The 121157-nt window shown below is 59.9% G+C and overlaps 2 protein-coding genes and 1 long non-coding RNA gene across 5 annotated transcripts; 2 read left to right on the top strand and 1 right to left on the bottom strand.

Annotated features, from left to right (window-relative positions):
- The first annotated feature begins 18980 nt into the window (after positions 1 to 18980).
- UBAC1 (UBA domain containing 1) lies at positions 18981 to 38121 on the top strand. Its single transcript, XM_044264545.1, has 10 exons — positions 18981 to 19195; positions 22807 to 22927; positions 23776 to 23849; positions 27276 to 27383; positions 28401 to 28503; positions 28816 to 28924; positions 29571 to 29799; positions 32860 to 32946; positions 33562 to 33700; positions 37569 to 38121. The coding sequence occupies exons 1-10, from the start codon at positions 19058 to 19060 to the stop codon at positions 37682 to 37684; spliced, it is 1224 nt and encodes a 407-aa protein (XP_044120480.1). The 5' UTR covers positions 18981 to 19057; the 3' UTR covers positions 37685 to 38121.
- A 5892-nt stretch (positions 38122 to 44013) lies between these two features.
- Positions 44014 to 54554, bottom strand: LOC122917117. The gene is made up of 3 exons (XR_006386350.1): positions 54493 to 54554; positions 51166 to 51233; positions 44014 to 44553 (listed from the first exon to the last, which is right to left on the bottom strand). It is a non-coding gene; the product is annotated as an uncharacterized LOC122917117 (long non-coding RNA).
- CAMSAP1 (calmodulin regulated spectrin associated protein 1) lies at positions 53589 to 110889 on the top strand. 3 transcript variants are annotated; one of them, XM_044264541.1, is made up of 19 exons: positions 53589 to 53609; positions 53758 to 53917; positions 73461 to 73723; positions 74691 to 74852; positions 82142 to 82222; positions 83225 to 83257; positions 85851 to 85992; positions 93823 to 93962; positions 94047 to 94143; positions 97837 to 98011; positions 98611 to 98702; positions 99271 to 99355; positions 100058 to 102434; positions 103210 to 103346; positions 103625 to 103833; positions 103923 to 104025; positions 105088 to 105203; positions 105619 to 105737; positions 108883 to 110889. In XM_044264541.1, the coding sequence occupies exons 2-19, from the start codon at positions 53758 to 53760 to the stop codon at positions 109183 to 109185; spliced, it is 4794 nt and encodes a 1597-aa protein (XP_044120476.1). In that variant the 5' UTR covers positions 53589 to 53609; the 3' UTR covers positions 109186 to 110889. The 3 variants fall into 3 exon arrangements, with proteins under 3 accessions (XP_044120476.1, XP_044120477.1, XP_044120478.1); XM_044264542.1 differs by lacking the exon at positions 83225 to 83257; XM_044264543.1 differs by lacking the exon at positions 53589 to 53609 and having other exon boundaries at positions 53855 to 53917; positions 73579 to 73723.
- Positions 110890 to 121157: the final 10268 nt, after the last annotated feature.

Below are 121157 nucleotides of genomic sequence, written 5' to 3'. Positions count from 1 at the left end.
GCCCGGCCCCTGGGAGCACCCAGGGCTGGTGGTGTAGAGGGCTCCCTGCTGCTTTCTCCCTCCTTGGCCTTGGTGAGCTCTCAGCTCCTCTGGGCCTCAGTTTCCGCACCGCCCCCCATCAGATGGGATCTGGGGAGGAGTAGAGGGCAAGACAGCCATCCAGCACGCCAAGGGAAGGGATCAAGGAGCCAGTAGACTCCCCGTCCCAAGCCCCCAGGATGTCCCCACATGCCCTCCACCCATTCCCAATGTCCGCGTTCATCCATGAACTCCAACCCCTGCAGACTGTGGGAGGAAGGTGCTCCATCCCCCCTAGGGCCTGTCCCCCATCTTGTCCCCCTTCCAGAGAGGTCCTGGAGTCGGACCCTAGCCACACAGCTGCGTGGAGAAGCCCCCGTGTCCCTGAGTCCAGTGTCCAGGGTGGGCTGTCGGGAGGTTTCCCTGCAGAGCCTGCGGGCCTACAGGCGCCCATGGTGTGTTTGCTGGACACCCTGCACGTCTCCAGGGTCCATGGCGCTCTGGGCAGTGGCTGGGGGGCCAGGAAAGGCGTCCTGCTGGGGCCGCCCCAGAGCAGGCACTGAAGGATATCAGGGCAGAGGCCCAGCAGGAAGAAAGATAGGGTGCCCAGCCCTGGAGAGAGGAGGTCTCCTGCGGCCTTGAATGCCAGGCCCACAACACCCCATCTCTTGGCCGACTCCCAGTCTGGTTCTGGGGTTGCGCTCCCCAAGACAGAGGCCCGGGTGGGCCTGCCGGGGCGAGGGTGGGGGCTGGCCCCAGGAGCCGCAGCTGCGGGCGAGTCCCAGAGCCCCGCTTCTGTGCTGCTGAGTCACGTGCGCCCGGCGTCTGTATTTCGTGGAGCAGATGGTGGGCGCAGTAACACTTTAAATTAAGGATTCTAGAAGCACATTAAATTTAGATTTAATAAGACAGTTATTGTATGGAAATTAAAGACCCATTGATTATTCTTTGATTATTGAGATCCAGGCACCTACCGCAGGAAGCAGTCGCTGGAGCTGAGGCGCAGAGGGAGCGGGCGTGGGGGGCGTGGGGGGCGTGGGGTGTGGCTTCTCCTGTCCAACCTGCCCCGCCCCCGCCTGGAGTTTCCCCAAGCCCAGTCCCTCCGGGCTGACCTGGAGCATAGGGTGGAATCCCGGGTTCCTTCAGCCTGCGGGGACCTGGGGGAGGCTCGGGAAAGGCTGGGGCCCTTCTCAGCATGAGGACGTTGGCGCCGCAAGGGACACTGCCCGGGAGGGGCCCCTGCGGACCCAGGTTGCCAGTTAGGAAACAAGCCGAGAGGAGAGGCCAGGTGGAAGCCTGGGCCCCTCCCCCTCCCTGTCTGTCTCTGCTCCCTCCTGCCCTACTGGTCTCCCACCCCACACTGGAGTCCCCTCACCCTCCTGGCGGCCTGTGGAGCCTCCTGGGGTTCTCCCCGCGATGCCCGCCATCCCTCCCACACTCAGTGAGACCCCGCTGCACACTGAGGTCCCAGGCTGTCTTGGGGGGGGGGCTGTCAGGGACATGCCCTCCCCGTCCGTGGAGGCCGGTGGGCAGCGTGATGTCGGCCTCCGTAGAAAGTAGGGCCAGGACAGGCTGGGAGGCAAGAGAGGTTGCCCTCTACCCGTCCCCAGAGGAGGTCGGTCAGCTCAGCCCACCTGGCAGCCCACCTGGGAGGACAGAGAGAGAAGAGACCCCGGCAGGGGGTCCCAGGCTCCCCCCCAGGTCTCATCCAGGTGCCCACCACCCTGTGGCCCAGAGGGTGGCCACCCTGACTATCCACCGAGGTGGGGAGGGGAGAGTTTGGAGGGTTTGGACCCCAGCCTGGCACCAGAGCCCAGGCCAGGCTGCCATGGGTGGATGAGGTGGGGAGTGGAGGCCCCCCCCAGCATCCCAGCCCCCAGGGCATGTGCCCTCTGCATCTGCGCCTTGCCTGCCTCCTCCCGGTGGGGATCTGCCTGTGGGCACTGCTCACTTCTTCTGTTGAAGCAGCGCGGCTTCGCCTGGGAAGCTGTCGGCGGCAGTCGGCAAACATCCCTTCCCGCCTGCCAAGCGACAGCAGCCGCCGGCTTGGCTGGCAGTCGGCTCACACAGGCTGCCTGGCCTGGCACGCGGCTTCTTGCCCGTGGCCCAGGAGGGTGTCCCCTGCTGCGCTCCGGGTCTCGCAGCCCCGCGACAGGGCTCTGGCCCCCACCTGTCCCCCAGCCTCATCCCTGGGGCACCCTCGGCAGACCTGGGAAGATGGGGAGCCCCGCGGCTGGGAGATGCCGTGGGAGGAATTACCGAACTCTGGGGAGACAGGAGGTGTGGGAAGAGATGAGAAGCTCTAGGAGGGAGCCAGTGTCCCTGAGGTTTGGCGACAGGCCTCCTCTTGAGGTCAGCCTTGTGCCAATGCCCACGTCCCCTTCCTTCCCGAGACACTGGTGCCGACGCCCGCCCTGGCTGGAGGGGCTCCTGGGCCCAGGACCTTCTCAGCGGAACTGGGCCTTCGGAAAGGAGGTCTGCCCGGTGCCGACTGCAGGATGCCCTCTGTGGGCATGAGGGGCTGGCTCGGTCTCACCGGGGTCAGACTCTGGGGCTTGCTGGCAGGGCAGCCTCTGTGGGGGGCCAGAGCCCTGGCCCCACCCCTCCCCTGCAACCTAGACTCCCCTGGCCAGAGGGAGAGGTTTGGGGCTGCCTGGAAACCCCCCCACTCTGGTGCTTGGAACCCTCTAACCTCCGACTGCTCCCAGGGCCCCAGGAGCGTCCACACTGTCCGCGCTTAGCTTTCAGGAACGGGTTGCGTGATTCAAAATTAATAATCTTGCTGTCTCATGGCCTCATAATTAAGTGTCCGGTCATCTGATTATTGTCAGAGAGCGATTTGTCCTCCAGCAGTACGGACAGCCTGCCAACGGCGGGGCCGGGAGGGGCTTGAACCCGCCCACCCGCCCGCAGCGCTCGCCCTTCTCGGGCTGGCGGACCCTCAGCCGCGGCTTTCTTCACAGCCACCCCGGGGGCGCAGCGGCGTGCTGGACGGTCTCGCTGCATCTGGGGCTGCTGGGCAGAGGGGGCCAAGGACTGCTGCAGGCTCCTGGACGCTGGGCTGGCCTCAGGCTCGCGGGCTCCGGGACCGCGGTGCCCCCAGCACCCGTGTGGACGCAGGTTGGCTCTCCAGGGCCAGGGGCTTTGCGTAGGAGCCCTCATCTGAGCCTGTTTCTCCACCTCCTGTCTGCGGCGGATGAGGGGAGAGACCGTTTCTGCCGCAAGGTGGGTGGAGGGACCGTGTGTAGACCACGGCCAGCGGCCGGCCCTGGGGTCTCTCCCCACCTGGCAGCCAGGTCCCGGGGAACAGAGTCGGAGGCCCCAGGGGCTCGTGAGGCCCATGCTCGGGTACCCAGCAGAAGGCAACCACAAAACCCCCATGGTGTTCCCCGGCCTCCGAGGAAGCAAGGCCCCAGGGCGCTCAGCTCCCGAGCCTACCCCCTTGCCTCTGCCCCAGGCCGGAGGACAACGGAGGACAACGGGGCTGCTCATCCCACAGGTCCCCTAAGGGCCATGCCTCACCATCCCTGCGGGCTCCGAGGGGCCCCCCAATGGGGGAGGAGCATCCCCTTGGGCTGACGGTGAGTCCCAGCGGCGGGAAGCACAGAAGCCTCTTGTACACCATGAACCGGCCCTGGGAGAGAGGAGGGAGGGCCCTGAGCCTGCGGGGGCTGGCCCTGCACCTCGGGTCAGGAGCATCCCGTCCCCTCGGGCCGGTCCCGTGCCTGCCAGTACAGACCCAAGCATAATCCGTATTCCTTTGAACATTTAAAAATTAGGGCCAGAATAAAAGGTTTTTTTGAGGGAGGAGAAAATGTGAAATAATGAGCTAATAAAAGGCTTTTTGGTCAAACATAATCTTCTAACAAGGATGGAGTCTACAATCGCGGTTGTTGGCCGAGTTTCCTTCCAGGAGCAGTTAAACGTGCCTCGGAAGGGCAGAGCAATGAACGTCTGAGCTTCTGCTGCACATTTGAGCCCAGCAGGCCCCTGATGAGGGGGCACTAACCCGAGCGCCCTGGGCCAGCAGCGATGGCCACTCCGGGGATGCTCACCGGACCGCCCTGCCGAGCCGCTGGGCCGCATCCAGCCCTGCAGGACAGTGTGGGGGACTTGGAAGTCAGGGCGCAGAGCAGGGCTCAGGCTCACAGCTGGCCGGGCCAGCCCCGCTTCCATCCAGTCTGACCCTCTCTGTCCACTTCTCCAGCTCTCCGCTCCTCTCCCGGCCTCAGTCTCCCCACGAGGAGCGACTGCCAGGCGACTCCTGCCCTTACTGGGGGCTGGCATTGGCCGGGCAGAGGATGCTGCTGCAACCACAGCCCTGGGGGTCGGGGGAGAGGCTGCAGGCGGCTGTCTCCAGCCCTGGCCACCCCTTCCCAGCCCCCTTCACCGCCCTCCGCCCTGTCCCGGGACCACTCCTGCAGGCTCTAGGCTTGACTTTCCCTGGGTCAGGGGTCGGGGGTGGGGGTGGGCAGTGGCAGGGGTTACCCGTGGTGAATGGTGCCGGTGCCAGCGTCTCAGCCGGTGGGGGGCAGCTTTGAGGGCAGGGCCTCGGAGCCCAAGGGGACAGCCTGGGGGCAGGAAACAGGCCCGCTCCCGGGTTTGTGGACCAGTTCTCTGGGCCTAGGAGAAAGGGACGCTCTCCCCAGCCCCCAGGCAAGCTCTGGAGTCACCTCCTCCTCCTTCTTCTCTGAATTGTCTGGTCCCAGAGGGCCAGGGCGAGGGGCTAGTGTCTTTCCTGCACCTCGACCCCTTATAGTACGAAACCCCGTGAAATGTCGGTGTTGAGAACTCTTGTAAAGGTCACCTGGGGCTGGGGGGCGCCCTACCTTCTCAGGAGGCCCCCTGAGCCCCATCTCAGGAAGCCACTGTAGACCAGCCGTTTGGGGCCAGCCTGGGATCCCCACTCCTAGTCCCATTGCCCACCCTGCTTCTCAGCCAGCGCCCCGGCCGCAGATGCTCTCTCCGTGTGAGAAAGCCAAGCCGCTTTGGGTCGACTCTTGGTCTCCTCCTCCGGGCCCTGCTGCCCCTGGCGGATGGGTGCACGTAGGGTTGGGACGGGACAGGCACCCTCTGTCCTGTTCCGGCCCCTCCTCCCACCAGGGGGAGGTGGCGGGAGCAGAAGGGGTCCCTGGACTGCGGCCCCCACATCATGCTTCGGGCCTCCACCAACGAGACTCAGTCTGAGACGGATCTGTGAAGTCTCATACCTATAACTTTAAATTAAAAAGCCATGTGCTGCTGATGACTCCACCGGCAGCTCCGCACGGCAGCCCCATAAAGATCATATTCAGTACAAGCCATTATGCCCCGAGTTTACTCTATATACATTTCTAAATGGTTCGGCAAACAGCGGCCTACTTACGGGCAGGGAAGGAGAGCTGGTTCATTTGGGGTAACAAATGATCCTTGATTTGATTTTAAATGCAGTGACAGCCAAATTTATTTCTTATTTAATCACTTCCCTGTGCTGTTGAGAACAGGGCAGTATTAGACGCCACAGCTCAGAGCAGGCTCTGCAAGCCACTGGAAGAGGTGACACGTAGCTTCTGTGTTCGGGGCAGAGCGAGATCGTGGAGCACGGCATGTAACTGGAATGGGCATTTCTGTCATTTATCCAGTGGCTGACATCACTATTTTTTCCTGCTTCCAATTTTTCAGTAATAAAAATATAGGCAATGTGATTCTCTTTGCATTACAGATAAAACATCTTGATTCTTTATTAAATATTTGTCTTAATTTCAAGTACTACAAAGCGTCTGTGCCGATAAATCAGGCGGTCCCCTCCGCTCGCTCTGCAGGAAGCAGCCCCTTTCTGAGCGTGAGGCCTTGGAGAAGGTTTCCGAATTTGCCGCCAGGCTCCCTGTGTCCCTACTTTATGGCCGCGCGTTCACGCCAGGATGGGCACGTGTTTGCTCCTCGAGGTCCAACGTTTTGGGCAAATGCTCCCCCGTCCCCAGTTTTGTGTTCTATCTAATTAGGAATCACTGCCCTGGTATCACGCCCGGGCGCCAGCTGGGACATGCGACCCCTCTCTGCCACGGGAGCCATGGAGAGACTCTGGGAGCCACGGGGGCCTGGTCTGAGGGCTGGGGCAGCCTGGGTCCTCCCGTAGCTCGAGAGAAAGGAGGGTCCCTCGGCCCCCGGCCGCACCCCCACATCTTCCCTTCCCTCCTCTCCGGTTCGATCGCTCCATGGGGCTTGGTCAAGGCGGCTCTGACGACAACACAATAGTGGGGACTTCTCTGGGTGGCCCTGGAGGGTGTCTACTCTTGGATGGGCGCAGGTCTCAACCTATCCCAGATCGGAGGTGCGTCTGTGAGGGGCGGGCATCTGGGGCTGGGGCCCTGCAGACTCCAGGGTTCTCCTAGACTGGGGGTGCTCCAGTGGCCCCGGGGCTGTGGCTGGGGAGCCAGTAGATGGTCCGTGGAGGGGATAGTGCGTGTGTTTCCCTGCGACCACTAAGGACACTGTTACTCACAGTCCGTGCACCCGAGACATGGCCACCGCCGGGCCCCTTCACAGTCCTCGCCACCCCAAACCCTGCTTACCAACCTGATCTGCGCACGCCAAGGCCCCATGGCCCCTCTCCTCTGGGCCCTTGACAGGCTCGGGCTGGGGGCTCTCTAGTCTCCACCCCGTGAATCCCTGACCGACTCCGTGATCAGGGACTGTGGAAGGCTCAATCAGGTCCTGACTCTGCCAGGCATGTCTGGAGACCTCTGACAAGCCCCGGCCTCTACACCCACCTTCTGGCCTGGAAGGGCTGCTGGGGTCCTAGTGAGCGGGTGAGCTGTGGGTCAGGAACACTGTCCCTCGGTCCCCAGAAGGACGCCTGAGGTCCACCTTGACCAGATGATGCTGGAGGAGCAGTCTGGAAGGCTTCATGGAGGAGGAGCTCTGGAGCAGGCCATGTGTCCAGCATGAGCCAGGCCAGAGAAGGGACAAGCTTGGAGGGGGCAGGGCATGGGCAAGGGGTAGAGCAGGGAGATGGATGGTGGGGAGGAGCAGAGGCCAGAGTCCCTGAAAGCCAGAGAGGATGTGGACTCTGGCTCCCTGGGGACGCTGTGCCGGGGGAGCACCCGCGGGACACCTAGGAAGCGGCACCTGGAGACGGCCACATGCGGGGACTCAGCACGAAACCTTCAAAGCTGCAGGTGTGTCTCCAAGACAATCTCGGAGGTGGCGAAGGGGCAGAGCGATTCTTGAACCCAGGTCAGGCCTGAGCCCGGGGCTGAGCAGCCCCAGAGGAAGGAACGACTGCCCAGTCCAGCTTGGGGTTGGGGGTCGGCCATGGGCAGGTGTAAGCCCCGTGGGGCACTCGGCCCAGAGCAGGAGGGACACACCTTCTGGGCTTCCGGGTGGCCAAGGCATCCTCAGGGGGGCCGGCCGGACAGCGTGTGTCTGGGGATGGGGTGGTGTCCAGGAACTTCGCTGCCTCTGCAGAAAGTGCCTGCGGGGAGGAGGGAGAGCGGACAGGGTAAGGGTTAGGAACGCTGTGTCCCCACCACCTCCTGGGCAGGGACCTGATCTGAATGCAGTGTGTGCAGCTGCAGGCGCCTCCACGACCCACAGCCGGGTTGGGGGGGGGGCTCTGGGCCAGGCTGGGACGGGGTGGGGGGGTGGGGAGGAGGAGGGGACGGAGGTCGGAGGTCGGGGGGTGGCTGGGGGAGGGGGGCAGGAGAGAGGTGGGGAGGGGTGGGGAGGGGGGATATTTGCTGGGGGGCAGGAGGGGAGGGTGGCTGGGGCCTCCCAATGACCACCCCTATCCCAAGCCCCGTGACCATCCCAGGGAAACCCCGTCCATGGCAGAACTGGATGACTGAAGTGGGGACCCCTCCAAATCCTGCCACCTCCCTAACAGTCTGGGTCCTGGTGGGGGAATGGGAGGTTGGGGGGTACGAGCCGCCGGCACCCCCTTCTGTGCCTCCATGTGCTCTTCTGTTGGTGGGACTTGTTCCCCCGGGGTGGGGGGTGAGCCCCTGAATGACAGGGGCCAAACACAGCCACATGGGCACCCACTACGGCCGACGGGGACCGGTGTCCCCCGCACTCCAGACCCCTGTGCCCTCCTGAGTCCCCTTCATTCACCCCTGCAGCCTGGCTCTGTTGCCCTGCGGATGGGGGCCCAGGGTGCGGATGGGCCGAGGGGCTGGGGTGCATGTCCTGCCTGCAGTCCCCTGCGGCCGTGTCACTTGGGGAGGTGGGGACTCACCATCCTTCCCCATGAAAGCAGAACGCTCCTCGGGTGTCCTGGAGCTGAGTGGGGCGTGGGTGGCCCAGGCCTCCTGGCTCTCCGTACAGGGACGTGATGAAGATGGGCCGACACTGTGTCCCTACTGGGTTCCACGTGGCCGCCCGTTGGGACAGACCGTTGTCACCTGGGCTGCCTGCCAGGTCCCCAGCTGGTTGACGAGAGGCCAGTGCGCTGAGCCTGCTGGTTCCTGACTCACTCGCAGCCGGGTGTCCCTGGGTTGGTGCCTCCGTGGTCGGTCGCCAAGGTCGGTGGCGCACCAGCCCAGTGGGAGGAGGAGGGATTTGTGAGGCCCCTAGGGCTCCCTCAACCCTCACAGGAATGGCCCCCAGAGGCAGCCAGCCTCCCCCTCCCCACCCTGGGGGCAGGCACCTGGGTTGGGCTCAGCCCCAGGACCCCCGAGGTTGGGAAAGCCATGGGGCAGCCCGCAGAGTCCCGGGATCTGCAGGGAGTTCTGGGTGACTGCAGGTTGCCTCCCCCGTGAGCCTGTTTTCCAGAGGCCCTGATGGGAGTGCACAGGGGCCAGCGGTGTCACCCTCATGAGCACCCTCCCCGGGGCTGTGGGGGTCAGCTGTCACCCCTCCCCCCCACCTCCTCCAAGCCCTGATCCCCTCCCCCGCAGTGGCTGCTGACTGAGGGCTCTTCCAGGCCACCGTCACCACCTGTCCTCGGGCTGGAACCTGTGGGGCCTCCGTTCCGGACGTGATGCCTACGGGGCCGGGCCCAGGTGTCTGAGGTCTCGGCCGCTGACAGCTGGGGTGACCCAGGGCTCTCTCGGAGACGAGCCAGCAAGCCCCTGGCATTAGACCTCACGAGCAGAGGCCACGCGTTGCTTAGAAGAAACTGATTTTGTTTTGTTCGCGTCCTGCTGACAGCGTCTTGCCTTGGCACCTCTGAGCAGCTTTTGATGGATCTGGTTTTGGGGATGTTGTACTAGGAGTTTTGAAATATTCCAGCCACCCCAGGGGACCATGGGTCCTGCAGAGTGTGGGGGCCTGAGCCCTGGGGACTGGCTGGGCACCCTGCCCTGGGGTGAGGGGACAGGACTCTCCCTGTTGTGGCTCCCCCTGCCTGCCCCTGCCCCCGTGGAGACCCAGCCCCCACGGTATCGCCTGCGCTGAGCTGTGGCAGTCCACGGATGTTATCGCGTTGGCCTCTGGATGGGGGAAGGGAGCGGTCAGCGTTCAGAGGGGACAGAGGCTCAGTCTGGGAAGGTGGAGTGCCCGGGGACGGAGGGAGGGGTGGCCGCGTGGCGGCGTGAGTGTGTCTGACGCCCCTGAGCTGTGCGCTCAAAAACGCTAAGGTGGTAAATTTTATGTTTTATATTCTTTACCACAATTAAAAGATATATACTTAAGGAAGTATCTGGGGGCCACGAAAAGAGCACCACTGAGGGTACAAGGGACACAGAGGCCAGCGTGAAAGAGCCCCAGGGGCCCAAAGTGGAACAGAGTGAGCAAAACAGGGTCATGTCAGACTCTAAGCTGAGGTCATAAATCTCTGTGGGCCACGATGGTCTGCAGAGCGGGCGGGGAGACGGGTCTCTGCGCAGATGCCCCTCGGGGCACGCCTCTGCTGACCGCCAAGGTCACCAAGGTCACTGTCTGGCCTACCACCTGATGGTGTGCACCTGACATGTGGGCTGAGAAGGGACACTTCAGCTCTGGGGTCTCCCCAAAACCGCCCCCCTAGTCCAGTCACAAAGGACACGTGGAACAAATCCCAGCTGAGGAACATTCCACGAAATCCCAGTCCTGTGCTCCCCAGAGCCGTCAAGGTCACTGAAATGAGGAAAGTCTCAACAGCCGTCCAGGCCCAGAGCAGCCCCTACAACAGCAAAGGGACCCTGAGCAGGCGAGAGACTTCAGTAAAAACTCAGGCGCTTTGACAGAGCGTGCACTTTGATTAACTACAAAAGCATATTTCTAGGGGCGCCTGGGTGGCTCAGTGGGTTAAAGCCTCTGCCTTTAGCTCAGGTTGTGATCCCAGGGTCCTGGGATCGAGCCCCGCATCGGGCTCTCTGCTCAGTGGGGAGCCTGCTTCCCTCTCTCTCTCTGCCTGCCTCTCTGCCTACTCGTGATGTCTGTCTGTCAAATAAATAAATAAAATCTTAAAAAAAAAAAAAAGCGCATATTCCTGGGGGTGCCTGGCGCTCTCAGGGAGCATGTGATGGGGGCCTGTGGGGGTCCCTCCAGCTCCAGACCCCAGGCCAGCTTGTGGGGCACATCTCAGCGCCTAAGCCCCGGCTTCGGGCAGGACCTTGGGTCCTGGAGGAGGGGCGTCTGGGTTAGGACACGTGGGCTCGGGGAGGAGTCAGATAGACAGAGGGATGGTGGCCGGCGCTCTGAGAGGGTGTGCGGCGGGAGAGTGGCTGGAATGACCACATCTTAACCCATCATAATGTGGACAGTTTTGTTATGAAAAACACCAGAAAGCCATTAATGTAAATCATGAAATATTCAGCAAGGCAGTCACTTAAATGGCTCGTGTTCCCAGAATCGGAGCCGGGTGCTTCCTGCCTCGGGGGCATCCGGACATCAGCTCTCTGGTGCGTGTTCAGAGGTCATTATCTCAGAACTGGGAAGTGTTAGCTCATCGCCGAGGACGCCCGCCTCACAGCGGGGAAAGGAGGTGCTTCCGAGGCTGCGGCCACCCTGCCCTGCGCCCCCAGAGGTGCTGTCCTCAGAGGGGGGTGGCCAGGGTGGGGCCCCCTCCACAGCTTTCCGGCAGCTGGGTCACGCATGTGAGCCGTCCTCCGCATGACAGTCCTTCTTAAACATGCAGCCCAGCCCAGGTCATGCTGACAATAAAGGGAGCTGCCGTGGCCCCCTGTTTGCCCTTTGCTGGTCCCTCGAAGGCTTTCCCTCCTCTCTTGGGACAGCAGGCCACAGTCACGCAGCTGGTGAGTATCAGGGCGAGTGTTTGGATCAGATCCATTTGGCTCCAGAATCATGATCTCGACCATCATGACTGCCCCTGGAAAACACCCCACAAGATGAAATAAAGCAAAAGGGCAGCGGGAGGAAAAGAAGAGAAGGATGGACCCATTGGGATAGCTGCCATCAAACTTAGAAGATGACAGTGTCGGTGAGGACGTGGAGACAGGGAGCCTTGCGTGCTTTGTGTGCAGGTGCAGAGTGGTGTGGCCACCATGGAAGAAAGGACAGGGGTGGGCGTCCTCGAAAAACTGAACATAGACCTGCTGTCTGACCCAGCAGCCCCCTCTGGGTATGTCCCCTGAAGAATGGAAAGCAGGTTTTAAGAAGGTGTTCGTGTACCCATGTCCAAAGCAGCATCGTTCAAAGCAGCCAAACGTAGACACAACCCAAGGGTCCAGTGATGGATGGACGAATGGATAAACAACACAGTCCATCCACACCACGGAACATGACTCAGCCTGAAAGAGGCAGGAATCCCGACACCGGCCATACCGTGGATGGATGAGGAGGACGTGGTCCCCGGAGAGGTCCGCCCGGTACAGAGGGACTGACCTGAAGGAGCGACTCCCAGGAGGAATCGGAGTTGCTGGACCACAGAGGCAGGGAGGGGGAGGGTGGGGGTTGGGGGCTGGAGTTGGGGGGATGAGTCAATGGTTAATGGGGATAAGAGGCTCAGTCTGGAGAAACGAATGTCTTGTTCTAGGGATGGATGTGAATGTGCCTCACACCCCTTAAAAACGGTTAAAACGGTCAGTGTCATGTCATATATATTTTACCACAATTACAAAGTTTGAGAGTGAGCACACGAGGATGGTGAGCGGTGTGGGTGGAGGGGCTGGACAGACGTCCACGGGTAGCCCAGATAGGACGACGCCAGCCGGTGGGGCAGCCTGAGCCAGGGCAGTGTTTCAGCACCTCGGAGAGAGGCACGGCCGCGCCTGCGCCAGGGTCGGGATACCGTCCTGACCTCTGCCTGCCCGCTCCTCTCTCTGGCAAAGCAGGCAGGGGTTTGGTGGCATTTCCCAAGGACTTTGCATCTCAGGGTCTACGGGGCTTCTCCAGCAAGGGTGGAGGGCGGTCCTGCCTGAGGCTGTGCACCTGAGGGCCACCCCAGCTGGGAAACACTCAGGGGTCTGGGTCCCAACCTGTCCTGCACTGACTGGGCATGACCTCGGGGAGCCTCCTGTCCCTCTAGGGGCCTCTTGACTCTACCCACTGCCACGGGGTCTTCCTGGAACCAGGGCGTCCGTCTGAAGACAGGAAGGGTGCAGGGGAGGCGGGGACAGGGGACAGAGCAGGCTTGCCTGCTTCTCAGCTCCTGACACCAAGCTTGTCCCCTGGGGTGGCGTGGCCCCAGCCCGTGGGAGAGGCTTGTGTGCTGTTCTTGTCCCAGAGGCAAGGAGTGTGGCATTGGCTTGTATCCCCCAGCCGGGACTGGAAACAGCACTCCTGGGTGAGCGGTTCTGCCCCCCGAGGCCCCCCGACCCCAGCGCCGATGGCGTCCCTGGGAAAAATCACCACATGTCCCACAAATGCCATTTCAGCAAAAAGCACACAGCCTTCCGGAAACGAAGCCTCTGGAGGCCCTGGCCACTCAAATTCTCTGTGACAAGATCCCAGGGACAGTTGAAGACATCTGGTTACGGTAAGGCTGCTCTGGTCCCCATCAGTGGCTTTCAGCGGGGGTCGGTGATGCCTTCAGTGCACACGGTACTGCCTGCCTATCCGAGCATGCTTCGGCGCTGGGGAGAAGCATCCGGCCCCGTGAGATTTCCACTTTTTGCACCAACCCCATCGCTGGGGTCTGTGGGGCGGCACCTCGGTAGTCCACAGAGGGCACCGTGGGCCCCTGGAGGTCCAGACCCCGGGACAGACAGATCTTCTGTAACTCTGTTCTGGAAGAGTGAGACATGGCGTGATGCTCCAAGAGGAGTTCTTGGGGCCATGAGTATTATTGTCCGTGAGTATTATTTCCAGAGAAAACCTGTCACGGCTCTCCGCCATCTCACAGGTGAGCAACTGAGGCTCAGAGCGACTTGTTCATTCATTCCTTCTTCACTCGTTCAAAACAAACAAGAGAGGCGCCTGGCTCAGCAGGTTAAGCCTCTGCCTTCGGCTCAGGTCATGATTCCAAGGTCCACGAACTGAGCCCTGCATTGGGTTCTCTGCTCAGCAGGGAGCCTGCTTCCTCCTCTCTCTGCCTGCCTCTCTGCCTACTTGTGATCTCCGTCTGTCAAATAAATAAGTAAAGTCTTTAAAAAAAAAAAAAAACAAGAACATGGCCGCCTGATCTCCCACAAGCGCTGCACTGGGGCTGGGGTCCAGGAACCAGAGACGTCTGCCAGTGAGGCAGGAGAGGCAGAAGTGAGAACAGGGAGACAGGAAGGCCTGAGCTTGGATCCAGGGGGACTCATGCCTGGTAGGGGCAGCCGGGGTGGGCTCTGCAGCAGAGGGAGGCTGGAATGGAGCCTCGGGGGTTGTGGAGGGGTTCGGTACAAGCTGGGGTGGGGGCTTTGTGGTGCAGAGAGTGAGGAAGCCCAGGCAGGTGGGGTGCAGGGCTGGTCCTCCTTGGCCGCAGACCTGAGACCAGGCTGAGGTGGTGACCCCCAATCCACAGATGGCCGTGGTAGGGGCCCTTAGGGTCAGTGTGGCGACAGGCTGGGGGCAGGGAGGCCAGCGCTGAAGAGGGCACCGAGGCTCGGGGGACGGCTGAGGTCCGAGGAGCTTCCCACCTACCAGCAGCCCATCTCTGAAAAGGAGTTCCTTCCCGTCTGAACGGTCCTGGAAGGGAGACAGGGCATCAGATTTTCCACTTAAACACGTTTTAGTGAGCTGCTGCGGGTTCCCGGGTGCTTGGAACGGCCCATAATTTCACCAAGTGGTAGAGATCACACCGAGAGGACGTTCCCGGGGACGCTGCCGGGTGGGAGGCCTCCTCCGTCTGCCCCGGGGGTGCCATCACTCCTGATCCACGGAGATCGAAGATCCAAACGTCAGGGCTGGGGGTCCCGGTACTCTGTCTCCCCAGACCTGAGGCCGTAGCGAGAGGCTTAAGAACACCAGCTCTGGCATCGGCTAAGCCTGGCTCAAATCCTGGCTCGAGACCCCATTTCACAGGTGAGCAATGGAGGCTCCGAGGGACTTGGCTAGGGTCACTTGGGGTCAGGATTTGAACTGGCCTCTCTGTCTAGCTCCTCGGCAAGGCTTCCCGCCTCCTTGGCTAGTGACACCGTCGTGGCCAGGAGGATCTCAGGAGCCAAGGATACACCTGCTTATAAACTGTGAAGTGCCCAGGGGAAGGGAAGGGGCTGCAGCCCACCTGCTGCTCAGGCAGCGATGCTCCCGTGGGCTGACCGTGTGTCTAGACCGCGTGATGGGGAGACCCAGAACCCCCACCCTGTCCCCTACGGGGCAGGGGACTGAACCAGAAAGTTGCTGCCATTTCATTATTTCAGGGCCTGGACTATTACTATTCATGACAGCAAGCTTAAAAATGAAATAATAAGTCTGTCCTTTTAAAAAGCAAATTGTGACCCTGGAATATTCATGAGCCATGACTTCCCGGGAAAGGCAGTAGAGTGGGGATTAGCATTCGGTTAAGTCAGCAGCCCAGGAATTTAGGGAAATGCACTTGTCACTCTGAGGAAACGAGTGATTAATACTTTTCCTGTTTGCGGGGCCCCTAACGGGTGAATTTTTAATGTAATGATTAATTAACCTTGGGACCACTCCTATCTTCTGGCTCCCGAGGCTTCGGTCCTCGAGGGTGGGGTGCGCCCGGCTCGCGCACACCCAGCGGGGTGGGTGCCCGTGAGTAGGGTGCTCCCCGAGCCCACGCCCCGCCCAGATCTCAGCCTGGCTTTACTTGGCCACAGGGTCTTCGCAGACGTCATCGGTTAGGGATCTGGGGATGAGGTCACCCTGGATTTGCAGAGGGCCCTGCATCCCGGGACAGGTGTCTTCTAGAAGGAGATACAGGGCATGGGGTGGAGAGGGAAATCTGGGACACAGGGAGCAGGCCTAGGGAAGAGTGAACTCAACAAGTGTGGGGTGTTTCCACGCGGAGGGACACCAACGGCAGGCCGGGAACAGACTCCCCCACAGAGGGGACGAGCCCTACCCCCACCTGCGGCCCCCAGAGCAGGATGAGAGGAGATTCTCGGTGCCGGAAGTCCCCTGCTTTGTGGAACACTCCCATACTCGGCGACCGTGGGTGGTGGTGCCAGACGGAGGGCAGCTAAGCGTGGTGCTGTCTCCTGAGAACCAGGAGCCCCCCCCCATCTAAGCAGCAGGTGCTGGGTGCAGGCTTTTGCGTGAGCAGGTTAAATGACCAGATGCCTGCCCCTCCGGTCTCTAGGCCTGGGTCTCCCGCCATAGGGTGTTGGCCCAGAGCTGTGGTTTACAAACTGGGCTCCTCAGGGCACCCACAAGGGTGACAAGGTTGTTGCTTCTTGTTGGGTGCCTCAGTTTCCCCCTCAACCAACTCCTCCTGCCTCTTGCCACCTGGAGGAGAGCTCTTAGGCATCCTTTATGGCCCGTCCCCATGACCCTCGCAGGGGGTGCTTGCTGGGCCCAACAGGGCTCCCAGCAGGGGGGCTGAGAGGACTCCAGCTGGGTCCTGCCTGCGGGTCACCTGGGAGCCTGCCGGACCGCGGCTCGCCCCCGCCCTCTAGCGGTCGCCCAGAGACACCGCTGGGCAGCCGCTGTTGGAGGCTTCGGGTCCCCACAAGGTGGGCTGCTCTGGGAGCCAGGAGCTCCAGGACGGACGCCCCTCTCAGCCAGACTTGGAGTCCCCTTAGCCAGGAGACCCTCTCCAGCCTTTATGGCCTAGCCGCTATCTGCTGGGGGCCCAGGAGCTGAGTTCCGGCAAGAGTCAGAGAGTGTGGGGACACCACGGGGAGGGAGCTCATCCTCTCGGCACCATCCGGGGCAGCTCGGCTCTTCCCGGACACTCTTGGTGCTGGGACGGGAGCCAAAGCTGGCTCTGCTGCATTCAGGGAAACCCTCGGCTCGTGCCGAAGCCCCGCTGGGTCCTGGGCGTGCCACGTTCAGACCAAGCGGCCCTTGGTCCTGAGAGCGCCTCCCCGAGCGGGGGGCCAGCTTACTCCTGCCATGCTTCTGCGCCGCCGGTACCTGCAGGGGTGCGCAGCACAGTCGGTACTGAACAGACACAGGTGGGCGTCGAGGCAGGAGCACCAGGCAGCTCTTGCAGGCAGAGGCTGTGACGAGTCAGGTGCCCAGTGTGCTTTAGGGACCAGCCTCTGTCGGGGGGAGGGGAGGCAGGGGTTTGACATGGGGAGAAGCTCAGCTGGTTGTGGCCAGGCTGGTGGGGACCTCCAGGGCCGGGGAGAGGCTGGGTCTTTATACGCCACGGCTCAGCCGCTGAAGAAGCGGGAGCTATGACCCTGCAAAGCAGCGAAGGCAGCTGCTGACCGCTCCCCAAAGCTGGGGGGCAGTCCTCCCTCTGCATGTCCACACGTGTCCTAATCCTCACCTAGGAGAGAAAGCAGCTCAGTGCCTTCAACTGCCTTCCGGCCTGGTCCCCTCGGACGCCCCGCACCTCCACCCCTGCACAGGAGAGCAGAGCTCAGCATCTTCCCACGCCATCTTCTCCTCCTCCCCTTGGGGGGCGACACCCTGTGCACTTATCAGGTGTCACGCTGGAGGCGCGCACGGTGGCGGGATTTTGCTCTCGCCTCACCTGCCCTCCTCCGTCAACCTATTCCCACACCCCCACAGTGGGCCGCCTCTCCTGCCCACATGCCACGGTCTTCACTGTCTTGGCTGAGGCCTTTCGCATCCCCTCTGGAAGGGTGCAGGAGCTTCCTGGCTTTCTGCTGCGTCCAGGCTGGCTCCTGTCCTCCTCCCTACCCCCATCAGAGACCCCACCACCCACACGCAGCTCCCACGGCCTCCAGGGAGGTCCACGTGCTGTACTGCGGCTTCCCATGTCCTCGCCCACCGGGAGCCTCCAGCCTCCCTCCCCGTCCCTGCCGGTCTCCCAGCCATGCTGGGACTGCCCCCTCTCCCCCCACACCATTGCCCCATCATTCTCCACTTCTCATCCTCAGCCCTCCTATGTCACTGGGTCCCATAAGCGCCCCTGGTGCCCCCCTCCTCTCTGGCTCTGCTTGCTCGGGCATCCTTCTGTCCCATAAGACCACGTCTTACGTCTTCCTAGGGCAGAATTCCCGTCTCCGGCCTTAATCATGCCTGTGTGCAGGGTGACTAGTGGAGAGTCTGATTCATGGAAGAATTACTGAACACTACTCTGGACAGACGAGGTTCGGGCACGGTCAGGATGATTCTAGGGGAGAGTGAGGGCATGTGTACAAAGCAGCTTGGGGACAGTAAGTGGCCGAATGGGACAGATGCTGGGACCACCTTCCCATCGGGGGCGCCCCCTCCTAGAGCAGGCGCCCTATTCATCTCTGCTCGATAAAGGAGTTTTGGATGAATGAAAGGAGTGAGTGGTGGCAGATCAGTCACCTGGTCTAGGTCTGGCCCGAAGGGATCCTTCCACGTCTGTCCTCCTCCCAGGAAGTGCGTACAGAGTCCCCGGGTCAGGGGCCACAGCTGTCGGCTAGCGCTCTGCCCCCTGAGCCGAGGTTTGGGTGAGGCCAGGGACCCGCCTTCCTAACCAGTTCCCAAGTGCGGCTGTCGCTGGGCTGGCGACCAGAGCCTGCGGTCGGAGGCGCACAGCGGCGGTCACGGGCTTAACTACTGCTTCCGCAGGCGCCTCGTCAAGCGGTAGAAGCAGCAGCGGAGGTCACCAGGACTGTTACTTCAAGATGTGCGCAATGTGGGCCCCGGGAGCTCGGGGGCTCAGTTGGTGGCGTGTCTGCCCTGCGCTCGGTCCGGGACGGGCCGCAGGTCGGCCTTCCTGCTGGGAGTTTGCGGGGACTGGGGGGGTGGGGCGTGTCTGCTTCTTCCAGGCCTGACCCTCCCCTGCGTGCACGCGCTCCCCGGCCTGACCCTCCCCTGCGTGCGCGCGCTCCCCGGCCTGACCCTCCCCTGCGTGCGCGCGCTCCCCGGCCTGACCCTCCCCTGCGTGCGCGCGCTCCCCGGCCTGACCCTCCCCTGCGTGCGCGCGCTCCCCGGCCTGACCCTCCCCTGCGTGTGCGCGCTCCCCGGCCCTGACCCTCCCCTGCGTGCGCGCGCTCCCCGGCCTGACCCTCCCCTGCGTGCGCGCGCTCCCCGGCCTGACCCTCCCCTGCGTGCACGCGCTCCCCGGCCTGACCCTCCCCTGCGTGCGCGCGCTCCCCGGCCTGACCCTCCCCTGCGTGTGCGCGCTCTGTCCGAGAAATAAAATCCTTTAAAACGACGTCGTCTGCGTAAAGACAGTGTGGAGTGTCTTTCACTGCTCTTCCCTCCGCAGTCCTGGGGACTGGCTGTGTACTGTACACCGAGAGCCCATCTCAGAACGGACCACGGGACTCAAGGGTCGCGCGGGCCACGGCCGAAAGCCACAAAGCGCAGGCCGGGGCTGGAGAGACCTAGCAGCGCCAGAACGACAGCTCCCGGCATGCCCCGGGAGCGCCCTGTGACGTACTTCCGGATCGGGGGGCGGGCGCGCCGAGGCCGCGGGAGAACCACATCTCCCGGCATGCTCCGGGCGCAGGCTGTGACGCACTTCCGTCGCGGTGCAGCCAGCGCGCCCCCGGCGGCCCGGCGGCGGGAGCGAGGCGACCGCTGGGCCCGCGGCCAGTGACGGGCGGCCGGCCGAGGGGAGCCGGGGCGGGGCGGCGGCGGCCAGCGAGCGAGCGCGCGGGCGGCCTGGCCCCGCCCCGGTGACCTTCACGGCCCGGGCGGCGGGCGCAGGCCGGGCGGCGGCGGCGGCGGCGCGATGTTCGTGCAGGAGGAGAAGATCTTCGCGGGCAGGGTGCTGCGGCTGCACATCTGCGCGTCCGACGGCGCCGAGTGGCTGGAGGAGGCGACCGAGGACACGGCGGTGGAGAAGCTCAAGGAGCGCTGCCTCAAGCACGTAAGGCCCTCGCCGCCCCCGTCCCCCGGCCCCCGCCCCCCGCCTGGCCGCCCTCTCCCCGCCGCCCCCTCCCCGCCGCCCTCCGGACGCGCTCCCGCCCGGCGCCGGTCGTTGAACTCCCCCGGCAGCCCGAGGAGCTGGGGGCAGGCGGGACACTGAGGCAGGGGACGCGACGTCGCCGTGCCCGGCAGGCCCTTCTGGTTTCCCGGCAGCTGGGCTTGCTTGCCCTTGGGGTGAGGCCCCGGGAGCGGGGAGCGGTGCCCGGGGAAGGAGGGGCGCGCCGTGGAGACGTCCCTTCCCTTCCCTGCGGGCCGGCCTGTGGGCCAGCGCCCGGCTCTGGCCGCTCGTGCCGCCGAACCGGCGCGGGCCGGGCTGCCCCTGAGCCCTGCTTGCCTGAGGCCTTTACACTGACTCGTGGGCAGGGCCCGGGGCAGGACCGCGGCGCTGGGAGACGCGGTGTTCACGGCTCAGTCGCGTGCGTGCTGCTGGCCAGGCGGGCTCCTCGGGTTGCTCACGTCTGGAACGAGTCCTGGGCGGCTTTCCCTCTGCGCGCCTCTCCTCCGCCGGCCTCCTGCCCCGCTCTGGCCGTCCGGGAGACGGTGCTGGGCAGGACGGAGCCCTGTCAGAGCGGAGCTCAGCCCTTCTGTGCGATGGCCGGTGCAGAGCGACATGCCCACGGCCGACGAGCTCTGGGTTGTCCACCTAACGGCTCCGGAGGCACCTGTAACTGTCCAGGGCAGGCCAGGGAGCGCTCTGGTTACCAGTGAGCCCTCTTCTGGAACATGCTGGACGTCGGTGACTCTCACCAAGGAGGAGGGGTCCCTAGGCGGGGGGGGGGGGGGGGGGGGGGGGGGGGGGGCGGCTCTGGGCTGGCAGCCCCGGGCAGGCATGCTGTCCTTTCTTCTGCCAGGTGCTTTTGCCATGAATCCCAGGACAGCACTCAGCCAGCAGACTGGGGGCTCCCGGACCGTCCAGGCTGTGAGAGCCTTCACCGTGTTTGTGTAGCGTTGAGCGTTTTAACAACAGCCTCCCTGAGATGCTGTGTCCCCTCCCAGGCAGCCCACCAAAGACAGCAGCTCCTTGAGGGCTGGGCCTGTGTTCTCGGGTCCAGGGCCGGGCTCCCAGTGCGCCCCAAACAAGCGTGTGGATTCATGGGGCACGTGGGGAGGATTGAGAGTCCAGGACTGCGTGGACATGGCAGGCCACCTGCTGAGTCGGGGAGGGAGAAGTCGGGGGTAAATGGGGATGGCATTCAGCTTAATTCACTACGTAGCCATCCTAATACTGTTTCGTGAAGGGGGCCCAGAAATGGGAGCTGACTGGTCCACAGATGCTTGCTGATGGATCTCCGGAGCTCTTGACGGTCATTAGGCAGCCAATTTGAGTAAGATGCTAATTATTATGTACCTGATATTTATTATTCCAGCCGGGAGTGAGGTGTGTCGTCTGGGATTTTTCTGGCACTCTTCTACTTTGCAATGAGATTTTATGCCACTCTGCGGTCTCTCCCTGGGTGGAGGAACGGCACAAATCACCGGACCCGGGAGCTGAGTTGTCAGAAAGTCCTCCCACCTCCGAGCCCGTCCTGTTCCGCAGGCAGGGCGTGCTGCCTCTCGAGCCAGCCAGGACGCGTTAGTTAGGAGAGAGCATTCTCAAGTGGTATCCTCGAGTGTCCCCCCGAAACCATTCCCTGAATGTTTTGTCGCTGCGGGCAGCGTTTGTCTCCTTCCCACTGTGTTCTGGTGCGGGCTCAGGCGGAGCCCTGCCCATGGAGGGGACAGTGGGGGTGTCTCCCCACCCCCACGGTGCTGTTGGGAGTGTAGTGCTTTCTCATTGACGGTCTCGTCATCAGAACTCTTGGAGAAGGGCCCCTGTGGGGCTCCGCTGCCTTTGGCTCAGGTCACGATCCCAGGGTCCTGGGATCGAGTCCTGCATCGACTCCTTGCTTGGCAGGGAGCCTGCTTCTCCTCTGCCTCTGCCCGCCTCTCTGCCTACTTGTGTGCGCGCCCTCTTTGTCTATCTCTCTTACAAATACATAAATAAAATCCTAAAAAAAAAATCCTCTAGGGGAGCTGGGGTGCTACTCTTGGTTTGCTCTTTTTGGGGTTTTATGTTGATTGAGATCTTTCATGAAATTGCCACGACATGATACGGTTCCTGTCCATATGGCTGTTTATGTTTCTCCTTTCTTTCTTTTTTTTCTTTTAAGATTTTATTTATTTGAGAGAGAGCAAGCACATGGGCAGGGAGGAGGGGCAGAGGCAGAGGGAGAAGCAGACTCCTCTCCAGCAGGGAGCCCGCTGCGGGGCTCGATCCCAGGACCCCAGGATCATGACCTGAGCTACCCCGGCGCCCTAGGCTGTTCGTGTTTCTTAGGTCCCATGATAGTGTGTCTTGGGCCGACACAGGATGTCAGGTGTGGGAGCCCCTTCTTGGCTCTCCTGGGGAGGAGGCAGGCTCAGGAGGTGTCACGGCCTCCCTGCCCGGGCATTGGGTTCTTATGGGGCTCTCTGGCTGCCCTAGCTCACTTGCTCCGAGGGCTTCTGCTCAGGACAAAGACCCAGAGTGAAGAATCGCGCAGTACGGGTGACTCAGCCTGTGCTGTGCCCCTGGAACGCTGCCGGCGCGCCTCACGCTGGTGGTGTTGGGGGCCAGATGAGGGTGGTTTTGGAAAATGGTGTTTCCGAGACTGTATTCTGAACGTGTCGAATCCACTAGCCTGCAGATTTCAGGGTTAGAAGAAGCACACCCAGTATTTCTGGAGCAGAGCCAGTGTTCAATTCAAGGCGTGCGAGGGGGTTGGTGTCTGCTGTCGTAAGTGGTAGGAGTGCATCTTCCTGTGGGCTGGGCTCCGCCTCCGCCCCCTTCAGCCCGGCCAGTTTATGTGAATGTGCGACAGCGCCCCGAAGCTTTCACGTTCTGGGTGTCACTGCAGCCCCCTCCGGCCTGGATGTCCACGCCCCCCGCCCCAGTGCTGCGTTCTGGGGTCCCTGGGGTCCTGTGAGTTGTAGCTGTGTGCCAGTCCATCCCCTTTGAACGCCCAGGAGGGGCCTGCCAGCGGCTCCCGCAGCTTCAAGGTCCATGAGGTGGTCACTTGGTGAACCAGGGGCCACACGGAGGCTGGTTGCCCTCGGGCTCGCGCAGGTGGTGAAGCTGCCCGGCCCTTATTTCTGGCTCTCGTGGACTAGCTTCTCTCTCTGCTTTCTCTCAGCCCCTTCACCCATCTGGAAGAGAGAAAAAGTGCACAAATCATACCTCGATCTTTCAGGGAACAGTGGCCCTGCTCTTTTCATTTTTAGATGACTCTCTGGATCCTTCTGGACGAAGGAAGTGATTCAGGTCGCTTCTAGCAGCAGGGTGTTCTGTGTCAGGCTGGGCGCCTATTTCAGGACGACTTAGCTGGTCAGTGGACAGATCGCTGCCCGGAGGGATCAGATGTTATGGCATTTTGTCCGCCTTCCACCGTTCATGGGGGGGTCTTTGACTTGGTCTGTGCCTTCATTTTCTAGCTGGTAACCAATAGACACTTGGTGTGGCCAAGGGTGTCAGGTCCTAGTATCGCTACGGTTATGATTTATTTTGTCTTTAAATATATGATCCCCCCCCCCCAGTGTGCCCATGGGAACTTGGAAGATCCCAAAAGCGTGACCCATCACAAATTGATACATGCTGCTTCGGAGAGGGTGCTGAGTGATGCCAAAACAATCTTGGAAGAGAACGTCCAAGACCAAGGTAGGGGCCTCGCGGGGCAGCGGTGGGAGCCTCGGCACAGCTTGGAGCAGGGGAGCAAGAGGCAGAGGCGCCCTTGGCATCCAAGTCTGTGTTCCAGGCTGGGGCCGAGCGGGGAAACTGGGTCAGCTGAGATGCTTTTATTCTTCCTTTGTTGAAACAAAGTGTACATTATGGGCCGTTTGTGAAAAACAGAGCACACCGAAATTGGACAAGCAGCATCCATCTGAGAAGCCAGATGTGAGCTGTGTTTGTAACTCTGTGTCAGAGCAGGACCAGGGCCTCGGGAGCTGCTGCCGGCTTCCTTCTGGGGCGGGAAAGTCCAGTCACGGCCGTTGTATTCGATGCCCTCGGAAGACACTCTGACTCCGTGCACACCCGTTCCCTTGCTTCGAGTTTGTGTCGGGAGGCGCTGGGGAGAAGCTTGTAGTTTTGTGTTTGTCATCCAAAGGGTGATTTCAGTGCGGGGATTCTCCTGAACCCGCTGTTTATAACCCCCGCCGGCGCGGTCCAGCCCGCGGGCAGGTGGTTCGCTCTGAGGGTTGGCCCCAGCTCTCCAGCCTCAGGACCCCGTGCCTGTGGGAATGAGGACATTTTGCAGGATCTCTTCCAGTTGTTCGCAGGGTTCTCAGGGCTGTGCTGTGTGTGTCTCCTCGGCCACCGGCCACCTGTGTGACCCACGGCCAGGTTCTTGCCGCGCCCCTGTACGCGGGCAGGAAGGCGGGGAGGCACGGGTGTGCGTGGGCTCTGGGTCTGGGCGGCTCCTGGGAGAACCCTTGCTCCTCTGGCACCCATTTTGCCATCTTATGGAGGAGATCGGTAACCAGCTTGACGGCGTTTTTTCTCCCTAGATGTCTTGTTGTTGATAAAGAAACGTGCTCCGACTCCACTTCCTAAGATGGCTGACGTCTCGGCAGAAGAAAAGGTGAGTTTCTGAGTGTGGAACTGGAAGTCTTGGTTAGTCTCCACCCTCCAGCCTGTGAGAAAGAAACGTTCTGGGAGTGAGTCATTGCCAGACCCGGCAGGCCCACAGTCAGCCACGGGGGGTCTCCTGTGGTGGCCGAGCCTCTCCTGGTTGCTGGTCCGGCGGCCAGTATGGTCTCGGGGTCGGTGCAACTCCGCAGATGCTGTCAGTCCTGCCTCTCATCGGGCGAGGCCTGTGCCCACAGGACAGGGAGAAGGAGCGCAGGGAAGGGGTGGCGAGCGCCGCACTCGGGCCCCTCTCCCAGGAGGGCAGGCGCGTGCGCAGGGAAGGCCAGGCAGGCCTCACGCCATGCCTGGTGCACAGCCGTGCTGTTTGAGCGGGCAGCCGTGCTAATTTCACGGTTTTCCTTTGTTTCTCTTGGGTGGAGTTTCTTGTTTGTGCCTTGAAATGCTCAGGAGAGCGCTCAATCCCCAAGAAAGCAGACCGGACTCCGTGGGCTGGGCCCTGCGCTGCGAGCGGGCTGAGCTCTCTGAGGGCCTGCTACGGGGCCGGTGGCCCTGGGCTTCGTGTGCCCTTCTTATCTGTGGCCGCACCTGGCTGGAGCCCGCTCGCCCACGAGCCAGCAGCTCACCCCATCTCTAGGAGACAGATCTGGGCCTGCCCTGCCCCGCCCTGAGAGCCGCCCGCGCTTCTCAGGTTACAGTGTTCGCCCTGGGTGACCAGTGTAGACAGCAGGGTTTCCACCGCCCCTGCACCTCCGGGTGCCTCGCAGCAACCCACGGACCTCACTTGGTGGGTCACCTTTTCTACGCGTGTATTTACAAAGTGAAACATACGACGTTAGTGCCTATTTTTGAGAATTAGTCTTAATTTTGAGGGAAAGTAACCTGCGTTTCTGAAGTCAGATCACGTAGCTGGTTTCTTAACAAAAGCACCCTCCAGCGTCACGTGCCCTGAAGGCGACCTCTTGGAGCTCTTCCCCCATTCCCCAGTAATTCTTCTGATTTCAAGACCACACACAGAATTGAGTATTTCTCAGAATATCAGTTTCTGGTTCTTGGGCTCCTTGATGTTTGGAGGATTAGATCCTGACACTGGTTGAAGGTCTCAAGGCTTCCATCGGTGTTAGCGTGCACGCGCTGTTTTCCGTCAGGAGCGAGGGGTACTTGGATTATTTTATCCTTTTTCATGCAACTTCGTTTCTCCCAGAGTCAGCGATTGCCTCATCGATGTGTTTTCTGCAGGTGTATCGCTAAGCTTTCAGATTCTTTGCCGGGACTGATAGATCCTTCTGAAAGCAGGGTCCTATGTACAAGGCCGTCTGCCGGTCCCTGCTGTCCTGGAGATTTCCTTCCTGCTCTTCCTAGCCACATCCCTCTGCCTCACGGGTCTCCAGGCCTGTCGTGCAGCGTGGCCTTCTCGCCTCACCCCGTGTTAGAGCTTCTGAACCTGGTGTATCCGGATACTTCCTGTTGCCACCTGTCACAGTACCATGGACACCCCGGCCTAGAACTGCACCCAGCTCCTGGTCTGACCTGCACTCTCGGTGGGCTCAGCTGGGCCCTGGGCGTTGGGTTCAAATCAAGGTGTGGCTGGTCTGCGTTCCTCCAGGGGGGCTCTGGGGAAGGGTCTGCTTCCAGATCCTTCAGGCGGTTGGCAGTGCGTATGGCTGAAGGGCCAGACCCCATTTCCTTCCTCTGTCAGCCCAGGTTGGGGGGTGCTTTCTCTCGGCACAAGGGGCCTGCATCTCTGGAACCAGCAGCAGAGTTTCTCACGTGTTGAATCTCTGGCCAGAAAGAACCCCCTCCTTTTTCAGGGCTTACCCGCTTAGGTCAGGCCTCCCAAGGTGGGTCATTTCTTTTGCTTCAGGTTGGCTGTGGCACAGCGTGACCTCACCGCAGGGAGCGGCCATCCTGCTCACGGGCTCTGGCATTGTGCAGGCATCATTGCCAGGAGTGGGCTCTTAGGGTCATCTTCGAACTCTGCCTGCAGGGTCCGGTCTCGTGCTGTGGACTGTCCCTTGGTGTGGTGCCGCCTGGCTTTCTCCGGCCTCTAGAAAGGTCAGGGAGTCTTGAGGCCCTGCAGCGTCGAGGGGCTGCTGGGAGGGCCAGCTACGTGCACGCACGGAGAAGGCCATGGTCCCCGTTCCCAGGGTGGCCAGGCGGCCGGCACTGGTCGGGCCTGACTCGTCTCCTGTGCGTGCTCCATTCTGTCCGGGGTCTGTCTGTGGGTGGGGAGGCTGTTGAGGGCACTGGGACTTCATGACTTCGGCCTCTGCTGTGTGTGGCATGGGGCGTCTGGAGACCCGTGTATTTTTGTTCTGAGAGTTTCCCTGGATTGTTTTCGGAGAACGCCCTCCCCTCGTTTTCTCTTCCGTCTGGAGTTGCTTTTGGTTGGGTGCTGGGCCCGCCTTCAGGGCGATTTCCTGGACATTGTCCTCTGCCGGCTGCGGCCTGTTGATCCGGCCGTGACAGTTTGCATGTCCCGTGGGGACGTGGCCTCCGGTGGTAGCACCCCGTCTCTCTCACGGTTTCCGCCACGCAGTCCTCTTCCTCTGGGTCTCCTTTCCACGCTTCTCCCCTTTCCCCTTCTTGTCTTGGTCCCTGTCTTTTGTGCTGGGGGCTTCCCGCCCACCCCCGGCCTTCCTGGTCCGCTTTCCCAGTAAGAGGCATGGGGCTCACCAGCTGCTCTCTGTGCCCGGTGGGGTGTACCTGCCACCGGGCTTCCCTGTGGGGCAGACCCAGCCCTGGGCTCCCCCTCCCCACAGTGGCAGGTCTCCTGCTTCGTGTCCCTGACGCGGTGGGGGCCGGGGTTGGGTCTCATTGGCGAGGATTAGCATGGTACTGCCTTTTATTGCTGCTGAGCCCAGGCTCCCTGGCTCGGGGCTCCCCAAGTCTGCTCCCCCAGGCAGTTGCTGGCTGAGCAGGGCGGTGGAGGAGCCCTGTTCTCGGGTCTGGCTGCTCGCTCCAAGCCCGGCGGGCTTCCTTCGGACTGTGGTGTTGGCCTGGAGTTGGCCGGGCCTTGTTTCTGGTCAGGCTTCTCCGTGCACTCTGCTGAGCCCTGTTTCTATCTGGGTAGATGGTCTGCATTTCTCCCGTTCTCGGTCTCCGAGTCCTCACAGTCCAGTCCGGACATGCTGCTGCGGGGGCTTCCGGATGCAGGTGGGGTGCGTGCGTGCTCCTGGCCCCGCACAGCCACAGCTCACGTGGGATGCTCTGGTGACTGCAGGGGACTGTTGCATCTTCTCTCCGGCCCTGCCACCTTCTGGCACAACAGGCAGGAATTGTGTCTCAAGTGAGCGCCGAACCCACAGGGACCCTCTGCTGCCGATGAGAGCGCTTCTCTCCCTGTGTGTTTGGCTCACATGGCCTTGCCTGTCACGGTTCTCGTACTCATTTCCGACTTTCTAATTACCCTTCTCTGCAGAAGAAACAAGAGCAGAAAGCCCCAGACAGAGAGGCTATCTACCGAGCCACCGCCAACGTGCCGTCCCACAACATGGACCGGGCCGAGGTCCAGACCAACATCAGAGACGTGAGTGCTCACTGTGGGCTGCACCGCGGGCCCGTCACGCCTGCGTGAGGGCCGCACGGCTTCTCGGCGGTGCTTTGGGAAGCCGGGGGAAAGGGCGGGCAGGAGCCCTGGGTATAACCGAAAGTTATTCCAAAACAGAAGGTTTGAAAAGACATCGGAAGGCAGGACCAAGACTGATCCCACTGGGAGAATATTAGGGTTTTGCCCTAATTTGCCAAAAATTTGTAGCTAGAAGTCCAGAGTGTTAGTTATTTTGGATTGGAAAGTTCTAGGCTAAATACACTGTGCGTCCAGTGCCCCGTGGACCATCCGAGAACTGGGGTTACGCCCACGCTGCGCAGGACTGGGACGGCACGGCCATCTCATCCGAGAGCACTGCCGCGAGCCCTGCTCATTGGAGCAGCAGAGGGTGCCCTGCTGAGCAGGGTGTCGGGCTCTGACCACGGCCTGGGCTGTGTGCGGGATTGCCCCAGCAGGGGCGCTCAGTGGCTGTCTGAGGCCTGTTGTGGAAAAGGGGTGGTTGATCCCCATCTCGCCGGTGGGGCTGGGGACCGTCTGTTGGGGTTTCTGAATGAGTTCCCAGTGGCCGCCTTCCTCTGCGGGGGCCAGCCGGCTGCCACCGATGCTGCTGTGCCGACCGGCCTCTGGCCGGGGGAGAATCGGAAGCCGGGCTCTGGGAAGCCCATCCAGTCAGGCTGATCTCTTCTGCTTACGTAGCGGGCTCGTGCTCTCCACGTTGGCCAGAGGGCTGGGCCGTGTCTCCAGATGTTTCTCTGGGTCACCAGCTGAGAAGCCGTGCACACAGCCCGCGAGGCCGCTCCTCCCGCTGGGCACACAGCCCTCCTGCCGCCCTGTGGCCTCACCCACCTCCTCTCCGTCCGTCTCCACACTCCGGAACCGAGAGTGGCGTGGTTGGGACGCCCGGATACGGAGTTGTGGGCCCAGGAGTGCGGTCGCCCATCTGGGCAGGTCTCTGGGGCACTTGGAGAAGTCAGAGTCTTTTTTCTTCCCCCGCAGTTCCAGACAGAACTCCGGAAGATCCTGGTGTCGCTCATCGAGGTGGCGCAGAAGTTGTTGGCGCTGAACCCGGACGCGGTTGAGCTGTTTAAGAAGGCGAATGGTATGGGCGCGCCCCGGGGGACCGGATCCTGCGTTCAGACCCCACTGCGTGCCCCGACCTCAGAGGCTGTGTCAGCCCCCATGGTCCCCGTTCCCGCTCCTCCCGATCCCCGCGTCAGTATTGGGAACGCCAGCTCTGTTTGCGCTTCCCGTGGCCGCGGGGCTCCTGCTCCACCTGCCGGCCGAGGGCTCCGTGTCCACGTGCTGGGTTTTGGGGGGGCTTGGCCTGCAGGTGGGCCCCTCGGGCTCCGGGCTGGGGGGCAGCCCTCGCACTGGCCTGGCCCTCACAGGTGGCCCCGCCTCTCGCCCGCAGCGATGCTGGACGAGGAAGAGGATGGCAGAGTGGATGAGGCCGCCCTGCGGCAGCTCACGGAGATGGGCTTCCCGGAGACCAGGGCCGCCAAGGCCCTTCGGCTGAACCAGTACGTCCGGGCCGCCTCCTTCCCTTGCTGCCGATGCTGTGGGGCTCCCCTGGGGCGACTTCCTCCGTCCCCGAGTCTTAGGTTGAACCATGTACAGTAGATGTGAGTTTTTAAAGTGAGACGTTTCGGTGCGCGTCCCAGGAGTGACTCGGTGGGGCGTCTCAGGACCGTGGCCCTTGCCGGGATCGCGCTGTGGCTAGGCTGAACTGCAGTCCTCCCTGGGCCCATTGTAGGCGCCACGTGGGAGCCTGCGTGTGTCAGCGACATGGCAGCTGGCGGTGCGTGCGGTGTCCCCTCGGCAGCCCCCCAGGCTCGCCGGGCCGCAGCTGCTCACTTCCGTGCCTACACTTGGACCCGAAGTGCACGACTTATACTCCAGAGGACAGTCCACGGGCTCTGCTCCTTTTTGCCTTGGGCCTTGGTTCTTGTGTACCTCATGGGTTCGTTCTCCGGGCTTAGTGCTTGGGTTTCTGCGCTCTGGCCAGGGTCTTGGGGTCGTTTGGGGCAGGGCCCAGAGCTCCAAACCCTTCTGTACTGAGACGCCTGACTTTGGCTATCAGAGAGGTTTTCCCTGGGGATGTCAGGGAGGCTCGAGGCCCTCGGACAGGCCTGGGGGTGCTGGAAAGAGTCTCCTGTTGCCTTTCAGCATGTCGGTGCCTCAGGCCATGGAGTGGCTGATCGAGCACGCGGAAGACCCGACCGTGGACGCGCCTCTCCCAGGCCAGGCCTCGCCGGAAGGGGCACAGGCCGAGGCTGCCCCCGAGGCCTCCCCGGAGGCTGCTGGGACGAGCGCAGGAGACGAAGAGCCCGGAGACGAGCTAACGGAGATCTTCAAGAAGATCCGGAGGAAAAGGGAGTTTCGGGCTGATGCTCGGGTGTGTGTTCCGGGGCTGGGGGCGGCCAGGCGGGCTTGCGCTGCCTCCACTCGGGAGTGGAGCTCAGTGAGGGGCTCGTAGACGGGCCCCACATGGATCCCGGTGGGTGTTTCTTCTCCAAGTAGTTTGCCGAGACGTCTGTCATCTCCTGAGAGCTTCAGCAGGGCTTCGTTTATGTTGTCGACGTTGGCGAGCCACGGGCTGGGGCCAGGACGCCGCCCAGAGGTGGGGGGCCGGGGCGCTGCAGCGTCGCCTGTGGGCGGGGAGGCCGGGCAGCCGCCGGCCATCTGGGAACCGAGGCGTCTGCAGGATCAAAGGTCCCCGGGGCCCGCCCGGTGCTGGCCGTACTTGGGGGCGACCTTGCCATGGGTTCAGGCTGCTCTTTGGCCGTCGTCCTGTTCTTAATGCTTCTGTGGCTGCTCTTCTGTTCTCCGCTGCTCTGCACTGCTCTGTTCCTCTGCTGGGCTTTTGGTTTCCTCTGGGACGCATCTGGTGCTTTAAGCCTGCGTTTTTCTTTCCAGTTACAGATCTGTGGGCTCTGGCTGTTAGGACTCTGAGTCTACACGTCTGCTTCTGCGGGGATCCCCGTGCTGTCCAGGCGGGCTCACCTGCAGGCTTGTGTTTCCAGGGACTCCCAGGTGGCCGGGCTGTGGGCCGCCCGCCACGGGTTGTTCTGAGGCTGTTTCCCCGGGCTGAGCGGCACCTCCCGCCAGGGGCCCGCTTCCATGTTAGCCACGAAGGCAGGGCTCCCAGGCCACCGTTTCGGCATAGCCGCGGCTCGAGGGGTGTAGACCCTTCGCAGGGTCCTGGTCTTAAGCTCCAACTGCTCGCCTCGTAGGGCCCCATGGCCCACATCCTATCTCCCAGGCCATGCTGACTGGCTCCTGCTGCCTGCCACGGCAGCCCCGCTGTCCCGCAAGTTTGCTGCTCTTGGTTTTCCGGCGAGCTCAGCTGTGTATCCGGCAGCGTTTCTATTGAGCTGGAGCAGGTGTTTCCGGAGTCCTGGGGGTGTGCTGGGCCAAGCCCTGTGGAACGGGCAGCCGCGCTCTTGGGGGCGGTTTGTGCTCTGCCTTGGGGCTCTGGGCATCCCCTGAGGGCGCTTCTGCGTCGTCCCCGTCTGGCCCGCCAGCTTAGCCCTGGCGTGTGGGGACCATCGCTGCTGTCTTGACGCACCCTTCTCCTGAGACGTGCGTTTCTGCTGGGCCTTCCTGTGGCCTCTTGGCGGTAGACGTTCTGTGACTACTACTAGAAAGGGCTGTCGAGGCTCGTCCAGCCTTTGGTCCTACGCCGTTGGAGAGAAGAGTCTGTAAGGTCGGCAGCACTTGCGTGCTTCCCGAGAAGTCCGGGTCCGAGAGCGGGGTTTGTGCTTGAGACTGAAACAGACTTTTTGCTGTCGGGCCCCACCACCCTCCATGCCAGCTGCAGGGGTGGGGGCAGCCAAGTGCAGTGGGCAAGGCAGGAGTGAGTGCCCAGACCCCTGGCAGGAAGGCGGGATGTGTCCCTGTGGTCACCGTGCACAAGTCCTGGGCCATCACTTCCCGGGCTGAGGCAGGGGTGAGTGAGGGGAGAGGCTCGCTTTTACGGGTGGCCACAGGGAGGCCACCCTGTCCTTGGATTTAGTGGGGGGCTCTGGGTGAGCTTGTGTGACTTGGGAGTTAGACTGTGGCGCAGTGGGTCCTTCTTCCTGCTTTCAGGGGTGGAGCCCCCCTGGGGGTGGGAGCCGGTGCAGGAAAGCACCGGATGTGGGCTGTGTTGGGAGAGGCTGCCAGCTCAGCGACCGTTTGGCTCCAGGGAAGGTCAGTCCTGACTGCCATGTGCAGCTGACGTCCTTCCTGTCGGGTGCTCTTTGGCACACTCGCTGGTCTAGTTCGGCTGAGCCCAGCCCACAGAGGGTGGCGCACGGGGGCTTTGCAGGTTGCTGCCCAGCGCTGCCGCCCTGGCGCCTGGCAGTAGAGCCGCAACGGCGGGAAGAAGACGGGGACCTCACAAGAGTGTGATTTGATCTTTAAAGAATTAACCTGGGGCGCCCGGGGGGCTCAGTGGGTTAAGCCTCTGGCTTCGGCTCGGGTCATGATCCCAGGGTCCTGGGATCGAGCCCCACATCGGGCTCTCTGCAGGGAGCCTGCTTCCTCCTCTCTCTCTGCTGCCTCTCTGCCTACTTGTGGTCTCTGTCTGCCAGATAAATAAATAAATAAATAAAATCTTTAAAAAAGAAAAAAAGAATTAACTTGATAAAATCTTTACCCCCCCCCAAGTGGACTCTTCTAAAAATTGTGTGAAAATCAAGAATAGGGACTCCTGGGTGGCTCCATTGGTTGGGTGTCTGCATTCGGCTCAGGTTGTGATCCTGAGGTCCTGGGATCGAGTTCTGGCTGGGGCTCCCTGCTCGGCGGGGAGTCTGCTCCTCCCCCAACTCCTGCTTGCATGCTTGCTCTCAAATTAGTAATAAAAAAGATAAAAAGTCAAGAGAAAAGTGAAGGCGTAGTGTCTTATGTGATTTTTGTCATGAAAACGTACGTGTCCCCCACCTCCCAATGACCTTGGGTTGTTCCCTCTAAGAATCACCAGATGTTCGAGCTTCTGTCTTAATACTCCTGAGATGTTTAAAACTAATTTTAGTGTCAATTTCTAAAGATAAAATCTGAAGAACTCTCTCTCCCACCCTTTTTCTTCACAAATGAATATTAATGTGGCCATTTTGGTCTTCACTTAGATCGGGTTTGCTTACATGGCCTCTTCCTAATACCTTCTATTCTGGGTCACGAGGCCGTCCGCTGCGAGCTCCCGTGTGGTCGTGGAGACCGCGGGTCCAGCCTACGAGGGTCTGACGTGGGCACGGCCAGCGGGGGGTGGCAGGCTTCGGGCACGTCTGCAGCCGCGCAGACTCGGGCTGGCCGTGGTCCGTCTGTCGCTCAGGAGACTCGAGCGATCCGTGAAGCCACAGGGAACCAGACTCGTGCCCCAGAACGTCCTGTGCTAACCTAGTCGGCCCCCCGCGAGGACACCGTGGTGGAACGTGGCCCGCGCAGGGCTCTGAGCGGTCTGTGCCTTCCCCTGCAGGCGGTCATCTCACTGATGGAGATGGGCTTCGACGAGAAGGAAGTGATGGACGCCCTCCGGGTGAACAACAACCAGCAGAACGCCGCCGTGAGTACCGCCGTCGGGGCGCCCGGACGCCGCCTCGCCCTTGCGGCGGAGGGGGACGCGGCCTGGGACCCTGTTGCGTCCGGCTCCTCCCGCGGGCCACCTGTTGTTTGATTCCCCGGTGCAACGAGAGGAGAGGGTTCGAGGGCATAAAACGTTTTACACGTTCTTTGTCTTTCTGAGAAAGCACGTGCTTGGCAGGCGGGTGTGTTTGTTCGCTGAGCGTGTTGAAGTGACCCCGAGGCAGATCCCGCTCTGCGACACGCACCAGCAGCTGGCGGACAGCGGCCCTGGGAGGGCGTGGTGGCTGGCAGGGGGCGTTGCGCTCTGGGGACTCGGATGCCCCCGCTGCCCACCAGCCAGCTCCGGGCCCTCCCGGGGACGCAGCCCGGGGTTCCGTGCGTTTCTAACTCCTCCTTCCACTACTCTGGCTGGGTCCTGCCTCATCCCCCTTCAGTGGCGGACCGAGGACTCGCCGCTGTTTGCCTGAGCTGCGGAGCGGGGGTCGGCTAGACCAGTGTGGCTTTTCCTTCCCCATGTCAGAGCCCCCGGGTCTGCGGGCAGCTGGTGCTGTGGGGGGTCAGGAGGGGCTCACGGGGCCGGCTCTTGCATTTGCAGTGCGAGTGGCTGCTGGGAGACCGGAAGCCGTCCCCCGAGGAGCTGGACAAGGGCATCGACCCCGACAGCCCTCTCTTTCAAGCCATTCTGGATAACCCGGTGGTGCAGCTGGGCCTGACTAACCCGAAAACATTACTAGGTACGTGGCCTTCCCTAGCGCGGGCCTGTTGCGCCCCACAGATGTCACCGAGTGATGGGGGTCCCGCCAGTGTCCATGACTCCGGCCTGAGTCACTGTGGGGCCGGCGCTCAGGCTCTGCCCGCAGGTGGCGGTTCTGTGCAGGGGCCTCGGACGAGCTCTCGAACCAGTCAGGGTGGCTTTTCCAGACGTGGGCGAGTGTGGGCGGCACCCCTAGGCTGGACCGGCTGGGTGGAGGGCGTTTGCCTTGGCCCTTCTGGGGTGAGGGACTTCTCCGGCCCCATTTTGTCTGTGGAACATAACACGTGTGCATAAGCATGTGGGATTTTCTGGACTTAAAGTAAGACTAACAGCCACACGTCTGCCTTTGGCTTGGGTCGTGATCTCAGGGTCGTGGGAGTCCCGCGTCGGGCGCTGTGCTTAGCGCGCAGTGTGCCTCTCCCTCTCCTGCCTGCCACTCTGCCGGCTTCTGCTCTGACAGATAAGTGAGATCTTTAGAAAAAATTAAAAAAAAAAAACCCACGGTATTAAAAAAGTGTCTGGAGTGTTCCAGGCCCGTGGGTCCTCTGGGCGCCTCCCGTACTGTACCCCTGTCCCCCCAGCCCTGGGAGCGAACCTTTATCATCGCTCAGGCTCCTAAGAGGCGGTGCCACCTCTGTCTGCCCCGAGAGCTCTGTCGCCAGAGCCCCGTCCCCTCGCACCCGCCTTCCTGGCGGGGTGGGTCCCGGGCAGGCCTCTGCTTCCCAGCATGACTGTGCCACGGGGCAGGTCACCACTCTGCTGTCCCCAGGCCAGGCGTGTGTGGGTGGGGCCGCAGGGGTGCGTCAGGCCCTGTGCACAGCCCCCGGGTGAGAGCGCCCGCCGCCCAGGTGGGCACAGCTGTGAGCTTGGCCCTTTCCCACAGCTGTGAGGCCCAGCCCGTTCCGGGAGCCATGCTAGGACCTCAGTTCTGAAAGGCCCGTCCTGGGTGTCGTCCTCTGGAGCATTTTTTTATGCAGCTGCAAAGCCCCTCGTGTCTGCTAGACGCTGGCCCTTTATCAGTTTTTTTGTATCGTGAATGTTGTTCTCCTGTTCCTGGGGTTTCTGCTGTGTCATGGGGACACATTTAAATGTCGTTGGACGTGTGTTTCATCTGGGAAAACTGTCTGGCCTCGAGGTGAGGAAGATACTCTTTGTTTCTGGAAGTTTTGTCGGTTTTGCTGTCCTTCTCTAAGTCGGTCATCTACCCGGGAATGTGTGCGGTGCGGGCTGGGGAGGCCTTGTGTGGGTCCCCAAGTTCCGGGCTTTGGTGGTGTGTGTACGTGCATTTTCCTTCTCTGTGTGGGACGTGTGGGCGCCTTGCTGGGCTCCCCAGCTCCCCGGCTGCCTGCGGGCCTGACAGGAGGAAGGAAGGTGCTGCCTTGGGTCGGTCCACACCCTCTTCTGAAGGGTTTTCTTCTAATGCTTGCCTCCGAGACTGCCCTCTGCTCCCGGCTGGTTTTGTCTTTTCTCAGAGGGTTCCCTCACGACGGACGTGGGGTTTCACTGAACGTCTTTGCCCTCTGCTGGGACCGTCCGGCTCACGGGGATCCTCTCCTCAGGTTTCCAAAACAAGGGGGCAGGGTAGGTGCCACCTGGCTACGGCCCATGGACGGCTCTGGGGGTCCCGAGCTGCCCAGCACAGGGGGGCTGCGTGTGTCGTGCCCCGGGCACTCTGCCTGCCCCAGGACGGCCTCCCCTGGCCCCTGGGCCCCCACGCCACCGGGGCACAGGCTCGTGCGCACACCTTCCTGACAAGAGTTTAAGATGACCGTGATCGCTTCAGATGAGCTGAAGCGCTGGCCGTAGTCCACCTGGGACGAGCAGGAGAGGGTGCAGAGGCTGGCGGACATCTCCTCTGCCCCCTGCTGCTGCCCCATCGCTGACTTACCCTCCGAAGCACTGGCGGGCCCGTGTGCCATCCCGCTTTACCCCGTGTCCTGCTGGTGCACTCCTGTGCTGCACGTTCTGGCTTCGCTATTTTATTATTTTCATAGGTTTATTCATTTTAGAGAGAGACACACACAGGGAGCGTGTGTGCAGGTGGAGGCAAAGGGGAGAGAATCCTGAGTGGGCTCCCTGCTGAGCACAGAGCCGGACGCGGGGCTCCATCTCACGAGCCCAAGATCACGACCTGAGCCGCCAGAGTCGGATGCTTCCCTGATTGCTTCCCCAGGTGTCCTTTGGCTTTGCTGTTGTACACAGAGGAGTTTAGCCGATGCTGGTCCTTGATTCTGTGCAGAGGCCTTGGGTGGTCCTCCCGTTCCTGCCACGGCTCCTCCCCTCGTGGCCATGGGCCGGCCGCCCTCCTCTGTACCTCCTGCTTCGGGGGCAGCTCGCGCGCGGGAGTACGGCATGCCTGGCTTGGGGCCGCGGGCGCTGGGGGTGGCTGGTGTGCCCCCGCCCGCTCTCGTCCACGCCTGCGTGTGCCAGCCTCGCATCCCTGCGTGCCCTGGAGTGTCCACCGCTCCTGCTGCGGCCTTGGCCTCTGAGCTCCGCCTGGAGGTCTTCGCGTGTCGACGCCCGTCCTTCGTCATACGTGCGGACTTGGTTGGCCTTTGGTTCTGAGTAATTGTCTTTCTGAAATTCTCGAATGTGAGGCCTGCGAAGACTGAGCTCCCCACGCAGCCTGCCGGGGGGTGTCCCGCCTCACGCTTTGGTTCAGCCCTTGGCTTCCAGGAGGAAGGCGGACGTGGGCTCCTCCGCTCCCTGGACCCCCGCGTTCTGCTCTCTGGACCCCGCGTTCTCTCTCGTTCTCCCGGATGCCCAGGTGTCCTTCGGGTTCTCTGCTACCTTGGCCTGGTTTTCAGAGGCTTTTGATCGGGACGGTCCGCGGGGATTATTTCGAGGGCTAGGAGGGCTGTCCGAAACGCGAGGGAAGTGCCCTTTCCCGTGGAGCCGCGGGCCCATGAGACCCCCGAAGAGCCACCAGGCCCTGGAGGAAGCAGCCCCCGTGCCCTGCGCGTGGGGTGACGGCTGCGTGCTGGCCGTGGGCGAGGGCCACTCATGCCGCTGTCTCTGGGGAAGATGCTTTTGTGGAACTGTCGAGACGGTTCGTTTCTTGCTGTGGAATTGCTCAGTCACGTGTTTATTGTGTGTTTGCTTCCTGATTCATTTATTAAGATTTTACTTTGAAGTCGTCTCCAGGGCGCCTGGGTGGCTCAGAGGGTTAAGCCTCTGCCTTCGGCTCAGGTCATGGTCTCAGGGTCCAGGATCGAGCCCCACATCGGGCTCTCTGCTCAGCGGGGAGTCTGCTTCTTTCTCTCTCTGCCTGCCTCTCAGTCTACTTGTGATCTCTGTCTGTCCAATAAATAAATAAAATCTTAAAAAAAAAAAAATGAAGTCGTCTCCACACCAAACATGGGGCACAGATTCAGTGACCCCGAGGTCACAGGTCACCTGTTCTGCCCGCTGAGCCAACCGGGAGCCCCTCGGTTATGTATTTTAAAGTCCTTTCTTTAAGACAGAGCATTCTGATTTTCCCGGCAGATAGTGTTAACTTTGCAGCAGTGTCCCCCCGTCTTTTCTGTGTCTGGGGACTTTGCCTGGTGGGTTTGGAAGCGGAACGACGGACTCACGGGCTGTGACTGTGTCAAGCTGGCTGGTAGCCGCAGCCCAGTCGGTGTCCGGCGTCGGCCGGCCCGCGAGTGCAGGGGCTGCCCCTGGCACCCGGGACCGGGCTCGTGGTCTTTCCCCGGCGGGTACATGCGTGGGACAGCAGATGCTGCTGGGGGTGGCAGGGTGTTTGCGGGTGGCCCCCAGGGACACAAGGCCTCCCCTCCGGGACAGCACGGCCAGGCTTTTGGGTGCGGAGGGGCCGTCTTAGCTGGCGTCGCTCTGTCTTCCCACAGCGTTCGAAGACATGCTGGAAAACCCGCTGAACAGCAGCCAGTGGATGAACGACCCGGAGACGGGGCCGGTGGTGCTGCAGATCTCCCGGATCTTCCAGACCCTGAACCGCGCGTAGGCGACCCGGCCGCCCCGCCCTGCTGCCCTGCGCCTGTCCCAGGCGCTCGGGCTGGTGGCAGCCGCAGCCCCCCACCCCCACCCCGCCCCCCGCCGGGCGCCGGAGAGCGTGGGGACCCCTGGCTGCTGTGGGCCAGGTGTCAGGGCGTGGGGCTCCTGGCACGCTTTGATCTTCGCTTGAAAACCCGTGTGATGGCCGCGTGCGCGGCCGCGTCAGCCTCTGACCATGTGTACAGACGTGGCGCTGCTCGTGGGGGAGGTCACCTTCCCCGTCAGGGCCCCTGCAGGCTCTGGAAGTGCTCCTTGACCCGACCTGTAGCTGCTGCTTGTCCCTTGGGAGAAGGCATGTTTCCACCCAAAGTGTTAACGTCAGTACTAACTTAAGTAGAGGAATTCACAGATGATTTTTCTTTAATAAATAAATTCCCTTTTTCCTATCGTCTGCGTCCGTATCATTTCAGTGCCAGAGAAGAACCTGTTGGCGCTCTTAACAGGGTGTGCTGGGCTCTGCCACCCGGCTTGTGAGCTGTTGCACCTGCAGACTGTGGGCACAGTGCAGGTTTGGGCGTGCTCGGGGGGACTCTGCTGTCGGGGGGCTGGCCGGGCACCCCCCAGGCCACCCTCGGCCCAACCGGGGCACCAGCCGTCGGCCTCTGCCACCGTTCCTTTTCTAAACATTACTTGGGGGGCGCCTGGATGGCTCAGTTGGTGGGGCGCCTGGCTCCTGTCTTTGGCTCAGGTCGTGATCTCAGGGTCCTTGAGTGAAGTGCCCCCCCCACCCGGCGCACCGTGCCCCAGTGTGGACTCTGCGCTCAGCGGGAAGTCGGCTGGAGATCTCTCCCTCTTCCTCCGCCCTCCTCCGGCTCACATGCTCTCATGCTCTCACTCTAAAATAATCAAGTATTTTTATTTTTACTTATATTTTAAAGTATCTCATTTATTTATTTGACAGAGCAAGACAGCACAAACGGGGAGCAGTAGAGAGGGAGAAGCAGGCTTCCTGCCGAGCAGGGAGCCCAATGCATGGCTCGATCCCAGGACACTGAGGTCATGACCTGAGCCAAAGGCAGACGCTTACCCAATGAGCCACCGGAAGGTAAATCTTTAGAAAAAAAATTATTCACGTTGCAAGATGAGAAAATAGGTTGTAGCTTTCATTTTTTTCCTTTTTTTCCAACTCTGCTCGTTCCTCGTCCCTTACAGCGGGTCTCAGAGGCTTCTCTGGACTGCTCTGCTGAAGCCCCTGCCTGCAGCCCAGCTTGGCGGCCCCGCTGTGGGCCTCGTGGTCGGGTGCAGGCCGGGGCCGCCTCGCTGCCGTGGCGGCCTCCGCCCAGCTCCCTCCCCATGTCAGTGGGGAGCGGTGTTCTAAGAAACTGTTCCCCACAGATCTGGGTGTTTTCATTCTTCTCTGTGTTCAGACTCTGCACACGAGTAGCGAAAGTCAGTTTGAAGGTCGTGAATCAGACGCTCTCCATCACTCGTTCCCTCGGCTGTCCGGACAGAGGGCCAGGGACGGGCTCTGCACTCTTAGTAGGTGTCACGTCTTGTCTTTAAAACGGCTGACTGCAGATGGCTCTTAAGCTTCGTGTCTGTTTTCCTTGGTGCTCTGCGGGGTGTCCCCGTGCCCAGGGAGAGCTGGGTGGGCCGTGCGTTCTCAGACTCCACAGGACCGACTGACGGCAGAGTCCCGGGGGCTGGCCCCAGTGCGTGCCCCCAGCAGCTGTGTCAGGGTGGGCGTGGGTGGACCGCCTCGCCGGGGGCCTCAGGCTCTCCCAGTGCACCTTCTGCACCACCGCTCCGGAGATCCTTCAGAAAGAAGAGTGCGTCCGTAGCCGGCTGAGAGCCTGCCCTCGGACCACCGGAGCAGCCCGAGCCAGGAGCTGGGGGTGAAGGCAGCTGGTGCCGTGGCGCAGCCGGACAGCCAGCCTTCCCCCCAGACACCATTCCGGCGTCGCTTCCTGGAGACGGTTTCAGGTCGGGAGGCAGTGAGGCGTTCGGTGCCATCTCTCAGGAAGCCACGGGCCTGGCCAGCTCTGGTTCCTATGAGGCTTCTCTCCCTGTTTGGGGGTCTGTATCGTGGCCCCCGTGGCAGCGGTCCATCGGAGGTGTGCGTGGGCGGCTGCATCCCTTCTGACTGATGAGAACCTGCAGGGACGCCAGCGTCCAGGGCCTGCCCCTCCACCTGCAAGAGGACCTCGTGCCGCGTGCCTGGTGTGTGCATGTGGCGTCTGTGGCTTCCTGGGCAGCCCTGGGGCTGCTTCAGCGAGGGGCCCTAGGAGTCGGCCTGCAGCCCTTGCTCACCGTGGTCCGTCTTCGTGGGAGCCGCACACCGCAGCTTGGTGGGCAGGAAAGGTGGCTGAGCTGAGGGCCATCGTTCAGGGCACTGCCGGCGGTAGAGGTTTCTGTCCAAGGTGAGCCATGGCCGGTTTCGTCCCCCTCCTGTCCCTGGGCTCCCTGGGCGGCCACGCGGCTGCTGAGAGTTCGCCGCCAGCTGGATTCCTGCCTCCGTGACAAATGCCGAGGATCGCTGCGGTACTGTCTGCGGTGAGATTGGGAGACGGTATGAAGGAATCACTTGCCTGGTTTGGGAAGGAAGATGAGAGGTGAAGACAGCGGTTTGAACCAAACGTGCACTAGACTCCCAGGCGGGGCCGTTCCTGCCCCTGCAGCCTGTCACTTTCGGTGGCCGTGCCCTCAGGACAGCAGACCGAAGCACACGGACATTTGTGACCTAAACCCTGGGCTCAATCCCGTCCCAGCTCCCTGGAGGGCAGCTTTCTCGGGATGGGCGCGGCCGCCCTGTTCCAGGCCGTTCCCCGAGAACTGAGCGCGGATAGCGGTTGTTGCCGGCAGAGCTGGTCTCCAGGTTCAGACGATGCCGCGGGGCCGCAGCTGCGTGTTGCCCCGCGGCCACGGGAAGCCATGCAGGCGTGGCGGGGACAAGGCGTCGCACGTGTGCGGCGGGCTCGGGTGAGGCAGGAGAGCTGAGGGGCCTGAGCAAGAGCCCGCGCGAGCTGGCCGGCGTCTCTCCACCTGCCGGGCGCCGGCGCGCCTCCCCCATCCCGCCCGCCCTCCTCGCGACTCCTTCGTGGGGGCCGTGGAGGTTGCCGATGCCCGCGTTGACGTCCCCTGTGCCATGTGTCCTCAGCACTCGGCATGGAAACCGGCCTGAGAGGACTCGCGTTCAAAGCCCGCCTGGGGACCCGGCGGGTTTCAGCTTTCCTTCTTTGCTCGGACCAGGAGCGTGGGCGCTGCCTGCCGGCGCTCAGGCTCAGGCTGCTCCCGCTCGCCTCCGTCCTCATCTGCTGTCCCTCCCAAGTGGTGGCAGATAATGAAGGGCTTGGGTTCACGGGCTGTCGGGTTGTCCCCTGCAGCGGCCCCCACCGCACACTGTTCCTCTGGGGACTGAGCGGCTATTTAAAGTGAAATGTCCCCAGAGAAGTGGGGAGCGTGTGCTCCAGTCAGCAGAGCAAGGGTCTGCGTGGAGTGCACCCCTCCGCCCAGGAGCACAGCTCCCGTGAGTGCCTGGGGTCATCTGGGCAGGAGCACACCCCAGGTCGAGTGTTCCAGAAGGCGCCGGTGCTGACCATGGGGAGACGTGCGCTCCCAACAAGTGGCTGGAACCAGGACCGGCGTGGGGCTCCGTGGCCCACACCTGTCCGCCCTATTGCCCTGTGGCTGACCCGGCGGCGTTGTGGTTATGAGGCCCGGGTGGCCCGGTGCCGGGAGCCCATGGTGGCCGGGAGCCCGTGGTGGTCGGAGACGTGCTTTGGGAACGTGTGCACGCCTGGGCTGGTGTCCTGGGCTCAGGGAGAGAGCGAAGAGCTGCAGACCAGCATTTCCTGTGGGTGGAGGGAGGCACGGCTGTTCTCTCCAGGGCGCAGCATGTGACATCCCACCCCTGGCACGCGGTAGGTCCTGGATGCATGATGGGTGACTTGGGGGTGGCCGACCGCTGACGCTGGCTCCTTGATTTGGGGTGGGTCACGCTTCTGTCCCAAGCCGGTGAGGGTGGACAGGACGGGCTTCCCATCCCGGCATGCGCTAGAGCTTGCCTGTGCCCCAGCCGTTTGGTTTTTTAAAAATATTTTTATTACTTTCGGGGCGCTTGGGTGGCTCAAGGGGTGAATGTCTGCCTTCGTCTCAGGTCACAATCCCAGGGTCCTGGAATTGAGCCCCACATCAGGCTCCCTGCTCGGCGTGGAGCCTACTTCTCCCTCTGCCTCTGCCCCTGCTCTCTCACTCTCAATAAGTAAAGTCTTAAGAAAAAAAAAGATTATTATTTTTAAATCAACTGTACCCCCAACGTGAGGCCCAAACTCCCAGCTCTGAGACTAGTCAGTCCCCCACCGACTAAGCCCGCCGGGTGCTCTTGTCTGTCTGTTTTCCCTCAAACATGTAGGACACCAGACACATAGGCTGTTTCCCCAAACAACCTGGGGTGCCACCCTCCCAGCACGTGAACAAGCGCAGCAGCTCAGAAGCTCTCTGGACGCCATCAGTCCGTGGCTTTTGTGGCTGCCCCGTGGCACGGGCCTGACGGGTGCCGTCGCTGGCCGTGGCGCTGGACTCCGTCTCCTCTCCTGCCGGCGGTGGGGCTGGCGCCGAATGGCCGGCCTCCTAGCTGCCCTGGCCCTAAGCTCCAGGCGTACCCCACTCCGCTCATTAGCCCACGGAGCATGCTCTGGTCCCCTCTCAGTCCAGGGGTTCTCGGAGCTGTGCGCCAGGAACCAGGGACAGAGGCCCGGCATTAGTCCCAACATCACAGCTGGGAATCCCGGCGACCCTGCCCCACCCCCACCCCGTGGGAGCAGGCCACACACGTGAGTGTCACCCAGCACACGTGTCTGTCCTGGGTGACGTACGGGGCCGGGAAGCCCAGCCCTGATCAGGGGCCCGGCTAGGCTGGGGGCTGCTGTGACAGACGGCAGTCCTGGGCAGGAGAACCGTGCGTCCCCCGTGGGCCGGGATGGCCGGTGCATGCTGAGTGTGTTTGGGAAGAGTGGGGAGTTGGTTCCCTTGTTGGTGTGGGTCTGGGGCCACGGGAACCAAGTGCCCCGGACATGGTGGCTTCAACCCATGCCAGCTTGTGGTCCTGCCTCACCAGCCACGGTGCGGGTGTGGCAGCTGGTCCCTCCCAGGGCTCTGGGGAGGACAACTGCCTTTCCAGCTCCTCGGGGGCTGGTACCCATGTTCGAGGCCGGCAGAGCCTACCCTGGGCTTCTCCGACCTCTGCTGCTGTCCTCCCGTCCTCTCCCTCTGACTCTGACCCTCCTGCCTCCCTTTTATGACGGCGGGCCCTGGTCCATCCCCTGCGGCTGGGACGGAGCGCCACAGACGGGCCCACGACCACAGCTCCGGGGGCTGCTAGTCCAGGACCCCGGCGCCCGCACAGTCCGTGTCCGAGGGGGCGGCTCCCCGGCTCACAGACGCGACATCTCGCTGTGACCTCCCGCGGCGGGAGGGGCACGGGGGCTTCTGGGGTCCCTTCCTGCAGCGCTGCCCTGCGACCTCCTCCCCTTCCAAGGGCATCCTGACACCTTCACCAGGCTTCAACACGTGACTCTGGGGGTGACACCCACCCAGCTACAGAGGAGTCCTGTGACCAGGCCCATCCAAGAAATCGAGGACCATCTCCATCGAGGTCCTTGACTCAGTGCCATCGGTGTCCGCGGCACACCCACAGGCTCGGGCAGGGGACGTCGCTGTCTTGGGGGCGTCTTTTTCAGCCACTGCACCATTCCACTGGCCTGTTGGTTGCAGGATAAACCGCATCCACTTGGCCTGACCCTCGGGGTGCGTCCGGGAGCCCGTGGGGGGCGGCAGGTAAATGTGCCCCACAGACCACCTCCCTGGAGGACCGGGCGAGGGTCCTTAGCTGCAGGTGCCGAGGGCTCGCTGAGAGGCCGCCGTCGGTGGGTGGCCCACAAGGACCCGCTCAGCGAGCCCCGGGAGGCCGGGTCCGAACACAGCGAGATCGTTCCAGCCCGGACTGCGGACTGAGCCTCTGGTGCCCGCTCCGTGACCAGCCGGGCTTGCAGGTGGGGCTGTGCCACCGGGCTCTGGCTCCGGGACTGTGCACCCCCCGCCCCACCCCCGCGTCCCTCACGCAGCCCTCCCAGGGTTCTGCTTTATTTTGACCTAGTCTCTCTGTTTTTTCCTTTTTTTTTTTTTTTTAAAGATTTTATTTATTCATTTGACAGAGAGAGATCACAAGTAAGCAGAAAGGCAGGCAGAGAGAGAGGAAGGGAAGCAGGCTCCCTGCTGAGCAGAGAGCCCGATGCGGGACTTGATCCCAGGACCCTGAGATCATGACCTGAGCCGAAGGCAGAGGCTTAACCCACTGAGCCACCCAGGCGCCCCTCTGTTTTTTCCTTTTTAAAGAGAAAGCCAAGAGGCTGGCCTATTTTGCCCTGGCAAAAATACTTTTTTTCTTTTATAACAAAATCTTCCTTCTGGGCCACGGGATGGGCACGTGCGGTCGCCCCCGGTGGGCCGGGCCGCCGAGGGACGGTCTGTCCGGCAGTGATGAGCGTGATGGCCGGGCCGGCCACCGGGGACTCAGCACACCTCACGCTTCCGCGAGACTGTCAGGAAGACCGGAATACGCCAGATTTTAATGGAATCAAAACTGAAAATAGAAACGTCATTTTAAAATTTCCATGAAGAAGAGACAGCTGCCGGGTGACTGGAAAAGGCTGAATCAGACATTTCTTCAGGTCGCGCCCGTAGGAGCTCAGCAGAACGTACTTGCCGCCTCCACTGGCCCGTTCTGGCCACCGCAGGGGCGCTGCTGGGGCCGGGCCATGCATGGTCCGTGGCCATGTCCCCGGGAGCTGAAATGCCACCAGCGGCGGGCACTCGGAGAATCTGTGGGAACGAGGAAACACAAGGAGAACCTGTGGCTTATAAAAATCATATGGGGAAAATGGCATAAAAATAGGACGAAATTGGTGGAGGCCCTGAGGACGGTCGTCTTTTTTCTTTCGGGGTTGGAAAGGCACCGGGGCTGCCTGCAGGGGGAACAGAGCCCGGGAGCAGGTGGACGGCACCTGGTCGTGGGGAGGAAGCCAGCCCGAGGCCACCTGCTGCTGGGGAGAATCTGCTTCCATGTGTCTTTGGTGGACTTCTGAGGGACCAAGGCAGTGACCTGCCTGCTCGCACTCCAAGCGGGTTGGCCAAGGGGAGGACGGCACCACTCCTGGGACTTGGGAGCTGGAACCCCACCTGGGGTCTCTCTCTGGGGGCCCCTCCACTTGCTTCCTCTAGGGCCCCAGGGCTGGCTGGACACTGGGGAGCAGGTCCTAACATCGTCTTCGAGTCTGGATGGGTCCCTGACAAATCACTCCTTCTGCAAATAAAACCAGTCCCATATTGACAGTGAAGTCAGGGTTTGGACCATCAGGCAGAATGTGTTCAGAGTTTGGGTTAAAGACAATGGCTTCCAAGCTGAAACTTCCAGGAACGCCCAGAGGCCTGTGTCAGTGGCTCCTTCGTACAAAGGACTTATCCAAAACTAAAACCAAGCCATCCAGTGGAGAGGCACCAATCCTGGAGTGTCACTGTAACAATGCTGACCCGGCAGTCCTAACCACCCCGGGGGAGCCTGCACTTTTTCCACGCTGTCCCCTCTGACACTGCCAGCTCCACAGGCTGCGGTCCGGGCCCTAGTCCCCCCCGCACTGCACCCTCCTCGGCTCTGCCTTGTTTGCACCCGCACGCCCTGTCACGCCCAGCGGCTCCCTGTGCACTCGGTGGGGGGGATGTGCCCCTGTGCCATCAGCCTGCTGTCCCCGAGGAGAAGCCCCATGGGGCTGCCCAGCTGTGCGCGCCATCTCAGCCCCGCCCTGCTCCCACCCACCCACACGCCTGTGCTGGGCTTCCTCCTGGCCCCTCACACCCGCAGCACCTCCATCCCGCCCTCCAGCAGGTGACTGCCCAACCCCCCGTGCCCTGGCTGGGCCCTTTCTTGGGCCTGAGGTGGAAGGACGTCGTCATACTCCGGGTACTGCACCAGTCCTGGCGTGTCCACACGCACAGGCTGTGGCCTCTCCCCTCTGTGGACACAGAGACACCCCAGAGCGTGCACGCCTGCCTCGGGCCATCACTCCGTTTTTCTGCAACTCTTGACCGCGCAGCTCCGTTCACTTCGCCTCTGCTGCCCACAAGTCTGCTTGTCCAGGGTCCCTAGATGGCTTTCTATGGGCCCCCAGGGCAGCTCCCTCTCCGGGTGCTGGCAGCCCGACCTCCAGGCCCACACACCGGACCCAGGCTGCCCGCTGCCCGAGGTGATGGCCTTCTGGGGGCTTCTCCCCGTAGTGCCCCCTTTGTCCAAGGCTGGCGGTGCCCTCTCGGTGGCGGCATCCTCTATCCCAGGAGTGGACGTGTCCATGTGGGGTCCAACAGGCGTCCCAAATTTAAGGCGCCCAAAGCTACACCAGGTCCTGCTCCTTCTGCCACAAGCCGTGCCCTGGCCTTTGCTGTCTTTGGGCAAGATGGGCTGACCTTTGGAATTCTCAGGACAAAGTCCCTTGAGCGGAGATGGAATGACACAAACTACTGAAACTGACTGAAGAAGAAACAGACAATCTGAGTAGACCCCGAATCAGTGAAGAGGGCAAATTCTTTTTTTTCCTTTTTCTAAAAGATTTTATTTTTTTCCTTTTTTGGGGGGGAGGGGCAGAGGGAAAGAATCCCAAGAAGGCTCCACACCCGGCCCGCAGCCCCACCTGGGGCTGTCTCACGACCCCCAGATCATGACCTGAGCAGAAATCAAGAGCGCATGCTGCAGCAGCTGAGCCTGCCAGGTGCCCCAGGAGGGAGAATTCTCATGCAGCAGCGGCAGATCCTGGCCTGGGCTTGGGCGTGGATGCTCAGCCCCACCCAGTGCCCACAGAGGAGTGGACGGCACTTCCGCACACACTTTCCAAAACACACAAGAGGAGGGAACTTCCAACCCATTTTATGAGGCCAGTGTTCCCCTGACCCCAAAGCAGACAGAGACACCACACGCTAGGCTGGTATCTCATGAACCAGGCAAGAACCCCTAGAGTCGCAGTGGTTAGCCACACCTGGGGGCGTGGAAGCAAGACTGTCCGCGGGCGGGCCCCCCAAAGATGGCTGGGTCAGATGCCCCCTTGTGTCCCTGCTGAGTGGCTGTGATGGGGCCCACTTGCAGACTGAGTGCCTTTGTGGGGGCTGTGGGGTCTGGTGCAGCCCAACACCGAGGAGCCCCGGGGAAGGTGGGCTCAGCCCACATAGCTGACCCGCCCAGAGAGGTCCCAGCCGCAGACCCCAGAACAGCCCCATCTGGCACTGGTTCAGCTGGCAGCATCTCTGCCCCCAGCCCTGGCAGGAGGTACTCCCAGCCATGCCTTGGTGACCAGACACAGACCTTGCCCCGGCTATGGGTCCTCAAGTGGCCTGTGACCGGCCCCATCCCCTCCCAGCCACAGTCTGCAAGTGGTTCCACCAGCACAGGGACACACGGCAGGACATGCTCCCATCTGTGCCCCCAGAGACTCTGAATAGGCCCTGCCCTCAGTTCCGGCCCCTCCAACCCTGGCCAGGGAGCCCAGTGCAGGCCGCCCAGGAGCCTGGCGGAGGCACACGTATCTGTGTCTCCAAAGCCAGGTCTGCAGACCTTAGTTGTGCCTGTGTAGCCTGAAGCAGCCAGGACTTGGTCAGCCACGGCCTGGGGCCCCACCAGTGACCTGGCCGGAAGATGGCATCTCCCCATCCCAGGGATCTGTAACATAAGCAGAAAGTTAGGGTCCCCAGGAAGAAGACAGACATGTTATTTTAGCCCCCAGGCATGTCACGGAAGGACGTAAGCCCCCATCAGGGAACAGCCTAATCATATTCAAGATGAAAGACAGACCCAGTGTGTGCTTGAGCAGTCCTCGTGGATCTGAACCCCTCTGAGCACCAGGGTCCCTGCCGGCCTCGGGACTCAGTCACTGCAAGAGGACTTCTGCCTCAACTCTAGGCCATGCCCCCACTGCGCGAGGCCTGTGCTCACAAGCTCCCCAGTTTTGTTGTCGGGAGAGATACGGCTCAGGGAAGTCCTTGACTTGTTGCAAGTAAACCCTTCCTCTTCTGTTGTTGGACTTGGATGTATGTTTTGGCTTAAAGCCCACCAAGAGGCCAACTCGGTTTTGGGTAACCGCTGCTGTCTGGGGACCCAGCAGCAGACGCAGGGCCGGCTCTACCAAACAAGGTCCTAGCTGAAGGCAGCTGCATCCCCCAGGGACCAGACGGGACCCACGCCTTGGTGACAAGCCTGCCATCCACGGCTCCCCCGGCAGCCCCAGCGCCAGCCTCTAAGCCAGCGCCTCCCCGAATGACTGCCACACCACAGCTGATCCCACCATCCTGAGCGGGGACAGAGGAAGCTGTTCCCCCACCCAGATGGGTCTTCACAGCCTAGAAGAGGGGGGGACTAGCCCCCCCACCTCCCCCATCTTCAGAGATGAAGGAGGGATAAAGACATCTCAGACAGGGGCACCTGGGTGGCTCAGTGGGTTAAAGCCTCTGCCTTCGGCTCAGGTCATGATCTCAGGGTCCTGGGATCGAGTCCCGCATCGGGCTCTCTGCTCAGCAGGGAGCCTGCTTCCCTCTCTCTCTGCCTGCCTCTCTGCCTGCTTGTGATCTCTCTCTGTCAAATAAATAAATAAAATCTTAAAAAAAAATAAAAAAGGACATCTCAGACAAACAAAAGCCAAGGGAGTTCATCACCACCAAACCCGCCTTGCAGGACATGCTGCAGGGACCTCCTCAAGCTGTGATGAGAGGATGCGAAGTGACAATACAAAAGCAAATGAAAGTAGAAAAGCAGATACATAGTCACATTCAGAAGCCCCCTCGCCCCGCGATGGACAGCGGTGGCGTGAACCAGTGCAAGGCGCAGACCGGGGAAGCACTGTGAAAACCAGCAGCAGCCACAGTAACCTGAGCTCACACAGGAAGTCGTAAACTGTGGTGTCGGTGGCATCAAGGGAGGGGGACGAGCAACGGCCAAGCTTTCACACGTGACTGAAGGCGAGTGTTGTCGCCTTAAAATAGGCTGTTATGGGTGCCTGGCTGGCTCAGTCGGTGGAGCGTGTGACTCTTAAGCTTGGGCTCATGAGTTCAAGCCCCATGCTGGGTGTAGAGACTGAAAAAAAAAAAAAAAGACTCTCATATCTGCATAAAAGAGAAAGGAGTCAGAGCGCACCATCGCAAGAAATAAGCCACGAAAGAAGACAGCGGGAGAAGAACAAAAGAACAAAGTGATACAAAACAGTGAGCAAATTGGCAATTCCGAGTCCTTCTGTTTATTAGTTCTTTTAAATGTAAATGGGTTAAGTTTTCCAATCAAGAGACTTATCCTGGCTGAATGGATTAAAAGCGGGATCCAACAACACACTGCCTATTGGCGATTCACTTCAGTTCTACGGACACAGGACACACGTAGGCTGAGAGGATGTGAACACACATGCCCTGTGCACAGACGCCCAATGACAGCAGGGATGGCTATGCTGGTTTGAGAGGAGAGAGACCGTCAGTCAAAATTGGTCACAAGAGACAAAGAAGGTCACTTGATAGTGGTTAAGGGGTCAATTTATCCAGAACACATAACAATGGTAAATATATAGCACCCAACATAGGAGCGCCTAAAAATCTGAAAAAAGAGGGACGCCTGGGTGGCTCAGTTGGTTGGACGACTGCCTTCGGCTCAGGGCGTGATCCTGGAGTCCCGGGATCGAGTCCCACATCAGGCTCCCAGCTCCATGGGGAGTCTGCTTCGCTCTCTGACCTTCTCCTCGCTCATGCTCTCTCTCACTGTCTCTCTCTCTCAAATAAATAAATAAAATCTTTAAAAAAAAATTATAAAAAAAAATCTGAAAAAAGAAATTAACAGAAGCAAAGGGGACAATAGACCTACAGTGGTAGGAGGGGATTTGAAGATCCCACTGTCGGCATTGGGTAGACTGCCCAGAGACAGACTCGGTAAGGAAATGGTGCATTTGAACAAACTGTGGACCCAACAGACCCCAGAACCCCAAACAGAACACTGCGCCCAGCAGCTGCAGAACGCAGTTCTTCTCAAGTGTGCATGGAGCGCTCTCCAGGACATATCACAGCCTAGGCCACGGAGCAGGTCTTAATGAATCAAAGGAGATGGAAATCCTATCACAAGTCTTTTCCGACCACTATGATATGAAACGAGAAATCAGTAATAGGAGGACCGGGCGGCTCTGGAGGTGCAGTTAAGCGTCGTCTTGGTTTCGGGTATGGTTGTGATCTCATCATCCTGAGATCGAGCCCTGTGTCAGGCTCCATGCTTGGTGCAGAGCACACATAAGATTCTCTCTCCTCCTGCCCCTCCCCCCAGATAAAGAAATAAAGTCAAAAAACAAAAAACAAAAACCAGAAGGACTACAAATATACTGAAATTAAAACACACACATCTGAATAACTAAGGGCTCAAAGAAGAACTCAAAAAAGAAATCAGGAAGTATTGTCAGACAAACAGAATACAACAAACAGAATTTATGGGATGGGGCAACAGCAGTTCTAAGAGGGAAGTTTAGAGACATAAATGCCTACATTAAGAAAAAAAGAGAGATTGCAAATAAACACCCTAACTTTACACCTCATGGAAATATGAGAACAAACTAAGCCCAACATTAGCAGGAGGAAGGAAATAATAAAGATAATTAGAGCAGAAATAAATAAAGTAGGAACTAGAAGGACAAGAGGGAAAAAAATTAAGGATGGTAGGAGCTGGTGTTTTGCAAAGATAAACAAAATTGACAGACCTTTGGCTAGACTAACCAAGAAAAGAAGGACTCAAATCAACAAAAGTATAATGAAAGAGGAGAAACATGGTAAGAGATGCCACAGAAATACAAAGGATCATAAGAGACTGCGATGGACAATTACATGCTGAACTGGATAACTTAGAAGAAATGGATGTATTTCTAGAAATGTACAAATCTGAATCATGAATAGAAAATCTGAACATACCAATACCGACTAAGGATGATTGAACAAGTCATCAAAAATCTCTTCCCGGCCCAAAAAAAGCTCAGAACCAGATGGTTTTACTGGTGAATTGTCCTAAACATTTTAAGAATTAACACCAATTTTTAAAAATATTTTATTTATTTATTTGACAGAGAGATCACAAGTAGGCAGAGAGGCAGGCAGAGAGCGAGGGGGAAGCAGGCTCCCTCCTGAGCAGAGAGCCCGATGCAGAGCTCGATCCCAGGACCCTGGGATCATGACCTGAGCTGAAGGCAGCGGCTTAACCCACTGAACCACCCAGCCACCCCAAGAATTAACACCAATGTTTCTCAAACTCTTCCAAAAAAACCTTAAGAGGGAAAGCACTCCCAAACAAATAATCCAGTTTAAAAATCGGCAAAGGATCTGAACAGACATTTAATCCAAAGAGGACATACAAGTGACCAACAAATACATGAAAACGGCGCTTACCATCTCTCAGCATCAGGGCCATGTAAACCCAGACCACGGGAGGTATCATCTCACACTGGTCAGAATGGCTACAATAAAAAACGCAAGAGATAAGGAGTGTCAGTGAGGATGTGGAGAAGGGGGTCCTCATGCACTGATGGGGGGATGCAATCTGGTGCAGCCGTCGTGGAAAACGGTATGGAGGTTTTTCAAAAAATTAAAAACAAAACAAACAAAATTAAAAACAACTGTTGTATGACCCAGCAGTTCCACTTCTGGGTATATCGCTGAAGGACATAAAACCACTCTCTCAAAGAGACATCTGCCTCCCCATGTTCGTGAAAGCATTATTCACTCAGCCGAGACGTGGACGCAACCTGTGTTCAGCACTGTAGCGTATCCTTGAAGGGTGCTAGGAGAGTGAATGCTAAATGTCACACACACACACACACACACACACAGAAGGTAACCAGGTGAGGAGACAGACGTAAACTGACCTGTGGTAATCGTTTCACAATATACACCTACATGTAAAAACTCCGCGTACTACGTGCTACAGACGGACCGGGTCATCACAGTATACCTTGTGGTACCTGTCAACTCATCTCAGTAAAGCTAACACCAACACCACCACCACCAAAAACCCCCCAAATGATTTGCCAACTTGAAAAAAATGATCTGCTCTGGGCTTTATCTCAGGAATGCAAGGCTGGTTCAATATCTGAAAATCAAACAATACCACATTAATAGTGTAAAAAGACCCTACATCATCATCTCAACAATCACAAAAGGGCCCGGACAGAACCTAACACCCTTTCGTGATAAAACACTCAGCAAACGAGTAATAGAGGGGAAACTTCCTCAGCCAGATATGCTCGGAACCCCCCCCATTAACATAGTCCTGGACAGCGGAAGACTGGATGCTTTCTCCTGAGAGCAGAAACAAAGACACTGACGTGCACTGCGTGACCCTGGCTTAGCGGATGCCTGGAGGCTGTGGCCAGGGACATCAAGTAAGGGAAGAAATAAAGGGACACCAGACTGACGAGTAAGAGGTACCAGAACGTGGGTTTACAGCTGTCATCATCTTAAATGCAGAAAATCTGTAGGGGTCAGCTGAAACACAGTTGGAACTAATAAGGCGTCTATCGAAGTTGCATGACACAAGATCAACAGGGACACCCTTTGGAGTCACCCTTGACCGGGTCCTTCTCCCCCATTCCACGTCCTGCCCTGCGCCAGGTACGGTCTCCCTGCTGCCTGCCCTGCCCACCACCTGTTCCCTGACCCCACAGGGTTAGTCCCCCCGCCCCTGCCCTGCCCCCCCCTTCTGTGCTCCAGGGCCCCTGTGGCTCCCCTCTGAGAGAAGAGGTCAGAGCTTCCTGTGCTGACCGCCCGCCACCCCCATCCCCTTTGCTAGCGGTGTCTCTCCCTCCTGGGCCCTGGACTCGGGCGTCCGTGTCGCTCATGGCCCAGCACTGCTGCCGCTGTGCCCCTGCCGGGACGCCCGGACGCCCCGGTCTGCCCTCACTCCCCGCGGGCTCCAATGCGCCCGTGCCTTTTGGGGGGCGGCCCCTCCCCCTGCCGGGCGCCAGGAGGGACCCCAGGCGGGGCTCTCCGCCGGGTGCTTGTGCAGTGACCGGGCTCCTCGCTGTGGCGTCGGGTGGCGCCCTCCGCGCCCAGACCCCGACTCAGCAAGGGCGCGTCCCTGGTCTCCGCGGGCCCCGGGTCTCCGGGCCGGGGGTGGGTCCGCGGGGGACCACCGCGCACACACGCGGGGCGCAAAGGGTAGGGCGGCCCGGCCGCACCGGTGCTCTCTGGGAGGGGGAGCCCCCGGGGCTGCTCTGGTGGGCGGGGATGGCCGTCTGCCCGCCGGGCGGCGGCTGGGACCTCTGGGGCGGACGACCCGGGGCCGGCGTGAAGGAGGCGCGGCCCAGACAAAAGACTGCTGCGGGTCTCGTCAGGGCCTTCCGGCCCGCCGGCGTCCGCGGCCTCGCCCGCGCCCGTTCCCGCGCCCCTCCGCGCGACCCCGCGCCCGGTGCTCGCGGACGGGGGCGGGGCCTCGGGCTGGCCCACTGCGCGTGCGGTGAGGGGCGGGGCGCGTTCAGACCGGGGTCGGGCTGCTCCCTTTGCGCGTGCGGCTAGGGGCGGGGCGAGGGCTGGCCGGGGGGGGGCGGGGCGGCGGGCGGCACCCAGCGCGCGTGCGCAGGGCCTCGGCGTCGCGCGCGCTCCCGCCGGTTGGCCGCCTCCTCAGCGGCCGCCGCCGCCGCCCCCGCCACCCCCGCCCCCGCCCCCGGCCGGCGCACGCGCCCCCAGCCCCGGCCCCGCGGCCCGGCCCGCGCCCCTCGTCTCGCCGCCTTCCCGGCCTCCGGGCCTCCGGGCCTCCCGGCGCCCCGGCCTCGCGGCGCGGCCCCGCAGCATGCAGCAGCAGCACCCGCGGCGGCGGCGGCGGCGGCGGCTGTGAGGTGAGGCCGGGGCGGGGGCGGCCTCCCGGGGGCGGCGGTGCTCGCGGGCCCGGCCCCCTCGCGGGTCCCGGCGCGGCGAGGGGCGCGGCGCCTTTGTTGCGGCGGAGGCCGGGCGCCGCCCGCGCCGCAGCGGCCTTTTTGTGTGCAGATGGTGGACGCGGGCGGCTGCCCGGCCGGGGAGGGCTGGCGGAGGATGGAGGCCGCGCCCGACGGCGCCGTGGACATCGTGCCCCTGGACCGCTACGACTCGGCCCGCGCCAAGATCGCGGCCAACCTGCAGTGGATCTGCGCCAAGGCCTACGGCATCGGTGGGTCGGGGCGGGGCCGGGGCGGGGGGTCCCGGGGCCGGCGGTGGGGCCGGGGCCGCGGCCGCCTTTGTGCGCGGGGTCCCGGGCCGCACGGCGCCGCGCGGGGGCCCCTCCGGAGCCGGCCGGCCGCGGGCCGGGGCGCGCGATGGCGGGGGCGCGGGCGGGGGTCGCCCGGCAGGTGCGGCAGGAGGCGGCGCGTCCGCGGCCGCCGCTCGGTGGCTGCGCTGGGATGGGTGCGGGGCCGGCCGTCCTGCGGGGGGGGGGTGCGGGGGCAGACCCTGGACGCCCTGCGCTGGCGGGGCGCGCAGAAGCTCGCACGCGGAACTGCCCGGCGGGAAACGGGGGTGGAAACGGAGTGCGCTGCGCGAGCCCCGTCCCCGCGGTGGGCTCCTGTTGCGAACAACTGGGTAACCTTGTTGCCGCATCCGCTGCCTTCGGTCCTAATGTGCTTAGCGGATTAGGGTGCTCCTGGCTCCAGCTCTCGGAACTTCCCAGACGAAGGGCCCCGTCGTGGCTTTGTAAGACCCGGTGCTTTGTTTTGGGTCCATGCTGGGCGCTGGCGCTGGGCAACCTACCTTTTCCGTGGACGCCGCTGTCCGGCGGCCTTTCCTCTGGTGCACACGTCCCCGCTCCAGGGCCGCAGCAGCGACGTGCCCTTGGGGATGGACTTGGCGGACCCCGCGTGAGCCCGTCCGGAGCGGGGTGGCCCCGGGACAGGATCGCACCAGTTGGAGCAGCCTGTGCGCGGGGGAGGCCCGGCCAGTCGTGAGGGTAACCGCCCTGCAGCCTGCGCTGGCCGGCTTCTTGGGTTGGCTGGACAGCGTGCAAGGAGCGCCTTTTCGTCCTTTCACAGCCTTGGGTTCTGCGGTTTCGTTGATGGCTGCCCCGCAGCGATGCAGTTTCTGGGGAGTTGGGTGCACACGTGAATTTGTGATTTTAGGGAAAGCAGGGAATTGAGAAAAACTGCAGGAACTTGAGAGTGAGCCGTGAGGAGGAATACTGGGTGTCTTGCAGCCGGGGTAAGGAAGGGCCCCTGAGCCTGGTGGGCCTTTGCGGCTTTGCCTCCCGCCTGCCTGGGACACCTGCGGCCATTGGCTGGCTTTTCTCTGCTGTCGCCTTCCGAGAGGGCTTTCCGATGTGTGAGGTCTTAGGTTCTTTCCAGCTCCGGGCGGACTTCCTGCTTTTCCACGGCCGTGTAGTACTTCACCGGAGGCTCGGTCACCGCGCATGGGCGCTGGCTGGGCTCCCGCACCTGGCTTCGAGGCCCAGTGTGTCCGTGGGCCCGGCTCCTGGGGCGTGTGTTTTGGAGATTTTATGTATGGAAATGACTGTGTCCTGGTGGTGAATGCTGTGCAGGCACAGATACTTTTCAGAAGCCATCTCGTTGTTCGCTTTCTGTTTCTTTTTTTTTTTTTTTTTTAAAGATTTTATTTATTTGACAGAGAGAAATCACAAGTAGGCAGAGAGGCAGGCAGAGAGAGAGAGGAGGAAGCAGGCCCCCTGCTGAGCAGAGAGCCCGATGTGGGGCTCGATCCCAGGACTCTGAGATCATGACCTGAGCCGAAGGCAGCGGCTTAAACCACTGAGCCACCCAGGCGCCCCATCGCTTTCCGTTTCTTTAGCAGAGCAGATGAGTGTGTGTCTCGCTGCACTCAGCTCTGGCGACCGGCGTGGGCTTCGTCCGCTCTCTGGGATGAGTGTGCGTCTCTCAGGGTCCAGTTTTTTTGTTTTTTTTTTTTTTTTAATTTATTTGACAGAGAGAAATCACAAGTAGGAAGAGAGGCAGGCAGAGAGAGAAGGGAGAAAGCAGGTTCCCTGCGGAGCAGAGAGCCCGACGTGGGGCTCGATCCCAGAACCCTGGGATCATGACCTGAGCCGAAGGCAGAGGCTTTAACCCACTGAGCCACCCAAGCGCCCCTCAGGGTCCAGTTTTATTCCCAGTACCAGATCTCTCTTTAATGCTTGTCGACACATCCGGTAATTAATTCAGAGACTCATTAAAATAGGCCTTACAGTTTTGGGATCGTTAAAGGTGGGTGTTCATAGAGCAGAACGTGTGCGGGAGTGGGAGGAGGAAAGATGCTGTCCCAGGACCGAGACCGGGTTCCGTGTTGCCCGTCCGGCGTTCAGTGGCTCTCCCATCGCGGTGGCGCAGTGGCCAAACGCTGAGTCTAGGAGGTCTGGTTTCCGTTCAGTTTTGCCAAACAAAAAGGCCTTTCCAGTCTGTACGTTGATTCAGAAGGGGAACAGACTTTTTTTCCCTAGTTGAGTGTCCCTTTAAATTTACAAATTTGGGCGATCCTAAGTCGCGTGACCCAGAAGCCTCACCTTGGCTCAGCTGGAGTGGTTTCTCGGAGGTCCCTGGTGTGGACGTCACGGCCTGGGTGGGCGACTGGCACTGCCCGCGGTCTGGTCTTTCAGGAGAGCAGATCGGTGGAGGGGAGTGGATTTTGATAGGATAGTTCAGACAGCACCCCCCCCCCGCCCGCCCTGAAATTCTTCTCATAATCTAGTGGCCTGTTCTTTGTTTCTTCTCTGGGACAGCTCCCTGTGTCTCTCTGGTTTAGTTCCAGCTAATTAGATGTGCTCTTCGGGTCTGCAGCTTCCAGGGCGCGTCAGTGTTGGCGTGACGGTGAAAGCGCCTTCAGGGTTTCACCTGTGCGGTTGTCATTCAGTAGCTGCTGGACCTGAGTAGCTTCTCCTCTGTGCGGGATGGGAAGCACGCAGACGCTCTAGGGCCAGGTGCGCCGAGGCTGCCGTCATGTTTTGTGTCTGCCTTGTGGGACTCTCCATGTCCCCCGGGTCACTGCGCGCCATCTGTAGCGCATGGGGAGGCTCAGGGGCGTGTCCCTCTGCCCGGCCTGCTGGTGGCCTGCTGGTGGCCTGCCGTGATTCAGAAAGGTGCCTTTGGCTCGCTGCAGCCCAGAGCCGGGGCCACCTTGTGCTTGTTCTGCCCCTCCTCGGGGTGACTGTTGTTTCGTGGAGAGTGGTTTCGTTATTTTCTTAGCGATAACGTACTGGATGAGCTGAAGGTGTTCATTTGAAAGTATCTGCAAGAAAGTAGAAGCCGGTGCCCGGCTGGCTTGGTCGGTAGGCCGTGCGGCATTTGGTGTCTGAGTCCCGAGTTCAAGGCCACCTTGGGGCTAGAGCGCACTTACGAAGACCAAAAGAAATAAAAGTAGAAGCTGCTTACCTGGGAAATTTTGTGATTTGTTTTCGGTGGAAGTTGTAACAAATTTGTAGAAAAGGAGTGACCTGAAGTGCCGTTTGTTTACGGGGGAGAGTGCTGTGAAGGGTTACCGCGTTCCTGGCTTTGAATTTAGCTCATGACCGGAGAAGCTTAAAGGGTTCTCGGCCTTGGTTTCAGGGGGTAATGGGAGGGTGTAATTGTTGTCTTCCAAGGACAGTGTTGAAGCAGCACGCAGGGAAAGTACTGGAAGGCACTCAGCTGTTTTCAGACTTGTTGCTGTGGGGCCGAGTGCTGGTGATTTTCCTGTCAAGGAGCCCCGGGAGCCAGGCTGACACTGGTCACGCCTCAGCACTCCCTGGCCAGGCGCTGAGCTGCCCGAGCCGGGCAGGCCCGGAGGGGCCACCAGGGCAGCTCACGGGGGTGGAGAGAGCCTATCCTCCTCGAGGGATTGACGCTGGTCCTCACTCGCACTGGAGTGATGGGGCAACTGATTGGGAAAGCGTGTGGTGGGAAGGGAATGCCTCGTGGCTGGGCTGGGTCTGTGCAGCGGAGCTGGGGGACCTGCTGCTGAGTCGCATTCTACAGACCGCAGGGATGGCCTGGACCCTGTCTGCTCAGTGGGTGTCAGGAACAGCCTCTCTTCGGTGTCAACTCTGGGCTCACCACCTTGCTTTGTCACCGGGACCTTTGGTGAAGATGGACTGTGTGCTTGGAACCCCTCTCCAGGCCCCAGAACTGGAAGTAGAGGCAGCGGCTGCTCTTGTCCCTGGGCTGGTAGGGGAACAGGCCCGTGTACGTCTTAGTCGGGAGGTCCTCACTTGCAAGCGCATGGTCGTTTTTTTTAACCTGGTGATTCGCTCAGATTCGTGGTTTATGAGTTCACGTTGTATTTTTTTTTTTTTTAATTAAAAAAATTTTTTTTTGAAGACCTCTTTTATTTATTTAACGAAGAGGGAGAGACCCAGCGAGCACAAGCCGGGGGAACTGCAGAGGGAGAGGGAGAAGCCGGCTCCCCACTGAGCAGGGAGCCTGACATGGGGCTCCGTCCCAGGACCCTGGGGTCGTGACCTGAGCCAAAGGCAGACGCTTCACGACTGAGCCCTGCAGGTGCCCCCGGATTGTACTTTTTAATCGTTGATTGTTCTTGGCAAGAGCTTTGGGTACTTTGGAGGTGCAGGGGACAGGCAGCCTGGATGTACCTTCTAGGTTTCCTAGATAGTGAAGGGGCTGCTGCTTGGCCTGTGGCACGACCTTCCCTCTGCTTGGGAGCGCTGAGGACTGCCTGGTGTCCGTGAGGCCAGGGGTCCCGGTTGTCCTGGTGGATGCTCTGCTTGCCGCACTCAGCTGCTGGTCCGGTGGGTGCCGGAGTTGGAGCCCTTCTTGAAGCGGCTGGAGTGCGGAGAGAGACCATCTGTGTTCCGTCCCCACGGCCGTGACCCGCACGAGTGCGTTTCTAAAGCTCTACCAGTTTGCACGCTTCCTCTTTCCTGTCCTGTTGCCACCAGCTGACGCTAACCGGGGCGCGATGTCCACCTCGAAGTTCAGACTGTCCCGAGCCTTTACATGGGAGCGGCCCTCAGAGTGGCCGGCCGCTCCTCGGCTGCAGCGGTAAACTGGGGCACGCGCCCCTCCAGGAGCCCCGTCCGTGTGACCTTTATCCCCCGACTAGCTCATGGGCTTCCCCTGCTGTTGATTGGTTTTGTGGCCGCGGTACCGCACGTGGACAGTGTTCTTTTTTACTTCCTAGTTGGACGGTTGAGCCACTCCGATTGCTTCCATCTTCCGTCTGATCGGAGCGCGGCCGGGATGGGGCCAGCGGTCACCGTGTGCTGCCCCGGGCCTCACTGTCGTGTGCGTACGGGCCGAGGTGCGCCCGTCGGCCTGAAGCCCACGCGAGCTGTGGAGGGAGGGAAGGGAGGTGAGCGAGCGCAGCGTGGCGTCCGTGCCTCAGCCGGTGGGAGGCCGACTGGGGAGCTGCCGGCTGGGGGAGTGGGCCCCGTGGAGCAGTGGGCGGGCTTCGTGGGTCAGAGCTTATCGGAAGGATGGGTCCGGTGTGGGAAGCCCCTCCAGGAGAGAGGGGGGCGTCTGGCTGGTTGTGTGCAGGGCAAGAAGTGCTCAATGTGGACCGAGTAACCTCCTGACAGGGCTCGTGGACCGGAATAGGAGGGATTGGTTTAGGAGACCAGTGTGGACCAGATGGCCTGCGGTGTTCCATGCTGGGTGGGGTTTCTTTCGTGATGTGTGTCTGGGAAGGTGTGTTTGGTGGGGGGGGATGAGAGACGGAGGCTGGCAGGATTCTTCTAGCAGGTTGGAGTGGGCAGAGGCTGTAGTCCGGTGGGATATCTGGGATCAGCTCTCGGGGTGTTTCGGCTGCCATGATGACATTACATAGCCTGGATGACCTCTGTCTCCCCCAGTACTGGGGGCTGCAAGCCCTGGACCCTGGTGCCGGCAGCCTGCTTCCTGCCTTGGGGGTGGCTGCTCCGTGCCAGGGCAGGAGGGACGGGAGAGCTCTGGAGCCTCCTTACGAGGGCACTGACCCCCCGGTGAGGGTGGCATCTCCTCACGCCTTCAGCCCGGGGCTGGGTTTCACTCTGCGGATTTGGCGGGTGCACACAGGGTCCCTAGCAGAGCTGGGGGTGTTGTGCTTGATGGGCCGAGGCCTGGCCTAGCCTGTCCCCAGCAGGGACGACAGAGCAGATGAGCCCCTCGAGACGGGCCGGGCTGATGTTGGGGTGGAGCGTGGGCCCGTGCAGGGCCCCCTGGGAGGGAATAGTTAGTCCTTAGTCTGCACAGCTTTTCTGCTTTCGTGTCTTTCCGACTCCTCCGTCTGGCCCTTGCTGTGCGCCTAACCCGTTCGCTTCCAGGCCCCTCGGTGACTGTCCTCTACTCGCTTCAGACTCACTCGCACAAAATTAGATCGCCGTCAGTTCAGCGAGTGTGTGCTGTGGACTCGGGGGTCCTTGACAGGCCTCTCAGGGCTCGGGTAGTGCCCGACTTGGCTGCACACTCGGACACCTGGGATGCACCCGAGGGGACAGGCACCCGGGGAAGGAGCAGGTGCTGTGGCAGAGCAGGTAAGGGGAGCACGAGGGAAATCTAGAGTGTTCCATTCAAGTTAAGTGAGGCTTGAGTTTGTTGTGGCTTAGGTGGGGAAGAACCAGGTGGAGGTGAGGGCACAGGCGGTCGGAAGCCGGGATGAAGAGGAGATAGGGTAGGCCCCTTCTTGCCCAGGGGCCACCAGCCGTGCGGCTGGGACTGGCGTGGGCTCTGGGTGCCTGGTGGGAAGGCGAGTGTGCGTTGGAAGAGATGCCTGGGGCCTGGCCTTGGGCTGCCTTGAATGGCTGGTGGGCAAAGTGGGGTTTTGTCGTGTCAACTGGGGAGCTGTTGAACGTTCCTGAGGCGAGAAGCGACGTTGGAAACCTGTGCCTTCCAGAGAAGTCTCTGTAGGGTAGGGTAATGCCCCTCGTTTGGCAGATGCACCGGGAAGAATTTTCCTTCGGACCCCTGGGAAAATCGGCTCTGCTGAGAGACACTTTGCACATGAACGTACAACAAAGCACACACGTTCCGAGAGTCTAGTTTGAGGAGCCCGAGCACGGTCAAGGTGAGCGCTTCGCTCTGACCGTCTACAGGGGTCCGTGTGCGCCCCTCCAGCAGGTCCCAGCCCAGAGCCTCTCCGCTGTGCTCCCGGGGCTGGGGGTGAGCTCGGACTTTCTAGGGCCGTGTGTACCTCTCAGCACACCGCAGCTATGCCGTGTGGCTTCCTGCACGTGGTCTGGTAATTTGGAGACTCAGCTCTCCGTGTGCACAGACTTTTTTGCTGCGTGGGGCGAGCGGCGGCCCCTGTGGTCTGGGTGCTCCCGCGGGTGTGGCCGCTGGGACTTCTGTCTGCCACGGATATCGCCGCCGTGGGCGCCCGCGGACACAGCTGGGTGTGGGCATCTGTTTCGTCGTCCTGGGGGACACCCGGCCCTGGAGTCGCTGGGTCACGTGGTGTTTTTCACTGCCTGTCGCTTCCCCTTCCTGTTTGCACCAGCGAAATGTGAGAGCCCCAGCCGACGCGCGTCCTTGCTGGCACACGGCACTGTCCGTCTTCGTAACTTCAGCCGTTCGGGCGCATGGGTCCTGCTGGCTCCCGGTGGTTCTGGTTCGGTTGTGCGTTGCCCTCGTGACTCAGGGTGATCAGCACTTTTTTTTTTTTTTTAAAGATTATTTATTTATTTATTTGACACGGAGAGGTCACAAGTAGGCAGAGAGGTAGGCAGAGAGAGAGAGGGAAGCAGGTTCCCTGCCGAGCAGAGAGCTGGATGCTGGGCTTGATCCCAGGAGCCTGAGATCATGACCAGAGCCGAAGGCAGAGGCTTAACCTCTTAGCCACCCAGGCGCCCCTGATCAGCACTTTTTTATAGGCTTGTTGGCCATTTGAATCTTTGCTGTTGGTTGTTTTCAGGTCTTTGGACAGTGTTTTAAGAAATTAAACTTTTATTTTGAGATAATGGTATGTTAACATGGCATTTGTGAGAACTTACACAGTGAGGTCTTGGGCCCCTTTCCTCAGTCTCCCCTGTGGTAACTTCTGTAATTTGGTGTGCTCCCATTTAGGATTTTAATGCCTTCCTGGTGGGTTGACCCTCTTATCGTTAGGTGATACATCTCTTTGTTTTCAGTTTTCTTCTGCTGTGTCCGGTACTGCTGGGGCTAGGCCTGCGCTCGTGTGTGTGTTTGGGAGCAGTGTTTTCCTGGTGTAGCCTTCATTTCCAGCCTCCTGTGTCATGGACTTTGAGGTGAATCTCTCGTCCACAGCACATGGCAGTATTGGTCTGCTCTGCCGGTCTTTGTCTTTTATGTGTGGTCCTTGGGGTGTTTACGTTTAGTGGAGTTGCTAGTAGTTTAGGCTTAAGTCTGACATTTTATTGTGTTTTATGCTTCTTGTTTCTGTTTTCATTTTCTGCCTTCCCATGGATCGCTTGACTACTTCTTAGGACTCCATCATGGTCGGTGTAGGTTGTTTTTGGGAGCACGTCTCCAGGTCTCTCAGTAGCTCTGCGTGTCACAGTGTATGGGACTCACCCCGGTGGACTGGCACTGGTTGGCCATTTCAAGTGAGGTGTCAAAACCTTTTCCACCTTGGTCCCTTTGCTTTCCCCACCTTTAAATACCATTGCTGTGAATAAGAGGGTGTTGGGGTCTTCGTTTGTCACCGGATGTCGTTCAGGAAACTCAGGAGGAGGATAGTCTGTTATCAGTAGTACCTTTCTGTTTCTCTTCTCCCTGATGCTCCAGGATTCCCTCTTCTATCATATTTAGACGTTCGTTTAAGGTTTGCTGGACATTTTTTTTAATATTTAAGAAAATTAAAAAAAATCTATTTGAGAAAGACAGTGAGAGAGGGTTTGAGGAGGGAGAAGCAGACTCCCCGCTGAGCAGGGGTCCTGATGCGGGACTGGATCCCAGGACCCCGGGGTCATGACCCGAGCCGAAGGCAGAGGCTTTATTGAGTGAGCCACCCAGGCGCCCTGGAAATTACTGTTTGTTTTGTTTGTTTGTTTGTTTTTGTTTTTGTTTTTTAAAGTTTCCTGTGTCTGGGGGTGCCTGGCTGGTGCAGTCAGTTGGGCTTCCAGCTGTTGGTTTCAGCTCAGGGTGGTGGGATCGAGCCCCACTTCAGGCAAGCCATGCTCACGGTGGAGTCTGCTTGGGTTTCTCTCTCTTTCCCGCTGCCCCTTCCCTGGGCAGAATAAGTAAATAAGTAATAAACAAAGTTTGTTTCCCACTTCGAATGTCTCTATTTCTCCTTCATCCCTTCACCAGATGTGGAATCTGGTTGATGGCTCTTTACCACAAGTGCATGAAAAAGGTGCTGCCTCTTCCGTCCAGCCCACGTGGCTCCGGGAGATTCCTGCTGTCTGTCGAGCTCCCAGAACGGTTTGCCCTCCTCAGGCGGCTTTCATATTCTCCTTTTGGTTGTCTTTTGACTTTCTTCCAAGGTTTGTCGTTGGACTTGAGAGGAGCAGGGAGGGACACGTCCGTGCCTCCTTGTCCTTGAGCACTTGGCCACAGGGCCCTCACGGCTGCTCTGAGTTTGTGTCGTGTTCTCCGGATCTGCCGCACCGCCAGCTCTTCCGTGCGTGCGCCTCCGCCTCTACCCTGGGTCTCGGGAACTTTGCAAGTGCGTAAGATTCTTGTGTGTTTGCTGGAGGACAGTTTCTGCCCCGTGTTTTCTCTCCTTCCTCTTCCTGGGACACCTGCAGACTCCGTCGTTCTCCTTCCCTGCTGCGCGTTCTCCGCCGTGGCTGGTCTGCGGCTCACCGGTCCGGTCTGGGAAATGAAGCGTAGTTACTGTACGTTTTTGTTCTGGAACTTCTGCTTCGTCATTTTTCTTACCTGTCAAGTTCTTTTCTCTTTCTTTGTAATTTCCAGATTGTGTTTCTTTCAAAATGCTTCCCCATCTTTTAAAAATATTTTATATTTTTTATAGTTTTATATTTTTATTTTATTTTTAAAGATTTTGAAGATTTTGGGGCACCTGGTGGCTCAGTGGGCAGAGCTGTTCGGCTCAGGTCATGATCTCGGTCCTGGGATCAAGCCCCACATCGGGCTCTCTGCTCAGCTGGGAGCCTGCTTCCCTTCCTCTCTCTCTGCCTGCCTCTCTGCCTACTTGTGATCTCTCTCTCTCTGTCAAATAAATAAATAAATAAATCTTAAATAAAATCTTCAAAATCTTTTTTTTTTTTAATCTGACAGAGAAAGCGCACGCACACACGAGAGAGCACAAGGAGAGGGAGCAGCAGAGGGAGAAGGAGAAGCCAACTCCCCGCTGAGCAGGGAGCTGGTGCGGGACTGGATCCCAGGACCCCGGGATCCTGACCTGAGCTGAAGGCAGCCGTTTCACCGACTGAGCCACCCAGGCGCCCCTTCGTCTTGTCTTTTCTCCTTCCATTGTTTAGCTGGAGGCCTCCGCTGAGTACCCTTAAGTCAGCTCATCACCCCAGCCGTCGTCTCTGGAACCTGTTGCTTCGTCTTTGTTTCGTTGCCGTTTAATTAGGACGTGTCTGGGCGCTGTTTTCTTCTAGTTGGTTCTGTTTGGTTTTGCTGGGCTTCCTAAGCCTGCAGACCTGTGTCCTCCAGTAACTACGGGGAGAGTTTGGCCATGACTTACTCAGAGGCTTCCGGGCACCAGTCTCTTCCCTGCAGGAGCACCGGCATCAGACGTCCGATGTCGCCCCACTGCTCTCTGAGGCTCTTCCTTCTCTTCCGTCTGTCCCTTCAGCTTGATGATGTCACACACACGTTTCGGCTTCACTGACCCACTTCCCCGTCCTCTTCATTCTCCTTCCTGCTCAGGGAACATTTTGTCGATACACCATATTCTTCTGTCCTCAAACTTTGGTTCTTTTTTTTTTTTCCCCCCCAGTTTTATTTCTCTGCTGAGAACTTTTATCATCTCATTTATTTCCAGAGTCCTGACCTTGATCTTGTAGAGCCTGGTTGTAGTCTGTGCTTTAAAGTCTGGTCATTCTGACATCGGGGTCATCTCAGGGTTGGCGTCTGTTGCCTTGAGTCCCGTTCTCTGCCCCCCCCAGAATTGGTCACATTTTCCTGTTTTTTATTTTATTTTTTAAAAAGATTTATTTATTTGTCAGAGAGAGAGCGAGCGAGCACAGGCAGAGACAGAGAGAGAAGCAGGCTCCCTGCCGAGCAAGGAGCCCAGTGTGGGGCTTGATCCCAGAACGCTGGGATCCTGACCTGGGCCGAAGGCAGTGGCTTAACCAGTTGAGCCACCCAAGCGTCCCTATTTTATTTTTTAAAAAAGATTTGTTGATGTATTTCAGAGAGAGCGCGAGCACAGGTGAGAGTGTGTGGGGGGGAGGGGTAGAGGAGGAGAGAGAATCCCAAGCAGACTTTGAGCTGAGCATGGAGCCCGTGGCTTTGATTTCATGACCCTGAGGTCGTGACCTGAGCCGAAACTGAGTCAGACGCTCAACCGACTGAGCTACCAGGCACCCCTTTCCTCGTTTTTACGTTGAGACGGAGCCTCCTCTGGGAGGAGCATGCGTTTGTAGACCCTGGATTATGGATTGTGCCATGGACATCTTGACTGTTGCACTGTGGGGCGTGTTCTAGGTCCTGCTGATGTGTTCTGTGCTTCGTTTGTAGTGGGTGGTAGTAATCACCTTTAGGTTCAGGCCATGGGTCTGTTGTGCTGTTTGTGTGCAGTGAGTTCAAGGTCATTTTGGTTCTTTGGGTCTCTCCCACATGCACGTAGCTCAGGGTTGTGTGGGTTCATCCGTGGAATTAGGGATCCCCTTCCTGGCTCTCTCCTTTCTTAGATTCTCCCTACACTTTCTGGCTCCAAGAAGCCCCTCTTCTCCGGCTAGGACAGGGCTTCAGGTGGAGTCCTAGCTGTCAGTGATGTCACCGTGCAGCCCCAGCGTGCCTGGGGTAGGGCGGCCAGCGAAGAGAGGTGGGCAAACGGCAGCTGCCCTGATGTCCTCAGACCACGGAGGCCCCTCCCCTCTCGTGTTCTGGCTCCTGCACTGTCCCCACCGTCCTGTAACCAGGGCAGGCTGGAAGGGAAGAGGGGAAATCCAGCCCGGGTTCCACTTGCCAGCATGCAGGGCCCTTTCCTTGGTCATCTGGCAGGAAGGACCCAGTTTGCGTCAGAATTTTGTGTGTCCCCCGTGCGGTGCTGCGTCGGGCTGCCCTTGGCTCAGAGGCAGGAGAGGAGCTGGGGACCCCGTATGTGTTGCTCCTTCGGGCTTGGCTTCTGCTCACACAGTTGCCTGCTGTTGTTGGCGTCAAGAACCCTCCCGCGGGGGCGCCTGGGTGGCTCAGTGGTTTAAGCCTCTGCCTTCAGCTCAGGTCATGATCTCAGGGTCCTGGGATCGAGTCCCTGCTGAGCAGAGAGCCTGCTTCCCCCCCTCTCTCTGCCTACTTGTGATCTCTATCAAATAATTAAATAAAAATTAAAAAAAAAAAAAAACCCTCCGGCGGCTGCTTTCAGTTTCCTGCAGAGTTCATGGTGGTCAGCGGGGAGAGGCTGTCCTGACCTCCTTCAGCCTGGCAGTTCTGCAGGCCCGGGAGCCGGCCTCTCCTGCTTGTTGTCTCTGCTGGCTTTGTTGTTTTGCTCCTCTGCTTCTTGTCGTTTGTGCTGAGTGGATGAGGTGTCTGGGGGATGGCAGGGACCCTCGGAGGCCTGAGACGGAGCCTCCTCTGGGAGGAGCATGCGTTTGTAGACCCTGGCCCCCGCCGCCGGTCACCTCCCTCCCCTGTGCTGCTCCGGCTGCTCTCAGGGTCTCCTGAGCCTCTGGTTCAAGCCTGTTCTTGGGGTGCAGCCTTTGGGGTATTCAGCTGAGAGTGTCTGCAAGGTTACCCACGTTCCCTGCTCTTCGTCCCGCCCTGCAAATCCAGACTTTGCCCTTATAACTTGAAAGGTGCTAGAAATGTGGCTTACTCTCTTTCTCTTTTTCTTTTTCTTTCTTTTGTAAGATTTTATTTATCTGAGAGAGCCGAGCCAGTAACACAGGCACAAGTCAAGGGGACGGGCAGAGGGAGAGAAGCAGGCTTCCCACTGAGCATGGAGTCCGACACAGAGCTCGATCCCACAACCCTGAGATCATGACCTGAGCTGAAGGTAGACCCTTCACAGCCTGAGCCCCCAGGCGCCCCAGCTGCAGGGTTCTCCTGGGACACAGGGTGGACCGGACAGCATGCTGTAGCAGCATGGGCTCTCTGGAATGTGTCCAGTGACCTTGTCCTCGTCAGCTAGCCGGACCCTCGAAGGTGTCAGTTCTGTGTGTACCGTCTGGGCTGTGTGGCCTCCTGGTACTGGACAGCCCCTCTCCGTGCGGGGGTAAGGATCCCGACTTTGCGTCTGGTCATGAGTCTTCCCTTGCCAGATACGGGGTACTCACCTCCTTTGCCCTGGTCCTGCTGGCGGGCACCTGCGGTGGAACCCCAGGGGTGGTAGCTGCGGGTGCTGTCTCTTCCCTGGGGAGAGGGACTAGCACTTCCTGGGGAGTCTCTGAGGTGTGAGCCAGGAGGGTCTTGCCAGGACACTGGCACTGGGGTTTGTGCTCAACCCTTCCCTCCCCTAGGCACCGTCCTTGGTCAGAGAGCTGTTCTCCGAGCTGTACTCCCCGGCCTCGACATGAAGCGGAGAGGGAGGATGGGGCGGGGCCTGCCGAGGGCTGACAGGTCTGCTGTGCTGGCCAGGGCCATAGTGTCTCCACCTCCCCGGGGTAGCACTGTGCGCTCTGCAGCCCCCTCTTCTCTTCAGCAGCGCCCGGCCCTCCTCTGCTCTGGTCTTGGGTTTCCCCCCACCCTGGGACTTCTTTTTAATGGAGTTTCTCAGAGTTTTGTGTTAGTGTTTTCGTTCATTTAAGAAACGTTTGCTCTTCCTCCTTGGAGCGCGCTTGTAAACACCCGTCGGTCCCCGTCAGAGGACTCTGACGTTTGGGCCCTCCTGGGGTCGGGGTCTCTTGACTGTGGGTTCCCTCTGTTTTCTTTGCGGAGTAATCCAGATCATGTTTGGGTGTTCTGACTCTGACATGTGAGACTCTGGATCCTGTTAAGATCTAGAAAGTTTTTCTTTAAACCGGCGGCCCAGTTAGGCCGAGACCAAGTCAGCCTGCCTCGTGTGCGACTCAGCTCTGTGTTCATTTGGTCCTGAAAGGCCTGGGCCACTCTGGCCGGCCCACAGGACACCACAGTGAAACCTGGGTGCCAGGGTAGTTCTCAAGTCCTTGCTGTGCCGATCCCATTGGGGTCACACCGGGGCCACTTGGGTTGTGTGGGACAGGATGCACAGATTTTGGGATTCCCTATGCAGCATCCGCTCCTGCTTTCTGAGGCAGGGGGTGCCCAGGGTCTCTCCTTCTGGTCTGGCTGGAAGACGAGTCTGTGCTTCCTGCAGCCGAGGCGGCCCCAGCACAGCGGCGGCGAGGAGAGTGCCCGGGCGCCTGCTTGCACGGCTGTTGGCTGCGGCGTTGCTGCTGTGCCCGGCGGCTGCAGAGCAGGAGGGTTCGCGGGTTCCGCCGGGCACAGCTGCCCGGCTTTCTTGCATTCCTGGCGGAGGCTTGGGGTGTGGGCAGATTCGAAGGCCTCTGGCTGATTTTACTGCCCTTATGATGATTTGTGGGGCTTGTCCCCATGCGTCCCCAGTGAGAAGTGGTGTACGTGTCCTTGATGGGGACCATCACAGCCGCCTCTGGAACCTCAGCAGGGGCCACTCTCAGCGGCACGAGTGCTGACGTCTTGGCACGCGCCCGTGGTGGGAGATGGGCTGCGGCGGGGCGCGGCGGGGCCGCTGAAAGCCCCGGGCTGAGGTGCTGTCCTGCTGGTCGTGGGCGGCGGGGTGGTCTTTGCGGTCCTCAGACCCCCTGGAGCCCGTTGGGGTCTTGGGCTTCCGTGGGGGCCCGTAGCGGGGTGTCGGCGGGGGGCTCCCTTGCCTAGCTCTGGGTGCAGGGGACGTGGCGGCAGTCTGCAGGGCGGAACGTGGCGACGGATGGGTGCTTCCTTGATGTGCCTCTTTAACCTCTTAAAGTTCTTGACGGTCCTGTGGAGGAGAGCGGCCGCCAACACTGGCGTGAGGCCTGAGACCCAGGACTCCAGCTCTTCCTTTGGCACCTGGACTCCGCTCTCTGCCATGGACAGGGGGACGGGCCCTCTTAGCACCTGAGGATCTGGGAGGCCCAGGGGTAGGAGGCGCTGCCCTCTGTCGCCTGCGCACCTGCTGCCCATCTCCATTCCGGCACTTGCTCTGCGCCCTCTCTCTGTGGAGTGGGCTGGCCCACTCGGCCACACGGCCTTTGCGTCACATGCACCTGCGGGTCCTAGCCCTGTGTCCCTGGCCATCCACAGTGTGCCTGCTGTCACTGCAGGCCTGTGTCACCGGGACCCTGTCCCCCAGGCCGCGCTCTTGTGGCCCCATGGTCTGCTGGGTTGCCAGGCATCGCCCTCCCGCTCGGGAGCCTCCTGCCTTCCAGCTGTCTGCTGGGTGTGCCTTCGGCTCGCGGCCTCTGCCCTCACACTCACCGGCTGCTTCCCCTTTCCTGCCTTCTGTCTGTCCTTCCGTCCATCCTTTCCTTCCTTCTGTCCATCCCTCTCAGCTGGAGAGCTGGTCGCCGCCAGCACTAGCAGTGGCGCCCTCCGCAGCCCCTTCGTCCGTCCCCCTCCTCACCCGGCTCCTCCCAGGACCAGTGCTGCCTCCCACTTGTAAATCCACGGGCACCTTCCAGTCTCTTGGGTCTTGTGTCGCGGATCACTGCCGCTTGGATGTGTTCTCTCTCTGACCCCACCTTCTGGGGTACCCCCTGCCCTGACCTCTTCTCCGTGTCAGGGCTTGGCAGCCATCCATGGGCGGTGGGCACTCTGTACGCTCTCCCCGCGGCCGCCCTGACGATTTCTGGGGTGTGGGTCCCAGCCAGCTCCTTTCTCCAGCGCTTGGGTCTCTGGGTTTTTCTGCCTCTGCTGAGACCCCTGCAAGAGCCCCCTGGATGCCGCAGAGCTGTTGTGCCTGGTGGAGAGCGTCCTCTCCTGGCCGTCCCCTGAGCTTCTGGTTTTTGAGTTAGCAGAAGCCCCGTCCTCGTCGGCCAAGTGGGAAACTTGCCGTCTTCCTTGGTCGCACCGCAGACCTGGCGCCCCTCCCGCTGCCGCCTGTTCACGGCCAGCCCCCGTTGTCACTCAGGCCGCTGACTGCAGAGGGGCTCCGGCAGCTAGTGACCCCTGTCCTCTGACTCCCCCGACCCCCCCGGGGCCGGTCGCCCCCGTTACTCTAGGCCCCCTGAGCACCTGTGCCCGCCTCAGTCCCTGACGACCCCACGGACACCCTGAGTCCCTCCTGTGCGGGCAGGGGGTAGGGGCCTAGTCGGTCGCCTGGTGGGCGAGTAACGAAGTGGCCTGTGTGGCTGGCTCCTCCTGCGGCCTCGAGCCGTGGTTTCCCAGAATCCTCTCTTCAAGGTCCTGGCCTCATGTGTCCCTCATGTGTCGTCGTCCCTGCCCCCCTTCCTGCCTCATCGGCTGCGGACGGCCTGCTCCCTGCCCTGCGGTGCCAGCCTGGGGTTTCATCTGTGCCCCACTGCGCCCTGTCCCCACCTACATGGTGCCCAGAGCCTTGTGTCTGTGTCACTTGGTGACTTCTCTGTCATCTGAAGAGGCTCTGCCCCAGGCGGTGGCTCTGCCTCGTTTGACCCCCTCGTTTGTGCACGTTTTTGGCTCACAGGAGGTACTCAGTAAATAAGCCCTAAACAAACGGGTAATTGTGACCAACTGATCTTGGGTTGTAGAGGAGAGGGAGAGTCAGTCACTGGGCATAGGTCCAAGACGTTTGCAAGTTGTCTTTTTTTAAAGTGGTTGTTGACTTCAGTAAAACCAATGGGAAATTTCAGAAATGTGCCCAAGCAGTCCTGGCAGGCGCTGAGCCCCTGACGCAGCTGGTTAGCTGACTCGGCTGGAGGGGGGGCGGGGTGGGGAGGGGCTGGTGCAGCCCTGGGGGGTGGGTACGGGGACCTGCAGGGACAGCAGGGGGCCTGTGTCGAGGTCCAGAGTGTGTACCTGGAGCGGGTGCATTTTCCTGTAACTGCCAGGGTCCTGATTCCGCAGGTTAGGTGAGTCAGTGATAGGACTCGTGTTCATGTCCATACGTGATTAAAAAGTAGTTTATGTGAATCAATTTATAGCAATTATTTATTTATTTGACAGAGAGCTCACAACCAGGCAGAGAGAGAGGGAAGCAGACTCCCCACGGAGCAGGGAGCCTGATGTGGGGTTTGATCCCAGGACCCTGAGATCATGACCTGAGCCAAAGGCAGAGGCTTAACCCACTGAGCCCCCCAGATGCCCCTGTAGTGATTATTTTTGAAGCTCCCACTAAGTGGGCCTCCTGTAAAAGCGAAGGCAGCTGCTGGGCCGTGATGGGTGCTCTGTCCAGCCTCGCCAGCTTCTGGGGTTCAGCTCCAGCGTCTTTCTGCCCCTGTGTTCCAGGACCTCTGTCCTTCCTAGGGCCAGCCCCTCGCTGTGCCTGTGTCCCGTCCCCTCCATGGCAGTGGCTGTCAGTTTCTGGATCTGTTTCAGAGTGAAAGTCAGCCAGAGTTGCCAGAAGGTTGGCAGGAAGAGAACTGGATGACCCTGAAGCTTTAGGTTTGAGCAGCTGACCTTGAGATGGAGCGCCCTGGGCGGGCGGGGGAGGTGGAGATCCCCGACAGGGGCTAGGCTCTGTGGTGGCAGCCTCCACCTGCCAGTCTCCAGGGGGCAGAGGGGTGGAGCAGCTCAGGGGAGGGGCTGGTGTCAGGGTGTGGGCCTGCCGGCCTGAGGTCACCTCCCTGGTGAAATGGGGAGGGAGTGCCTCTTCCAGTGTTTGGAGAAATGGGGAACCAGCAGAGGGGATGGAGGTGGGGCAGGTGTGGAGAGAGGCAGAGGACTTGGCGGGGGTGATCCCGAGGTCCCAGTGCTGGCTGGTCCCACTGCCCCTGCCCAGGGCAAGCATGTGTGTTTCTCCTGAAAATGTCCTCGGACCATGGACTCCCTGGCTCACTGTCCTCCCCTGACGTCGTGCTGCTGGGGACCAGGTCTGGCGTCCTCGGCGCTGCTCTCCGCTCCCTGCCCTGGCTCCTGTCCGTCCCTTAGCACCCGGCCCTGCCTCGGCCCCCACTCTCACGTCACCGTCACCTACCAAGAAAGCAGAAATCTTTTCACTGTGTTTTCTCCACTGGTCCTTGCTGCTTTTATTGGTGGTCCGGTCTGTTGTGACTCAGAAGCCCGGGCGATTTCAAAATAGGATCGTCTCTGACAGGGTCCATTCATTCTGGAGCTGTTGGCTGCTTTGTCCCTGAGGCAAGGGTGGGACCCTCTGGCCCTGGTCCTCCCTGCCCACTGGGCTACCCTGATGCTCTCATCGGGCTTTGAGCCAGGAGCTTGAAAACAAGGGGCAGCGTACATGGTAGCTACTGTTGTTGGAAGTAAGCTCTGAGGAGAAGGGACACGGAGGAGGCCCAGAGCCACAGTGAAGTGACTCAGCGCTCTGAGAAGAGTGTGGAGGACGGACGGTGGGGGGCGGGAGGGCAGGCAGAGGGTGCTCTGGGGGTCCCTGGCAAGGTTGCCTGTCCCTCAGGCAGTACCACGGAGAGTTGGACCAGAGCCTGGACTGTGCAGGGAGGGGGTGTGCTGCCGGCCCCGGGTCTCAGCCCTGGCTGTCGTGGGTTTCCTTCAGCAGCCTCCTCGGAGAGACTGGGCTTGTCTGAACCCTTCCACAGGTGCGGGTGGCTCAAATAGCTCGGCCAGCGTGTGTGGGGGAGGTCTCAGGCTGGAGAGTTAAAGGTCTGCGGGCCTCTCCAGCGGAGATCTGTGTAGGCTGTTGCCCAATCCACTTGAGTACAGAGTGTCCCCACTTTTGGGGGACAGCAGTTGACATCGTGCAGAGCGAGTGTGAGGGACACCACAGGGCTGACCATTCCAGCCATTTAGAAAACGACTGTCCCCAGCTGTGCACAGACAGCCTGTCTATTCATGCGGGAGGTGGTGTAGACACCGACCCCGGCTGCGCTCGTGGCCGGCGTGTTCATGCGGGAGGTGGTGTAGACACCGACCCCGGCTGCGCTCGTGGCCGGCGTGTTCATGCGGGAGGTGGTGTAGACACCGACCCCGGCTGCGCTCGTGGTTGGTTTCTGCCGCTTGTGACCTTGAGCACGTGGTGTACTCGCTCTGTGCTTCTGTTTCCTCATTCGTAATGCTCGACTTGATGGAGTTGGGATGCTTCACGGGCACGGCTTGGGTGGCCGTGATGCTGCCTGGTCCAGGGTCGGGTGAAGGCCCAGCGCCGCTGTTCCTGACCGTGGCACGGTGGCCAGAGACCCGGCCTTCTCGTCCGTCAAGACCGCAGTGTCGGCCTCGCTCTCCTCTCCAGCTGGATGTCAGGGGAGAGATGCGCTCGACTCCTTCCCAGCACTGATGTCGGCTGTGCTGCCCGCTGTCCCACGGGGTGACCAGCTGCCGGGTGGTCCTGGGGGCCGCACGCGTTGCCGGTGGTGGGACCAGGTGCCCTGCCTCCAGCCTCACTGTGTCTCGGTTGCTTTTTGCCTCCATTACCCCCTCTGGGCTCCCACACCCACTTCTGGTTCTCCTGTGTCGGGAGGAGGTGGTGGTGGGGAAGCTGCTCCGGGGTGTGCCTTGCCCAGGCCCTCCCAGCTAGGGTGAGCAGCCCGTTTGCCTCTGCCAGGGGAGAAGGCGTGGGAGTGTGCAGTCCTGGGGTCGTTCTATGTCATTAGTCACCCATCGGGATCAGTGGCAGCGCTGTCCTCTGTTAGTGTTTTGAACGGACGCATCACGCTCACGCGGTCCTCTCTTCCCTTGGCTCAGATAACATCCCCGAGGACCTCAGGGACCCCTTTTACATTGACCAGTATGAGCAGGAGCACATCAAACCGCCCGTCATCAAGCTCCTGCTGTCCAGTGAGCTGTACTGCCGTGTTTGCAGCCTCATCCTCAAGGGGGACCAGGTGGCCGCCCTACAGGGACACCTGTCTGTCATCCAAGCCCTGTCCCGGAAAGGGATTTACGTGATGGAGAGCGACGACACCCCCGTGACGGACCCCGACCTCAGCCACGCGCCCATAAAGATGGTGAGTTTCCCGCGCGTTTGTGGGGGCGGGGGCTGTCGCCGCGGGGACTGCTTTTAGGGCTTCTAGGGCCACGGCCACCAGCATGGCGCCCTGGCCTGTCCTGCTGCCGGCTGTCCCCCCCGTGGCCCAGCTGCGCGTGGCGGGCTCGGCCCAGAACTCGAGGCACAGGCAGCTCGAGCACGAGAGTCCCGCAGGCCGGCGAGGCTCGCGCGTGCGCGGTGTTGGCGAGGCCCTGAGCTGCGCCTCTCGGGGGCCCGTCGCTGCAGACAGTGCGGAAGGAGCCGCTTCCTCTCCGCGCTGCTCGGCGTCGGGAGAGCTCTGTGCACGCCGAGCGTGGGCTGAGGCCTGTTAATAAAAACAGCTGGAGGCAGAGGTTCTGCAGGTGCTGTGCTCAACCGTCCCTGAGCCTGTCCTGCTGGGTGGTTTCGTGCGTATCGCCTGTGTGTGTCGCGACACAGAAGGAAACGTGCCTGTCTCTCCCGGTCCCCATTTTCCTCTGGGGCCCGCACCGCTGGTGGGACTGCGCCGGCGGTTTCCCGTTTCCCTGTTGCTGCTTGGGCGGGTCACTGGCGTTTTGCACTCGTGGGCTTTGTGATGATGTGTTGTGCGAGTCAAGAGGCTGTTCCTCAGTTCTGGGAAGAAAGGGTGCAAAGGTGTGCTGTGCCGTGAGCCTTCAGGGCTCCTGACTGGCACCCGGGGACCCGTTCGTCGTCCTGTGGCCCCGGACACACCTCTTCCCCTTGGACCTTTTGTCTCAGCCCTGAAACAGGGTCCCCCCCCCCCCGCAAGGGGCTCTCCAGGTTGCCATGGAGATGGGAAAGGCAGGGGGCCCTCCACACCACAGAGTGCCGAGTTGGCCGGAGCCTGGGGACGGATAATGTGCAGATAACGACCTTGTCAGAACGGAGCTGGGTTGGAATCTGCGAGCAGAGTCTGTGTTGAACCTGACTGTTGCTTCTGCTTCCAGAGTGCCCACATGGCGATGGTGGACGCCCTCATGATGGCCTACACCGTGGAGATGATCAGCATCGAGAAGGTGGTGGCCAGCGTCAAGCGCTTCTCGACATTCAGCGCCTCGAAGGAGCTTCCGTACGACCTCGAGGATGCCATGGTGTTCTGGGTGAACAAGGTGAGTGCCGGGGGCCGCGGCCAGAGCGGGAGCGAGGGGCTGCGGCCGTCTCCTCGAGCCGTGTGAAGGGCTGGGGTGCCCCTTGGGCGGCAGGTGCTGTCTCCACAGAGGACGGGAGGCACCTCCTCGCGTGTCCCACTGAGAACCAGCCCCTAGCGGGGCCCGTGGGGGCAGGAAGCGAGCGCGCTGTGTGCGCCGTGTGCCTGCGGCCGTGCGGACCGAGAGGGCTCCGCGCCTGGCCGTGGAAAGGAGGGGTATGAGGAGCAGCACACCTCCTGGCCTGTTCATCTCCCTGCCTCTGGGAGGCCTCCCGTTCAAGGAGGCCTCGATTTTACAAGGTGCTTTGGCAGTTAAGAGAAAAGTGGTATTTTCCCGAGTGCCCTTTCCCCCTCTTGAGTTCAGGAGCCGCCAGTGTAATCTGCAGAGTGTGGAAGTAGTTTTAGTGGCCTGTGTTATTGATAGGGTTACCTCACCAAAGCTTTTTGGTTAATAAGCATCCTTATTTGCACATGTGCACTGGGGGACGCTTGGGTTATAAAGCAGAGGGAACAGAAGACAGAGCTGTGCCTTGTCACGCTGTTTGAGCATGACATTGTGACATTGTGAATGACGGCCTTATACAGTCGTGTGTACATTCTTTACAGTGTAAGGCTTTAATAAGAGGCGAGGTAAGGATCCGTGGCCATGGAATGAGTCAAGCATGGTGAAGCCAGGCCCTGGTGTGTGGGTTGGCTCCTTTGAAAGGACCTTCCTTTGTTGTCCTGAGAAGCACGGCCTTATGTCAAGTGCCTGTTGTAAATTCTAAGATGCCAATTGTGTACTTGGTTTCCCACCCAGGTGTAGGCCAGGGGGATCAGATGGAGGACCAGACGACCTAGAGCTCTTCCCAGTGAGGTAGAGGGCTTCTCCAGGGTTCACTGGAACCTCTGGTTCCTGGTGTGGACTTGGAAGCCGGCCATGGCCTAGCAGGTCGCCTCTTCCTTGTCGCCGCATGTCTTACTTGTCGTTTGTGTAATCCCACACGTGTCGGAAGCACCCACAAGAACTTGGTTAAAAAATGATGTTTAGGGGGTTGCCTGGGTGGCTCAGTGGGTTAAAGCCTCTGCCTTCAGCTCAGGTCATGATCTCAGCGTCCTGGGATCGAGCCCTGTGTTGGGCTCTCTGCTGTGGGGAGCCTGCTTCCCTCTCTCCCTGCCTGCCTCTCTGCCAGCTTGTGATGTCTCTGTCAAATGGATAAGATTTAAAATAAACAAAAAGATGTTTGGGGCTGCTGTGTGTTTCCATAGGAAACGGATTCTTTACTTTTTTTTGTTTTGAGAGCGAGAGGTAGGGAGGGAGCGAGACACTGTCAAGCAGGCTTCACGCGGAGTGTGGTGTCCGTTGTGCTCCGTCTCACCGTCCTGAGATCACGAGCTAAGGTGAAACCTAGAGTCCACCGCTTTGCCCGTGCTCGCCGGGGGTGTTTCTGTAAATCCAGCGTGGGCTCCTGTGGTCAGGCGTTGGGTGTGTGTGTTCTTCCCGGTGACCTACAAAGCTACGTTTGTTTCAGGAGGTCAGCATAGCGGTTGGACAGCTCTCTCCCAGCCGTGGTCACTGCACACAGAGCCGCTGTCCGTCGCCGCACGGCCTCCGCACGGTGTCTTGACCTTGGGCTCTATGTTCCTCCTTTCCTCACCACTGAAGTTCAAGTTCTAGCCTTTCTCCCCCTCTAACAACTTTCATTGAGTTTTCCGTTGATAAACGAAGTGACATGGTCAGTATAGAGAATTTAGAAGACACGATGAGTAAACAAAATCAAATACGTATTTGCTGTAACTTTACCAGTGGGAAATGTAGTGTTTAATATAGACTCTCATCATCTTTGTTCATTTGGCTGTAATATGTAGGCTTAAAGGCCCAACTGGGTGCTTCCAGCTGCTGGGCCCCCAGCTGAGGCTCGCTCTGGGCGGGGTGGGGAGGGGTGTCTGGGCCGGCCTGCCGCCCGCCTGCTGTAGTCTCCGGGTGTGGGCTACGTAGGTGGCCGTGCGCGTTTGCTTCTGCTCGCGACTGGTGGCCGGTGGTCGCCACCTAGCTGAGGTTCGTCTTTAAAGGCTTTACAGTGGTTTCTGCAGGTTCTGAGTGTGGTGGTCGGACCGGTGTTTCATACTGTTAGTCCATGAAGGCGTCTTACTCCGTGACTTCCCATGGATCGGAGATGGCCGGAAAAGAACTTGGCCATTTTTAAGGGTGAAACATAGTGTCATCTTTTACTTTTATGTTTTCATTCACTGGGCAAATCAAAGTTTAAAAAATAGGGTATAAGTTTGGCTATTTCCTTTTTTTTTCCCCCTGGTAAATTGTTTATCATCTTTGGTCATATTTCTTTGGGGGTGGGGTGTATTCCTTTTCTCCCCTACGTGATCATGTTTCACGTATTTTAGGGGTTGCCCTCCGTGTTGCAGTATTTTTGTACATGGTTCTCCAGGTTCTTGTTGCGTCTGGTTGCCTGTGGGCCGTGGCTTCGAGGCGGAAGGTGGTTGTTTTGTGGTTCGGCAGCGTCACTTTCATCCGTTCACGGCTGTTTCCTGGCACTAACCTCTGTTTTAAAGAAATGCCCTGCTTCTGGCGTATCTGCTTCTGGTAGGCATTCGCTCATGGCACCTTCCCCTTAGGTCCCTGGCGGCCTGCTGGGGTTGGATCTGCAGTCAGAGGTGACATAACTGTGACTAGGAACGACATTGTCACATCTCGCGACCCCTTTCTTGAGCGCCGCACTTTGGTTTTCCTGGAGTTAATACTTGCTCCTGTTTTTTTGTGACTTTTCTTTGTCCTTGCCCAGTAGTCACATTTTTATTCAGTGTTCTCCATGTTTCGCTAGTTCCTTAGCATTTCCATGTGAACACAAGCTTTTTACGTCAATCGATTTTCCCTCCTGTGTGTTCTTCGACGCTGGCCGAGTGCTGAGCCCTGGCCAGGGCCACTGCGCTCACAGCTTCGCCGCGGTTTCGCTCCAGCGCGGACTCGCAGTGTCAGATGGGGGCTGTGCTCCCTCAGCTGCTTGCGAGGCTCCTCTGGGATGTGCACTCCGATGCAGGGCAAGATGCGCCCCACGCTCTCTGCACTCAGGGTTTTCCTGGAACTGTGACGAGCCGTGAGGTCCCCAAAGCCTTTCCCACATGGACTCCGTGGCTGTGGGTCCTCGGGCGCCTGGTGGCTTGGAAGGGGGCCCAGAGACCTTCCCACCTTCATTCTGCGGTGGGTTTTCTTCCCACTGAAAACCGCTGCATGTTTAACAAGGTTCAGGTGCTCGGGCGTTCCCGTAGGAGCTTTCTCTCCGGCATCAGTCTTCATGCCTGAGGACATCTGGGTCTTTTTCGAAGCTGTGGTTGTCGACAGTGTGTTCCCTAGATTCCTGCTGGGTGAGTATGCTTGGGTACAGATTTTGGCTTTTCTCACTGCCGTGTTGGCCTGTTGTCACTTGGGAAGGTGTTTCTGTGGGTTCACTTCCGTTCTGTGTCTGGGTGCTGCCACCCCTTTCAGCCACTGTGAAGTCACACGCCTGTCGGCGACCTCTGGGTTTTTCCTCTGCGGCATCACTTCTAGGGACTGTGCTGCCCAGCCTGAGTGGTTCGGTGGTTGCCACCTAGGCTCTTGCCTACCTGCCGGCTGGCCCTTGCCGCACCACCCTCTGGAGAGCCCTTGGCGTCCGGGTGGGGCCCACCCCCTGGCCTCCCTCTCAGCTGGTGCTGCTGTGCCAGGAGCGTGTCCGGACATGGCCGTGTGCTCAAAAAGGTTGCAGCTTTGCCCGCATTCCCCAGCTTCTGAGCAGGCCCCTTTCCCTCCCGCTGGGTCATCGGGCACTCTGGAGGGGCCTGGGGAGTCGTCCTCCCTAGGGCTGGGACTCACCACTGAGTTGTTCTCCAGAGTCCCTGCTCTCTGTGTGTCACTGAGCTGTCCTGTGTCCTGGAGTTCTGGAGTTGTACCAGGACCATCTTGCTGTGGCTTTTTTCATTTTTCTTGATGGCTGGCCAGTTGCTTAGTCTTTGACAAACCAGCTTCACTGCTGTATGTTTGCGTTTTGACAAGTGGCTGTGTGTTTAACACTCACAGTCAAGGTGACATCTCCGTCACGTCACTGAGTCCCTTTGTCCCCTGTACAGTAGTGCTGTAGCCTAGATCACTGCTGGTCTGCTTTCTTCCCTGCGAGTTAGTTTTAGCTCTTTCAGGTTTTGATAGAAATAGAGCCGTGTATGTGCTCATTTTGTGGCTCGCTTCTTCCGCGGAATGAAATGGTTCTGAAATCGATTCTCGCTAGTGTGTCTGCCAGCGCTTTTCTTTTCGAACTCGGGAAGGTTCCATTTTATGAGCAGAGCGTGGCTTCCTGGTCCCCTGCTGATGGGCACCGCGCTTGTTCCCAGGGTCCGTCTCTTGTGACTGACGCTGCCAGGGACACTGTGCACAGGTCCACAGGCGGGGTGTGTTTTCGTCTCGTTGAGTAGCGTACAGAGGAGTAGGGTTGCCGGGTCAGCGATACGGACGTATGACCGACCGTTGGAAGAGATTGCCGGAGTGTCTTCGCAAGTGACGAATCTCCCATTAATGAGGGAGCTCCGGTGCCCCCGACCGTTGCCAGCATTTGGCCTCGTCGGGCTGTCCAGGTGCCCTTGGAGCGGACGTGTGCAGCCGGCTTCCCACGGCTTTCCTCCGCTCCTTCCCGAGGACTGGAGACGCTTGTAGGTAGTCTGTGGTTAGCTGCGTGTTCAACTATGCTGCCCGGCTTCGGGTTTTGTATTTCATTCTGTGTCAGTTTGGGTGACTTGTGTCTTCCAAGGAATGTCAATTTTACTTAAATGATTGAATTAAATTATTATCCCTTCACTGTGTGCATGTCTGTAGCGGCGTCTCCTCTTGTTGCAGTCAATTGAGTTTCTTTCCTCCGTTTGGTCTGGTTTGTCATCTTCTGTGATCTTCTAAAAACATGCTTTAGATTTTTACTGATTTCTTTTATTTGCTATTTAACTTCTCTTCCTTTTTATTTTGAATTCGCTTTGCTCTCCTCTCTGGTTGAAGGCAGAAAGTGAGCACGGACAGCCCTGTCTTTGCGCCAGCCTGTAGCTCTCCAGCAGGAGCGCCCTGTTTGCGTGCCGGGGCGCTTGTCCTTCTTGGGGCGCCGCCCGCAGCTCCCCCTGCGGCATCCTGCTCCCCCCGTGGCTTACCTGGAGTGTGGGCTGAGTCTGCGCGTGGCTGGGCGGCTGCTGGGTGGCTGCTGGGCCCCTGCAGTGCTCCGGTTTCATGCTTTCTCGTGCTCAGACAGAAGAGTCCGATGTCAGCCCCGACTCTGTTGGGGTCTGACGGTCCGCGGCGCGGCCTTCTTGAGCGCTCAGCGGGTGCGGGCACAGGGCGCGTGCTGTGCCAGCACTGTGGGGTGCTCTGCCATGGGCGCCCCGGCTGTGAGCGCCCTGTCCCGCCACTGTGACAGGCCTTGTGGTCTCGGTGCCCGTTGTGGGTTCCGCTCCGCTGTGTTGGTCCTTGCCGTCTGCTGTTACACGTACGGTCTCTAAGATTTCTGTATCTCCTGGATGGATTAACCCTTTTGTCATCAGGGAGTGTCTGTCTCTCTCCCAGGTGCCCGTCCTTGTCCCCAGGGCCGCTTCCACTCCTGAAGCACAGCCGCCCAGCTTCCTAACCACTGGCGCGCCTGTGCTGCGCCTTTCTCTTCCTCCTCTGTGCGTCTTCACACTCTCTTGGCTGTCTTCCCTTTTTTATTTATTTTTTTTTAAAGTTCTCGTTTTCAGTAATCCCTACCAGCATGGGGCTCGAACACACAAGCCCCAAGATCAAGAGTCCAGGCTCCACACTGAGCCAAGCAGGCACCCCTCTCTCGTCTTTAACCTCGTCGCTGAAGTGTTCCGAGCGGTTACGTGTCATGTGGTTCCTGAGACCTGTGGGCTTGAGATCTGCTTTCCATTTTTTCTTTTCCTTTCCTCAGTTTTTCCTTTTCTTTCTTCTTTTACGGCTTATGTTGGACTTACTCTTTCTCGGTACTCCGCTTTATCCAGTAGTTTTTGGGGGCTGGTTTAGGGTTTACAGTATGCATCTTTACTTCTGCACAGTTGACTTCAGATAAAGCGATACCATTTCACAAATGATGTCAGAAGCGTCTTTTCCCTTCCCGACCTCTGTGGTGCTGTTGGCATTCACTTCCCTGTAATCTCAGACATACTACTTTGCTTTCAACAGTTAGCCTTTTAAAAAAATCATCATTATTGTTATTATTATTATTTTAAAGATCTTATTTATTTATTGGACAGAGTGAGAGATCATAAGTAAGCAGAGAGGCAGGCAGAGAGAGAGGGAGAAGCAGTCTCCCTGCCGAGCAGAGAGCCCGATGTGGGGCTTGATCTCAGGACCCTGAGATCAACGGTGACTCCCCCCACCCCCATTTCTGTCAAGTAAATAAATAAAATCTTTAAAAAAAATTCAGTTTGGTGTTTTTTCATCCGGTGATAGTTTTGACCATATCCCTTGAAACATTAATGAGTATTTTTCTCCATGATTTTATTTATTTTTTTAAACATTTATTCATTTTGAGAGCGTACATGCGTATGCAAGGGTTGGGGAGGGGAGAGAGAATCCTCAAGCAGACTGCCTGCCGAGCCCAGAGCCCGGCTTCGGGGCTCGATCCCAGGGCCCCAGGACCATGAGCTCAGCCGAACATGGGAGTCAGACACTCAGCCGACGGAGCCACCCAGGCGCCCCCTGCGTATTATCTTATGCTTGCAGTTTCGATTTTATCTTCGGGTTAATCATTCAAGAGAGAATACTTTAATTTCTGATCATTTGTATTAGTTGTTTAAGGGGTGTACAGTTAAATCTTATGGTTAAAGCTGATTTGGTGTCACGTGTGACCAGGCAGGAAGCACGTGGGACACCCGCTGGGCTCTGCCACGGGCCCTCCCGGCCACACGGTCTCACAGTGGCTTGTGCTGGTGGTGACAGTCTGCGTTGTCTGTGCGCCCCAGGCGTTCACCGAGGTGGCCCGTTGACCCTGTCGTGAGGCGACCAGCATCACATGGGTGGGCAGGGGCATGGAGTGTTTCGGGGAGCATCGGGCCAGCTTTGGTCTCCCTGTGGAGCGGCCGTGCTGTGGGGTCCCTGGACTCTCCTGTATCCGCGCGGTGGGCCTCAGGGATCCTGCGCCCGCGGGAACGTGGACAAGCCGGGGTGGGGGTGCAGCTGGGGGGTGCAGAGGTTCGGGTGTGCAGATACCAAAGCCATCGCCCTTTTAATGCATTTTTCTTTTGCTTCAGGTAAACCTTAAAATGAGGGAGATAACAGAGAAAGAAGTGAAGTTAAAACAGCAGTTGTTGGAAAGCCCAGCTCACCAAAAGGTAAAGGGCCAATTCACCTCCTCCTGAACACATCCAGCTGGTGTCCTCCGGGTTTAAAGAATTGTCAGTGCTCACCACTTGCTCACTCTTTACTTGCACGCCCCCGCCCCACCCCTGCGGGGAGTGAGGCCCCAGGTCTCCCGGCGGACCAGCTCTGAGCCTCGGCAGTGGGCATGGCAGCGCACTGGGGTTTCTCCCTGCCCAGGTGGGAGGGTGAGGGGTCATGGAGGTCACGTGGGAGGGAGAGGGAGATGTTGGGAGGGATTGGAAACTCAAGAATGGGGATGTAGAGGGCTACCTGGGAATTAGCCTCTAGATGCCACCAGTTGAGGAGAAAATCGCCTGCTGTCAGGGGTGCCCTGGAGAATCCCTTCTGTGGCCCACGAGGTCGAGCGTGGCCAGTGGTGTGTCTAGAGCCTGAAGCCCAGGCAGATAATGTTATGTGTCCCACGAAACGACACGGATGCTGCGTTATCCGTTCTGCTCATTTCTGTCCTTTCCTTCCCCTGCGGTAGTACTTTTTTGCTAAGCAGGCATGTGACTGAACCCACATCCCTGACACGCATGTACCATGTGGCCCGGTCACGTCTGTGGTCTCGGCGTCCCTTCGCCTCCTCCACGCGCTCCCAGACTCCGGGAATGCCGTGGGCACCACGCTCTGGGCCACACTTTCCGAGCCTCATTGGTCTTCAGATGGGCACAGACGACGCCCTGAGCGCCTCTCCGAGTGGCCGTTGGCATCTGTCGGTGGTGGTGCCTGGCCCGCGCCAAGTTTCCGGGGTGTCCTTTGCTCCCGCAGAGGCTAGTGTTGGTGGAGGGGCCTGTGACTTTCCACCTCAGTCGTGTGGTGAGCGAGGGCGTCCAGGTCACGTGCACCGGACAGCCCTTCCCTCTCAGAGGACGTCCCGGCTCGTGAATGTTGCGTGACGGTGTGTCTGATGCGGTTCCGCCGGGCCTGTCTGCTGACACTCTCTCCTGCTTCCTCCCCTGCTTCCCGAGCAGTCCCCCTCCAAGTGGTACTGGAAGTTAGTGCCCGTAAGTGGACGCCGTGCGCCCAGCCGCACCAGACAGCCTTCATGTCGCGGTCACTTGCTTCCATTAAACAGCTGCTCACACGCACACCCGGTCCTTTGGTTGAAAGGTCCTCCCTGGGATGGGCGCTGCTTTTCTCCAGGGCGAGCCGTAACCCGGTTCTGGGCTCAGTAGGCTTTTTGTAGCCCACACCCAGCTTGGTTTTGCCCGATTTCTTAGGTAATTTTATAGGCAGAGTCTGGCGTTTCTTCCTATGGACACTTAGTTTACTACTTTATGTGATGAACATAAACATAGACGAGAGGACCCGTCTCTAGTCTGACAGATACAGGAAGGAACGGTCGGATTTCCAGGTTACTCTTGACATTTTGTCAAGATGGTACATTCCCTGACGGGGAGATTTACTGTGACATCTTCTAGTGAGTGTGACCCGGGTCATGGGGTGGCTGCAGGAGGCGTGCCTCATGGAAGGCCACTCGCGTGGCAGAGGGGGACGTCCCTCTCTAGAGACGTCTCGTGGGGTGTGCGGGGCACCCCTGCTCCCTTCCCACCCCTGCACTCTGGGGTGGGGAGCGGGACGGCCAGGCAGGGGTCTGAATTAGGTCAGCAGATTCGGGATTTCTGGAATCCAGTTTAACAGTAAGTGTGAATTTTCCCAGAAGAAGAAAGTTAAAAAGTGGGGATTTGGGTCTACAGTTTTAGCTGTGCTCCCCTTGGTGATGTGTTCAGGAAGCAGAACCCGTTTGTTACCCCATTCCTGTGGGAAAACACGGGGCCCTTCCAGTGGTGCGTTTTAGGCTGGAGCTGCGGCGACAGAGCTTTCCGCAGACTCTTGTTGCCCGTGCCTTCAGTTTAATTGTTCAGACCAGCCAGTCCTTAGTGTTTTATCATGAGGGAGACACCATGGCTGTCAGCTGGCCAGCGCATGCGTGTGCTGGATTCTGCTTTGTGGCCAACTTTGGGGAGGATTTTGCTTTTCTTTGAGATGCGTTTGTAACCAAGACGAGGACAAGCTTGTTAGGAGAGTCTGTGTGTCTCCGCACTTCTTGAGCCCTGATGGCCAAGGGCCCGAGTGTTAAGTTACGTTACTTAGTGAGGATGTCGTCGGGAATTGAGCCGTCCTGTAGGAAGGCGAGTCTCCGCGGACAGTGTCGTAGAGTCTGAAAGGCGCGGTCAGGAGCAGTGGCCCTTCCGGCCCCGCGTACAGGCTGGTAGCTGGGGCCGCGCCTCCAGCGCCTGGTGGACGGGCTCGTGTGGCCGAGCCCGGGGCGCGGCGGGCAGGCCTGGCAGGCTCCGCCACTACGCGCTGGCGCTGTGCGGTCTGGCGCGTTAGAGACCTACTTGAAGGTAACGAGACAAGCTCTTTGGACCCGAGGTCGAGTCCTTTTCCCCAGTCTTCAGCCCATGCCATCCGTCTTCTGCGCAACGCCATCTGCTTTGCTGCATGCCGTGGTCCGTCTGTCATGTGTGTGCTGTGTCGTGTGTGTGGAAGCCTGGCCCGGTGCATGCTCCCTGCTCTGAACCCGGCCCGCGGGCTGTCCCCATGGCCACCCGCCATCCCCGCTGTCACGGGCCCTGAGAAACAAGTTAAAGTCTCCGTGAGCACACGTCAAGGGCATGGATGAAACCCGTTCCTGCTCGGACAGAGTTTTGGATGCGTGGCCCGCCCTGGCTGTGTCGACTCTTCTGCTGGGGATGGTACTCAGACAACTTTAAATTCTTGATTACTCAGTGATGGTTTTTCTTCGGGTGGAATCCGGCATGAGTTTCAGAAATGCGCGGTCGTCAGGACGGACTGATTTTCTTTCCTGTTTGCCTCGTGTGTTTTCTTCCCCCGGAGCGAGGCGGCTGTGCTGTGAGGGTTGATGCAGAAGAAACGGAGCGCACGCACGGCAGGACCCCGGGGACGGGCGCCTGCGTGGACTCGCCTCCCCTGGGCGGCGTGTGTGTCTGCACACCGTCCCCAGATGTCCTGTGGTGGGGGCCGTGCCGGCAGGCCAGGGGTGGCTCGGGACCCGGTGCACAGCCCCTCCTCGGAAGGCAGGAGGGCGGAGGCCGTGGCCGCCTGCTTGTACGCGCGGCCGGTCTCCGGACGCCCTGTTGCGTTTATGAGACGTCTGTGGAATTTTCTTTAACACAGTTTGGGGAGTTTCTCAAACCGTACGTTAGTGTTGTTTCGCCCCTTTCTTAACGGCTGAGGTTAGGGCTGACCCCACCGAGCCAGGAGCAGAGAGGCAGGTCTTCCGAGCCTCAGTGTCTCACCATTTAACTTGTTTCTCATTGTGCCGAGCGGGCGGCTTTTGGGAGTGTGGCCGCGCACCCTGCCTCCTCTCTCCCACGCCCTCAGAGTGGGACAGCCCAGCAGCGTCCGTGGCTCGCGGCTGTCCCCCAGGGTGGCCGTGGCTCTCAGCTCCCCGGGTCTTAGCATGTGTGTTCAAGGCAGAGCACGTCATCCGGACATTCGAGCTTTTCCTGTGTGGTTGCCATTGTTCCCGCGCCATCCAGTGGGCATCGTGTCCGCTGTCCGTGACGGCCTGCAGCGTGGCGGTCGTGGGGGCGCGGCACGCGTACACTGTTCCCCTTGTGTCGACTGCAGGTGCGCTATCGCCGAGAGCACCTGTCCGCCCGGCAGCCGCCCTACTTCCCGTTGCTGGAGGACCTGATGCGCGACGGCAGTGACGGGGCCGCGCTCTTGGCTGTGGTCCACTACTACTGCCCAGAGCAGATGAAGCTGGACGGTGAGTGCTGCACGCCCCCGGGAGCGGACCCGAGCCCTGCGGGGGCGCCACACATGTGTGGGGCCAGATGCATGAAGGGCCGGGGCGTAGCACGCGGAGTCCTTGACCCCAGCCAGGATGTCTGTGGATAGATGCAGACAGACTGGGGGATACGCTTATGCTTGACCTGCGTTTTTATCTCACGAAGAAATGGGATTTTGGAAGTATTTGGGTAAAGTCTTAAACATATGTGACTTCTCTTACATTTCAGTGTGGTTAGGGTTTTGTCTGGCTACAGTCCATTTGAAACATCTAGAACGGGGGGCCTGGTGGCTCCGTCTCAGCTCAGGCCCTGATCTCAGGGTGGGGAGCTCAAGCCCTGCGTGGGGCTCCACGCTCTCCTTGGTAAAACTGAAATCCTCTAGAGCCGGGGGACGGCAAGTGTGGGGTGCGTTTCTGAGTGGCTTCCGCATGCGTCCTGCTGGTGACAGGTCAGCGTGTCTCTTGGGTGCACGTAGCCCAGTGGGTAGGGAGGAGACGCAGACGGCTCCATGGACTGCAGGGCAGTGGAAGTGTGCGGGGGCTGCGGGAACAGGAATTCGGGTTTAGGTTTTGCTAAGCATCCTTCCTTCTTTCTGAGGGAGGGAGGCGCAGGCCAGGAGCGTGCCCAGACGACTCCCTTACCCGTGAAGTATTTGTGTTAGGCGCGGACCCCAGAGGATGGAGCGGAGGTTATCCTGCCTCAAGCACGGGGGAGCTGGATTTCATAGTGTTTGTAGCTAAAGCAGTAGCTGAGCTTGAAAGAAAGGGGCAGTCTTGGGTTCCAGAGAGGGTTCCTGTCATGGAGTGAAAGTCGTGGCTGGCCCTGGGCCCATCAGGCCTCTCATGCTCGTCTGGCCTCGGGGCTGTGTTTTTGGGAGCCTTGTGATCGGACCAAGGAAAAGACAAGGAAAGGCCCGTGTATTGGCCTTGGAAAGATTGAGGAGACTTGTCGGAAGCCTGTGGCCCTGGGGCTGGGGTGATCTTTCTTGAGGGAACAGATCTTCCAGGATGCATCATGGGTGTGAAGGGGTTGACTTATATGTTGCCCTTGTGGTGAGGGGAAGTTTCTTCCTGAACTGAGTCTAGCACTAGTTGGAGTCTGGGGCCATGGCAGGAGCGGGGGGGGGAGGTCTGCTTAAGGCACCTCCAGGAGCCAGGACTCCCCACGTGCACGCAGAGAATGGCCACCCCACCCTGAAGACAAGCTCCGTGGAAAGCAGGGCCGTGTGGGGAACAGCACATATGTCAGGTTTGATTCCCAGGTCGGGGTGAAAAGGAATGTTGGAACGAGAAACAGAATGTTCAATGACGAAGGACGTTAAAAAAGAGGTGGGGACCCTAAGAGGGGGAAGGGATTGTTCAGTGTGCTGGAACTTTCCTGTGCCCTCAGAACCTCGATTGGGGTTTCCATGCCTGTCGCCCTCCGCATTCTGGCTGTTTCTTGGGTCCGCCTTCCGGCTCAGCCGTGCAGACAGCTCCTGGTGCATCCGGCCTGCCCTCTGACCTGTGTGTCGGGGTCGCAAGACAAAACGAGTTTCTGGCAGGAGGGAGTCCCCAGGACAGAGGAGGTGGAGCCACGGGAAGACGTGGCCGCGTTGAGCCTCGTTGCATCTGACAGCAGCACATCAGCGTGGGTTTTAAAAGTGACCAAAGTCCAGGAGGCACGAATGGAGTCACACCCTTAAGTTCAGTCACGGAAGCTGAGGAGGCGCGTGTACGAGTGGGGGGGAAGGTGGGGAAGATTCGGCTCCAGGGACCTGGCTTGGTCCAGTGCGCGACTGCCACGGGGTCTGCGCTTTGAAAATAAGCAAGCCCGGAAGTGTCTATGGAAAATGGATTTGATTAAGGCCCCAAAAGAAGCCTCGGCAGATTGCAGAGAACAGATACTCTTCCCACAGTGCAGTAAATGAGAAATCGTTCTTCAAATCCCTAAAATTTTTAATGTTTAGAAAGCAAAGACGATACATGGCCGTCCTAGTGGGGGTCTCCAGTGCGAGCTCCCCCAGGGCAGAGTTCCCGTCTGTCCCGTCCAGGGGCGCGTCCCGCCCATCTCTCCCACGCCCAGGACAGGTCGGTGCTCGGTGGACCCGCGCCGCCCAGCGAACGGACGACACGCACAGAGCTTGTGCTGGGCAGCCACGGGCGGCGGGAAAGGGCAGGCCTGTGGCCGCAGGGCACGTTCTGGAAAAGGAGGAACTTTAAAAAAATTAACGAACTAGGTTCATCTAGTGCATTAGAAAAGAAGCCCGAAGAAAGCTGAGGGAAGAACGGCGAGTGGCTTTCTCTCCCCTTCCGTCGCCAGCAGCCCCGACAGCAGGGAGCTGAGGTGCGGACTCGGTCACGGAGGGCGCCGGGCCGCGTCCGGACTCTGAGCGGCGAGTGCTTGGTTACGGCACGGCGAGGAGCGGCGGCGCTCAAGCCGGGGAAGGGGACCTGCTCCCTCCCGAGAACCCCAGAAAGGCAGCAGGACAGACGCACTCAGGGAGGGACACAGTGGGGACTTGGCGGGGATGCCTGCCGCGAGGGCACAGTCCCTCCTCCTTCAGGCCGCGGCCTGACACAGCTCAGGAGATGGGCCACACAGCTCCGGGGTGGGCGGCTCGCGCACAGGCGGGCAGGCTCGGTGGCCGGGCGCCCTGAGAGCCGGCCCTGGAGGGAGCGTCTCATTCCGGAGGGCGAGACGCTGCTTCTTGCCGTTCGCCTGCCCAGGCGGCTGCCTGCCTCCCGCGGCGTCTCGGGTCCGTCCGCTGCGCTCCCGTGCGGAGGCCGCAGGGGTGAATGGGGGGGTGGTGCGTGCACATGGGGTGGGGATTACGCAGCCACAAAAGAGAATGAAGTCTGGCCTTTTGCGACCACATGCATGGACCTAAAGGGTGTCAAGCTCAGTGAAGTAAGACAGGTAGATAGTGTATGATTTCACTTACGTGTGGGAGGTACAAAAACAAAAACAAAACCAATCAACGGGTGGTTGCCAGGCCGGGGCCGGGGAGGGAGAGGAAGGACCTCAGCACAGAAGCAGCCCCGGGCGACAAGGACAGCACGGGGGTCCAGTCGGCAGTGTGGGCACGGCCTCGTGCGGGGACAGACGGTGACCTCACGTGTCATGGGGAGCGTCTCATGACGTATGTAGCTGCCAGCTCGCTCTTCTCTACGCCTGAAGCTAGTGCAGTGTCAGCTGCGCGTCAGTCAGCCGAGCCGGGGCGCCCCGGGGCTGAGCAGGGGAAGCGTCTGCCTTCGGCTCAGGTCATGATCCCGGGGTCCTGGGGTACAGGCCCACGTCGGGCTCCCTGCTCTGCGGGAGCCTGCTTCTCCCTCTGTGTGCCCCCCACCCCACTCATATGCATGCCTTCTCTCTGTCTCTAGGAAAAATAAATAAATATTAAAAGAAAGTTGTGCTGGGGCACCTGGGTGGATCAGTGGGTTAAGCCGCTGCCTTCCGCTTGGGTCATGATCTCGGGGTCCTGGGATCGAGCCCCGCATCGGTCTCTCTGCTCAGCAGGGGGCCTGCTTCCCTTCCCCTCTCTGTCTGCTTGTGATCTCTCTCTGTCAAATAAATGAATATAATCTTTTAAAAAAAAAAAAGAAAGAAAGTTGTGCTAATTTCTGTCTAATCTTGCTTCCTGTCATCGTATCAAGTGGAATAAAGTAATGTGCTAGAAGACTAATTTTTACCGGCATTTGTTTGTATTAGTAATTTTTTTTTAAAATAGTATTTTTATTTATTTATTTGATAGAGATCACAAGTAGGCAGAGAGGCAGAGAGAAAGGAGGAAGCAGGTTCCCCGCGGAACAGAGAACCCTATGTGGGGCTCTATCCCAGGACCCCGGGATCATGACCTGAGCCAAAGGCAGAGGCTCAAACCACTGAGTCACCCAGGTGCCCTGTATTAGTAATTTTTTAAGTGACCAAGCGTTTTATATCTCATTGTATGGCATAAGGACAATTTTTATATCATTGAATAAATAAATGAATCTGCAGTGCTAAAAAACAAGGGAAATGGATTCTTCTCTGCAGAAACTGGCCTTGGGCAGTCCCACAGCTGCTGCCGCTAGCGGTCCTCCAGGAGAGCGCTGACCGCCTGCTGCCCCACTGCAGAGCCTTCCTCCCGCGGCCTTACCCTTGACCCTGGGCAGCCGGCGATCCCCCGATGTTTGAGGAAGGTACCGGCCTGAACTCGAGGCCAGGTCAGCAGAGGCCATGCAGGAGGCCAGAGAAAACAGATGAGGGAGGAGAGCGGGTCTGTGGCCAGGGATGGGGCGCCGGCGGGACCAGTGCCGAACACGGCGTGTGGTGTGACGGCACAGACGGGCTCTGGAAATAAGACGTGGCTGCTGAAATTCCGGAGTTCGTGCAAGTGCTGGAGGACAGCTTTGAAGAGCTCTCCCAGCAAGGAGAGTCCAAAAGCAAAGTGGCGGTGGGAGAGAAGACGTGGAACAGTGAGAGGCCCTGTCTGGACAGACAGGACCGGAAGGCGGGGGTCGGCTGCAGAATGCGCCGGAAAGAGGCTGTGAGAAGCCGCTGCCCGCTTGTGCTGGATGCCCTGGGAGCCCGCCGGTTCTGGGCCCCCGCAGACTGCTGTGGACGTGCTGCGTCTACACAGCCCGCCCTCGGGGTACTGGCCTCGGGGTCCTGCCCTGCCCCTGCCCTGCCTCCGGAAGCCACTGTCCCTGAGTCCTGAACAAAGCAGGACCCACTGACGGTCCTTGGAAGGAGTTTTAAACTAGATTCGCAGATGCGAAGCATCAGCATAAAACCCGTGATTTCCTCGGATTGTTCGTTTGTTGCCGGTCCAGTACATGAATTGTTACAGAAAGGGACAAAGTAACGTAAAAATTTACTTGGAAGCGTGAAGGCAAAGGGACACGTCACTGTTCTGTTGCATTTTATGTGGGTGCGCTTGAGTCACAGGAGACGCACGAGGGACCCCCGCTGTAGTTTGTTCCAGACGCTGCCTTCTTCCGTGCTGTCTTGTGCGCTGGGTTTTCTCTCTCTGGACCATCTGAGAAGGACTTGGGGGACAAAGGCATTCTGTCCTCACAGCAAGAGTCAGGAACGTTTTGTCCATTGTCGCCGTAGTGTTGCTGTTTGCTGTCGCTCCCGGTGCGGGTTCGAGCCCACGCCACACCGTAGGTGGTCGTCAGGCCTCTTGTGTGGTGTCCCGCCGTCGGGAGCCGGTTCCCAGTCTTTTTTGTCTTTCTTGGCCTTGACCTTTTGAAGAGTACAGCAGGTCCTTTAATTTGTGGAACGTCCCTTGTTTGGGTTTGTCCGTTGGCCCTCCTGCTGAGATCCCGGGCGTGCATTTTTAGCAAGAATGCCCCAGCAGTGGTGTGTCTTCCCAGGGTAGGCTGGTGTCGTTACCCCTTGGGTTGCTTGGTTCAGGAGGTGTCCCCAGGCTTCTCCAGTCTGAGACCACTAGGATTGCTTTCTCATTAACTCGTCATTTGGGGAAGGGGCTCTGAGACCGAAGCCTGTTTCTCATCAGACTTCGAATTGCTGGTGGTCGTGTCCGTCAGCGGCTTTCTCTCTCTGGCCTTTCCTCTTTGCCCGTGAGCCTGCCCCTGCTGGGGAGCGACGAGCCTTCTCGCCCTGCCCGTGTGTTGGTCTGACTCGGGGGCTCGAGTTCTTGCTGGTCCAGCGCTTGTGACCCACGTGTTCATTACTCTGTCGTGGGTTGTCGCGGGTTTCAGACAAGTCATGCGGAAGAGTAAGAGTGTGGGGACTTGGCTCTACGAAGACCAGGTTTTGTTGAACTTGACATTGGCCAAACCGGTGGTTTGGGCCTGGGAGAGTCCAGTGGCCCCGAGGAACTGGACTGGCCATGTTCTGGGCGCTTGGTGCCGGGGGGGCGCCTGGTGCCGTGGACGGGTGGCCACCTGGGGGAGGCCGTGAGGTCTCAGTCTACCTGAGGTGGGAGTCCCTGCCTGGGACGAAACACCTACACCTGAAACACAAAACTTAGAGGATTTTGGGAAGAAAAAACAGGAAAATATTTTTCGGACATCAGCGTTGGGATGAATTACTGAAATTACAAAACAACCACAAGCGATAGAAAGAATTACTACATTTAACCATACTGAAGGTCAGGGCGCTGACCAAGGAACACTAAACAAAATGAAGTGACAGATGATAATCCGTGAGAAAATGATGGGACCAACAGACAAAGGGTCGTTTCTCCGTCCTGCCGAACACAGTGAGCAGAGAGTCTGCAAATGAGTGAGAAGACGAGGAGCAGCCCGCAGAGAAGGGACAGGCGTCAGCAGAGAGGACGTCAGGGATGCCCCCAGTGGTCAGGGAGGTGCCATTTCAGAAGGGGGACCTCACGGTCGTCCAGGTGGCGGGAGCTCCGAGGCTGGCTAACGCCCAGCTGTGGCGAGGGGGAGCCGAGAGCAGGTGGCCCGGTGTGCGGAGCGTGCTCCTGCTTCCCCCGCTGCCTCTCGGAGAGCCGCAGGAGCTGCGCGCAGACTTGGTTCTCACGGTGTAGCAGCGGGAGTTGGAGGACGCCGGCCAGCTGTCCACACGCAGGACTGAAATCTCCCGCCCACACAGACGGACGTGGAAACGTAAACCGGAGCTTGGGGAAAGACAGGCCGCAGAATGGCAGGTGGCCTGTGTTCCCCAGAGCGTCCGTTGGAGAAAGCCAGGTCGTGGTGCCATGCGCGTGGACACCTGCGTGGGCACGGGTGCCACAGCCGGAGAGAGCCGCGGCCTTGGGTGCTCGGTGGGGGTGGGCTTCAAGACTGTGGGATCCGAGCACCGGAAGAGAAGACCAGAATCAGATAAGGTGTGCTGTGATGGCTTCTCCCGTCTGTGTGCGGGTGCTCTGGGATCCGGTCCCTGCATTTGTCAGTTTTACAACCCGCACTTGAGATAGGGACGCGCTTCTGAGGTCTGCCGGCACGCACGGTTACCGGGTTTCTCTGGAGGCGTGGGGCGGGCTGCGTTCCTCCGCGAGGGCGGCGCACGCAGATCTCAGGTGTCCTGCTTCCACACTCTTGGCGGCGGCTTCTTGAAAAGAGGTATTTTCAAATAAGTTCTACTTCTGGCATTCTTGTGTGTGTGAGCTTGCGGGCAGGGCTCCCGTAGTGCTCGGCTCGGCTCCTTCCACGCTGGCTGGAGAGCAGCTGTCTTCCGCCCCCACCCCCCCACCCCCCAGCCCCAGCACTCAGGACTCCGGGGTGGGGGGGCCGGTGAGTGAGTTGACCACTGGAAGGGTCTGGCATCCTGCAAAGCCGCGGACCTGGGAAATTGTCCTGCCCCGGATGCCAGTGGCCAGCGGTCCCCAGCTGCTTTGCTGGAGGGAGACTGCTGCTGCGTGTGGTCTGAGTTTGTGCGTGTGTGATTAGAAGTATTCGCTGTTACTCCTTGGAAAGCCTGACATTTCCTGTTTGGTACCCCTGTCCCCACCCCCTAGTGGAGATCTTGTCTCGCAGAGGGTTTGCGGTTGGCGAAGGAGACGCAGTGGAACATTCGCCAGCTTCGTGCGGCAAGGCCCTTGAAGAAGCCACAGGGTGCTGCCACTGTCTGTTTTGGAGCCTGTCTTAAATCCCAGACGGTTTCTGTTATGCGTTTTAGGTGTTAACAGTTAAATTCAGGTCCTGGGGATTCTCCGATCACTTGCTTGAGTGTTTGCTTACTGTACTTAGTGTTACTCGTTGCATTTCCTGTGATGTTTAATCCGTGGCGCTGCCCTTGCACAGCCGCACTCCCTCCGTTCAGCATGTGTTCAGGGCAGAATTAGGCACACGCGTGTACGCGCGCTTTGGGAGCAGAGTATTCCCAGGGTCAGCCGCTCCTGTCTTGTCCGGCAGACATATGCCTGAAGGAGGTCACGTCCATGGCCGACAGCCTGTACAACATCCGGCTTCTGAGAGAGTTCGCCAATGAGTACCTCAACAGATGCTTCTATCTCACGCTGGAGGACATGCTCTATGCTCCCCTCGTGCTGAAGGTGACCGTGAGTTAGTACAGACGCAGTTTCTAAACCCATTTATGAATAAGCTGCTTACTGTGTGCCTGGTTTTGTTTCCTTTAGCCGAACGTCATGGTTTTCATTGCCGAGCTCTTCTGGTGGTTTGAGAACGTCAAACCGGATTTCGTCCAGCCCAGGGATGTTCAGGAACTGAAGGACGGTGAGTGGCAAGCCTTCTGGGAGGAGATGGTGGTCTTCCGAGCTGCCAGGTACAGCGACAGGAAGGCGCCCGTCATGGGGCTCTGCCTTTCTGCACAAGGCTGTGTTTAACTGCTTTCTCCTGGGAACACGGAGCCCTGGGCGGCCGTCTTCGCTGCCGTGTGCTGCTGTGCTGTGGCCCACGGTGGTCACTGCACGAGATTTTCCGCTCTGGGCCTGTGCTTGTCCACAGCATCAGAATCCCAGCGTAGTTGGAGAAGCGCTTTTGGGGCTTCTGGTTAGCCTTCCTGGAGGGGGGTGTACGGCTCCGCTCTCGTCCACGAGGAAGGAGAAACATCTGTTGACTGTGATCTAGGATAAGTCTGCCAGCCCTGGGAATCAGCCAGGACCCTGGGAGTCCAGGGAGGTGGGAGAGCATCTCCGTGTCCACATGATTCCTTGTTAAGGATCTAAAAAGCCATAAAGGAAATAGAAATCTGCTGTATTAAAATTGAGGTGTTTTTCATTGAAAGTAAAGAGTTAAAAAAAAAGACGTCACAGTGGGGAGGAGTTTATAATATGTACAACAGTTACCTGCCATTGGAGTGTGTCCCTGCTGTCTGACATCCTGGTGCCCAGCGCGTGTCCCTGGTACTCGAAGTACATAAAAGCTCATGCATATCAGTAAGAAAAAAGAACAGAAAAATGAGCAAGAGACTCGAATAGGGAGTTTAAGAAAGCCGTACTGCAGACGCCTGGTAACCTTGCGGGGAAGGGCTTAGCCTACTTAGCACTGAAAACACCACTGCTGGGCGGACACCCCACCAGACTGGCAGTAAGACAGTCGAGCAGGGCCAGGGCTTGGGGCGGGAATGCGGTGCAGTCCTCTCCCCTTTTGTTTTTGGGGTGACGGGTCACCCCGGCTTAAGGGCCTTTGCGTCACCTCTTGCCTGAGAGGCCGGGAGCCTGTTCCGCCCCTGCCAGCCGGACCCATGCTCATTGCTGCCTCACTTGCCCTCCTTCCCGTGGTGTCCTGTGAGGTCGCGCCCTGACCGTGACCCTTCTCTGCACCTTGGTCCTTGCTGTGCTCTCCTGGGAGTGTGTGGAGCCCGGCAGTGTGTGTGGAGCCCGGCCGGCACCAGAGGTGCTGATGGGGACGAGATGTCTCGTGGTGACCATTCAGTGTTGTGACCTGTGCTCTGGCCGGAAGAGCTGGCCTCCGAAGGGGGTGGTGGTTTTTCAGAATAAGTGGGAGGGAGGCGTGGAGGCAGCCGTGCAGGGCAAGGGGGCACGTGTGAGGCTCCCTGTGGGCTGTGGCCTGGCTTGTGGGACCCACCTGACCCCTCTCTTCTGTAGGGCGTGTCCTGGTCTGGCGCTGGCCGCGTGGGTGCCACGCAGTCCTCCAGGCTGACGGCGTGTGATTGCTCACGGCTGTCACTGGTCCTCCCACGCTCTCACGGTGGGTCTGGTGGAGTTGACATGCCATCAAGTGGTCACTGGGTCTCCTCTGCGGGGCTGTGGGCCGCCTTTCGTCTCCCAGGTGCAGGCCCGTTCCTGCCTCTGGCTCGTCCACGCGCGAACCCTTTGTGCCCACGCAGTGGGGTCCGCGAGCAGCCTGGTTGGCAGCGGCCGGCAGCCTAGTCCGCATTCTGAATTGACATGCTGTTTGCCAGGCTTGGGCTTTTCTGCCAGCTGGCCGTGCCATGACTACAGGCAGGAGCTGGGGGACCGCTGGGGCCGCGGCAGACGTCGCCCACAGCCTGAGCCACCGACAGCTTCCGGGCGTCAGAGGAGGCCGGTTTGCCCTCCTCACTGGGAGCGCGGGACGGCATTCTGCTCAGGACACGTTGTCCTGGGTGACCTGTGGTCGAGGCGTTTGGTCTCCACGGTGCCCAGTGTGTGCCGGGTTGCTTTGTTGGTTTGTCTAAAGACGTCCTTCTCTGGGGAAAAGAAAGGGTGAGCGAGTGCATGCGCGCTTGTTGGGGGAGGGGCAGAGGGACAGAGAAGCCCAGGCAGACCCCCTCCAAGCGCAGAGCCTGACACGGGGCTCGATCCCAGGGCCCCGAGATCATGACCTGGGCGACGCTGAGGGTCGGACACTTCGCCAACAGAGCCCCCCAGGCACCCCAGGGCTTGGTGTGTGGAGGGGCGGCTCCCTGTGGTGGGCGGCGCGGCCCTGTGCAGCCGGCATCCGCGGTCGTCACCCGTGTTTCTCCCCTTGGGACTTGGCACCCTGTGGCTCTTTTCCTGCCACTGATGCCTGCAGGGCTGAGGGTCTGTGGAGCTGTGGGGCCTGGGCCTGTGGAGGGGCCCTTGCCCGGTCTGTGCCCCCCGGCGGGAGCCGTGTTCCGGGTCACTGTGTGACCTCCAGGACCCTCCACGGCTATGAGATGGTGTCTTTTGTGCTTTACCTCGGACGGGATGACCTGGTTGTCCGACCCCTGCACCCTTGGTTCTAGCTCTGAGGTTCTGTTTCCCTGCCGGCACTCCCAGGGCCGCTTCGTCACAGGCCCTGCGGTGCAGGGTTGGCCCCCTGTAGGTACGCCCCCCCCCCGACTTGGGCCTGGATCTGTCCAGTTGCTGGGGGGCTGCAAGTCCAGAGTCTGTAGGCCTTTCACGGGTGCTGATCTTCTCCGTCCCCGATGGGGTGACTCGGGGTTCTGCTGTCCTCTTAGGGCTGGGGGCGTGGGGTGCGCAGCTTCTCTGGCTCCCTTCCACCTTCCCACACGCGGGGCGGACGCAGCCGGCCCTCTGGCCGCTGGACTTCACTGGCCTCCACCTCCCCACCCTGAAGGGGCCGCAGCAGTGGTTCAGGCTTCCGGGTGTCAGGACTGACTCACACCTGTGTCCAGCCGTCGGTGACACTTCACGTGTCCCTTTGCCCCAGTGCGTGGGCCCCTGAGTAAATGGTGTCTGTCCCTGTGGGGCCTGACTCTAGGGTCAGTGCAGGTGGTCTTGCCTCAGTGTTGTGGGTTCTCGCTTCTGGCGATGCCGCTCGTCTGGGCGGATGGTTCCAGGCGCAGACCCTAACGCAGACCCAGCATGGGATGTGTGGGAGTGACCTCCTGGGCATGGGGGTGTGGGGGGCGCTGCCTCTGTACCCTGAGCACCTGTGTTTGGTTTCTTCTCCCAGGAAGGGTTGCCCAGGGCTGTCTTGAGTCTGGGGCCACCGTGGCAGCCAGTGGCAGGGCGCCCGTGGTGGTGGCAGCGGCTTGGTGGTGTTTGGAGACACGCCGCCAGTTTCGGTTCTTCTTGCTCCAGCCTGTGGTGTAGCTTTTCATTTTCGTAGCCGTCTTGGTGTAACATTTGCAGTATTCATTACCACGAAATACACTCATTGATTTGAAACCAGTGTTTTGGACAAGTTTGTTTTAGGTAAAAGTTGCATTAATTTTTAGTTCTTATAAAAGCTGTGGGTTTGTTTTTTTTTTAGGTGCTTTTTTGCTGATGTTTTATATATTACCTTAAAAAGAATTTATTTATTTATTTATTGGACAGAGATCACAAGCAGGCAGAGAGGCAGGCAGAGAGAGAGGGGGAAGCAGGCTCCCCGCTGAGCAGAGAGCCCGATGCGGGGCTCGATCCCAGAACCCTGGGATTATGACCAGAGCCGAAGGCAGAGGCTTAACCCACTGAGCCACCCCGGCGCCCCCTTGCTGATGTTTTAAGTAACTGTAAATAACGTGAACATTTCTGTAAATTGTGATTTCTGCAGCTAAAACAGTGTCCCATCACAAGAGCAGTCGGCCTCCTGTTCCCATCTCCAACGCCACCAAGCGCAGCTTCCTGGGCAGCCCCGCAGCGGTGAGCCCCGCCGACGCACAGGCGCCCATACAGCCGGCAGCTGAGGGCGGCCACAGGCACCGCGTGCATGATGAGCCCGAGCATCTGTGAGTCCCGGCCTGTCCGCCTGCTCTAATTGCTTGGCAGCTTGAGTTGCAGCGTCTTTCCGAAGGGGTGATGGAGAAGGTGCTGGGGGGTTGGCCGTGGGAGGGCCTCCGCCGGCCTAGCCCCCTGCCCCCAGGACCCTCCAGGCATGCAGAGGGGCCGCAAGTCCCTGTGAGCCTGAGTTGCAGTTTTGGGATATTTACCTCAGGTTGGAAATTTTGAGTACTTTTTGGGCTTGTTTTTATTTTTTTTTATTTTTTTTTAAAGATTTTATTTATTTACTTGACAGACAGAGATCACAAGTAGGCAGAGAGAGAGAGAGAGGAAGGGAAACAGGCTCCCTGCTGAGCAGAGAGCCCGATGCGGGGCTCGATCCCAGGACCCTGGGATCATGACCTGAGCCGAAGGCAGAGGCTTTAACCCACTGAGCCACCCAGGTGCCCCTGGGCTTGTTTTTATAATAATTAATTTTTCCCAAAAAATTTACGATTCTCTCCTAGACTGCTCTGAGCCTGTGATGGTCTCTTGAGTTTACTCTATTTGCTGTTGACCTTGCGGACTGACAAACCAGTGACTCTCTTGCCTGTTCTTTCCTGTTTAGGGGGAAGGGGGCTTCTGCCTTCAGCCCGTCCCACCCTTTACTGCCTCTGAGACAGAGACAGCAGAAGGCCGTGCAGGGGGAGGTCCCTCCCGGTAAGAGCCCCATTTCCCCTTCGCCCGCCCTCTGTCTTTTCTCCTTTCTCCTGTAACTTATTAAAAAGATCGTTCTCAAGTTGACTGTTCCTACTGTGATGTGGTTATTTTAGTTAGGAAGATTACAGTAGAATACATTTTAATTTGTATTGATGCTCCTTAGAATTTATAGTCTTTATATGTTTTTTTATGTAAACATATGTTTACACAAAACATGTTTTATATGTTTATAGAAACATAAACATACGTTTATATGTTTATAATTTATAGTCTTTATAAATTATATGAAGTGTACAGAAAATTGCTGTGTGTTAGCTAGGCAGGAACGTCTGTGTGTCGATGTTTACTTGAGGTCCGGTTACTTCGTGTCGTGATGCAGACTCATGACTGAGGTCGGTGTCACTCACTGGAATTCGCGTAATTCGTATCGCAATGCTCTGCTTTCCTTGGGCAGTTGTGTCCTGCATTATGGCGCATTTGCTTAAGAAATGGTCATTATGTTGAAAGAATTTCAGATGCTGTGAAATGAGTTGCTTAACCCCGAGCGTCCTGCTCTCCCCACACGCAGATCAGAGACACCGGTCCAGTTCTTTAACCCGCGTCGACGCTCAGCCCCGCGGTGCAGCACTAGCGTGGTCGGAAAAAAAGAACAGGTGAGCTCTGCGTGTCAGATTCGCTTGTGTGTGACGTGCTCGCTAGGCGAGCACAGTGGCTCTCCAGATGGGCTCCATCCCTGGTCCACGGGGCAGAACTGTTTCCTGATGGCGCTGGGCCCTTCTGCGCTTTCCTCACTCTGGAGGTCGATCGAATTGGAGTCAGACTTGGGAGTCCAGGTGGACAGCAGGGACAATTGCAAAAGTGTTTCATATTATAAACTTTTTTTTTTTTTTAAGATTCTATTTATTTATCTGACAGAGATCACAAGTAGGCAGAGAGGCAGGCAGAGAGAGAGGGGGATGCAGGCTCCCCGCGGAGCAGAGAGCCTGATGCGGGGGTCGATGCCAGGATCCTGGGATTATGACCTGACCTGAAGGCAGATGCTTAACGACTGGACTACCCAGGCGTCCCTCAGTTTTAATTTCTCATGTGATAAATTTTCGCATTGATAAATATATACTAAAAACTATTTGGTGTCCTTGGTGATTTTTAAGGGTGTAAAGGGGCTCTGGACTGAAACATTTGAGAATTGCTGAAGCTGGGTCTCTGTCGTCCCCTGCCCTGGGAGAGGGTTTGCTTAGTCCTCTAGACCTCCAATTTGTCGTCTTTTTCCGTCGCTAGTATCGTGTCGCTCGGTGTCTGAGTCACTGCTTGTGTCGACAGTGGCGTGTCCAACGGCTTCTTTCCCCACATTGCAGGCCTGTGTCTCAGCCGGCACCCTTCGCGCTCCATCACGCCACCAGCTGTGACATGGACCCCGGCTCCAGTGACAGCGTCAGCCTGGCCCGCTCCATCAGTAAGGACAGTCTGGCCTCCAATGTCATTCACCTGACTCCGCAGAACCAGCCACAGCCCACGGCGCTCAAGACCGACGGGAAGAGCCTTCTGAACAATGTGGATATTGAGGATGAGGAGGCAGAGCTGGTGGCCGTCATTAGGACGGATGTGGCACCCCACTGTGGTGACCGGAGCCTGCCCCCAAGCGCCAGGTCTCCCCAGGGGCTGGCGGATGCCCTAGAAAGTACGCCTGACAGTTTCTTCCTGGAGCCGTTGATGCCGGCCGTGCTTCGGCCCGCCAAAGAGAAGCAGGCGATTGCCAAGGAGGAAGAGTGTGGGGAGGGGCGGCCACGGAGCTTCACATCCAAGAGGCCCAGCGAGGGCCACCAGCCCCTGGTGCGCAAGAGGGCGCCCAGCAGTCACGGTGCTCGTGACCTAAGTAGGACTTTCACCCCAATCTCCTGTGCGGAACTCCCTGTGGGCATGGAGCCCGCGCCCACGGAGCCGGGGCTGCCGGTGGCCGGGGATGCCCGCGGTGGGCTCCTGGGCAGCGGTGGCTTCAATCTCTTACCTCAGGGGCAGACTGCCGATGGCTTCTTCCTTCACGTCACCAGAGCCGATGAGGACCCCGAGGGCAGGTTCTGCGTCAGCTGTGCCCGGAGCCCCGGTGCCCACGAGCCCGAGCCGTGGGCCGTCCTGAGGCAGGACTCAGACTCGGATGTGGCAGACCTGGAGGAAGCGGAGCAGGATTTTGTGGGTGAGGAAACGCCCGTGGTGACGGCCAGGTGTGTCGGTGAGGAGGAGTCAGCCAAGCTGCAGGAGGACATGAAGGGGAAGGAGCACGAGGACAAGGATGACGCCAGCGGCCGCTCGAGCCCGTGCCTGAGCACGGTGTCTCAGGTCAGCAGCGTCTCCGTGGCCAGCGGCAGCGTGAAGATGACCAGCTTCGCGGAGCGCAAGCTGCAGAGGCTGAACAGCTGCGAGACCAAGTCGAGCACCAGCAGCTCCCAGAAGACCACGCCCGACGCGTCCGAGAGCTGCCCGGCCCCTCTGACCACGTGGAAGCAGAGGCGGGAGCAGAGCCCGAGCCGGCAGAGCCGGGAGCACGCCAGCCTCCTGGCTTCCGAGCTGGCGCAGCTGCACATGCAGCTGGAGGAGAAGCGCCGGGCCATTGAGGCGCAGAAGAAGAAGATGGAGGCCCTGTCGGCCCGGCAGCGGCTCAAGCTGGGCAAGGCCGCCTTCCTGCACGTGGTCAAGAAGGGGAAGGCCGATGGCGCGCCCCCGCCACGCAAGCCGGACGCCCTGGCGGGAGAGTTCGCCCAGCACAATGGCGAGGCCTTCGATGGCGGGGTCTGCGAGTCGGAGGAGTTCCTCCTGAAGGATGAGGGCCGGGAGGGCGTCCTGGCGTCTCCAGACGTGGACGCGGAGGGCCTGCTTCTCCTGCATCCGCCCAGAGCAAAGGTCCCTGCCACGCTGCCCGAGCTGGAGAAGAGCAAGGCGCTGTCCGCCGCCCTGCTGGAGGACGCCGGCGAGGCGCTGGACGTGAGCGAGTGTGACCTGTCCATCGAGAAGCTGAACGAGACCATCAGCACGCTGCAGCAGGCCATCCTGAGGATCTCGCAGCAGCAGGAGCAGCTGCTCATGAAGCCCCCCGCGGCCCCGGGCCCGAAGCAGAGTGCCCAGGACCAGAAGGTCAGGGCGGCCATCCACTTCGTGGAGCCGCTCTCCCCACCTGGGACGACAGGTCACCGCAAGCCTCCCCGCCTTGGGCAGGGCCGAAACTCCCGCTCAGGCAGGCCGGCTGAGCTCAAAGTGCCCAAGGACAGACAGCAGACTTCCTCCCGCAGCAAGACCCCCACGCCCGGTAGAGAGACCCTCCCTCACCTGCGGCCTTTCCCCCCTCGGCCCCCCTCTGACCCGGGCTGGGACAGTGTTGCGGAGCCTGGAAACGAGCCTCACGACAGATGCCTCTTCGACAGCCACAGGCTCCATGATGAAGACAACCAGCGGACTTTTGTCTTGCCTCCTTCCAAGGACACAAACATCCTCTCGGAACAGGTGGGCCTCAAAGAAGCTTTGGGTAGCAGTGTGGAGGAGGCGGCGCTCGGCTCTCCGGCTGTGTCCGGGAAAGAGAACGTCCCTGTAGACGAGCCCCCGAGGAGCAAGGCCAGTCTCATCGAGGTGGACCTCTCGGACCTGAAGGCCCCTGACGAGGACGGAGCGACGGAGGGTCCCCAGAGCTCGGCGGACCTCGCCAGCGAAGGCGACCAGAAGCCGGGGGTCGGCTTCTTCTTCAAGGTAAACTGTCGGACGGGTGGCGGGCTTCCTCTCGTGCCTTTGGTTTTACGGGTGTGTCAGAGGCTCACACTCAGAGCTGGGCCCCGCACGCTCTGTCGCCAGCACCCAGCTCCGCGGGAAGTGCCCGTGGGTGCGGCCTGTTGCAGCGAGCGTGGCCGGGTGCCTGTGAGGCTTTAGTGCGGGGCCCGAAACGGGCATCCCATGCCGTTTTCACGGCTCAGAAGTGTTCTGTTCCTTTTGATGGTTTCCTGACCGTCCGGTAAACGCCGGTGTTGTTAGCTCGTGGGCCTGTGGGGGCTGGGTCTGGCCTCCAGGGCAAGGTTTGCCGGGCCTGGGAGAGCAGCGGGATCTCCGCGGAAGCTTCCTGTCGGGCTCCGTGTCCGTCTTTGAGTGCTTTCTTAGGTAGAAGGGGAGGCAGGTTGTGGGAGCTTCCCCGCTCTTTTCCACGACTTCTCCCACGGGCACAGGGTGCGTCTCCTCTGACCAGCAGCCAGGCCGTGTGTGGTGCCTGATGCTTTGAACGTGTCAGCGAATGGCGGTCAGTCCCGGGGTCAGCTCCTGTGTGGAAAGCGAGGCAGACGGGACCCAGTGGGAAGGTGACGGCTGGGGCTGTTTTCAGGGTGGCCTAGTTGTTCCCGAGTGTCCTCGTGTCTGCGAGGACCGCCCGATCCTCGGTGAGGGAGTCCGGGACGTGTGCGGCCGTGCCGGGATCCGCTGTCGGCGCACGCCGCTGCGGGGGCTGTGTCCCGCGGGTGACGCGACGGTCTGCTTGCAGGACGAGCAGAAGGCGGAGGACGAGCTGGCCAAGAAGCGGGCGGCCTTCCTCCTGAAGCAGCAGCGCAAGGCCGAGGAGGCGCGCGCGAGGAAGCAGCAGCTGGAGGCGGAGGTGGAGCTCCGGAGGGATGAGGCCCGGTGAGCCGGCGCCCACCGCACCCCTGCTTGGGCCTCCCTCCCCTGGCTTGTCCCCATCCCGCCCCCACGGGGCTAAGCCGGGCTCTGCTTTACACCCTTAGGGCTGGTCCCCCTCGACGTGCGTGACCGTCTGGGCTGTGGGTGCTCCTCCGGGGGTGCCTCTGGGTGGGGGCGTCGGGTGTGCAGGGGCACAGGTGGGGCCGGCGCGGGGTGGGGAGCGTGGCGGCCGCCGGCCCTGTGAGCCCTGGAAGCACGTGTGAGCGGGCACGGTCCTGTAGGCGGAAAGCGGAGGAAGACCGGGTCCGAAAGGAGGAGGAGAAGGCGCGGCGGGAGCTCATCAAGCAGGAGTACCTGCGCCGGAAGCAGCAGCAGATTTTAGAGGAGCAGGGGCTGGGCAAGCCCAAAGCCAAGCCCAAGAAGCCGCGGCCCAAGTCCGTGCACCGGGAGGAGTCGTGCAGTGAGGCGGCGACCAAGTGCTCCTCGACCCGTAAGCAGGCGGGGCGCGCGGGGCGGCCTCGTGCGGCGGTGGCGGGGGGTTCCGCGGCGGGCCTGGCGGCAGCTTTCCTCTCCCACCAGCCGACCACCTGAGCCGGGCCCAGTCGGGCTCTAGCCTGTCCCTGGCCTCCGCGGCGACCACCGAGCCCGAGAGCGTGCACTCGGGGGGCACGCCTTCCCAGCGGTAAGGGGGCCCGTGGGGTGGACATGGGGGGTCGCGGGCTGTGATTCTGGGGTGATTTCCCGGGGGCTCCTGTCCGCCCCACCCCGCAGGCTGTGTCAGAGCCGTGGCGCTCGAGCCTCCGTGTGGGGCTGCCTCTTCTCTGTGAGCCTGGCCGTGTCCCTGAATACCACGGTTCCCAGCAGCGCCTCGCTGGGGCCTCCGGCATGTGCTCTGCTGTCACCAGCCATCCCGTGGTGGCGTTGAGGGCTTAGGACCCCGATCAGGATCGGCCCTCTGCCCTCTGCCCAACATCCCCTGGACGTGGCTCCCGTGGTGACCGCTCCTCTCTGGGTTCAGCCTACGGGTCTGGTGGCAGCCGAGTGCTCGGCCTGCGTGAGGCTGGGTTTCTGTGGCGTGGGACAGCGTCCCTTGGGACTCTGCAGTAACGGGGGACCTTGCTGGTACCACCACCGATGATCTTGTGCCTTCTGCACATGTGTTGTTGGCCCCACATGTTTTTCATCCTTTCCTGTGCGTGTCCTCTTGGGGCTGTGGCCACGTGGTCCTCTTCGTCACGTGGCTGGTGGCTTCCTGTCACCAGGGCCCTGCACAGGCCCACGTCAGGGACTCTGGATCCTGGCCGGGGTTTGGTTCTGCTGCTGCATCACCTGGGCTGGCCGGCCCCCTTGGGGCAGCCACGTGCTGCTTTGCCGCTGTTGGCTTCTGCTGGGCTCTGTGGGGACTGCCCCGAGGGGATACAATTAGGCCTGCCTGGTGTCGGGGAGGGGTCAAGACCTGGGCTTCTGGACTCCGTCCACTCTGTTCCCTCCTGGGGTCTGTCTCTTGTGTGTCAGCAGTGCAGGTCTCCCAGAGTGAGTCTGGAAGCTTCCCGAGCCGGCAGACCCTCCGTGCTGCTGTCCTGCTCTGTTGGGTCCCGCCTCAGGCAGGCGTCGCACGGAGGGCAGCGTCCCTGCAGGGCGTCTGCTCTAGTCACGGTGTTGGGCCCCTTGTGTTGGTGTGGGCTGGGCAAGAGGGGATGCCTGTGACCGTCCCTCCCCTGCCCCCGCCACCCCTCTGCTTCAGAGTCGAGTCCCTGGAAGCCTTGCCCACACTGAGCCGTAACCCCAGCCGGAGCACAGACAGAGACTGGGAGACGGCGTCTGCAGCGTCCTCTCTCGCCTCCGTGGCCGAGTACACAGGTAACGGGGAGGTCGTCGTGGGCGCGTCCCTGCCCCTGGGGCGGGGGGGGGGGTGTTAGGCAGGCCCTGCCTTTCTGTGGCCCGCAATGTGCCTTTCTGTCCCTGTGGCCCCATGCCGAGTTGTGTTGTCTTGGCACTAGGGAGACTTAGACCTTCAAACTATTTCTTGGTTCTTTTACGTATGAAAGCAAGTGAAACCAGAAAGGGACTACCACCACCTTGATTTTTAGTTTCTTTAAAGATCGTAACTCAGAATGAATTCTTTCCAGCAGATTTGAAGTGGGTGTTGCTTTCCGTTTTCAAAAACATAGACCTTGCTGACCCAGCCTGGTTGCTGCTTGGGGAACTCGGGGTTTTCTTGTGCATGTGTGCATTCCTTAGAGTGTAACTTTGTGCCCCTCGCCTGTTTTCCCAGGTCCCAAGCTCTTTAAGGAGCCCAGTAGCAAGTCAAACAAACCGATCATTCACAACGCTATCTCTCACTGTTGTCTGGCTGGAAAAGTGAATGAACCTCACAAGAATTCAATATTAGAGGCAAGTATCCAACGTCAGCCGCTTGTTCTTTTTAAGTGAGGCCCCGTTGGCACGCGGTGTCACTAACCAGTCTGCGTAGAGGGAAGGATGTTAGTGAATGAAGAGCTTTTCCTAAAACAGAACCTGGTCGCTCAGTGTGCGGGTGCTTTCCCGCCGTGGCTTTGCCGCCGAGTTGCCCAGGCCCCGTCCCAGTGCCGGGTGGGGGAGCGCGGGCACACGCAAGCCGTCTGCACGGTGCTCTGCTGTGCGGGGGTGGGGATGGCTTGAGGAGGAGCCGGCTGCAGATGGGCCAGACTCAAGGCTGTTGCCCTGGGGACGGAGCTGGAGTCTAGGGCAGGGCCCTCCCGTGCGGAGTGAGTGGCAGGAGCTAGTAGCCTCGGCCGGTTAGCTGAGGGCAGGGTGACTGCAGGGGGGTGGAGGGGACCGGGGTTTCTGCCCTCTGGTGCCTGTGGCCGAGGCCGCGTCGGCTGGAGACAGGAGGAACCTGCAGGGTGTCCTGAGGGGTGAAGGGGAGCACTCAGCTCCCTGGAGAGATGAAGCTTGGCATGAAATGCTTGCTGTTTGGCTCCGTGGTGCCGGATGCCACCTTCATGTTGGCCACCGTGATCACAGCTGCGGCGGGATGGTGTTGGCCTTGGCCATTTTAAGGGAAGCTGACGGCGGTCTCAGCGAGAAGTTGATCGGTAGGCGGAAGTGGAGGGTCGAGGTCAGGCTCGCATGCCCTTAGCCTGACCGGCTCTCAGGGTCGGGGCGAGCGACGCCCTGTGCCCCACGCAGGGTGGGGACGCCTCTCCTTCGGTGTCCTCATGCAGGTCTCGATCCTGGGGATCAGTCGGGGGGCAAACCCAAGGGTCCGGGCTGTGCGGTTGACGTTCTGGGGTGTGAGGCAGGCCCTGATAGAGGAGCTCGCCGGCTGCTTCTGGGAGGCTGGAGAGGACGCGGTGTCTGCGCTGGTGCTGTGGCGTGGGAACGGCCGCAGACCCTGTGTGACCGAGTGGGCGTGGCTCCGTGCCCACAGTACCGTCGACAGCGGCAGGTGGTGGCCGCGCTCGGCCTGTGCCCTACAAGAGGAAGCGATGAGTTGCCTGGAGTGGAGGGGCCAGTGGGGCGGGAGCCGGGGGTTGGGTCCGCTGGCGGCTGCGAGCAGCCTGCGTGGGCACCAGGGGGCAGAGGGGCCGGAGGAGCTCAGGGGAGGCCGGTGGGCACGGATGGGGCAGCTCCCACAGGGCGGCTGTCGGCGCGGGACCCCCCGCTGGGCTCTCGGCGAAGCGGTGCGTGCAGCTATGGGCAGGGAGGGCTCAGACGTGGACACAGCCGGCCCTCGGAGCGGCCTGTAGACTGTGGGCCGGGGGCCGACGAGGGGGCGCGAGCATGGGAGCGGGGATGCGGAAGGAGGGCGGCGGCTGGGACGGGCCACAGCGGGGGCCGCGGGGGGGGCCTGTGTCTGGAGCCGCTGCTGCTTTGCATCTCGCTCCTTGCTTAAACGCACTTTTTAGTTCGTTGAAGTCAGTATTTATACTTACGGATCTGGGTTTCCCCACTTGATCTTTGAAAATATATATTTGTGTGTGAGTTTATTTGAGTAAATGACAAGCCTGTTATTCTTTTTTTTTTTTTTTTTTTTAAGATTTTGTTTATTTATTTGACATCACAAGTAGGCAGAGAGGCAGGCAGAGACCGAGAGAGAGGGGGAAGCAGGCTTCTTGCTGAGCAGAGAGCCAGATGTGGGGCTCAATCCCAGGACCCTGAGATCATGACCAGAGCCAAAAGCAGAGCCTTAACCCACTGAGCCACCCCGGCGCCCTAAGCCTGTTACATTCTTACGAAGCTAGTATGTATTTGTGAAAAACAAGTGTGGTTTCTAAAGCAGAAACAGAAGAGTAGCTCTGCTTTACATTTTTACAAATCTTTTAAATTCCTGGCTTCATGGAGGGCGGCTGGGTCCCTGTCTGCTGCTGGGTCCCTGTGGGTGGTCTGTTAGGAACGCCCCTCCCCAGCCTCGAGAGCAGCCCGTGGCACGCTGGGCTGGGTGGGTGAGGGCAGAGCCTGGCCGCGGCTGTGGGAGGGCACTGGGCTCGGGGACCCCTGATGGGGAGGGGTACTGGGTTAGGTGGTTCAGCTTGGGCTTTAACACAAAAACCTGGAGGTCAGAGCAGTGTGCAGCGGACACAGTGACCAGTACCCACCCTGGCTCGCTTCGGGCTCCTTTGGGGGCACGTCCCTGGTAGGCTTGGCGGTTTTCCGAGTGTTTGCAGACCTGTATGGCTGTCATCTGTAGCTCGGGCGTAGGAGAAAGTCTGTCCCTTGAGCCACTCCCCATGCGCCCTGGCTCCCACCAACCTGCTGTCCGTCTCCGGAGGGGCCTCCCCTGGCCATGTCCCACGAAGGAGGTCCCGCACCAGGTGGCCTTTTAGGGCTGTGTGCTCCCCGACCACGTCATGGGTGTGTCCCATCCCTGTCGCCCGTGGCAGGGGCGCTCTCCCTTTCGTGGCCAGATCCGACTCCGTTGTGCAGTTCCGCCCCGGTGAGTTTATCTGCTCTCCTGCCGAAGGGCATCTGGCTTTCTGCTTCTGTCACGGTGGTGACGACTGCCGCCACAAGAATTCACGTCGGGGGTTCTGTGTGGAAGCTTAGACAGGAGCCGCTGAGCCACGGGGGTGACCCTGTGCTTAACGTTCCGAGCAGCCGCCCAGCTGGTTCCGCTCCCTCCGGCCGCGTGGGAGGCTCCGGTCTCTGCACACCGACCCCGGCACTCGCCTTCGTCTTTCCGTTGGGTGGTGGCCGTCCCCGTGGGCACAGGCGGTGGCCCTCCCCGTGGGCACAGGTGGTGGCCGTCCCCGTGGGCACAGGTGGTGGCCGTCCCCGTGGGCACAGGCGGTGGCCCTCCCCGTGGGCATGAGCGCTGTCCCAGTGTGGGTTTCGATCTGCGGTTCTCTGGTGGCTCGTGAGGGCGTGTGTGATCGTTCACTCCATTTCAGAAGCATTTTTTCTCACACACGTGGACCACCCGAGTCAAGTCTCAGGGGCAGGTGTGCCCCCCGCTGTGCGAGCGGGAGGACCTCGGCCGGGTGTGGGTGGTGGGTGCTGCGAGCGGGAGGAGCGACTCTCCAGCCCTCGCCTCTCCCCCTTTCCTCCCTGCATGCAGGAGCTGGAGAAGTGCGACGCCAATCACTACATCATCCTGTTCCGGGACGCCGGCTGCCAGTTCCGAGCGCTTTACTGCTACTATCCCGACACCGAGGAGATCTACAAGCTGACCGGCACGGGCCCGAAGAGCATCACCAAGAAAATGATCGACAAGCTGTATAAATACAGCTCAGACCGAAAACAGTTTAACCTGATCCCAGCCAAAACCATGTCCGTCAGCGTGGACGCCCTCACTATTCATAACCACTTGTGGCAGCCCAAGCGGCCCGCGGTGCCAAAGAAGACCCAGACTCGTAAATGACAGCGGCGCCGGCGGGCGGGTCCGAAGGGTGTGTGGACAGGATCAATATTTATTATTTTCATCCGTTTGGGTACGAAGTGTGCGTAGTCACAGACCTTTTCCAGAGAGGCTTCCAGTGAAACCACGGAAAACCGTCCCTTGGCTCCCAGTGCACGCACAGGACGCCAGCGAGGAGGACGAGGCACCCCGCTGAGTGGCTCGTGGAGGCCGCGGGCGCTGCTGGACAGGGAGGGTCAGACGAGGGGTACGCGTGTCGTGAGGTCTCCAGGCTGTGGATCCCTTTACTTGAAGTTCTCCTTCGGTGTGAATGGAAAGTGATCTTCGCTTTCTCACCTCCTGCCCTCCCCGCCCCTCACACGTGACCTCACACCCCTCGTGCTGGAATCCCAGGAGATGACGGGCCGGGGCTCGGTCTCGGGTCGGGGTTTGAATGTGTTTAGGAAAGGGATTTGAATTGGGGGAATCTTGTTCATTTGAGAAATTGTATGATATTTATTGATTGTGTCTACTGCCAATGTTTATATCCAGTTCTAAGATTTCTGAAAAAAATTCTTGTTCTTTGCTGCTCAGAAAACGTTTACTGAAAATACCAGTTCACTAAAAGCACTGAAAATCTGCAAAGTCTGTCTTCTGCTAGGATGACGTTTACAGACGTGGCGACGCTGCTGGCTGGCTCGCGACCGCGCGGTGGCAGGCGGTGGCGAGCGGTTCCGCCGGCCGTCGGCTGCCTGAGTGCAGGTGCGCAAGCCGAGCAGGTGCCCGCCCGCGCTCGTGGCGTTTTGGGTAGTTCTCTAACGATTTGTTCACTTTAATAAAGACAGATTTTGGTAACGTAGAATATTTTTCACTCTGAGCATGTTTCTCTCGAGAGCTGATGCACTGAGGCTGACGGGTCCCGCAGCGGCGTGGCGGTGTCCCGACTTGTCCACCCCGCGTCTGGCTTCTGCAGGGCAGCGCGCCCTGAGAGGACGGTGCGGGGCTCCGTTCAGACTGGCCGTTCTGTGCTGTTGCGTATGTACAGACAATGTGAGTGGTTGTTTGCAGTCATCTTGGAGCTCCAAGCAAGCGAGACGGCTTTGGATTCTGTCCGTGTTGGCGCAGATGGTCGTCCGCGCCTCTCCCGACCGCAGGCTCCCGGGAGACGGGTGCGCCCAGCCCCCCGGCCTTCACGCAGCTGCTGACGCTGTGTGACTGACCAGCTGCTCTGAGCCTTGATCCGAGCCAAGTGCCGGAACATTCTGGAGTCGCGCGTGTTAGTTTTGCACATGTTTTCTTGGGAGTATTACTTGAATCTATCTCGAACTGCGGAGACCCTTCAGATCAATGGGAAAAGTCAGACCCTTGTCCCTGCTCCCTAATTTGCAGAAGGATGGAAGGTAAGTGAGTTCTGTACCTGAGGAAGGAGGGAACCGGCTACAGGACACGGGAAGGAACTGGGAGCCTTCTTCCCGCCGCCTCCTGTCGCCGCCCTCCGCCCTCCGAAGACCCCAGGTTCGTACGTCCTGTGTTAGCAGCGGCTCCGTCCTGGGAGCGCGTCGTGGGGCTGCGGGATTCCGGAGGCGGAGCGCAAAGGGGTCTGCAGTGGACTTCTTGTCCCCGTGCGTTTCACTCGTGGGCTTTGTTTCTCCGTGTACGTTTGATCTTCTGCTGTTATATTTATTTTAAGAGATCACTAAGATGTAATAAAGTAATTAACTAATTTGCTTTCTGATAGTCACACCTGTGTGCGTTGCTGTGGGTCCTTCCGTCCGTCTGTGTCTCCGCTCCTTGCTCAGAGGAGTTTCTGGTGGTTTTTAGGTCAGAAACACTCCGCTCCCAGAGAGTCACGTCCTCTTGTCGGGGGAGCAGGGAGGCTCTGTCACTAGCCGCCTGCCTTCGTGGAGTCCCAGCGGGTGGCCGCTTCCCGCCGACTCGCCACAGTCCTGGTGAAGTGAGGGGACGCGATGGTTGTTAAGGAGGATTCGGTGCTTATGGCAGAGAGCTGGGAAGTGACGTTCCTGCCAGACCTCCATGGAGATCCTGAGTTTTCTTTTTTTTTTAATGTAAAGATTTTTATTTATTTGACAGAGATCACAAGTAGGCAGAGAGGCAGGCAGGAGAGAGGAGGAAACGGGTTCCCTGGCAAGCAGAGAGCCGGATGCGGGGCTCAATCCCAGGACCCTGGGATCATGACCTGAGCCGAAGGCGGAGGCTTTAACCCACTGAGCCACCCAGGTGCCCCAAATCCTGGGTTTTCTTGATGGGATTAGTCGGCCTGTGGGGTACTCGGTCACTGTCCTGTACCGTCTTCTTACTGTCCGTTATGTCAACAGGCCCTAACTTAGAGGCTGACGCTTGAAAAAAAAAATTGTTTGTTTTTTTTTAGGATTTTATTTATTTGAGAGAGACGGTGAGAGAGCACGAGCAGGGGGAGCAGCAGCAGAGGGAGAAGCGACTCCCCGCGGAGCAGGGAGCCTGACGCGGGGCCCGAGCCCAGGACCCTGGGCCAGAACCCGAGCCCAAGGCAGCTGCCTCGCCGGTTGAGCCCCCAGGTGCCTCCAGCAGCTGACGTTTCTGATGTCCTGTCATCAGGCCGGTGCTGATATGGCTGATAGAAGCGTTTGGTGTATCGATTGGTAGAGCCAGCTTTGTTACTGTGGAAAGTTTCAGACCCATGGGATGCATTTCGTGGTCGAGATTTTATTTATTTATTACTTTTTATTTTAAAAATTTATTTATTTGATAGAGATCACAAGCAGGCAGAGAGGCAGGCAGGGAGAGGGGGGGAAGCAGACTCCCCGCTGAGCAGAGAGCCCAATGCGGGGCTTGGTCCCAGGACCCTGAGATCATGACCTGAGCTGAAGGCAGAGGCTTAACCTACTGAGCCCCCCAAGTGCGCCTCTGGTTGAGATTTCAGTCCCTTCTGGCTTGACGTGGCAAACATTTTTCAGTTCTGTAGGATGGCCTTAAGCTTTATAAACAGTGCACGTTTTCCAACGCCCCCGTGGTATTTGTGTTGTGTCACAAATCTCGTAGGACGGAAAGGCAGCCATCTCGTTGCCTCCTGGAATGCTGACGGGACAGTCAGGCTGTGCTTGTCCAGCTGCGGGGTTCAACCTGTGGAGGAAGTGGCACCCGGACGACTGGTCTGGACTGGGAGCGCCAGGAGCCCCGAGGGTCGCTGTTCGAAGACGGATGACACTCGAGCGAGCGGGTCCTCCATTGACCTTGTTCTCGTGTCCACACACACGCGTGCACCAGTGTCGTAGATAGGGATGTGGGCGCGCCCACAGGTGGCCCGTCTGCCCGTGGGGCCTTCCACGCCGCGTCCTCCGGGCGCTGCCCCGGAGCCGTGTCTGGGCAGGTGTTCCGGGCCCCGGGCCTGCTCTTGCAGAGGCAGAGGCGTTCTGAACTCACTCCTCGCCTGTACTTCCGCTGCCTGGGTCTGTGGTCATGCCCTGAAGGGGCAAGTACTCGCCTGAAGAAACTTTCCTTTTGGAAGGAACTTGGGTTCAGATGAGCTTGGGTCACCTTTGATGACGGATGCCGACGTTTGCAGACTGGCGTTGACTTTGAACATGTTTCTGTCGGACTGCGTCACGCGTGGGAGGGACACGGCTCCGTGGCTGCTTGTGCCCCACTGACTCTGGCCAAGAAGTAGGACACGCCGGGGCGGCCTCTTCTCTGGGCAGCTCGGGGCGCCTGGCTCCGACGCTGGGTCCGGTGTCACCAGCCGACTTGCGCTGGGGGCTCTGATGTCCATCGCACATGAGGCCTGGGCCGTGGATGTGGCCTCTGATCTCGGGCAGGCACTGGGCCCAAAAAGCATCTCGGTGTCCCTGTCCCGCTCTCGGCTTCCCCCCATCCCGGGCAAATCTGTGTGCTTGTTTGACAGTGAGCAGAGAGGGACGATCCCCCCTCTGTCCCCACTCTCGGCCTGACACGGTCCTCGCTGCCGTAGAAAGAGCGAGTTGCACGTCCGAAATCGCAAGGGACGCATCTCCCCGGAGCTGCTTGTCTTGGGAATAAGTCACAGAGCCCAGAAGCGTCGTGAGAACCACAGCGAGAACCTCCACACGGGCACACGGTCTGAGAAGTCTGCTTCGGGGAAACCCGTTTCTGGGCGATGAAAACGTGGGGTTGCTTCCCCTGCAGAGAAGGGGTGACGGCGTCAAACCCGTTCCCCGTGGAAGTGCAGGCCCCGTGCATCTCTGTGAGGCCCGAGGCTGAGGCCGCGGCGTCCGCTGATCGGCTATCTGCCCGGGAAGTGGCCACTTGGCCCCGGCCTTGGGGGGCCCGCCTGGCGCTCTGGGGACCGCAGGCAGGGCAGGAGCCCGTCGCCAACCCCAGGGAGTCAAGGTTCTGACCTCAGCCCCGCTGGCGGGCGTCGGGGTTGCTGGAGCACGCCACTGGCGGGTCAGTGCACGTGTGCCGACGGTGTGGGCGGTGTTCCGGGGTGACGTCGCTCCCCCGCGGGCCCACGTGGACCGAAGCTCCCGCGGCCAGGCATGAGAGGACCTTGGGACTCGGCTCTTGTTCTAGAAAGAAGGCACAAGACCGTCCCTTGCTGTCTTCCGTTGTCCCCGAGGGCAGTCACGTGGTCGTGATGGTCTTCAGCAGGAGCCGGAACTTACTTTTGCCTTCTTGTTCAGATGAAGTGTTTTGTTGGCTTCGTTACAAAACAGTCTTCACTCTTTTTCTCAACCGAAGCAGGACCTACGTATGGAAAAGTAAGCGGTTCACGGGTGTGCGGCGCCGTGAATTTTCAGTTTTCGGACGGACGGTCCCCCGTGTCTGTTAGCCAGGATCTCCCTGGGACACTCGGCTGCGACGCTCCGCTCACCGTCCTCTCCTCCGCCCGCGCAGGCGTCAGCGGCCCGGCTGGTGCCCGGGGGGCGACGTGACGGCGAAGCGCGGTCGGAGACTTGGTGGGGTGAAAGGCAGCACCGTGTCGTCTGTTGTGATGTACTCGGCTCAGACTCTCGTGCAGCTGCAGACACCCCGAGTCTGACGGGCGGTCGGTCCGTGGCGTGACGCGGGCCCAGGGGTGTGGCCGTCAGGACCAGCTGTAGGCTGACCCAGGGTGGCTTGGGGCCTTCTGCGCATCTTTCCCTTGGGCCACACCGGCTGTTCCTCCTCTGGGTGGAGTGTCCGGAGAGCCGAGGGTTGGGCTGGGCCAGGGAAGAGCCAGGCGAGGGCGCCTGGGGAAGGCACAGGCTCCTGGAGGGACCGCAGAGGCCGCCTTCCCCTCGCTGTTCGCGCCCAGGCTGGGCTGCGGGCACCGATGGGCATGCAGTAGAAGTGGGCCGAACCTGCCCTTGGGTTGGGTCCGGGGACACTGAGGCCTCGCTCCTGCACCCGGACCGAAGCTTTGAGAGGAAGGTTGTGAGGGATCCTGTGTGACCCTGGGAGCGCCACAGGTTAGGGGCCAAGACTGCCATGCTGAGCTCCATGGGGCCTGGGGCACGGTAGCGTGGACGGCCCGTGCAGCTGGGACAGGGGCTGAGCAGAGCCACCACCTTGGTCAGACGTGGACCGGGCCCCGCAAGGACGGGAGGGAAGGGGGTGTGCTCGTGGAGCGTGTGCTTGGTCGGGGACCGGAGTCTCCATTACGGGAGGGTCACGGGGGTCTTCGGGGGGGAGTAGATAGCCACAGGGTACATGTACCTCTCCCTAATCGGGGTGGCAGGAGGGATGAGGCTGCACAGCCCGGCCTTCTGAGCCCGTGGGCCTGCGGAAGCCCCCCGGAGCCGCACCCACGATGGCTTTGTGCGGGGCGGGGGTGGAAATAGGCCAGGCCTCAAGTGACCGTACATGGCAAGAAGGCAGTGGCGCTCTTGAGGGGCTGGGCCTCCTCTGGTCGCCTCCTGCTGACCCCTGTGGGCTCGGCGCGGTGTCAGGCACGCGGGGCCGCCGGGGCCCAGTCGGCCTTCATCCCGGCGATCAGCACCGTCCGTTGGACAGGAAGAAGAGAGGGCGATGGTCCAGCACGAACAGCCAGTGCTCGGCCGGCGTCCTGCGGCTTTCCGGGAGGGTCATGCGTCTCTGTAGAAGATCGTAGCCTCACGCCTGCCCTGTGCATGGACGCCCGTGCGTAGGCCCACGTCGCCCTGCCCACTCTCGCCGGCCGCGTCCCAGGCGCGCGGGGTCTGGGTGCCCCCTGCATTAGGAAGTCGAGAGCTGCAGGTGGTGTTGGAGGAGGAATTTGTGTTTGCAGTTGAAGCGTTCATAAGGAATTACTGTGGTCCTGGCTTTCCTGCTTTCAGATAGACCCTGTACCACGGGCCTCGTTTAGAAGCCCCGTAGAGGGAGCACCGCTGTCCCCAGGGGGAGGACGGTTTCTCCCTACGGCGTGCCGCTTTCGCTGGGACCCGGGGATGGTGCTGCCCATGCGGAGGGACTCTCCTTGCCTGGACTGGGAGTGGGTTCGTGGAGTAAAACAATCCGTGCTTTCCAGACAGTTAAGTTTGACTTTTGTTTCCACGGTTCTGTGGGAAGCATGATGTGTGTGGTCTCCTCTCCCGGGAGCCTCCGGCTTGTTCTTTCACTGCCTGGTACTTTTTCTTACTGATTCACAGAAATTTAAACAATAATCTAAACAGGGTCTTAGACGCCGCTGCTGGCGTCTAAGCTCATCTGGACACAAGCTCCTCTTGGGCGCTCACGGCGCTGCCCTGACCACGGCAGAAGAGAGCACGTTGCTGTGTCTTTGCGGGTCTTTCTGAGTTTCCTCTCTGTAAGGTGCCTGTTTAAGTGTTTTGCCTCTTTTTCTGCTGGGTTGTCTATCTTTTTTCTTATTAATTCACAACAGATACAATTTTGAAAGGTAACACAGGAAAGCGAATACGAACGGTCCATTCTGTGATGTTCCGTGGTTTAGCGGGTGTCATGATAAAGACATTATTCAGATCTATTTGGCCTGATTACCACGGATGATCTCCGGGCGGCCGAGTGTATGGAGGCGTGTTGGAAGAGAATGTGTCAAGCGTGTGTGGCAGCCTGCTGTGTTTGGGTCTGTGCGTGCGTGGCTTTCACGGCCGTGTGTGAGGCGGACGCCCCATAGCATCTGTCTGCGTGGGTCTGATGGCCCAGAGCCCTCTGGAGCACACCCCCTTTCCCCAGCATCCCACCTGGGCCATGATGTGGCTCAGGCCTGCTGGCACCCATGGGAGGCAGAGTGACGGCCCCACAGGTGTCCACGGCCTCGTCTGCAGACCCGGTGTGTGACTGTGCTCGGTTGGTGCTGAATGGGTTAAGGCTGTGGCAGGAATCGAGCTTGCTTCTCAGCTGACCTTGTCTGTGGAGCCAGCAGGGCACAGGGGCTCTCAGGAGTGCAAGAGGAGGCAGCCGAGCGTCAGAGGAGGAGCTGTGGCCACGGAGGAGGGCACAGGAAGGTGCCACGTGGCTGGCTTTGACGGTGGATGAAGGGACCAGGAGCTCGGGAACATGGGTGGCCTCCAGGATCTGGAAAAGGCAAGAAACTGATCCTCCCCCAGCACCTCCTGAAAGGGGTGAGGTCCGCTCACCCCTTCCTACCCAGTGAGGCCTGGCTTGCGTTCCTGGGCTCCCCGAACGGGAGGTGAGCGGCGCGCCGGCGGCCTGGGGCCTGCTCGCAGGTCGTGGTGTTTGGGGAGGCACCTGCTCCCGTCCAGAGCGTCTGACGCCTTCTGCATGTCGCCGTCTGCCGGCTCCCACGACCAGCCTCAGAAAGCTGCAGTCCCAAACGTCTTTGTTGGAAATTTAAAAAGATCAGAAAAAACAAAATGAGCTTTCACCAAGGAGGCTAAAATCATAGTAGAAGGTGGCAGGAGGGAATCCGGCGTGGGACAAGCGGACACGGACGAGGGACCCACGCGCAGTAGAGCTGGTCGGTGAACCCAGCGCGGCCACCGGCAGGGCTGACCAAAAGCAGCGCGGGGCACGGGCCCGCGGTCCCTCTCACAGGGGACTGACGTGCAGAAGCCGGGCTGAAGTCGTGGAGTGGGTCCAGCCGCCTTTTGGAAGATGTGACACCACAGGGTTGAAACCGTCTTGGCGTCTCGGCGTAGTCCGTCCTGGCAGCGAGAGAGCGCGTGCGCGGGAACGGCCGCCGGCATGTCCTCGTTCCTGCGGTTAGAGATGCGGTGACTTGGCTACACCCGCCAGGGGCCTCCAGCGAACCCCACATCTGGCAGGGAGATGCCGGAGTGTCCCCGTGTCGGTCAGGATGGAGGCCAGGTTGCCTCCGGTCACCAGGACCAGGCAAGGCGTTACTGGACGCCCAAACCATCGTAATAAGAGAAGAAAAATGAGGTATGACTTGTGGAAATAAATGAAGGAAATCTCATTGAAAGTCGTGTCTGGGGGCGCCTGGGGGGCTCAGTGGGTTAACCGTCTGCCTTGGGCTCAGGTCAGGGTCCCAGGGTCCTGGGATCGAGTCCTGCGTGGTGCTCCCTGCTCAGCGGGGAGCCTGCTTCTCCCTCTCCCTCTGCTCTGCCCACTTGTGCTCTCTCGGTCAAACAAAGTCTTAAAAAAAAAAAAAAGTGCCCCCCCGCCCCCCCCTCACGCTTGCGCTGCCACGGGAAGAGCCTGTCTGGTTCTCTGTCCCCGGCAGAAGGAAGGGGCTCGCGGGAACTCGGCAAAGGAGCCTCCCGGCCTCCACCGCTGGGCTGGCCCAGGCCCACCACACGCCGCTCGTCCGGAGCTGTAATTCTCTGCTCTACTCCAGTAAACTCGTTTTGCTGGTAAAGTCGCTGGCTTTTTTTTTTAGGTCAACAAAAGATAGGAAAAGAAAAACCCAAGTGGTTATTATCTGAAGAAACAGGAAAGTTCTCCTCGAAAAGCAAAGGTGAACAGGGGACGAGTGTCCTGGTCAGACGGGAGGCTGCCAACAGTCCAGCACGTGAGCCCGCGTCTCTGGACCCGCTCGTCACCAGCTGCGTCTGGAAACGCATTGTGTGAAGGGGTCACGGAACAGTGAGACAGTGAAGGCCCCGGGAAGAAGCCCCGTGCGAGACGCACGGGACACCTGCGGTCACTTAGGACACATTTGGAAGCAGGGCAGTGGCCAGGGCCCAGCTGGGGAGACCCCGTCACCCAGGCGGGTCTACGGATGCAACGCCGCCCAGCGCGCAAGTCCCCAGGCACTTAGCACGCGGTTTGACCACTGGACTCTGGGTTTGGATTTGGAGACAAAGGACAAGACAGCCCTGAATTTGGTGCCCACTGTTGTCCTGTCTTTGAGGCTTGGAGAGGGGCTTTGGGGCCACTGGTGTGTCTTGTCCCTCTCAGCTCCTTCACTGGGGACCCAAGGGATCAACAACAGCTCTCGGAGGAGGTGCTGGGGGAAGGGGTTCCCCTTGGAAGAGCCCTGAGACCACGTGTGCATCAGGACGGCTGGGTACCAGCCGCTGGCACCATCCCAGAGCTCAGGGTGGGTGAGGAGTGCCCCCGGCCTCCTGTCCTGAAGGGCCAGGACCCCAAGATGGGATGGAAGAGGGGGCTGTGGCAGAAGCCCAGAGCAAATCTGGAGCCCGCAGCCTCTCAGGACACAGGACAGGGCAACAAGTGGCATGGTGAGCAGTCCTCCTGGCAACCCCAGAGGGACCCTGGAGGCTCGGGGCTGGCAGCCGTGAGGAGCCCTACCTGGGAGCCAGGCACGCTGCAAACGGGGGAACCCTATCTGAGGAGCTCTTCCAAGAAGGGGTCCACTGCTGGGGCCCAGAGACCCCAGGGGCCTGCCTGTGCAGTGGGGGACGCTGTGCGCACTGCCCCCTTTAGAAAGGGCCCCTGCGGAGTGCCATGGGCATGGGGGGCTAATGCCCCGAAGACCCCAGGCTCTGTGCCAGGCCCGGGTGGGCAGGCCAGACCCGATGGGGTCATTTGTGGCCGCTCAGCACTCTGCAGCCAGGGCAAGGTGGGAGGAGCCACAGATGCAGTGGGCTCAAGCTGGCAGGCCCGGGGCAGGGCCCACGACCCAGCTCCGTGGGTGGACACATCCCCAGGCTCCTGCTGACCTCACTAGGGGTGAAGGTGGTTCCGGCCAGCCGGCTGCCCCTGGGGGCCTGGAATGGCAGAGGCGCTCCCCGCAGCCCCAGCCGCAGGCGGGCGGCTGAGGTCCTGGACTTGGAGCGGCCCAGACGCTGCCCTGGACCACAGACCTCCGAGTACATCCGCCCTGGCCTGTGGTCGGGTCCCACTTGCGGTGCACCCACCTTCTCCGCAGACCCGCAGCCCAGCCCACCTGTTGTAAGACCCCTGCCTCTGCAGCTCTGGAACGCGGGGTCCAGCCTGAGCCCCGCAAGGGGACCACGGGCATGTGCCCCGGGGGTGAAGATGAGGCTGCCTCCCTCCGTGGTCCCGGGGGTCCTGGACGGGGTCGCAGGCTGCTCCTGCCGACACACAGCGCGTGGCTTTTGCTAATCTGGGGGCTCCTCCTGCTGTGCGTGTAGGTGGGGTAACCTCCCTGCTCTTTGGTGTTCTCACGGCCTGTCCTTGGTTTTGGGACCTGCCTCCTGCCTGCGGTGGGTTTCACGGCATCTTCCCCCGCGCCGCGTCCCTTCGTCTCCCGGCTCATCGTTGGACCTTTGGAGATGGTTTGGGGTTGTCCTGGCGTTTGCCGCCTCTGCCGCCACTTGTGGGCACAGCTTGCCCTTTTGTAGGGGGCGTTCCCCCCCCTGCTGCATCCCCACGATGGCCCCGTCCCCTCGCCCTCCCGTCAGCTGGGCCCGCCTAGCCCCTCGTGGGGACTCCTGTCCGAGCAGTGTCCTGTCAGAGGAGGAACCAGAAGTTCCTCCTCGTGTCTGAAGACTCCTGCCAGGAAACACAGAGGAGCTGCCCGCCCGTCCTGGGGGTGCCCCTCCTGGCGTTCGTGCCATCGGCCCCGTTGTCCTCACACATCAGTGTGGGCTGCCGTCCCCGCCGGCCCGTCCCCGAGGCCCCCACCCGCTCAGCAGCCCCAGCCCCAGTATGGCCGCATGGTCCTTGCGAGCTCACTGACGGCAGGAGGCCCTGGGGGGGTGAGCTGGACTCCTGTGGCCCAGGGCTGGGGGAGCGGGCCCCTCTGCTGCCTGCCACCATCTGGATGCCCTGTCCAACACCTGCTAGGGGGCTCCGGCAGAGCCTGGGGTCCCCAGACCCATCCCAGGGAGCCCCCGCCCAGCCATGCTTCTCAGCTGCCAGCACCCAGATGCCCAGTGGCCATGAAGGCCCAGGCCGGCAGCATTTCCTTGGGACAGGGCCTTCCCTGTGGGGTCTGAGGGGCAGGGGCCACAGCACGCGTGTCTCACCCTTGGAATTGGGCTGGGGGGGCGGCTAGGGAGTGGGACTGGGCCAGGTCTAGACCACGAGGCCACGGCGGGAAAGCCTTATAACCGACCCTGATGTTTGCAGAAAGCATCCATTTAATAGAAGGTTCCAGCACTGACCGCATGACACCTGTCACACACAGTGACAAGGGAAGCCGCCGGCGTGGCACCCACGACCTCCACATCCTTCCCTTGCAGAGAGAACCTGGGCCAGCAGCCCAGGGTGAGTTGTGCTTTGGGTCGGTGCTAACAAGCGTCCAGCGGCCAGTGGAAATGCACCAGCCCTGCCTGACGCCCATGGACGCGGGGCCGCGGCCGTTCATGTCAACATGGACGGGAAGGACGACTTCTTATTCTTGGCCGCAAGGTCCTGGGTCGTAGGAACCTTCGTATGGCAGCGGGACCCCTCGGGGGTCTCGAGGCAGCCCGCTCCCCTCCATGTGCTCTGGGCAGGCCCAGCCTCAGGGTTGGGGGCTCCAGGCCAAGCTGCTGACTTCCCGGGGTTCACGGCTCCCCTCTCCTGCCGGCCGCACCGTGCTGGAGCGCTCGCCGGCGGGGGAGCCCCTTGGCCCGACCCTGGGCCAGACCCTCACCGTCGCGTGGCCAGCCCCGGCCCCGTGAGCGGGCCGTCTGTACGTGGCCGCGGGAACACGGCTTCCGCGTGAGCTGTGTGAGCGAGCACAGTCGTCGGGGGCTTGGCTCCGTCCC

The sequence above is a fragment of the Neovison vison genome, chromosome 9 (assembly GCF_020171115.1).
Source record: "Neovison vison isolate M4711 chromosome 9, ASM_NN_V1, whole genome shotgun sequence".
Lineage (NCBI taxonomy): Eukaryota > Metazoa > Chordata > Mammalia > Carnivora > Mustelidae > Neogale > Neogale vison.
The sequence above is the reverse complement of the archived record's forward strand: the minus strand, read 5'-3'. Positions and strand labels throughout refer to the sequence as shown.

Coding starts and splice junctions, on each gene's coding strand:
- UBAC1 (XM_044264545.1), top strand. CDS start 19,058: ATGTTCGTGCAGGAGGAGAAGATCTTCGCGGGCAGGGTGCTGCGGCTG. Junction 27,384..28,400: donor TCCAGACCAACATCAGAGAC/GTGAGTGCTCAC, acceptor CTTCCCCCGCAG/TTCCAGACAGAACTCCGGAA. Junction 33,701..37,568: donor TAACCCGAAAACATTACTAG/GTACGTGGCCTT, acceptor GTCTTCCCACAG/CGTTCGAAGACATGCTGGAA.
- CAMSAP1 (XM_044264541.1), top strand. CDS start 53,758: ATGGTGGACGCGGGCGGCTGCCCGGCCGGGGAGGGCTGGCGGAGGATG. Junction 74,853..82,141: donor TGGTGTTCTGGGTGAACAAG/GTGAGTGCCGGG, acceptor CTTTTGCTTCAG/GTAAACCTTAAAATGAGGGA. Junction 105,738..108,882: donor ACAAGAATTCAATATTAGAG/GCAAGTATCCAA, acceptor CCCTGCATGCAG/GAGCTGGAGAAGTGCGACGC.